We start from the raw sequence: 144,179 nt of genomic DNA on the forward strand, positions 1-144,179 counted from the left end.
TGTGGGATAGTCTGAAATGCTGGACCAATTGGGATTGAAAGCTTTTTTCAAAGCTGTCCTGTTCTGATGAGGAACAGCAACTGAAGCAGTTGGTGCTGGAACATGAAGGATGCACGACGTTAGTGTCCAGCATGCGCAAGGAATGAATTTTGTCAGGTCTGATTCAGCGTCAATGTCTGGTTATTTTGTTCTGAAAACATATAATTTCTCACAAGCATTATACAGTCTTAAAATTATAAGTGCATAAAGTATGCGTGATGCACAGAACAATTAAGGCTAGTTCTCTGGTCTTTATATACACACAAAAAAAGACATCTGTAAATCTTCATTCATACCATATGAAGAATGACATCTAATAATAATTCACAGGGATTCTGTAGCCAACAAGAAGCATTGTCTAGGCATAGGCATTCATGTCTCAGCCAGTCTCAGAGCTATTCCCAGGTAGTGGGATCAGCAATATAAGTTACGTGCTTGTTCTGCAGCTTGAATTCTGCACATCCCGATTGTACCTCCCTCCCTCATCCCCTCCTGATCTCCCCCCTCTCCCATCTTCTCTTCTTCCTCCCTCCCCTAGTCTTCAGAAAGGGGAACCCTCTTCCCCTAACATCTGATTTCTACCTATCAAGTCTCATATATACTACCTGTATCCTTTTCCTCTGTGGCCTGGCAAGGTCACCCTGCCAGGGAGAAGTGATCAAAGTTGGGGTGCTAGAGTCCATGACAGAAGTAGTCCCTAGTCCCCATATGTGGGACGTGCAAGGAGACTGTGCTGCCTTATCTACTACATCTGAGCAGAGGGTCTATGTCTCCATTATATATGATCTTTGGTTGGTGCATCAGTCTTTAGTTGTAGTGTAATTATCCTGTATTATGTGGCTAGTATCCACTTATGAGTGATTATATACCATGCATGCCTTTCTGGGTCTGGGTTACCTCATGCAGCATGGTCTGGCCCTTTAATTTTTATTACACTCGAGAAAGAGTGAGGTTCGATGGCATTTTAGGTATGGTTTCCTTTGGGCATGATTTTCCACCCATTCAGTTAAGCATCTCATTTGCACTGGTCTGAGGTTTTAGTCTCAGAGAACCATCTCTGATACATCTCCCTTCCCCCTACTGCAAATGGCACCTGGTTGTTGGTACAGAGCCTTCCTTTATCTGTCCTTATTAGAAAGAGTGATTGTAACCTCCCAGCAGGTGACAGACTCTCCTCAGCCTGGTTGGGGAGGGTGGTGTTTGTGGAATCACACACCTTATTAAACAGAACCCATGACAGATTGAAGTGCTGCGAACACTTGTTAAATGGTTTGGCAAAAACACAATTCTTTTTGCCAAGTAAAGACTGAAAATGACACATCTCAAGGTTTCAACAGAACAGTTTTATACCAAGGGAGTAGCTTATTTGGGTATTTGAAAAGTATCATATCATTGACAGTTTTTCTTTCCTGTATTTGCATTAAAAAAGTAGGTCTTTTTCAGAATTCTTAAGTTCGTTTTTTTTTTAATGTGGGGAAAACTGAATTTGAGTGAAAAGTGAAGTAAATGAAACCATACCACATTTGCCTTCTTGGAGATCATCGTCTTCTTGTGAATATAGTGGGTATTATCTCTGAGATATAGCATTCTAAGGGACCTGGTGGGGTCAGCTTTGCATGAAAACTAAAAGACAAAACACTGGCTTTCCGTTTGCATCTGTCCCAGTAGGGCTCTTCTGTAAGGGTCTCAGTCTTTCCAAAGAGGTTGGTGTTGGGCCTGGAGCAACAGCTCAGTGGAGGAGCATTTGTTGCTTTTGCAGGAAACTGGTGAGTTTGGATTCTAGCATCTGTGTCAGGTCATTCACAAATGCCTGTAACTCTGGCTTCAGATAATTATACACCCTATTCTGGCTTCTGTGGACATTGTCACACACACACACACACACACACACACACACACAGAGGTTTAGTCCATTGTCATCAGGGTGGGGAGCATGGTTGTACACAGGCAGACATGGTGCTGAAGTAGCTGAGAGTTCCACATCTGGATCTGCAGACAGTGGGAGTAGAGACTGGGCCTGCCATGGACTTTTGAACCCTCAAAGCCCACCCCCAGTGGCGTGCTTCCTCTCCCAAGGCCACAACTATTCCAGTAAGTCCACGCCTCCTAATTTTCAACTACTACCATTCAAATATATGAGCCTACGGGTTTCATTCTTACTCAAATGACCACATATGCACATAAAATGTATGAGACTTTGGTATATATTCAGAGCTAAGTACAGAGTACAGCATGGAGTCCAACCCCAGGTATTATCATCCATGACCCGAGGGAATTACTGAGAACCTATGAATGTATTCATTCAATTATCGAATAGACATTTTGAGGACTTACTAGAGGCCAAACAGTAATGGTCTGAAAAACCTAATTTTTCAACTTTTATTTTTAAGAGCAAATTTAAGCATCTTTATTGTTCTGTAATGGTTTAAAAACCAAGGGATGTTTCTTTTCCTGTGTCTGCTTTTCTACCTGATCGTCTTGACCAGTGGGTCTCTTCATAGTCCAACAACTGTCATGGTATCCTAGATACGTGTGGCAACTCAAGCCATTGCAATCTAAAAGCAGCTCTCAATCTGTGTGTTGCAACCCTTTTGGGGGTCAACTGATCCTTTTATAAGGGTCATGTAACAGATCTCCTACATATCAGATATTTACGTTATGATTCCTAATAGCAAAATTATGGTTATAAAAAAGCAACAAAATAATTGTATGGGGGTCTCCACAACATATGGAACTGAACTAAAGCTAGGAAGGTTGAGAACTACTGTGTTAGAGTGAATCTAGTTGCTGCTCCTGCTAGGTGGAGTCTATTCTAGGATCATGTGCATCAGTAAGTCCACCAAAGAATTCCATAGTGCTTAAGAATGGAGAGATATGACTTTCACACGTACTCTGGTGCCTCATATTTGACCATGTCCCCTGGAGGGGGAGACCTGGTGGCGCTCAGAGGAAGGATAGCAGGTTACCAAGAAGAGACTTGATACCCTATGAGCATATACAGGGGGAGGTAATCCCCCTCAGGCACAGTCATAGGGGAGGGGAATAAGGGGAAAATGGGAGGGAGGGAGGAATGGGAGGATACAAGGGATGGGATAACCATTGAGATGTAACAAGAATAAATTAATAATTTAAAAAATTTTAAAAAATGGAGAGAGTATTTCCCAGTAGATTCCATGCTTCATAGGGGTGCTGTTCTGGCACCTGTATATCCCTTATAATAGCACTTATAAAATTGAACTGCAATTTCTATTAAATGTCCTATTGTGAGGTGGAGAGATGGCTCAAAGGTTGAGCGTTGCCTAATCTTCCAAAGGTCCTTAGTTCAATTCCCAGAAACCACATGGTGCCTCACAACCATCTATAATGAGACCTAGTGCTTTCTTCTGGCCTGCTGGCTCACATGCAGGCAGGTACTGTATAAATAAATAAGTAAGTAAATAAATAAATCTTTTTAAAAATGTCCTATTGTACTTGTAGCCTAGAAGCCCTAGGAAGGAGTTGATAATGTCCCCCTTCTTTGTTATCATATCCAATAGATTAAGTACATTTCTTTGTACCTCATAAGCATCTACCAAGTATAAGAGGAAGGCAGAAGTATCTACTGACATTCAGCACAATTTCCTAGATTCTATAATATTTTATGAACTCAATGAAGGCATAAGGGAGTCAAGATCAAATTCTATCACTGGCACCATGTACTAGCCTACTACCCAGTATACGATATAATTCCAAGATCCTAGCTTTATGTAAAATGACTGTGAAAGAGAAAAAAACCTAAATATAGAAATGCTTTCCTTTTAGAGACAGGAAATAACAATCTAAAGGCCTTTATTCCATTCCAGTGAAATGATATCATGTTCAAGACAATTAGTAATTAATCAAATTCTAGAGTTACAACTAAAATAACCTTTTTGTATTGTTTCTCTTCCATATTCACACTTTTCATTCATGTGGTAGTAGATTTTTCTAAGATGAGAAGAAATATTGAATATACAAAACAACACATTTCTTCTAATAAATTCTTACTTAGGTTTACGTGTTACTCTAAAATAGAACAGCATCGTCATCTTCCTGTGGGAGAAAATGGGAAATGTATGGTCAAAACAACTAACTTCGCCTTCAGCAATTTCTTGTTTCTCATGAAAACATAAACAATTCGGTTTAGACAGCTCTGTCTATAAATACTGACTGGTTAAAGTAAAATATATGGTGCATACATTTTAATGGGCGATTCACTTGATGATTGGCATAGAAAATGATAGCTAAAACTGGGGAGATAATGAAAATCTTGAGGAAGGATTTTTGAACCATAGCAAACTAGTCTGGTGATTGTTGAATCTTCTCTTCCATGTACTAAGCCCTAAGGATGTGAAGGCTAAATAGACAGCTCTGCCTTTAAAAGCATCTTCTCGGTGGGATATATGGAATTACAGTGCCTTGTGCTCAGAAAAAGTCTGAGCTGAATTTTGAGGATGTATTAAGAAGAAGGCTGGACTTGATAGGAGTTGGTGATCTGAGCTAGATCTTCATGTTGAGTTAGAAGTCCCCTAACACGGAATCAAGGACAGGAGTTCTTAATCAAAAAAATAGGCAGACATGAGGGAATCAAGAAACTTAGTATACAAAAGGTGTTAAGGAATTGGTTGTGGTCAGGAAGGAGTAAATCCATACAAATAGTGCAGTTTGTAAGAGGGTGGAAGATGAGTTGAGAAGGGTGGTTTATTCTAGTGTGTGAAGGATCAAGAACAACAAGAAGGCAGGCAGATGACAGGGGCAAACAATGAACTATGCCATGTACAATGGTATTTAAGTATAGTGACCCTGATTACTGTAGTATCACTTTTTATATTGTTAAAGCAATGCATGTGAATTGCCTGAGTGAGTTCAGCTGGCTTGGAGTTCAGGAAAGGCATTCTACGAGGCATTCTGCTGTCCTAAGGATTAAAAAAAAAAAAAAAAGATGGCAACATCTAGAGAGAACAGTCCCAGGAAAGGGGGCTCTCTCATAGGAAACAACAAAAAGGTAACTGGGGAGAAAGGCAAGGGAAGCAGGGAAGGAAAGAAGAGGTGGGCAAAGGAGAGAAAAAGATATGAAGAGGAATGGAGGGGAGACAGAATGAGGAGAACTGAAAAGGAGTGATGGGGCATTTATTTATTTATTTATTTATATGTTTATTTGCCTCCTTGTTTATTTAATATTTATTCTTTGGGGGTAGATCTCACTATGTAGCCCTGGCTGTCCTGGGTAACATTCTGTAGAACTGGCCGGCTTCAAACTCAGAGATCTGTCTGCCTCTGAAGGAATCTTAAACTGGGATACACATTGGCAAAATAGTTGAGCCCATTCATTGCAGAATGGATTGAAGGGGAACCATAGCATTTAAGTGCAAACAAGGAAGAGATTAAAGACAGAACTGATGTTAAAAGGAGTAGAAGACTATTTTATTGAGTATTTTTGTACTCATGCTGATCAGAGAAATTTGTCTGAAACTCTCTGTCTTTGTCAGGTCTTTGTGTGGTTTAGGTAGCAAGGTGACTGTGGCCTCATAGAATGAGTTTGGGTATGTTCCTTCCATTTCTATTTTGTGGAATAGTTTGAAGAGTATTGGTATTAGCTCTTTTTTGAAGGTCTGGTAGAATTCTGCACTGAAATCATCTGGCTGCGGGCCTTTTTTTTGGTAGGGAAACTTCTGATGACTGCTTCTCTTTCCTCAGGAGACATAGGATTATTTAATTTGTTTACCTGATCTTGATTAAACTTTGGTAAGAGGAATTGATCAAGAAAGTTGTCCATTTTATTTAGATTTTCATCTTACACCTATCAGAATGGCTAAGATCAAAAACTCAAGTGACAGCACATGCTGACCAGGATGTGGAGGAAGGAGAACACTCCTCCATTGCTTGTGGGAGTACAAACTCGTACAACCACTTTGAAAATCAATTTGGTGCCTTCTCAGAAAACTGAGAATAGGCTACCTCAAGACTCAGCTATATCACTCATGGGCATAGACCCAAAACATGCTTCAACATATAACAAGGACATTTGCTCAACTATGTTCATGGCAGCTTTATTTGTAATGGCCAGAATCTGGAAACAACCTAGATGTCCCTCAACCAGAGAATGGATAAAGAAACTGTGGTATCTTTGCACAATGGAATACTACTCATCTATTAAAAACAAGGAAATCTTAAAATGTGCACGCAAATGGATGGAACTAGAAAAGATCATCCTAAGTAAGGTAACCCAGACCCAGAAAGACACACATGGCATACACTTACTTATAAGTGGATATTAGCTCAAAATAGATGTCCTCTGAGAGACTCTACACAGTTGAGGATCAGGACAGATGCTGGATCAGCAGCCAGACTCTGCACCCTAGGGGGAGACCTGAGAGTTATGTGTAAGAGTGAGTGGACAGAAGGACCCAGAGGGTTTAGGAGCCCTGCAGGGAAACCATCAAAGCCCATGGATCTGGACCCGGGGCGCGGGGGGGGGGGGGGGCTGCATAAACTGATGCACTAACCAAGGACAATGCGTGCAGAGAAGCAAGCATGTTTTGGAAAACCCATGTTCAGATATAGCCAATGGACAACTCACTCTCCAAGGTTAGGGTGCTGGTGGGAAGCAGGGACTGACTCTCACATGAACTCTGGTGCCCCGGTTTGATCACTTCCCTTTGGCAGGGAGGCCCTGTGGGCACACACAGAGGAAGCAGAAGCAGGCTATCCTGATGAGACCTGATAGGCTGTTGTAAGAAGATGGGGAAGGAGGGCCCCACCCCCGTTAGAGATCTAGGAGAGAGGAATAGGGTGGAAGAGGGACGGGAGGTGGGAACGGGAAGATACAAGGAGGGGATTAAAAATCGGGATGTAATATGAATAAATTACAATAAATAAATGAATGAAAAACTAATAAAGGAGTAGAAGACATAGTCAGTTGTTCCATGGCCTTGATGATTGGCTGTGGAAAGTATGACAGAAGTCACTGCTAGACACTGTGGTACTCAGAGGCAATGTTTAAATTATGTTTCATTTCAGAAGTGTAGTAGTGTTTGTTGGCAATAATTATTTTATGATATGAAGATAAGGAAGATAAGTAGATAGGAAGATATCTAGGTGAGCATGCATATGTGTGCAAGTGTGAATAAGCATGTGTGTGTGTTGTGTGTGTGAGAGTGGAAGGTAATGTTCCTTGGCTTGGGAACCCTCGGTGTAGGTAAGAGAGTTATGTGCCAAGTGTTGTAGGTTTTTTGATGGGAGCAAAGAGATGATGATGGTGATGGTGGTGATGATGGTGATGGTTACAACAATAGAAAATAGTTCATACAAAGAGTAACATGAAGAAACAGAGGAATTTTTATAGGAAGGCAGTGGAAAAATGGTCCTGAGAGTACTGCACAACTGTCAGAGTATGCACAAGGATGATCAAGCCGTTTTTAAATGCAGCAGAAGCAAAGTGATTTCTCAGGAGAAAGCCAAAGCTTAGGTAAGCCAAGAAATAGCCGGGGGTGGGGGGTGGCGGCAAGCTCCCAGTAGAAAGGGAACCCAGCGTCTGTGGGACCTGGAATGGTGCTCTTTAGTACCCAAACTTGGCTGGGTGACTAAAAATTAGTTTTGATAGTTTTAAGGTTTCCAAAACAGCTGGAGGCAGAAGGTTATTCAAGGCTTTAGAGAGGATTAGCTGGGCTGCTCTTATCCAATGTGAAAACAATAAACCACCAGTTCCCCTAAGTGGACTTTGTGTATTTAGAACTGGAGCCACAGCCCTGTGATGCTGCCAGTTGGCCTAATATCTGACTGCAGCTGAGGGATGTAAAGCTACACAGGGCATCACTAGGGATCCGTATCCTGGGCACAAGCTATTAACTGTATTACCGACCCTTTAAATTGGCATATAATGATGAATTATAGAGATCTGATGTTATGGTAGCCAGGAAAACATCAAAAACATTTTTGTTACCATGTCTTTTTCAGAGACTTCATCAGAAAAGACATACTTCAACCTCCCCCCCCCCTTTTTGTGTATTTAAAGAAATAAATTCTAACCTTGAGGGAAGACAGAATCAAAGATCTGGCAACAACATTTGTCATAAATAATGAATGAAAAACATAAAAAAGTTAATTGGGAAAAATTAAGTATCAGTGTAGTACTTGCACAAATTAGCTCATGGGAATTGTGGTGGGTTTATCTGGCTGACAAGCCGTCTGTATGAAATCCTCCTCCTCCGGCATCCTCAAGGCACTGAGTGGCTTCTCCTCCTCCCCAGCTGATGGTGCCTTCTGTTTCCCTCTGCTGCTCTCTGAGTGGGTTTTGCTCAAACTGTAGCTCTGAAGTTCCTGATCCCTACTGCATGTTCTTGTTATCCCACTGCCATGTAACCAGTCTCAATTTTCATTATTTACCATCAAATGCATCTTACCCATAAAGCCAGTTGTCTCAAAGCATTAATCTTTCCTATTCCATTAAAACATCCATGGAAGGTTGGGAGGCACTTAAGCTGGTAAAGTGCTTGCAAGTGTGAAGTCATGAGTTTGGTCCCTAGAACCCAAGTAAGAATGCATGGTGTGGTGACTCACAGGTGTAATCCCAGTGTTGCAATAGAAAGAGACTCCATGGGCAGTCAGCCTAGCCTAAATGGTGGTTTCAGGGCAGTGAGGAACTCTATGTCAAGAAAGATAGGTAGTGTTCCTGAGGAGGATGTCTGAAACTATCCCCTGTCTTCTACATGCATGCATGCCCCCCAACACACACACACACACACACACACACACACACACACACACACACACACACACACGGGCACACAAACACATTTTTAAAACCCTTGAAACTTTGAGGTTTTTTTTTTGGGGGGGGGGGTGGAGGGTAGGCAGTGTCTTCCTAGATTGCTCTCTGTCCTATTGCCTGGAGGCAGTTTGCCACTAAGCTAAAAGCTCACCATCTTAGCAAGTCTGGCAACAACAAAGATTTGGAATCAATCTGTCTCTGTCACCTCTAGTCCCAGCACTTTGCAGCCAGAGGTATGCACAGACATGCCCAGGTGTGGGTGCTGAGGATTTGAGCTCAAGTCCTCAATGCTTGCAGAGCAAGTGTTTCTATACACAGAGCCATCTTTCCTGCCCCCCACAGAGAAATTTATTCAGTCATAAAGAAGAATCAGGTCATGTCATTTGTAGGCAACTGGGTGAAACTGGAGATGATCATATTAGGTGAAATAAGCCAGACTCAATTAAGATACACATACAACACCCACCCCCACACCACCCCCACCCCCCCCACACACACCATGAGAGAGAGAGGGGGAGGGGGGGGGGAAGGGGGAGGGGGAGGGGGAGGGAGAAGAAGAGGGAGAGGGAGAGGGAGAGAGGCTATTTGTGGAACTGAAAGAGACCAGGCAGAATGACAGGCAAGGGCAGTGGGAGTGAATATAAGCAAATAACATGATATTCTTTTTCATCTTTTCATGCAGATGTGGTATTTGTGTGTGTGTGTGGGGGGGGTATATGTGTGTCTGTGCTTGTGTGTGTCCATGCATGTATGTTTGTGCAGCACTATGTGTGCACATGTGTGTATGTGTGTATATGTATACATTTCTGTGAATATGCACGTAGAAAACACTGGGTTAATGTCTAGAATATTCATTAGTGACTGTTTTATGTTATTTGCAGCAGGGTCTTTCAATAAAACAAAGAGTTGGCCATTTGCCTAGTCTCCCTAGCCAGCTTTTCCCAGGGATTCCCTATCTCCAGGTTCCATGACTAGACTTATCAGGAAGGCACTATACCTATTTAAAATATACATGGGTTCTGGGGATCTGAACTCTAGAATCTTTGCTTGAACTGCAAATGCTTTAAACTGCTACGCCATTCCCCAACCCCAAAAATGACATTGTTGGGTGAAAAGATCACTATGAACCTAAATCATTGCACAATAATCATATGTTTAACAAAGAGTTCATCCAGAACAAACAGCTTATAAAGAGACAGATAAATTCCTAGAAAGACTTGATAGATGCGTTAGAAGCGTAGGCTTTGAACTTTTTGAAACCTACTTTATTTGGGGCTCTTTAATGCTTATACCTTCCTTCCAACCCACCTACCACAGACAGGAGAGAAAAGAGGTTAATAGGAACAGGAGAAGTAGACCTTTTTAAGACCCAGTTCCTTGGAGTGAGTCCACTTTTCATCATTAGGATTTCAGAAGACCGGTTAAACGGCAAAGTAGTAATTCAGCAAAGGTGACTGCAACTGCAGCAGCTGGAATCCAGAACCTCGGACTGTTCTCTGGATTGTTTCTTTCTAGGATAGCCAAGCAGTGGAAATCAACGCCAAAGCCAGAAAGCCAAGCTTCTTGTTTTGAGCCTTTCTCCTCTCAGTCTATTCTAGGATGCTTATCAGTTGGCCCCTGCACGAGGTATTTCCTCTTCCGGTGGGCAAACATTGTGTGTCCTCTCACAAGTCTGTTTCCAGCAGACAGACATCACACAACCTATGGAAGTCTGTTTCACATCCCACACTTGGGATCCAAACAAAAATGTGTCTACATGCACTACAGAGAAGGGTCATGCCCAGACACCCTCAGGACTGTTGATATTAACAGGTAACAACCTAAATTATACAGTTCTCCTGTTAGCCTGAGGACTGCAGGGACACTGACAAATGTCTGGTGGTTCTTTCTCCCTTCTTTAATGGTTAGTTTTGACAAAATGTGATAGAGATACATTAGTTCATGGGATTAGCACTACCCAAGTGAAGCCTTAGACCTGCTGTTACATTTCAAATAACCATTGGAGTGTCCCTGATGTGGTTGCAAAAACCATACTATGTAAAACACCAGGGTAAGGAACTTTGGAATGGAATGCAAAATAAATAACTTAACAGTTGTATCCTTATTTGTTGAGTTATTCAAAAATATACTGAACTATGCAGTCTAATTGGAAGAGACTACACTGTTTTTGAAACAGAAACCTATTTAACAAATATCTAATAATCAAAGAAAAAATGAGAATACAATTTAAAACTTCTCACTATTGTCCTACTGCATACAGACTGACTTGGAAGTGCTAAAGAAAGTAAAGGTTTGTAAACTTGGTTCACACGTATGCCAATTTATATGAGTTGATATTGTTCATAATGCAAATTAATGATGATGATATTATGTATGTTCTCAATATGAATCAATGGGGAAGGGATTATAACTGTGACCTGTATGGTTATGGATTATGTAAATTGATTATAAAATGCATGAAAAGGTCTGAAGAATGCTTTATATATTGATAAATTTGTTCCATAATTTACACACTGTTCCTTTGACTTCAATTTTGATAATACCAACTTGACAAAAGAGTTAATGAATTTAGTTAACTTCAATAATCTTGAGACTGTAGTAGATAGAACACTCGCTTCCACATTAAAATAGTTCTTTAAAAAACCCCTACAGTTTTGCTCATACAGATACACTTTTAAACATCAACATTATTTTTGGTAACTGACTTAGTTATCTATAATCTTTAAAGCATGTTTGGAAGAACTTGGGAATGTGAATCTACATCTTCAATAATAATTTTTTTATCAGGTATATCCCGATGAGAATTTAGCACCTGAATTGAGATGCTCTGTAAGTATAAAACAGAAAGGTTTTATATGCAAGAAATGCATGAAAATATCTCACTGATCTTTTTTTATTGTTTCATGTTGAAATAATATTTTGGAAATATTAAATTAAATATCATGCTATTAAAATTAACAGCATTTCCTTTCCTATTAATTTTCTGCTAGGAAATTACACTATTCATGCAATCCTGTGTTACATATCTTACTTGTATTGGACCGTACTGGCTCAGAACTCATCAGCCTAGAAGGCAGGAGAGTTAGCATCTCCCTTGATAAAGAATAGAAGGTCATGAGCTTATGCTCTGTAAATGATGTGGATATACAGCATTCCTACACCTTCTTGCCAAATCAATGGCTGCATGCCATGCACCCAAGGCTGTCAGAACTAACATCCCTGACAAGACAGCTATGACTGGGTTACACCTCCCCAAGCTTGTAATAATCTAGTATCCTCCAAGCTCTACGTAGCTTTTATAAGAAGACTTCTTGATGATCACCACAGTCTCTGACCCTTCACTTCAATGAAGCATGCCAACAATGCTAATATTTATCTCTAAGATGTGATATTGGTTTGATTTTGATCACACCAGTATAGAGGGATGGTTAATTTTTTCAAGAAAGCCGAACACAAATAATACCACTATAGGACTGGACATGGGAGTATTTGCCTGTCATGGCAACACTTTGGAGGCAGAGCCAGTTTCTGTTTCAAGGTGCATCAAACAATAAATCAAACAACAAACAAACAAACAACTAAAAGAAACCAAGAAACCAAACATGTGTTGTATCAGGACAAATTAATTAAGTGGTGGAAGCACAGAACCTTGTTTTAAAGTGCATCAAATTCAATTTTTACTTAATATAGCTATAAATGCCATCTATGATGAGTGAGCAAGCTATATTTTTCCCATCAAGATGGAAATCATCTGTGAGAAATGTAAAGATTTTTAAAAATCTATGCCAAAAACCTGATGTTTATGGATTTCAAAGTGTAATTTGTTCTGAATTTTGAAAATCAAGTTGAGACAAAATATACCCAAGTAGTAAGTGTGCCACATCTCCTAATATTGCATGATACAGCTAAACTTAAAGTATTCAAAGTTTCTAGTTTTATACCAATATATTATTGATACTGTTAGAAATGTTTGGTATTCTAGTGATAATTGTTATGTTGTTAGCTGGAGGCCTTTTAGTGATTTATATATATATTCACATAATTTTATAAAGTAAATGGCACATCTCCACATCTATAAATCATTTTCTATTTTGTATACTAATTCAAGGCATCCTGGTCTTGGCAAACACTCAAATCTTGTTATGATTTACAAAATTATTGATGGATGTTTAATTCCAGTGTCAGGTGACTTTTATTGATTGCTTTCCCACTGTTGAGAGTGGGGAGCAGTTCACCATCTACCGGCTTATCAAATTAATTATGTATTTGCTTAAAATGTCTCAATAGTTCTGAAAGTTCACTTTATTAGTTTAGTTTTTTATACAACTTTTTCTTTTGTCCATTAATGCAAATTTCAAAACCAATTATTATGTATTTTGTGATGTGCTTTCTTCCAGCTTCTTTTTGAATTTACCTATTGAGTTACAGAACTAGCTTTAGCATACACACTTACATTCGCATCTCTAGGATGTCTTCATTTTAATTTGTGAAAATGCACATTTCTATCACTTAGAAAAAATAATAATTTTAGTCAATATTTCAATTTAATGATGTATTGTTTTTTATAATACTTATGTAAGCACAATATGACACAAAAATCTGCAAAAAATCATCTATAGTTGTTGGTACCCACTCAGTAAGATGTGTGTGTGTACAATTTAGGAATTATGCGTATTCTTGAAACATGATCTACAATCTCTTATTCTTTGCATGATATGCAATTTTAGAAAAACAGTGCTTAGTTTAACAGGGACTCATTTGACTCTGCATCATGCTTTAAATTCATTAAAATTAATTGAAATTAAAAACGATTTTTTTCCTCAGTTTTGCTCTTCACTTGACACTTAGCTACACCTAAAACTATACTAGGCTTGTGTGGTTGCTGTAATGGACACCACAGGACTAGATCTTCTTGAAAACTTGCAGAGCATCACATTCACCCAATGGCTTCTTGTTACCTAAGCTAGATGAGGAAGATGTTGCTCAAATATAGTGCGGCTGTGTTAGTCACATGCTCCAGGAGGTGCAAGGGAAGTTCTGATAATATACTGGGGCCTGTGATGATCATGTACATTTTAGCAACTTTGTTGTCAGAGACTTGGTACAACATCTTTGCAAAGGAGAAATTATCATACACTGCTTTCTGTTTTGGAGAGGGGAGCACAGCAATGTTGGTAGGACCCTCTAGCTCAGTGGTTCTCAACCTGTGGGTCATGACCCCTTGGGGGTCACATATCAGACATCCTGCATGTCAGATTTTTACATTATGATTCATAACAGTGGCAAAAGTATGAAAGTAGTAAAGTTATGAAGAAGCAACAAAAATAATTTTATATTCAGGGGTCACCACACAGCATTAGGAAGGTTGGGATATACTGCTCTAGCTCAGTTGACAGCACATTCTATATGGAGTACTATCACAATTGCCCAGTATAAAATAACAGAATGTATTTCCAGAGCAGGAGAAGTTTCTGTAGCGTTGCCACCTTGTTCATATCATCCAATGGATCTCATGTTTTAGGCGGTTAGGCATATCAGTGGATGGAAAAGGTGCCATGTGGGAAACAAGACAAGATCCACTGGCTGAATTTGCATGAAGGTTCCAAAATTAATGCTATCTACAATAAAGCCTTAGACATAGAGCTTGGTACAGACATAATGCATGACAATGGAGCACTGAATAAACATGTGGCCAGAACTTTTCATCATTATCTGAGTCCTGCTAAGCCCACCAGTAGATGGGATCAATAAACCCACACAACCATTGCAAGAGGAAAGTGTGTTAGAGATGAACAGGGCTGGAGGTCACAGGTTCATGTGCAGATAGTCTTAATCTCTGTAGGACTCACTGTTGTTGCCCTTGTGAATCTCCCTCAGCACATGCTCATGCCAGCTGTTGTGTGGAAGATCCTGTATAAGCTATTGAAGAAGAAAAGTCCTCATCTTATTTACACATCTGTCCGTTTATTCACGAAAGCCAAAAATAACACCTCTACACTATAGTCTTAGAATTGCCTTCACAAACATCAATGGGAGAACGCTGTTCATTGTAAGAACGTTGGATACTGCGCTGAGCCATACACTTTGTACGAAAGGAGAAACAATTCCTACGTTTTCTATCTACAGAGTCATGAGCAACAACCAATACAAATTAGAAGGTCAAAAGAAAAGAAAGCTGGGCCGGTGACATATGAATGAACAAATGGGAAGTGCCACAAAGCATGGGGAGTTTTACAATACTTACTAGTGCCCACTGGATACTGCCACAGGAATATTAAATAACCAAGTAGGCAAACATGGCTCACCCAGATGATGATGTTAGCCAGCCTCTGACGTCAGCTCACTCAAGGACGGCACGATAGAATCATGGAAAGAAGAGGCACAGTGGCAGGCTCAGATTTGCATGGTGTTCCTGGCCTCAAAGCTGTGATCTGACATACGAAGGTGGAAGTGTCTAATGTCATCACCAACTGTCCAGTCTGTGGCAATGGAGACCAATGCTGAATACTCAATGGTACCATTCCTTGAAAATATCAAGTAGCTTCTTGGTGGCAAATGAGAACACTGGGCCTCTGAATTTCACTTTCAAGGGAATAGACATACATTACTGGTGTGGGTGTGTTCTTTTTGTTGGCAGAGCTTTAGACTGTACTGCTATTCAGCAATTTATATGGCATTAAGTAAACAGTCTTAAATCCAATCCCATGGGGAGAGGGAGGGAGAAAGAGAAGACGGGAGAGAGGAAGTAAGCAAAGGAGGGAGAAAAAGAGAGGGAAGAAGGAAAGGAGGAAGAAGAGAGAGAGAGAGAGGGCAAGGGAAGGAGGGAGGGAGGGGAGAGAGAGAGAGAGAGAGAGAGAGAGGGAGAGAGAGAGAGGGAGGGAGGGAGGGAGGGAGGGAGGGAGGGAGGGAGAGAGAGAGAGAATCTGAGAACAGATCGCACAGTCTGAAGCCAGTTTGGAGCAGGCTAATATGGGTGACACCGGAAGGTTTTACAAAGGCAAATGACATGATCAGATTTGCCATGAACCCCTTATTACCTTTGACTTTACTTCTTTACCACATTTGTTGACAAGAAGAGGATGTGAAGTTTGGAACTGAATTACATCCTCATGAGAGTCAGGCCTCTGTCCTATTTATCTCAGAAGAAAGCCCTCTCATTTTTATAATAAGACAATTGGCAGGACAGATTTTTTTTCAAGCAACAGAAACCTACAAAAGGGCTGGGGGATCTTTGCCTGCTCATATTTGTGAAAACTAAGAACAGAATATAGAAACGCTCAAAGAGCATGTTTGAATACACTTCTTTGTAAAACATGACAGAAAGGAGTGATTATTTAAATTGGACAGGACTTTGCATTCCTGGCTCCTTGGTGGCAGTGCCTTTTGTGTGAACTCTCTTACTAGAAAAAAAATGTCACAAAGGATAAAAAATGAGTCCAATAAGTTTTATTCAATTTCAGAGTCTATTATATATTCTGTTTTACACAAAGCATATAATTTTAAATTTCATAGATAGGCACGGTGAACATACACTTGGTAGATATACAGCTATTTGTACGGGTGAAATTGAAACCCTCCAGGGAGAGAACATTAATAATTCCTCCCTTGTAAGACAGAATAGCTATCTCATATCCCAAACAAAGCCCGGCTAGCACAAAAATGATTCACGGTCATTTATGAAAACTGATTACCAATCACCAGATCTTAAAGCCATGGCAACCTTTATTTTTCAATCTCATAAACAATAAAGCTCCCTTTTGTTAAACACACGAGGGACCCCTTTCCCACAGAGGAGTTAGTAGATGCAAAAGCTAATTTTCCGCTTCTGACAGCAGGCATGAGAGCAGATGAATACATATATGATAAATACGCATTTCAGTAGAAAGAAAATATCAGTGTGTATATGTATTATATAGAATTTTCTTTCTGTCAGATATTGATACAAGGGAGGTGACTCCTTTTCAGTGCCCCAAAGGCAAACATTTTCCCTGATAAGATGATTTAACAATCTACAGTTCTTTAATCCCTGATAAAGCCATATTCATATTTAGCTTAAAAGGTTCTTTCAACAAGATATTAAAATTGTAGTTTCTGTGTTTAACAATGAGAAACAAGGGATCATGATAATTCCTGGCTTACGTCTTAATCTCACTATTTGTTAAAGATGTTGGACAAATAGTCTGCCAATTTGCTGTCATCAAAATGTCGTAAGGTGTACCATGTGGAATCAACATGATTCTGTGACAAGTGGATCCTACTAGGGCCCCCTTTCTCTACTTCTGTGGTTGAATAACAAGTCAGCTAGATAAGAGAGAGCAACAAGGTCATTTTTCCACTGACCTTCGCTTGATCTGTCCATGTCTCTTATGTACCCTATGGAGATAGCAAGTTCCTAAGGCCAGCTTGAAAGCCTGGAAGAGCATTGCCCATCATGGCACCAAAAGTGTTGTTCACAGCTATAAAATCTGATACTCCCTAAATGGTAGCCAGAGGGTGGAGGGATGGAAGAACAAAGACAAAAGTCTTCTTACTTCCCACCATGGGCACAATTGCTCCTGGAGTTGAAAGACCTCTCTAACACATTTTAGTTCAGAGTCAACTGAAGAAGTTTAATCAGTGCTAAACCAAACTATTGCTTGAGCTACATCCAAACTAATTGACCAGGGCTGAGCAGCAGTTGAAATTCTAGAGGTACACTAGTATTTTTTTTTTTTTTGGTCTACATTGCCATGTGATGTGACATATGGAGGGCTAAGGGCACAAAAAACACAGAGAGGACTCATTAAAATAAGAGAGCAGTGGATGAGTTCCCAGAGAGGGGATTATGCTGGTGAAAGCCACTGCAGAGTTTTCTATAGACTTTAAAGAGGGAGTTACTTGGTCTCGTTGCCATTTGGACTACATTACCATCTCACAGAAGCTTCTGGGTAAAGAACGAAGATACAGTGGTATCCTTTTCCTTAGAGGTTAACCAAATGAGTCAGCCAGTCATCCACACTGGAAACCAGCCCTCAAGAAAGCTGACTATTCCAGAAACTGAAGAAATATTATAGAGCCTATTTAAATATGTAGGCCAGCCCAATGGTCTCTGGCCACGGTGCAGTCTCCTGCCTTGCGAGTGTGTATTTTGCAATAGCCCCTTAGGCCATTGCCCATTTTCATCCTTAGTAGTAGCTCCCATGGTTCTGTCAGGAACTCTGCATGTCTACATTGTGCTGTGTCTCTGCAGCGGTCATTCGTACTGGGGGATCCAAGGGAAGCCAGAGCTGGGATGCTGCAGACAGTTCCGTTGTGAGGGCAAAGGCAGTTCAAAGAACTCCAGTCCAGGCCTGACTTTAAGAACAATTTTACTTCTTGTTCTGCACCACATATACAATCCCTCCTGGGTCTGTTCTAAGCTGTGTAAGCAGATAATTTCCAATTTTTCAATGACATTTTTAATAGTTGCCTTCTGGAATTCAACTTTCAAGGGATTTCCTGATAAGAGCCATGTAATCAGGATGGGATCTCTTATTAAAAGGATTTTCTTTTTCCAAATCTTAAAAAAAAAGTCTGTTTCTCTCTTCTCAAATTATCAGGCTATCTATCAATAATTGAAGGTGAGATTGAAACTATGACCTTGGCAGGTAGTATGGAAGATTTGCTGAAGCTGTTCAATAGTGTGAGCTGGTTTCTAGATTATGGAGTGGGTATTAAAAGTAAACTTCTTTTTTACACTCTTTGGGGCCCTGGAGACAAGTTCATTTATTCAACAAATATTTCATTCATTCAACAATAGTATTGCGGAAGTAAAGGGAAAGAGAAAATTGAGAACATTTCTACTCACCTCTCCCCACGGTGTTGATAGTGGGCTCATTCATGGCCCAGTTACTACATTGTCAAAGTGCCAAGAGCAGTAGAACTTTAGCTGAATAGCCAATGTACTGAATTAAAATGCAGATTCTAGGGTCCTCACACAAGGCATCTGTATGGTCGCAAATTCCCTGAGATGACTCTCATGAACACCACAGATGGACACTTAAAGCTATTACAAATTGTGGCTAAAGACCGGCAGCTCTCACTTAATAGCTTTAACTCCATAGTTGTACATTTCATTAATTTCTTTGTTAGATAAGGCAGCAGATAGCAAAGGAAATCTATCCATGGCATAGTTTGGAGAATTCTATAAATATATGGAGTTAACAAACAGTAAATGCTTAGAGCAGTATTTGGAGGTGCTACGCAATTTTTCTTGATTATTAGTCAATTATTGTCACCCTTGGATTCCATTTTGGTCACTCTTACATGGCAGCATCTTTTGTGAAGATGCATAGTAGGACCTTGATAAGTGCTGTGGCACATTAATGTCTTTATTTACTTACGTAAAGTTGCTGGGTAGATGTAATTAACTACTTAGGGTTTTTGTAACTCTGCTCTCAGTGGCTTTCTTCTAACTTATATTCAAAATTCTGTTCTGGATAATCAGTGGCTGACACAATGCCACTGTATCAAGCTGTGATACAGCAGTGATCATATAGCGTATATAAATCAATAATACTGGTTATACCAGGAAAAAAAGTTTGTTCTATGTATATCTATAATGAGGAAAGAAACAATTCAGTTTGTACAAAACAAGTGAAAATTCCCATGGTTCTGTTTTCCATGGCGGACGTCCTCTATGTTGAACTAAGTTAAACTGACTATCTCATGAGCTTTGCCTCCCCTGCTACAATGTAGGGTCCCTCCAGCCCACCAGCATAAGTTTTCTTACCCCAAGGAGAGACCCTGCTTTGATCCATGCAAATTATATTGGTGACTTACCTTTTGGACAGTTCTGTTATCTCTTTAATGTGCAATAAAGATGGTGTCTTAATCTCTATGGGTTTGGGTCCTTGGGATACCTAGGCCAAGGAAATAGAAAGCATCAGGAAGCTGTTGCTAAAAGCCAGATTGCAAAAGAGAGACCAGAAGACCATCAAAGGCAGGCAAAAGCATTCAAGGAGAGTAGCAACCTGGGGCTATTTATGGCATAGGAAATGATCTGCCAGCTTTCCACTTTTCTCCAGTATTAACTCAGGACTCATTTAGAAGGAAGCCTAACTCGGTGATCAGCAGTCCTGAAGGAAAAGTCGTATCATCTTAGTAAAACTGGATAGGATGCCATGCATGGTGAAATGCATTTCATACAAAACAGAGGCATAGTTGTACTTTCTGGTGGTAAATTTAGCTGCTTCGTTCCACATCAGTTGAGAACTAGGGAACTGAAGATCTGTTTTGTCAGGCTCACAGGCTCTTTAAGGCCAGTCTCCTTTCCCAGAATTTAGAGTTTTCAGTGGGTGCCTCGAATGGCAGTCATTGCATCTCATAGAGTAGTGGGGATTGACCTAGGATTCAAGGTGGGGCCTTAGTAACTCTTACCTTGCTCTGCATCCAAGGATACAGAGCTAGGATTCCTGGCTTACTCTAGATCTTCATGAACCAGGACCCTTATCTTGCTCTGCATTCAAGGATACAGAACTAGGACCCTTGGCTACTTCTAAATCTCCATCAACATGACCCTTATCTCATTCTTTACTCAAAGGATACGCAGTTGAAACTCCTGGCCTATTCTAAATCTCCATAAACCAGAACCCTGATCTTTTGTTTGTTTGTCTTGTTTTGCTTCAAAAGATAGGGTTTCCCTGTGTATCCCTGGCTGTCCTTGAACTCACTCTGTAGACTGGGAGGGCCTCTAATTCAACAGTCAGGGTAAACTTCCCACCTCAACTAACCTAATCAAGATAATCTCTCACACACATGCCAGGAATTTGTTTTCATGATGTTTCTAAATTTTATCAAGTTGATACCTATGATGAGTCACCACACACATCACCTTTAGTAAAGAAGGTTACCTCATAATGCATTAGTTCCCACAGCTAAGCAGAACCTTTGCCTCTTCAGAGACAGCTTGTGACTGGTGTGGATGGGTTCACTTGGTACAGAATGATGTGGTCATCATCTGGGCCTCTAAAGCTATGGACAAAGAGTGAGATGCTTCTCAGTGAGGACTTCAGCTTCTCTTCTGAGAAGCAGAAGCCTGGCTTCCTCAGTGAGGTTCTTCCTATATTAACTTTCCAAGAGGCCATTTCTTGGTTCCATGACATGCTTGGCTTCATGACATGCTTCATTAAGGCTTGGGTTAAGCTCAGTTTGATGGTGAAGATACAAGGTTCTTTAATGGGTACCAGGGTAGACCTTTGTTCAGTGAAGGCCTTGTATACCCAGTGCCTCAGTTAAAGCCAGGATGAAGGGTCATGACCCCATAGTTCATGACTTTGTCTTTCTCATGTTCTGTCCAGTGAACTTTGGTTCTGGCCAGAAAGAGGGATTGTGGAACACCTTCCTCTCATATATCTACCATCTTGAGTACTCATGTGGCTCATATGCTGATTGTCTGCAGTATGGAAAAATTCTTACCCAGCATAGCGTTGGCATTTTGTTTCACCCTTCATGTTGTTTACTCTCTTTTCATCTATTACTATAATGCTAATTAGGCATTGCCTCACAGTTTACAATTTTTAAAAAAAAATTTATTAACTTTTTTAAGAAGAGAGCATTTCATAGCACTCCACCACATACTCTGAGTCATGCATTCTTACTGTCCCCTCTTCTGTGATGTTCCTTGAGCCTGGTAGGAGAGAATAAGGTTGATGTATTTGTCCTATCTACAGATTAATGCCCATACTTGCTTATTTTTGGTACCTTGAACAATTATATGTCTCACTACCCACTGCAATGTGAAGCTTCTCTGATTAACTTTGAGAGAAGCACAGATCTATCACTACAGACACAAATATTTTGAAGTTAGTTTGACAATATGACAATTTAGAAAGACAGCAGTAGTTTCCCAAGTTGGACCTATGACCTCCTGAGCCATGAGTTTTGACCATATTAGAATACCAGGCATGAATTTGCTCCTGTAGAGAAAGCCTCAAATCCATTCAATAGAGCAGCTGTTTATCCTCATAGTCTTGTAACTCTTTCATCAATGGGCACAACTTATCTTTACTGCTGTAATATCCATCAAAATTGCTACCATGCCTGATCTTTGAATATTCTCAGATCTTATCATGTCTATATTTCTGTATTAACCCCCACACATTTCAGAGCCTGGTCATGTTATACAAAATGTTTCAGTATTTTCTACCTACTCCCAAATAGAGGGATTTCTCCACTGTATATCTGGATCCTTCCAATCTATGTCTCTTTTTTTCCCTTTGTCTTGACATATTCCAACACACAACCTTGGTTCATGCTTCAGTAATTTCTTAGTGAACTTACAGAGCACTTTAATGTTGTTGTATTACATATATTACACAGATGCCTTAAACATCTCATTCAGGTATGAGCTCTTTAGGGTAGCATCCAGGAGCCTCCCATGTCTTCCACACAATGACTAGACCTGAGGGACAACACCTGCTTGTGGGTTTTCAGAATCTGTCAGTGAATATCCCATAAGGACACCATTTATCCTCCCATCAGCTTTGCTCTCAGCTAATGTAGTCTGCTTTGCATGTTCTCTGGGCTCACTTTAACGTTTTTGTTTATTTTGGTGAGTAAATTTTCATCTAAATTCCCATTTATTGGCATAGACTCTTCATAAGATGGCCTTATCTCATCGCAGCATCTTTAATTAAATCCTCATTTTATCCATAGTATAGTTTATTCATGCATTCTCTGCCTTTTATCCTGACCAATCTTCCTAGAAGTTTGTTAATTTTATTACTTTCTACAAAGTGCCAAAATTTGGCTCTTGTTTTATCTTTTCTATTGTAGGTTGCTTTTCTGTTTTATTAAGTTTTCTTTTCTTATCTTTATTATTTCTTTCTTCTACCTTCTTTGGGTTTCATTTGATGTTCACTATCTCTTCTTTATATTTTTTACCTTTTAAGACAGATGCTTTGCTCATTGCTCTTCCTCCACACTTTATTTTTCTAATCCATGCACTTGAGGTCATAGGTTTCTTGATCAGTATTGTTCTAACAGTATTACCCAATGGAGAGGCTTCCAGCATCACTGCCTAGCTTTAGACATGATTTAATACATATAAAAATTATTACTTCATGTATGAGTAACTTAAGAGTGTGATTGTATATTTACAGTCATGAGGCTTTTTCTAGTTAATTTTTAACCACTATTTCTTACTTGCTTTATGCTCAGTCTATAGAGTAATATCAAAGACTGAAACTTTTATTGATTAATTTTGTTCTTTAACAGTTTCACACATGCATACAATCCATTTTGATTACTCTCTCCTCCCTACTCTCTCTCATCTTTTTCCTATTTCTATCAACCCCTCATTCACCCATTTCAGACCCATTCCAAGATGCATTACCTTTGGGTTTGTTCTGTGACCCGCTTAGCTTGCCCAGGGCTATCTGTGTGAGCACTGAATTAGGACTGTTCATTGGAGCCTGGTGATGTCACCAGTCAGTACATAACTGAATACACTACAATAAGAAGTTCCTCTGACCAAGGCTAAGAGCTGCAGAGCTGCACCAATCTTTGGATAAAAACAAGTAATGAGGAGGCAATGGTGGCATGGCCTTTAGCAAAATAGCAATGGGTCTCTGTTTTAGTTAGGGTTTCTATTGCTGTGATAAATCATGACCAAAAGCAATTTGGATAAGAAAGGGTTTATTTCATTTTATACTTTCTGCTAACAGCCCATCACTGATGAAAGTCAGGGAAGGAACTTGAGGCATGAAGCTGGAGGCAGGAATTGAAGCAGAGCTGTGTGGGAATGCTGCTTATTAGCTTGCTTCTAATAGCTTTGCTATGCCTACTTTTTTATACACCCAAGGGCCATCTGCAAAGGTATAGCACAACCCGTAGTGGGTGGGGCACTTGCACATCAATCATTAACCAACAGTAATCCCAATAGATTTTTCTACAGGCTAATTTTGTGGAGGTATTTTCTTAACTAGTAGTTTTCTTCTCAGATAACGTTAAATTTATGTCAAGTTGAAAAACCAACCAGTACACGCCATCACCTTTCAAGCCATGGATTTTTGAGTAGGATTATGGCAACAGGCATGAAATTTCCTCCTCTGGAGAAAAGGTCATATTCAGTCAGAGAACAGTTAGTTACTCCAGAGAGTCATGCCCCTACTGTACCAGTGGGCACATCTTGCCTGGACACTCAGTATTGCAGCAAGCAGGGTCCAACACTGGGTCAGACCACTGATGTCTTTTTTTCCTTCAGGAGCTTCCAGAGCACCTTACTTGCCTATGAAAGCTTGTCAACAAACGATAATGTTCCCTATGTAGTTTGATATTGAAGTCTCTGTGTCATGAAACCAAAGTACTTTGTGTCTTTAGCATCATCGTCTTACCATGTAATTATTTGTATAACTGAGGGCAATGGCAATATCCTGTGTTGTTTTTGAAAGCTCTGTGGAGGTATCCCAGGCCTTTGATTTGGGTTTTAATTTAATAACTCATGTCTTCTGGCAGTAACCTTGTCTAGCCATTTGAGCTCTACTGTTTAGGGTTGTATAATGTGAAAATCTGAGTTAAAATTTCAACCTTTGTTGCCAACACCAACCCTTAAGTCATTCCCTTTTTTTCTTTTTTCTTTTTCCCCCTTTTTTTCTTATCTGATAGTTTTTGTTGTCACTAGCAATTTTGGTATATAATTTCACATACTGCAACTCACTGATTAAAAATGTACAATTCAGTGATTTTTAAAAATTATTTTCAGTGTTTTGTAGCTTTCATCACTATCTGAGTTTAATCTCCCTAAGACAAACCTATAGTCATTTGAATTTCTCTCTGTTTTCCCTACTCTCAGATACTGTTCTCCACTAATTTATCCTTTGCTTCCATATATTTGTCTATTCTGGACAGCACACAGGAATGGGTAATATATATCCTTTTATGATTGGTCTTTTAGTTAGTGTAGTTCTCAAGATTCAGCCATATTGCACTGCTATGTATCAATGCTTTAATTCTATTTATGGCTAAGTTGGTCTACCTGAGCTTCACATTTCTTACATTTTTGTAAATGTTTTAAATCCAAATCTGGCCTTAGTGATCACTTTTTATTTCAAAGCTCCTTACTTCTCTTGGCTGAATTTCTTTAATGCCTTTGTTCTTTATGACAAACCACAAAGTCTGGCCTTTTCAGTTGTCTATAGCAGTTAAGTTCAGTCTGGCTGCCATGCTGAGTAACAGAGACACTACCCAGAGGCTCCTTTTCTTGTGGCTCTACCTGATCCATCCATCCTTCCTTATCAAACCAAACTCTTCACCAGGAAGCTTGTTTTTCTTATGGTCTAGCACAGTGAAGTCTTCCTCTTCTCCAGTTCCTTCCAGGGTATTTTGGGGCCTCATTCAGGCACTCTTTAACAGAAATGACCCTCTGTATTCATCTACTAACCATTTTGGAGATAAGTGCTGCACAGACATGGATGGTTTCTGATGCTTTGTTCTCTCTGTAGAAAGGCAACCCAACTTTACCTAGGGTGGCATAGCGGATATAAAGATTTATTGAATTAATAAATGAACAGATTCAAAGAATTCTGTTTTCTTTCCACAATGATTGGCTTCTCTGAGCCAGATTTCATCTCTATGGCTCCTAACACCTGGATGAAGTGAGCTCAGATGAAGGTGCGAATACAGCATGCCCTCATCACGGTTTCTGGGTTTGGCTTCTTGATCTCATGGATATGGAAGGGAGCAGAGTGCAAGCTCTCCTTATTTACTGACTCCGTGGGGTATGCGGGAGGATATTGAACAAATCATCCTTGCCAGCGCGGCTCCACTGATGCCTTAGACTCTGGAGGACTGGGAGGCATTTGTTGCAATTTTGATTTCCCAGGTTCAGAAGGGGCTTAGAGATGTGTCTATCTTAAGCTCCTTATTGTCTTTCTGCATATTAAGTGTTGAAACCCAGGTCTCCATGGAACGTATTCAAAAGGGAGATCAAGAGAGGAATTATAACAGATCTAATGAAACTCTAATCTCCTTATTATTGCCACTTTAAAGGGGAAGCACTGACCAGCTCCAGTGGTGGGCATTTCTCAAGGGACTGCTCATACCACAGGCAGGACACAGAGACCTGGGAGGCCTGGAGCTTGCTTACCTCCCATCCCTGGCTGAATCTGCAGATATTTACACTGTACTGGTGATGGAGAAAACTGGGCAGGGACAAATGAGGCTATGGTGATTCTGTGTTGGGGTAATGAGAAATTGGTGTGTCAAGATAGCAAAAGGCTCAGGAAGGACATTATCCCACCAGTTCAGACAGAATCAAGCAGGCAGTGGCAAGTCATCCTCCATGGATCTTCCTACTGCCATACGAGTGACCTGCTACCCTCCCTCTTCCACTCTTCATCAGTTCTTCATCTTTGCATCTGCTTCATCAGAGATGTCTCATATTAACACAAGAGGATCTCTCTCTCTCTCTCTCTCTCTCTCTCTCTCTCTCTCTCTCTCTCTCTGTGTGTGTGTGTGTGTGTGTGTGTGTGTGTTAAAGAGATTGAATAGGTGAAACCCAAATGAAAACATAGCACTGCGGCCTGGCAATAGCAGGAGAAGGTTTCATATAAACCAAATCTAATTTATAGTTGGCACTTGCAAAGGGTTGCACAGTCTTACATATAATAGAGGCTTAATGGGTATTTGTTGAATTTAATGATTTGAATCATTTGCAGCAAAACAAATTCCACTTTATCTGAATTGCTCAGATAGGTTTCTTTCTCGCTCCATTTAGCGCAGCAGGCAGGTGAGAGTTTCAACGTGCAGCCAAACCTGGATAAGGAGACCCTTCCCATTCACATACTGTACCCTAAGTCACAGAGGCATGTGATGGCTGTGCTGAAATGGAGCTTGGCAAGGGGCCCAGTCTCCCTCATTTAGCTATCAGTAAATATACAGGACTTGTCAATGAGAAATAACATTTCTGATGCAGTAACACTGTGTCTGACACACAGAGGCCTTCAGTAAATGTCTACAAGACAATAACTTGTGATTTCTCTTAATATACTAAGTAGTGTTTGTAAAAGTCGGAGCCCGAGTCTCAGAGATTCCTACTAAAATGGCCATTCCTTTTGAAAAAAGGTCTACAAGTCCAATAGGCTCTTGGTGTCTCAGAGGAGTTTGGTTCCTGACAGCTTGTACCCACAGGGAAATCGTGGCCACTGTGGAGGCTGATTCTTTTGCCATTGGAAAGATATAGTCCCCTGCAGCTCTGAGGCAAGGTTTTTTTTTGGGGGGGGTCATGCAATCAGTAAGACTGCAACATTGGAAACTAGATGAGAAAAACTCCTGACTGGGCCACTGAAATAGATCAGCTGGTAAAAGTGCTTGCTGTCAATGTGGACAACCCGAGTTAGAGAACTGAGACCCACGCAGTAGGAAAAGAGAACCTATTCTAGAAAGTTGTTCTACGATCTCCACATGAGAGCCATGGCATTCACACATGTGGCACAAGCATGTGTGAGTGTGTGTGTGAGTATGTGAGTGTCTGTGTGTCTGTGTGTGTGCATGCAATGTTTTATTCCACACTGTTCCCACCTATTTTTTCTGCTGCTGCTCAAAGTATACAAATTCTGATCTCATATGGTATATGGGCAAGCACAGATGCAAGAGGAACCTTTGTAACTGAGAGCTTTAGTGGAAAGGACTGTGGTAAATGAATACCCACAGGAGTTAGTGTACCAAGTGTGTTTATGTGAGATTATTTAAAAGAAAGCTTGGGTATGAAGAGTTTTATTCCTCTCAACTTACCAGCAGCTTCTAACACGTGGGAGAGCTGTGAGCCATGGATTCTGACTATCCGGTAATACATTTTCCCTAGGCAAGTAGCAGAATCAAATCATTTTTCAGTCTGCTATCTGTGTTAGATAGATGTTAATCAAAGCAATGTTTGTCAAAAATGCTTGTTAAAAATACAGATGATAGATACCCACTCAAGATATATTAAATCAGAAACTCTAGGAGAGAAAGATATCAGTGCTGTGAAATTCTGCATTTTAAACCAGTTTTCCAGTTGATTTTTATCCTAAAAGCTTGACGACTAATGCCAGTAGACTGAGAACCTATCTTCACATGAGAGCCTTCCAGAGAGCTTTGGTGAGGACCTGGTGCCATGTGCTTCTCCTCTAGTGATTTTCGTTTAGTTGGTCAGGCAGAGGCCCTGGGAATCAAGCAGTCTAAAATCTCCCACAGCAAATCCAGTGTATCGCTAGGATTAAGAATCACTGGACTAGAGGCTATGTGTATTAGTAAACCAGAAAGGTAAAAAATGTGAGAGGAGAGTGCCCACAGTAAGGCACAGATGGAATCAACATCTCTGTTTCAATACACATTTATGATTGGAAGATTATTAAGCAAACAAGGCAATCATAGAACAACAGGAAATACTGTGACTCTATAGTGATCTGATATTTATTAGCACAAAGCATTAGTTGGTAATGTAAAGATGTTTTATGTAAATGCAAAGAATCACCATATTCAGATATGAGAAGGACTAATCTATAGCCATGTAGATGTCCTATAAATTAATTTATACTTTTAATATACTTCTACATGATGTCATACTATTTATTTGAAGCATTTATGAAACTACTCCAAAGTTTACCTAGCAAGAGAACACTATTTAGATGTTTAAACATGTTATAAAAGACACATATCTATGACCTCTACTATTTGTAAAAAATAAGCAAAAAAAAGAGACAAAAACAAAAACAAAACAAAACAAAACAAACAAACAAACAAAAAACATCAGAGCAGTACCTTTTAAGTAGAAAAAATTATCAAAGACAGAATATAAAAACATATGAAAAGTTAAAAAAGGAATTTGCAGCATCAGTAGGATACTTTTAAATTCACAGTATTTTAGGTTCTTAGTAAAGTTAATTATTTGAGTATTAGAATCAAAACAATTGATTTACCTTTACAAAATATAATACTGCTAGGTTTTTACATTATGTAACAAAATTAATTCTATTTTAATTAAACTCAGTTAAATACTCCCCTGTCAATCAACATTAAAAGTTGAGTTCTTTAGTATGAAATATGTAAAGTTCATATGTCATTGTTAAAATATAAATAACTAGGATATTAATTAAAATGTTATATTTTTCATTTAAGTAGTGTATAAAGAGAAAAAAAGTACAGAGAAGCTGTAGCAAATTGGCTTATTTTCCATTCCACTATTGAGAATGAAATTGCCATAATAATTTTTGAAGGACACTTTGGAATTGCATGTTAAGGGCTTTAAGAATATGTCTTCCTGGACTGGTGACCTGGCTCAGTGGGTAATCTGGAGGGCCCGAGTTCAATCCCTGGGACTCACATGGTAGGTAGAAGGAGAGAGCCAATTCTTGAAAGTTATCCTCTGGTCTTCATCTGTGCATCTCTCTCTCTCTCTCTCTCTCTCTCTGTCTGTCTCTGTCTCTCTGTCTGTCTCTGTCTCTCTCTGCATCTCTGTCTTTCTGTCTGTCTCTCTCTATCTCTCTCTGCCACACAGACACACACACACACACACACACACACACACACACACACACACACACACATTATATAGAGACTTTAAAAAATGAATGTGTGTTCTTGTGCCAGACATGATAGCACACACTGGTAGTCCCAGCTCTTGGGATTGGAAGCAGGAGGATTAGAGGCCATTTTGGGCTACCCAGTGAGTTAGAGGATCATCTATGCTATATGAAACCCCAACACAAGGAAGCAAACAAGCAAGCAACCAGAAATAATGTAAAGTGTGAAGAGGTTTTGATAAGTAATTTTACTTCCCTAAACTTTTCCTCAAGACATAACTAGGAATTTATATAATGTTTAATAGGCCGGAGTATTCAGCATGACATTATTTTTATAGTAGAAATTTGAAACAGCATTAATGTCCATAACAGGAAGTTGTTTATATAAATGTAGGCATAGTCCCATAATGCAATTTTGTAAAACTTTAACAAACTATTCTCTTCATAGAAAAACAATCTAGGGAAAGCATATGCTATTAGTAACAAATAGAAAAGACCACTAAAGTAATTTGCATATTGGGTTTTGAGAAGATGTTGAAGCTTATCCCACCTTCCCTGATAGATCAAGTCTGGACTTTTATTTAAACTGCGCATGTGTGCATGTGAAGGACAGACTATCATGGGATGTGTTCTCTATTGCTCTCCCATCTTGCTTTTTTGAGAAGTCCTCTTCTCACCAAACCCGGAGATCACCCATTGGTTAAAGCTCCTTTATCGTCTCCAGTGCCAGCGTTACAGGAGCATACTACCATGCCTGGCTTTTATGTGGACGCTGGAGAGCCAGACTCAGGTCTTTATGTTTGTGTGATGGGAACTTACAGGCTGTCACCTTCCCAAGCCCAAGCTGGATGTTTTTTTATTGAGCTATATGTCAGAAAGTAAAACAATGTTGCCTCGTTCTAAGGACGTGTTCAGCTGGGAGTGCTTGCAGACTTACAGTGGCCCTTTATAATGTATACCTTTGTGCATTTTTCTCCTCTTGAAAGTGAGGGTATGTGAGAGAGCAGTCTTGGTGAGTTCAGAAGCTTTAGTGCTTGGGGTATTGTGTTTCCCAATCATGTCACAAGCATGCCCTGAACCCTCCTTTATTATATTGCAATGATAAGAGCAAAGATCCAGATTTGGGTGTGCGAAATAAAAAAAGGCAGACATTTTTTGCTGGCTACAATGTTTCCCTGGCATGAGAAATCTTTCCTCTTGCTTACCAGAGTCATAGATCAGGACTTGAGACCAAATAACAGCTAAAAGCATTATTAGCTGTTATGATCTGTCCTCTCTGGGTACCAACTGTGCCTGGAGACCTTGCACATCGCAGTGCTCTGAGACAGGGTGGCTGAAAGTTAAGTATTGATCCAACACCATCTTAATCTCAGTAGAACTTTTCTGTGTTGCACCCCCCGCCCCAAATCTCTGCAGGGTATTTTATAAATGGACAATGGTTAGGCCACGCACAAAAATAGAGCTCCAATTCATGACTCAGGGAATGAGTCTAGGAAGACAAACCCTGACATCTATAGCAATCAGGTCCTAAGAGTCGGGACATAATCAATAACCATTTCGAGTTTGGAAGCAGCTGGAGAAAGCCACATTTCCCCTCCTACCACATAACCCTCTTCCAGCTTCTCCCAGAATGGCAGTATCCAATGGAGGGGCAGGGAGGCCTTGGTTTTCCTTTTTCCATTTTCTCTTGCATGCTCTGCATGCTTTTGAGAGGCCATGAAAGGAAAGTTATGATGGCTTAGTTCCCTCATTACATGATATTTGCTTACCCTCATTTGAGTGGTTTCCATTTTCTTACATACTCTGTGTATTTTTCTTTAGATATGAGTATATAAAGAAAATTATGTGTCATAAAAGGAGAAACATTCAACCCTCTACCCAACTCTGTGTGTGTATGTGTGTGTGTGTGTGTGTGTGTGTGTGTGTGTGTGTGTGTGTGTGTGTGTGTGTATTCTGTTTCTATGGATAGCCCTATACTAAACCACACGAAAATGTGAAAGTCACATGGTATCCATATATTATATATAATATAGGAAGTGCTATGTAACTTGAAGAATTTAATTTAAGACTTTTATTGGGCTAAACACCAGCCCTGTTGAATGAAGAAAGGGGAGTAAGCTCCTTAAGATAAAGGATGCTATTGACAGATTCAGGGAAGGCGAAGGATAAAAAAAGACAAAGAACGGAATGCTATGGTTCTCTTCAGAATAGGCTGAGTTTGAAAGAACAGCGTGGTCACCAACAGCTCATTTAATACCCTCAGAAGTGTTCCTGGAAAGGGAAAAACATCAGTAGGCTATAAAAATCTAATGAATTATAGAGAGGTTTGTTTTATGAAACAATTCCCTCCAGCTTGGAAACAACAGTTTTCTTAAGGAATGCCAGCAAATTTTAATCAAAAACAATTGTAGTTTATTTTGCCCAATAATTGTGATCTGGAGCAGCCCACACTACTGGGACTGATGTGGTGTTGGAGTAAGCAGGCTTTTCCATATTGCTAATATTTTGCCTCTGAAAGCAAGATGTAATTGTTATGCAGAACTATCCCAATTGCCAGTCTACCCTGAACTCAGCAGGTGACCCCTTCACTCTGCAACTCTCTTGCTTGCGCATCATCAACTTCAATAGTGTACAGAGGGATTGCTCAAAAATGTTGACTGTCAAATGCGTCAACATGAACCAGGGTTAGAAAAACAGGATTAATGCAGCCTGCTTAATGAGTCTTCTCTGCTGAGTGACTCCTTGGCAAGAAGGCAAGCGTCCTAGAGACTCAAGAATGTAACCGGAGCAGCAAGAACAGGTCCACTGGTGGCGTCTCTTTCCTCGCTGTCTGATGCCCTGCCTTGCGCGGCAGTCCCTGCACACTGAATCGTTAACCTTTGGCACTGAATAGGGTTCAGCCCTTCAGAAGTGTCTTGATTATGAAAAATCTGCCAGCACTAATGGGGAACCTCTGACCCAGATGCCAGCCCAGCCTTCCAGCTCCTCAGCTGCTGTGAGTTTGATTGAAAAACGGGTCTCTGGTGTCAGGAACAAAGTAACTGGGAATTGGGCCACCTGTAATAGTTACACTTTTATGCAGACCATGAAGATTTTTCTTTCCTTTTTCTTTCCCTGTCAAAGGACTGATTTCTTATATTGTCTGAACACAAAACATACAAATCACTATTGTCAACTGCCTTTTAGCCATCTATTTCAGTTAGGGGCCCACTTTATACCATTTCCTGCTTGTTATGTGATCCTTTTGAATGTGGGAGTCATGAGTACACACACACACACACACACACACACACACACACACACACACACACATGCATATACATGTGCACACACATATTAGTTTCATATCTTCCAGGTCATATGCATACTGCTTGGTGTCAGATAATAGGCTGACAGTATGGACTTGAGCAACATGGAAGGTTTTGTAGACAAGGGAGAAAGAAGCCTACAGGGTGAATAGAATAAATGGAGAAGATAAAGTGAAGATTTTTAAAGCTGAGGAAAGATGCCTGGCCTATGACTTAAGTCAGCATGGCCACTGGAGACAACCTTGGCTGTCGTTTCTGCAGTCCTAGGATTATGGGTCCCTGCAGGCACGTGTGTGTTTGAGTGTGCAAACTCCGGAGGGTGGCGCTGCTTTGTGAGGTTGTGGAACTTTGGAACATGAAGTCTGGCTGGCAACCCTGGGAGACAACGAGTGGCCTTTACAGGTTACAGCCAAGTTATGTCACAGAGTCCTACTTCCATAGAGAAAGTCACCATAGGTACTGTCCCTTCCCTGCCACGATGAAGTGACAGTCCCTGAAATAGTGAGCCAAAATAAGCCTTTCCCCACGTAGGTCATGCCTTGCTGAAAAAAATGCAACCAATAGACTGAATAATTAGCATGTGGTGTACAGTAAGGCTGGTTAAGCATTAGAGTACTTGGACATTCGCTGGCTAGTAGTCAAGGTGCCCTGAACTATTTAAACCCCCACTACAATGAGTTAGAAGACCCTTAACAAACAAAAATCTTTAAGAACTCGCCTAACAAGTTTTTATAGCCTGGGATTTGTCAACTTCCCGTCATGGTGGGACGTGATCACTGTTGTTTTCTCCGGAGTGAAGCCCAGATTGAAGTCTTGAGAAAAGCTAACTCCTCAGGAATCTTTCTTCGCCCCATTCTGTGCTCCGAGCACTGGCTGTACAGAAGTGACAGTGACACACACAGATTCCCCATTCTTGCCTAGCTTATTTTCTAGCTAAAATGATGAGAAGAGCCAGAGCCAGAATTTAAACAGAATTCATAAATGATTTCTGCAATATGTTAGCATGTGATACGTGAAACAAGAAATGCAATGCTTACCAGTGAGTGGAGTAAATATTGTAAGGTGAAGAAATGCAACTGTTTTCACTGGTCCAGCTTAAATTTCTAACTGTTTGTTTACGGATGATTGATTATTGCTATCCAGAAGATTTTATGGCTTCATCTTCTCCAAAGAACCCAGGAACACCAAGTGGCCAATAACCATGCCCAAGTCTCTAACCTCGCAGGAACCACTAAGTATAGTTTTGCTTACTCTAAATAATGATAGTAATGAAGCAACATTAATGAAGCCTGCTGTAGTAGGCTTTTCCATTTTAACATGGCTTTCAAGGTTCATCCACATGAGAACTTTTGATAGATGTGTAATGGTCCACATTTTGTTTGTTATTTCATCAACTGATTGACATATAGACAGTTATTCCTTTTGGTTACTTTGAATAAGGCTTCCAAAACACACTTCGCATGGCCATACATTTTCTGTTTTCTTGGGTACATGGCCAGGAGTGGAGAAGTGGAATTGACAAAACAAGAGGCAAGAGGTAACCCATATTTTAACTTTACTTGTGTGTGTAGCTGTGGAAACATTTTCTAAAATGCTTTCCAGTTTCCTTTTTCACATTCTCATCATTTGTTATGCTCTGCCTCGGTTGTGGTAGTCTTTCTAATAATATATGCAGGTGCTATTGTAAATGAGATGGTTTCTTTAATTTTATTTTTAGAGCATACATTGCTCTTGTATAGAAGTAAAATTGAACTTAGTTGCTGTTTTAAAGATTTCTGTGGGCTGTATAAGTTTGTTACCTATGGGATCTCCAATACAGTGTGAATAGAAATGGAAAAATGTAAATGTCTATCTGAGTTATTTTATCTGTTGGTGTGATATAATATCATAGCTAAAGCACCATAAGGGAGGGCTTATTTTGGCTCCTAGTTTGAGGACACTCCATTATGACAGGGAAGTCATAGCAGCAGGAATTTGAAGACATTGGTCACATTGAACCTGTAGTCAGGAAGAAGAATGCAATGAATTCCTGTCCTCAGTTCACTGTCTCCATTTCATACAGTCCAGACCCCTGTGCTGAGGAGCACTGCCACCCACAGTGAGCAAGCATTTCAACTTAAATGAACCTAACCAAGATGATCCCCCACAGGCACGACTGGGTGTGATTCTAAATTCTCATCAAGTTGACCATTGAGATTTACTACTCCAGTGGTCTTAGTTCTGATATGTGAGGACAGCAGGAAGAATGCAATTTTAAAGTTGACGCTTGGTATAAAATGCAAGGAACTGACAGTCGTAGACAAATTTGAAGGGAATTAAAGCAGCTCCTTAGAGGTGGGGTAGGAGTAGTGTTGTAGGAGACATACCCACATTGAAAGTATAGGTCTAAGAGCTATTGATGTAAAACTGGTATCAGAAGCTGGAAGACCAATGAAAGCATCAAGGGGGTGTTAAATCTAAAGGGAGGAAATGAGGAGAAAATCAAGTAAGGTGACATGTGGCACATTGGCATTAAGATTCCAAGGAGAAGAAAAGCACTCAAGAAGACACACATATGCCTTTCTGTCTTTCTTATTTACGTACATACATATGTACAAACTATGTATGTATGTGTATATTTGTGTATTTATTTATTTATTTATTTATTTAACGTTTAAATAATTTAATTGGCATGCACACATAGTGGGCTTTATTGAAACTTTTTATCCTAGCTACCAGCTGTATATACAATAATTTGTTCTTATTTATTCCACCCCCTGGCCCTCTGACCCTGGTCTCCTTTCTCCTATTAAAATTAAAACACATTCTTCTAATTATCGATGTGTTTTGAGGAGCTACATTACTTTCTTCAGCTTCCTTGCGAGATGAAAAATCACATGACTTCTTACTTGGGCATTCGGCTTCATCCAACTTTGTAAATATGAGGGATCATGCTTGAGTGGGTTGGAGGGTGACTAGGGCCGACATTTTCTCATTCCACCTCTCTGTGGTTCTCCTTGCCTGAAGCTTTCTCAGGGTCTCCACAGTTCTTTTGAGCCACTAATCAAGTTTGCCAGATTTTCAGCTTCTGGTTTGCAGTCTCCGATCCTGTCAGTGTTATCCCATTGGAATGAAAGTTAATTAAAGCAAGATTAAAATGTTAATAATTTGGGGGGCAATATGGCAAAAGCTGGGAGTCTCTAGAGGCTGAATGAGAAGGCTTTTCATGGAAACTGAAAGCATGGTGCAATGAAAAACTCCATCTAAATTGTCAAGCAAGTCTAATTTCAGAATTGAATATATGCTTTGGAGAACAATTGTGATCTTTCTCATTTGAAAGAAAGTCTATGATTTTCTGTAGCTCATGGAATATTCAGGCTATACATACTCAATATATTCATGAACATAGGACCAAATATGGCCCAGGGATTTGGGGGAGAATATAAATGGCATCTCTTTGAGCTGTTTCCCCGGATTCTGCTGTAGGTAGAATTTTTCGTATCACTAATCAAGTAGGTACCGTTCTTGAATGATTTAGAGCCCCCAAAACATTTATTACTATCTTAAAAAGAACACTGGCTATATTAGTTTGTGTAGCTGTTTATCAGCTCCATGCCAACACCCTCTTGTATCACTAAAATGGTTTCATTTTAGATGCATAAAAAGTGGAGTCAGCTGGTCTACCTAAAGGACCTCTGTTGGGTTCTGGAGGTTAGCCTCACCTGTCAAACTTACCTTGCTAGAGACTTACTAGGGCCTATGCCTGGCCTTAGAGGAGGCTGAGGCTTTATTTTTGCCCTTGTTATATGCCATCGTGGTTTAATTTCTGTAGTATTGCAAGGCAGTTCTAGGATTAATTACCCATCGGTGCAGTGGGCTTGTTTTCTACTCTTTGTTATGTCCCATGGGTGCCTTAATCACACTATAGGTCCCACCAATTTATCATTGACCTTTGAGGACTTTGTGGTTCAGAACATTTTGCTTAGAGTTATGAATTTTAAAAGAATGGTCTATATCAAAATTTTCTTGTGCTTAAGTGAGAAAATTCTTTATCCACAAAGGCAGTGGTTACTTAGAGGCTTGGAGGGCCGTCCTGTACACCAGAACTTGTGTTATGGTCTATGTTTACTGCAGTCTGATATCCTGCAGGCATTTCTCTCTGTAAAATATCCACCTCTGGTTTGCGGCTGCATTTCTTCTACTTGATAAATATGTGTTCCCATGTACTGAAGGCTCTAACCTACTTCAGGGAAGAATCAATCTGCTAGGGAGATGGTGGAAGCTCAGCCATATGAGCATGCAAAATTGAGTTAATATGTGTATAATACATTAGCTTAAGCCTTGGGTGATCCTTGTGTCTTAGTGGCTTTTCTTGTTGCTGTAATATAAAACATTCTGACAAAAATGTCTTAAGAGATGAAAGATTTATTTTGGTTCATAATTTAAGATGCTAAATCTGTGCTAACTAATTTTATGTCAACTTGACACAGACTAGAGTCATCTTCGAGGAGGGAACCCCAATTGAGAAAATGCCTTCTTAAGGTTTAGCTGTAGGCAAGCTAGTAGAATAGTGGTTCTTAACCTGTGGGTCATGACTCCTTTAGGGGTCACATATTAGATAGCATGCATATCAGATATTTATATTACAGTTTACAATAGTGGCAAAATTACAGTTATTAAGTAGCAAGAACATAGTTTTATGGTTGGGGGTTGCCACAATATGGGGACCCACGGAGACCTTAATACCTAGGAAGGTTGAGAGCCACAGGTGTAGAACATTTTCTAAATTAGTGGTTGATGTGGTAAGGCCCAGCCTATTGTGGGTGGTGCTATCCCTGGGCAGGTGGTTTTGGGTTCTAGAAGAAATCAGACAGAATGAACCATGGGGGTGCAAGCCCATAAGCAGTACCATCCCATGGCCTCTGTGTCAGATCCTGTCTCCATGTTCTCGCCCTATTTGAGTTCCTGACCTGGCTTCCTTCAATGTTGGATTACGGATGTGGAAGCATAATCCAAATAAACTCACCACATTTGCTTTGGGTCATGGTGTTTCATCATAGCAATAGTAACCCATCATGATGGGGAAGCCAAGACGTAGATGTTTGAAACAGTTGCCTATAGCATCTGCAGTCAGAAAAAAGAGGAGAATGAATGCCTATGCTCAGCCTACTTTCTTCTTTTTATACAGTCCAGCCCAAGAAATGAGTGATGTTATCCACAGTGGGGGTATTTTCTCACCCAAATTACTCAAACTAAGGTAATGCCCTATAGCCATGCCAAGAGGCATGAATATAGATTTTATCAAGTTGACAATTGAGATTAGCTATCACACCTTATTATTGGGATGATGATGATGATGATGATGATGATGATGATGATGATGATGATGGAGGAGGAGGAAGGACTTTTACAGGTTGTCTTTCTATAATGCATGCATTTAATATTCTCCATGCTCTTATAGGTGCAATCTCTTCTGTACCCCTTTTGAGAATAATTCTGCAAGAGGAACGTGAGTGTCTGTTTTAGATGTCACTTGCCTTCTATCTTCTGGAGTTACTTTGGGTTAGATGATCTTGATTAGAAAGGTCTTGGCCTTACTCATAGCTCTCTCCACACAGTTTTCCTTTTCCCAGGGCTCAGCCTGTGAAGCCCTTTCCATAGTCTCCTTCTTGCTGATTTTGGACTGGGGTGGGAAGTCTCATTTTTAGCCCACGGCACTGTACTGTCCAGTGTCTCTTCCTTGTACCCCTACATCCTGCCTATCCTTTTGCAGACCACTTTCATTTAAAAAAAAGCACACTACTTATTTATGCCTTTATGGGGGTTGCAACAAGGCGTGTAGAGCTCAGAGGATGACCTGCAGGATTTGAGTTTCTCATTCAACAACATGGTTCCCAGGGATCAAATTCAGGTCATCAGGCTTGACAGCCATCACCTCTCCTCACTGAGCCATTTCATCAGCTACTGTTCTTTTATTACTTACTGTTTTTGTTACTCAGCTTGAGCATATCATCTGTTGCTGGGTAAGACCCCAACAAACATATATTCCTACTTTTGTTCTCCACTGATAGGATACAATTTTACCTCCTTTGTTACTTCAGGATATACTATTGACTTGTGTTTCCCTCAAAGAATTATTCTGAAATTATTTGATGGGGCCAGTGATATCTTTGTCCTTATTTTGAGTATATGACTTATCCTTACACTTTACCTTGAAGCATGGTCCAAAAGACAAGCAATATCTCAGCAAGATTAAACCTGCCCTCACCAGACTTTTCTAAGCCAAGCTGTATTCTTAGAATTGCCCCCATGCACCACTGCTTTTGAACATGGCTTAGATACCATTTCCGTGCACTGATGAGATCTGGCTCTGAATTTGATGAAAATATTGAGAAAATCATTTTAAAGTAGATTGTTTAGAGTCTTTGGTAACTTTGGGGAGCCCAGACATTTGAGAAAGAACTTAGCAGACAGACAACCTTGCTACTCACAGGCATGAGACATAAAATCCATTAGGAATTACCTTAATGTATCAGCTTCATCCCACTTTTTCTCTAAAGTTTGTGACATAATTTGAGATACAAAGATGTGAGCAGCCAAGCCTGTCCCTAGCACACAACATTATATTCCCTAAGAGTAGCCTGAGCTCATTCAAAAGTAACATCTCTATTAAGTTATGATGGAGAACTCACAGAAGATGCTGAGAGGTTAAACTGGGTTATTTAATGAGCATTTGTAAGACCTCATGCATTTTGAGTAGGCCTAAGATGATGTCCCAGAGATCCCTGGTTGCTTCAAAATCACCACTCTGTGATGTGAAACAAGCCCTCTTGATTATATTCAATTGGAGTTTGAATATACATTGTTTTCTATATCTGAATGGGCCTTGTTCTCTGTCTGGCATGACAGACAATGTATTTCCTAGGCAGACAATGGCCGGTGATGAAGGGTGTTTGTAAAAGAGAAAGTTAAGACTCAGGAGAATTAAAAATAATCTTCCCAATGCAGATTTTTCTCTGTGAGGCAAGTAAGATCTGCCTTTTGCAATTGCGAAGGGGTCTAGCCTTCTCAGGGGGACAAAAACCAATCCTGCATATTGAGTAGGAAAATCCATACCCAAAACACTTTATAAAAGACTTTAGCTTCTATGGCATGAGTGGATCTTTATTTTACATATATTAATATTGACATTTATAGTGATATCATGAAACTGTTGTACCAGCTGGGGAAGGGAATGGGAGGATAATGTTTTCATATGTGGAGGTTTCTGGACAACTGAAAGTCCTTAGCTCTTTTATCATTTATTAACTAGTTTTAGTTATCAACTTGACACAATGTAGGACCACTTGGGAAGAGAGTCTTGATGATGTCTTGTCTACATGAAGTTGGCCTATGAGCATGTCTGTAGGGGATTATCTTGATTGCCTTAATTGCATTTGGACTGTGGAAGCAGAGAAAGTGGGCTAACTACCAAGCATTTATGCATTCGTTTTCTTTCCATTCTTTTGGACTGTGGATGTGACTAGCTGCTGGACTTCCTGCTTTGACTTCCAGTAATGATGGACTGTAACCTGGAACAAACCCATTCTCCTCTAATGTTGCTCTTATCACAGTGACAGAAGTGAAACTAAGATACTCTGCTATGATATAGCTCTAGAGCTTTTGTGTCTCTAATGTGGTAATAGCAAACACTGAGTGTCTGAGGGTGGCTGAATGCCTTGGCACTTTAAATGAGCAGGGGTCTAATTTCTATTTTTACTCCAAGTCCTTTTATGATACAACCTAATGTTTGGCCAATCATTTTTCATTGAGTTGTCTATCAGGCTAAAAATATCTGAGGCACCCCTAATGGGTGCCTTTATCCTCCTGTTCTGAGACCAGTAGTTTCAAAACACATTAATCTCTAAGAGAAATTTGAATAGTTCTCCAGTTTTATTTCATGATAGTTTTCATGTTGAATTTGCTTGTTAGTGTTGTGTCTACTCCTGCACCTTCCAAGCATTTTCTATTTCTAATCATGTTGGCTTTAGAGCCAAGAGACTTGCTGTCCAATGAAACATGGGGATATCACTGAATTTCTTTTATCATTCACAGGCTGCTAAACAAGATTTACACTGTACATAGCTCCTTTGGTTAAACTCTTTTTCCATTTGCTCATACTCTGTTTCTTTCTTAAATCTAGCCTTTGATTCCTGACAAACAATTTTTTCAAATGTAAGGTTAATCCATTTTCAATGGCCTTTCATATGAACACATCTCAGTGGCTTTAGAAATGTATTTCTACTCATTCCTTTTTATTCACCTCAGGTCAGGGTAATTTGCCTTGGAGTCCTAGTGTCCACTGAGAGTGCTGTAGACTCTGGAAAGACCTGGGGATGTAAGCAAAGACTCTTCAAAGCAAGATACCCTTTTGGCCTTTCCTGTAGATTAAAAATACAATAATAATCTGATCATCCATATGCTGTTTTTTTGAGATTCATTTAGTTTAGGTAGTGATTTGAAAATCCACATTGTTTTTTAAAAACTTGTGCAACTCATCAACTTGTTTAGAATAGAATGTATAATTTAGTATATTAAAACCCGAAGAAAGTTGTCTCATTTATGACGTTTTAAAACTCTCTTGCTCTCCAGAGATGTTTGCATGTAGCATGTTTTGACCATGTCCACCTGCCTATTCCTGTGTTTCAAAGGCAGTATTTCCTTGACTTAAAAGTTATTGCTGATTTCAGCAGTTGGCAATGGAGCCTTAATGTGCAGATAGTCTTTATGTTGAAGACAGAGAACTTACACCCTGCTCTGCAGCCTCTCAGGTCTTTCTATAGTGGACCCAGGTCAGATGTTAATTCTGTAGCACTCTACCATCAAACATGCACTGCTCAGCTCTTCTGTTATTTATTTCCCTTTAAAATCTGAATGAGTGGTAACTGGTAGCACATGTTAGCTATTGGCCAAATCACCAGCCTTTCTTACATAATAACCATTCCATCTGTCGGTAGCTTTACATATATATATATATATCTTTTTTTTTTTTGCTGGCCACTCAGATTGCTCCTGACTAGAAGCAATAGAGTAAGATTAATGCTTTTGAAAGTGTGGCTTGATTACAGAATGTGGCCATTCATTGTACTCACAAGTGTTGACTGTGCTCACTGTGGGGATCCACTAAGGAAATGTAGGTGCCAAGCCCAAGGAGAGGCAAAGTGCTAGGCAAATTCAAGTCTTTTTCATTAATTTGCAGGCATAATACTTGCTCCCTATGTGGAAACATGGAATCTAGCTGGTGGGGTGCTGGGAGTAGACAACATAAACGTGTTAACTTGGGTGGTGCAGTCGAGAAGGAGGAAGGAAATCATTTCAGGGTGGCTTTGTTGGGAATGTTTCCAGGTAGGAAATGGAACAATAGGTGAGGTTTCAAGATGGGGAAAGAAGTCAAGGAAGTGTCATCTATTCTGGGTACTACACCTGAAGATAGATAGATAAATAGATAGATAGATAGATAGATAGATAGATAGATAGATAGATATGTACACATATATGTATCTACAATCTTGTTAGCTCACCAGACAAGAAATAAGGACTCAGGCTAGGTATGGAAGCATTTGAGAAATTTAGGAGGCAAAGCATTAAGAGTCCTTGACTAACCTAGGGCTAGGCTACATGGTTTGACTCTATGTGTGTGTGTATGTGTGTGTGTGTGCATGTGTGTATATGTGTATGTGTATGAGAGAGAGAGAGAGAGAGAGAGAGAGAGAGAGAGAGAGAGAGAGAGAGAGAGAGGGAAAGAGAGAGAGAGAGAGACTAGAGCATCAGAATTTAAATGTCATGGATAGTGGATGCACAACAAAACAATTTCAGAGCTGATAGTTAAATTCTTAACCAACTCCCAAATGCCTAAAAAATAATGTAAAAATATTAACCAGGAAGGAAGGCTGCATGCAGGGTGGAATTGCCTGCACACAGCTGAAACCCTGCAAGCATAAGCTGCCCCCTCACAATGATTTAGTGAAACCTGAGTCTGTTCCTATCGCCTCTGCCTTTTATGAAGGAGGCATCGTCCTGTAGCTGAGACCTTTGTTGTGGATGTAAAACATATATGTGCTCTTGATTCTGTTTTACATCACAGAGACAAGTCAGCACACCAGCAACCATATGTGCATACTACAAAAGGCATTTGCTTTCCATCCTCCATCCAGAGCTCCCTCAGTATCTCTCTTTCGGCTTATTCTATCCGGCCACATGTAATAAAGGGGATCAGGGGAACTATGGCTCAACATACCCAAGTCAATATACCGAGAAAGCATCATGTGGTTTAAAGTGTGTTTCTTAAATATAAGGATTTTTATTCCGCCAATGTCTGCATCTATTGTTATAGAAACAGATATAACAGCACAGAAGTAAGCTAGTTTGGGGAGGATCATTCAGTTTAGAGAGTGTAGACAATTAATCTTAGTAGTTCCAGGGCAGAAAAAGTCAGAGTCATCATCTGTACAAATGAAGACATTGCAGTCTATGGAGAGGCAGTTTTCAATTACCATTCTAATCACAGTGAGAATAAAGCAGGAATTATGTGCCTTGTGCCATTTGATTGCCTGGCAGGCTAAGACCCTGGCTCCTGGGTACATTCCTACTTAACTTTGGCCATAGAAAAGTGATCAGAATGATTTTTTGATGATTTGTGTGCATGCTTTTGGGTTAGAAACATAGATTTAAACCTTTATTTCAAGTCATTTCCTTCCTGAGAAGACTTTGTCCATGACATTTCTCAAATCCTAGAATATAAAGAACTATAACAGCATCCTCGATGGAGACAGAGAACTGAAAGTGGAAAATTGGGTGACCTAGTGCAGCTACCCAGTGGCAGCCTCTATAGATCGAGCTTGCAGGGAGGCCAACTATTGAAACTGTTGAGCACACAGCAAAACGGTGGACATATCACTGAGACTCTTCAGTACTTACACATCCACTTTGAGACATATGCTAAACACATGTATATATCCCTGGGTCTCATGGAACTGTCTTAGCTTTTATTTAAATAATTCATTTCATCTACAGTCATCATGGAACATTTAGTAAGCCGAAATCAGTATCGCTAGGGCTAAAATGATAGTGAACATCATAGACGTTGGCAGAAAAGTATAGTTGGAAGAAATAAAACACATTATAATAAAAGTATAAGTGCCTCTATTAGGACACAAGAAATACACTTTGATGCCATGGGTGGGAGATGCCTTGCAAAGAATAGGGATGAAAGGCTTCCTGAACTAGGTCGTGAATGCTGGGTGCCATCACTGGGGGTGGAGAGCACTTTAGACATTGTTTAATCTGACTTTGTCTGGTTTAAGAGGCCAGGTAAAGATAGAAGATATGAAATTTTAAAGGGGTACTTAACTCTTGATTTTTCAATTTATCCTTTCATTACAATGATTGGGGCTTAAAGTGTTTACAATTAAAGTTAATGAACATTTTATTGCTTATGTCCCATCATAGCAAATTAGACTCTTGCTTTCCTTCTCAAAGTGGGAGAAGGCCCCAGGCAACCTCTCCCCAAAGCCAGTACTACAGTGACAGGCTCTGCAGAATGGTTTGTGGCCATGAAGTTTGGAATAGGTACCATGCAGGAAGGTATCTGCTGAGAAAAAGCAAAGGGAATGTGAAAATGTGAAGGCTGATTGCTGAGAAAGTCTTGCTATGGAGGAGGGGATGCTAATTCCCCAGGAAGTAGCCAGGACATCTTGTAAATGCTGGACTCATCTTTTGTGGCCCTGGAAGAGGGGAAGCAGAAGAAAGGCGGCCAGGGTCCTTTTCAGTGCTTTCAACTTTTTTCTACAAAGATGAGCTCTGTATCTCTGTCTCTCTGTCTCTCTTTCTCTCCTTGTCTCTCTGTCTCTCTGTTTCTGTCTCTCTCTCTGTCTCTCTCTGTCTCTCTTTGTCTGTCTCTGTCTCTGTCTCTGTCTCTCACTCGCTTTCTCTCTCTCTCTCTCTCTCTCTCTCTCTCTGTGGTCTGTGAAGAATATTCAGTGTATTTTATTGGATTTCTAGGAGACTTTCAATGATATTCCATAGTATTATATTACCCTGGATTGACATAATGCCAAATAGAACAAGTAGGACTGAGGCCCCTCCTCTTTCTCTGGAGAAGTCTGGCTGTCCTGGCTGGGAGACGTTAGCCCAGTGCTCCAGTCTCAAAATGGCTGTGTTTCCTAGGCTCCTAGGTATGGGCTTCAGTATTTTACTATGTAAGAAATAAGGCACATGTGTTAACACACATAATGTTTTGTGGATACCTCCAGGGTTCCAAAAGATCCCTTTAGATCTAACTCCTAACAGAAGAACTTATTTATGTGTCCATATATCTTTTCAATTTAAACCTATGTCCTCAGTTAAAAGAAACCACCATATTGAATTTTCTCAAAGGGTTCTCTAGTTCTCAAATTCCATGGTTACATTCATTAGAAATGAAATTTCATGACTTCTAAGGCCACCTCTGCCCAACATACTATGTGCTGGATTTATTTTATAGAATATTAACAGGTCTGGCACTTGGCATCCTCCATGAACAGATGCTGCCATCCCTCTTGTTTGTTTAGAGTGAGCATTGCATAGTAAAGAAGGTCTAAACAAAGGGCATCTGCCTGCACAGTTCATGGGAGATTTGTCTCAGAAATGGTGTCAAGGAAAGTGCATGTGATGCATGCCAAGCTGATTACTGTCTGCTTGTCATCCAGAACTGCACTTTTGACTCACATCTGTTCTATAGCTTCGTCTTCTGGATGTATCCATTCTTTATAAGATGGTGACTCTCCGGTTAGAGTGAAGAATAGATCCAGTCTTATTTCTATGATCTCGCCCATTTTCACCTCACATATCTATCTACTCCATAGATCACGGCATGACTCCATTGCTTATCTTCTTTCTCCACCTCTCTTTTGTCTTTCCCATTCCACTAATTCAGGCTCTCATCAAGAACACATAGTAGGTCTGCAGGTTTGATCTCCCTTTGATCAGTCTTAGCATGTGGTTGGTACCAGCATGAAGAATCATATAGAGTGGCGTAACCTGAGCTGTCCCCTCTGGGCTCTGCATTAATGTCATGGTCATCACATCTAGGTCTTCTGCCTTCCTCTCTGCCTGGCTCCAGGGGAGCCTCATCTGATCCTTATGAACAAAGTTCTCTCACAGTCACCATGCTGATATACGTCCCAAATCATCCCATGATCAAAAAACTCCCCACATCTTAGTTCTATTATGTCAGTTCAGTGGACACGGTCAGGCTCTATTTTATCGTATTATTTTTTAAAATTTGTTTTATGGTTACCTTACTATGGCATCTGAGCAGGCTTATGTAGAGGGCAGGGATCTGAAAAAGGATATTTTTGGATTCATGATTAAAAGCCAAATAACATAGGTATTTGAGATAACTATTTTGACTATATTTGTACCAGTATCAAATAATGATTAGAAAGATACTGGACGTGTCATAACTCATGCATTACTTTTGCTAGACAGACTATTACATTAACCAATGATAAATATCTCTGTGTTTGGTGGGTTTTTTTTTTTTTCATTTTCATAAGTACATTTTCTGAGAAAGTTGAAATCTGCCACAGAGAGGAATCACCCATCCTAGCGTTATCCTAGGACCTATCATTTTGAGTTTCTTTTTAATTAGAGCACAGGAGTTGTGGATGTAACATTTTGTGTGTTTTTACAGAATTCACACTTTGCTCACATAATTTATGTTTTCCTTGGTAACGGGTAGAAACATTTGAAGGGTCAGCCTAGGAGTAGCATAATCACTGGGAACAACTTTTCTAAACCTCTCTTCCTTGTGTCATTAATCAAAAGAAACACACGTAGTAACCTGGCCTGTCAGACTTACTCACAAAAGTTGCAATTTATCTCCAAACCATTCTTGCCCCCTTGAACCTGCTCGCTGATTGGGTAATGAGTAATTACACACCTTCAGTTACTGCTCTGACTTAGAAGTTTCCAGCTTCCACTTTCTGTCAGCAAATGGGTCTAAACGGCATACACATTGGCTTGAGTACACAATGAATCAGAATTAATGAAATGTCATATCCATTAAGAAAATTGCATGCAAATATTGATAAGAGGGCTCTTGGTTCCAACTTTGCAACTATAAGCAAAACTTGCATGTCATTTCTATATGGTCCACCCAGTTACTGTCATTCTGCAGGTGGCAGATCCTGGGAGCAATAAGAATTAAGCAGGTACCAAAGACCTCTATGAAAACTACCCAGAAAGGAAGGCACACTGTGATGGTTGGGTTCAGTTGTCAACTTGACACAATGTAGAATCACATGAGGAAAGGCTCGCAATAAAAGATTATATAAGGTTGGTCTGTAGGCATTTCTGTGAGAGATTGTCTTTTTTATTTTGTTAGTAGGCAAATATTTACTGTAAACCACACACAATGAACAATAAGAAAAAAAACCCCACAAAAGTGATGATTTAGCATTGGAAATGAATTTTTGTGTAGCAAAATTTACCTTTTGATTGGGAATTTCATACATGACATAATGTATCCTGATCAAATATACCCCTGAGTCCTTTTCTTCCAATTCTCTTTCCCCATTACCACTTTCCCCTCTAAACATTGTGTGTTCTCACTTGTTTTAGTTTCAAAACACCAAATCCACTTAGCTCTGGCTTCATGTGCAAAAGGGTAGTGTAGGAACATCTCCTGGAGTGTGGATAGCCTCTTAGGGGCTGCATCCTTGAAGTAAGCCAATTCTCTTTCCCTCAGCATTTATCAATTGCTGATATCTTCTCAACCAGAAATAGTACTACACAAACCACTTCCCATGCATGCTGGAGTTTTATCTGGCTTGATCTTGTACAGATCTTGTGTATGCTGTCAGAGTTGCTCTGAGTTTATGTGTGCGATGACCCTATCATGTCTGAAAAATGCTGTTTCTCTGCAGATGTCTACTATCTCTGTAATGATCTTTTCATTACTTCTTCCATAATGATCGTTGAGCCTTGTAAGAACAGGTGAGATATGCATGTCCCATTTAGAGCTGAGCCCTCCACAGCCTTTTATTCTCTGCACATTCATTGACCTTGGTTAGATTTACGTGGGAAGACCTAGCCCCCTGTAGGTGATACCATTGCCTGGGGTTGTGTCCTGGACTAAATAAGAGTAGAGATAGTGAACTGAGCCATAAACAGGTGTATGTTTATTTTTTTCTCTCCTCATGACTGTCGATGGGATTAGATGTTTTCCGGTTCCTGCTTTGATTTCTCTGCAGTGATTGCCTATAACTTGAAATTGTGAGTCAAATAAACACATTCTCATTTTAAGTTGCTTTTGACAGGGTATTTTATCATAGCAACAGGAAATGAAACCAAGACACCTGCCTATTAAGAGCAGCTGTGGTTCTGAAATTCATCCTCCTTTACATACACTGCAGGGAACAATCCCTCTCTGTGAAGAGTTGTAACTTTGTAGGGAGCCAATGACATTGGCTCTGTCATTGCCTGCTGCTGTACTGCTGAAGCCAAAGATGGGTTGACAAGCTGGCAACAGGATTTACTAGTTTGGGTTTGTAGAGTCCACATGATCTGTTTCTAATGCCAAACACTTTCAAACTTGTAGGGCAAAATATTGACTCTGCTACTTCTTTGGCACTTAGGTCTAAACTTGTGTGCACTTTTCAAACTAAAGTAATATTGGGACAATGTGTCTGCATACATTAGAGGAGAGCGATGTGTCTGCATATGTTAGAGGAGAGCATGTGCTCTTCCCTTTCTAGGTGATAATCAATATGACAATGTCAATAGCCTGCAGACTGCCCTTGTGGCTTGTAGTTGACTTCAAACATAACCATGTGTTATCATAGACTTGAGCAGATTGATAAATGAGTGGCAACTCTTTAGTTCTGCAGATTTTGAAAAATTACCCAATCAAGTAACTGTAGTGAACCATATGTCACTTTTCTATGGACCAGCAGCCTCTGGATTCCTGGTTTGGGATGTAGTCAGGAGACTAGACCATCAATGCTGTGCCTTAGCAGCAACTAAGTGCTTGATTTGGAAGGCTCCCAAGAACATCGTTAACTAGGGTCCCTTCATTTGCTAATATGTGTAATATATCTGTTGCTGTAAAATTATTTATGTCAAAAATAATGCACTTTCTCCTTTTAAAGTGCTCTCCTCTCTCTCTCTCTCTCTCTCTCTCTCTCTCTCTCTCTCTCTCTGTGTGTGTGTGTGTGTGTGCTCTAATAAATTTACAAAGATAGAATTGGAGCTACATGACCAGATGTTTAGGTCACATAGAGAGATGAGTTTACAAGTGAAAAATAAATCTACTCACAGATTCTCAGGGATTTGTAGAATTGTAGAATTGTAGAAAGCCTTGTAGGAGAACAGTTCATCAGTTAAGCAGGTAGGTGCAGATCACCCAACAGGCCAGTCTCCCAGGTGATATTGGTCATTTTATGCTTACAGAAACTAATGACGTAGTTTCCTTCCAAGAATATCCAGGCTCTCAAGCTTGAGAAAGAGACAGGATTGGGAGGAAATGGGCTGCCCAAGTATAAACCAATCCCATCTAGCTAGCCAGCCTCTCCTTTGAGGTTTCTAGGTCATTCAAGTGGCATATCATGATCCTAGCCACAACACAAGGGGAGCCAAGCCATGTGTGACGCTGTTGTAGTTGCTCTTTAATGTGTTCACAAGGCAGCAACAGAGAGCAATGTGAATCATGTGCAATTATCAGGTCTTTCGGAATAGCACTTCTTGAGAAATTTAACCTCCTTCAACAAGAGTTGTTGCTCTCTAATTGTGTCATTGGAGTCTTCCTCAACACTTCTTTCCCTGGAAGTAACTGAAGCTGGAAGAGACATGGTGGACCGTAAATGTTTTTATTTCCTCTGATGAAGGGATGAGACGAAAGCCGTACCCAAGCTTTCCTAATGCATGTCTTGGGCTGAGCCTCGAGCACTTCTATCTAACTATGCCTAGGCCTAGGCCTGGAAGCCTCTAGCCTCTGTGCAATCTAATCTTCTGTAAGCCCAACCTTGAAGGCTTCAACTTCGGGCTTCTGTGTCTGCTAACCTAGGCTTAGAATATTTTCAGTCCCTGAGACTTACTGCTGAACAAGCTCGCCCTTTCCAGTTCTTTCTGAACTCTAGCTGACTGGTTCATTTCAGCTGTTTTGGCTAAAAACTCCTCTCCAAACTGACCGATTCAACACAACTTCTTTCAGCTTCTCACTTAATTGCTCTGCTTGGAAAAACTGCCTCTGAACTCCGTGAACTAAACTGCACCGAACTGCCTGCACCAAACACAATGGAACTGCACGGCACTGCACTGTTCTCTGCTCAACTCTTCTGCCCTCACGGAACTCTACTGAACCATCTCTCCTCTATTCAACTGTGCTGCTTTTAGGTAGCTTCTCTTTCCTGTCTGTTCTCATGAGAGTTGGGTATTTTCTATATCTGACTCATTGTGCCAATTTTTTTTCCTGATTCATCATTTGCCTGCCCCCTCAATTAGACATCATTCTTTAGGATGAAAGATGTGTTCTAAAGGTATGTCTGTATTCCAACCAAAGGGATTAAAGGTGTGTTCTAAGGGCATATCAGTATTTCAGACGGAACACATAGATCTAGTTCTTTGGATGTGATCCCTTGTCAAAGTAGCCATATTGCTGGACTAAAGTTCCTCTCCAGTGAATACATGGAATAGCATTACAGGCTGAGAGACCATGGGGGAGACATGAGTTTGGCATAGGCTAGGTGAGGGCCCCTGGAGCAAGAGCTAAACAGCCTGGTTTGCTGGAGTGTTACTACCTGCACCAATTCTTCCAGCCTCTCTTATGACTTTGTTTCAACAATTGTATGCAGAAGAGGATGGATTGAGCGATCCTTGAGAGTCCTAGCTTGTAGTTTGGTTCCCTACAGCTCTGAAAGTTTTCTCTTGTTCTTCCTGCTAGGAACCACTTCATCTCTCATTTGTGCTTCCCTTGGCTCTCCTTGGCGTTCTCCCTGTTTCCCTCTTGAGACTTCTTGACATCTCACAGCTGCCCTGCTTTGTTCTGGTCACACCAGGATGCAGCAGCTGGCAGGAGCCAGAGACCAATCAGTATTTGATAAAGACAAATCTGTGCCCACAACCAGAACAGATGTTTCACCTATTAGGAAAGGAAGCTGCTGTTGACTCTGAGGAAGTAGTTCAGTTTTCATCTGAGGATTCTGGATTTTGTTGCAAAGTGTCTTCCTTCCTTCCTTCCTTCCTTCCTTCCTTCTTTCCTTCCTCCCTCCCTCCCTTCCTCCTTCCTTCCTCCCTCCCTTCCTTCCTTCCTCTCTCCCTTCCTCCTTCCTTCCTTCTTCCCTTTTGAGAATTTGATGCATGAATATTATATTTATTTACTTCTACCATCTTCCTACCCAACTCCTGCCATATCCCCCAACTCCCTCTCAAGTTCATGACCTCTCCTTTAACTACTTTGTTACATAATATGAATATATTGATGTATATATGGGCATATAAATACAACCCATGGAGACACCTTAGCATTGATCATATGCATTTAGGACTGACCGCTTGGCACTGGATAAACTATAGGAGGAGTTCAATCCCTGGAGAAGAGTAGTCTCCCTCTCTTAGTAATCCTCAGTTGTCTCTAGCCCTCCATCAAGGCGGGGCCTTGGGAGATTTCCTCCACCCACACTGGCATATCAACTGGTATTGTTATCATGTCAGCTTGTTTAATGACCATATTGTTGAGATTTTTATGTGTGCGGCTTTCTTGCCATATAAAGCAGGCAGTATATTGCAGCAGGTGTCCTGGTCCTCAGGCCCTTAAAAATCATCCCATCCTCTCTTCCGTGAGGCTCCCTGAGCCTTAGGTATAGGGCTTTGTGTAATTTACCACAAAAAGTTAAGAGGTCAGGTAATTTGCTCTAGGTAACTCACTTCTCATGTTCTTTGGCATTATTACCATGCACAGATTTATAACATTACAGAGTCTTGATGCTGCAGAATGGCAGAGACTGTGAGGCCCTCTGGGATACTCAGTGCAGGACTCCTGCCTAGTCTGGTCACTCAGAGCACTACAACTAGAAAATCAGCCTTGCCTTTACCTGGAGTATGTTAGGGGCATGCTGCAGCACACTCAGACCTCCACCTGCTCAGTGTGGAACACATATTTTAAGTAGACATAACAAGTACTATTTGCACAGACATAAATTTCCCTCTACAGCATCCTTGACCAATGAATAGCCATTTGGATATGGGATGCCATCTGCTGCATTACAAGGTGCTCGATCTGCAGGTATTTCTAAGCACCACAATGTGCTTTTTTATAATGATGACACTGAGGAATATTTACCCATATCCCTTGGGATTCTTTATTCACCTTTGTGTGTGTGACTTTTAAATGTTCTACGAATATGCATTGCCTTGATTGATCGCCACAGCAGCTGGGTAAAATAGGCATCATTTATTTTAACTAAACAGAATTGCAACAGCAAATCTACAAGGGGGGATATTTTTACCTTTCTCACTTTGTACAGGAGAGAGATGAGGCAAGAGGGATTGAGTTACTTTCTCAAAGTCACATGGCTGGAAGTGGATCATGAACTCAACTTTAAGGCTCAGAGGTAGCTCAGAGTAACTATGTATTATATATATACACACATACATACATACATATATACACATATATGTATATATTATATATTCATATATACACATATATGTATATAAACATGTGTGTAATATATAGATATATGTGTGTATTCTATTTTTCATCAAGAAAACTATTAAATTATTGTGTATGTGCTTACACATGCAAGTTCATATATGTGAGAGTAACATGTCTGTGCAGATTTCCCTTCATGTGTTCACATGTCTGTGGATGACAGAGGCCAACCTTTCATGTCATCTCCAGCACTTTTTAACTCTGTCTCTCATTGGCCTGGGCCTTATCAATTAGGCTAGAATTTCCAGGATGCAAATCCCAGTGACCCTTCTCTTCCTGGTCCCGGGATTACAAGTGCTTTCCACCTTGCCTGGCATTTTTTACCAGGAAACTAGGGATTGAACTTGGGTCTTCATACTTGTTAGGGATATATTCTATTAAGTAAGCTATCTTTCTACTCTAATGATCATGTCTCTCATGACCATTCTCTTTGGCATCTTCTATGTAGGACTTTATTATATTGCCTTACTATGTAATCAAACTGTAGTTAACATCTAAAGCGTGGTCTTAATCATTACAGTCCAAACCTCAAATACATATTTTCAATTTCAGAAAAAAAATAAGATTATCTTCAATCTGCATTGAATAATAAAACCCAAGCACTTAATGAATACTTAAACACAGTTATAGTGCTCAATGTCTATCTCCCCAAAGATTGCTCTTAATACAAGGCTTTCAAAATCTCTATTTGTGGAGATGACTTTTGAACTGAGGAGTAAGTGCCTTGGGCTTCTGCCCACATGGTGCTCATGTGATAGACAGCGCCATCCTCCAGGGTACCGAGAGCTCTTGGCACTGGCATCGTTTTCCAGGCCAGGGCTGAGTAGGGGAAACTTGATATCTATCTCTGCTAAATTTCATCTTGTTAGCTGTATCTCATTATTCATCCTGTCAAATCTCTCAGATTCTTGGTTCTATCACTCAGCATATTTGCTAGCTAGCCCACCCTTGTGTCATCTGAAAATTTGATCAACACACCTTCTCTCTTTATTATGCAATTTACAGCCAAAAGTGCTGAGTGGGCCAAAGTTGGAGGAAGCCCAAGGGATGATACAAGCTCCCAGAGACCTCCCCTGTAAGCTGACTTCAGTTCATTAATCTCTACCTTTGGACAAGGCATTCAATCATTGTTCTATTTCAGAACTCTTTATGGAGCCTATATTTCTCCATTTCCTTAAGGAGCATGACAGGTAACACCCTGCTGTAACTGTCAACGCCCTCCAGTTAGATGACCTTGAATTACAGTGATGGAGGCAGTATTGTTTGGCTGAAGGCACCTGGAAACAGTTTTGGAAATAATCCACATAGGAGCATTATATATGTTCCTTACATCCAGCATGTCCTGTATTTAGAGTGGATCAAAGAAGCAGACATGCTAGCTGAGTGTACACAAGTATATATGTATTCTCTCTCTCTCTCTCTCTCTCTCTCTCTCTCTCTCTCTCTCTCTCTCTCTCTCTCTCCCTCCCTCTCCCTCTCCCTCCCTCCCTCCCTCCCTTCCCCCTCTCTAAACACAGACACACACACAAACACACACACACACACACACACACACACACGAATGTGTATGTATACTTATGCATATACTTTCACTTGTATATATCTAGCTGAGTGTGTACATGTGATTCAATATAAGGAACTGAATGTATGGGTAAATGTCACATGAGTAAATACATCTTGATGTTGTATGGTAGCTGTCAGGAAGAAATAATTATAGAGAGCAAGAAGAGATGAGAATTCATGATGATGCACTGGTGGGCCAAATTAAGGTCAGTCTTTTCACTTCCATAGCTTCAGTTTTAATGAAATAACATGTAGGAGAATCTGGCACCTCCACCACATATATAAGTAAATGTTGATTGGGTGGCTATACATAGGATTGGAACCACTTTCTTGCATTCCTCAAAGCATTATTGTGTTTCATAGAGGAAGAAACCTTTCTTTGGAAAGTTCTTATTGATCCAAAGTTATGAGTAAAGCAAACTTTCTCTTTTGTATTAACTAGGCAGAGTGGCTATAGGCAAAAACACTTCCATCTGCAAGTTTCCTTGGGCAGCTCAGTTTCTTCTATTTTAAGATGGAAACAATACAAATCCAACTCATGTACTTATGGCAAAATAAGAACTCATGTTCTTATGTGTGATGACCTTACAGTGGAGCATCCACATCTCAGAAGTTTGGTTTGTGTGTGGATACCTTATGAACTTGACCGTTTATTCTTCAGGTGATTTTGTTGCTTGTTAGCAGATGGGCACTGAAGTGCTAAGTGGTCTAACATGCCCAGACACCCTGCTGGATGGTGAGGGAGATGGGGTTTGAATTCTAGTTGTTTCGTTTGTAAGCCAGGATGCTCTTTCCATCTGGCATGTCTCCATTTTTCTCTAAAGCACCTGCAGGATAGAACTTGAGGTCTGAGCCCTTATTTCATTCAAGAACAAGTTTACTGAGCCTCTGTTTCTTCATCAGCCTAGATATCATTGATTTAGCCATTTGTGAATTCTGCCTTGAATTCCTGAGATAAATCACATTTTGTTTTTCTTGGAACTTTATTTCCTCAGTTGTAAAGTTTTCCCTCTGAATATTTACACTTTATAAAGTACTTTTATATCTTTTTTTTGTCATTTAACAATCTGTGGAATAGAAGACCTTATTCCCACTGTGGGTCTCAGAGACATAAGCCATGTAACTTAATGATATGTGGAAGTGGATCGCTGATCGCTGAGGCAGCCTTTCCTCTAGCCCCAGGGCTTTTGTCAAGCCCTCCACACTATTATAGAAGCTATAACTTCATGGTAACTGTGAAGCCACCATTTCTACTTCTGTCTTTATAGCAGGCAGGTTTTCACAGAAATATGTGCCTTTGGGTGAATCTCACCATGTTAATAGAGGTTAACTCACCAATGCACCATAGAATACCTAAAATTTCTCAGCCAAACATTATTTTATGATTCCTTTAGAATAAGCACCATGCTCACGGCCAGAACCATCAAAGCCAAACACATTCCAGTTGACTGGACACAATCATAAAGACAGTAATAGAAGAATGGAAAAATTTCTGGTCTAAGTGACTTACTTGGCTTTGCATATTGTTGAGCCAGACTCCTGTCAAACATCCTGTTAAAAAATAACTCCAACTCTTAATCACAGAATGGTAAATGGTATTGAAATCCATCACACTGCCATTAAGAAAGCGAGCACCTATAGTACATCAAAAAACTAAGCAAAAGCACAAAGAAGATGTGCTTTTTTTGTGGGCCATTTTCTGACTCCTTTGGGCACTGATCTTCAGTTCTCTAGGTGGAGCAGGAGTCAAGAAAGTGTCCACTGAAGGGCTGAGTCTAGGATGTGGCTGCTGTCCTTAGAGCTAAGGTCTTAGGAGGCTGCATTTTAGCTGTAGAAATGTTTAACAGTTATGGCTTTGTTTCTGAACATTGAGTTGAACCATAATGAGGCTGTTGATGCTGGAACATTGTTTTCTAATGAAGCTAGCAATGGCATATGATTTGAAACAATAGAAAAATCACTATTTGCTCACAATTCTGTCATCAATGACTTGAATGGTATTTCGTACATTGTAGGTCCTGAAACAATACTCGGAATGAATAAAATCGAGTGATAAGTGTAGAAATGTACATCTAAACAATCATAATAGAAACAATTCACAATTAAAATGAAGAAGAGCCTATATTTATTATCTGCCATAACCAGAAGGGAGAACTAGGAAGCCAGGCATGGTCTATCAGAGCATCCATGAGTGGGACTTGATGAAACAATTGGGTACACACAGTCTACCATCTGTCCCACATTCTTTGTAGCTGTTATTTGTCTATTTAAAATGTCTTAGTTTCATTCTCAATTGAATGATGTAGATATTAAAAATTAAATACTTGGTTTTTCGATGCCTATAACCAAACACAATTTTCTTGAGTGATATGCAACTTCATATTTATAAGAGAAATATAGACCCTCAATTAAAAGTCCTGTGATGGGAGCTTAGCATTTTTCCTTACAAGAGTTACCTCAGATTGCATGGTGGTTTCTCACCAGCCCCTCCCTCTCATATTTAATCAGATTTCAAGATTAGAGATCCAATTTCCTCTTGTGTCTAGAGGTTTATTAGAATGCTGCACACTATTGTTTCTACTCTGCTCTTCCCCAACCCCTGGTTATAGAACTAAACTGTCTATCATACAATTACTTATTAAAAAGAAAATTATTTACTTTCCTGACTTAATGAACAAAGGTAGGGTGAAGTCACATCTCGGGTAGTTGCTAGATTCAGAAATCAGTGAATATGGCAAAAATCATATAAGGCTAAGATTACGCAGGGAAATCTTTTTCTATTATCTATAACTTAAAATAGCCAAGGATTTAAACGTACAGTCCTATGTGCATTTATGTTTTATCTAATGTACCAGGTGGAAGCAACTGAAGGTAAAAATTAAAGAGAAGCATTATCAGTTGATGTTCAGTTTTATAAATCCTCTCCCTCCCTCTCTGACTCCCTCGCCACCCGCCCCCGTGTGTGTGTGTGTGTGTGTGTGTGTGTGTGTGTGTGTGTGTGTGTGTGTTTGTGTGCCAGAGGTCAATGTAGGGTGTCTTCCTGTATCACCTGTCACCTTGCTTTTTGAGGCAAGGTGTGTCTCACTGAACATGCAACTCACAGATTTGTGCTCCAGGAAACACCCAACATCCTCCTGGGATTACAGGCACACACTGCCATACCTGAATTTTTACATTGGTTGTGAGGATCCAAACCCAGTTTCCTCATACTTTTCCTTTGCCTACTGAGCTACCTCCCCAGCTCTAAAATCTCTGCTTTAGGTAAAAGTGAAAATTCGTGGGGATGGACATAGGGTAGGCCAAGGATCCTAAAGCGGCTCTGTATGCATGAAGAGTTCATTGTGTTCTGTTTTCCTGTTTCCCTGTTGTATTACTTATCCACACATTCCTTCATATGAACAACAGCCTCTTGTTTAGAGTGTAGAGGTGATGGCTAGAGTTAGGGTTGAGGCTTGTGTTCATACACATCTTTCATATACCAACTGGAATCACCCATTACCACGAAGAGATTCGCGGTTCAGACTAAATGCCTTACATAGTGGACCTACTGCCAGATGCCCTCCTTCCTAGAGAAAGCATGGTTTTTAGGAGAGGCAGAGACCTGCTGGGTCCTGGAAAGCATGTGAATTTCAGGCTATGGGAGGAATACAAGTGCCCAGAGATGTGCTTTGTTACAAGTGCAGCCCATGCCCCTCACAATAGATGTATGTGGGCAGTGGAAGAGAAACCGGCAGAGTAACTGAGTTGTGGTTCTTTTCTGTGTCTTCAAATGATGCTACAAAATTGTTCATATAAGCAAGGTGCAGCGGTGCATAAGTGTGATCCCAGCACACACTAAGTCTCTAGAAAAGCAAGTGTGGATGAGCCTTGAGCTCACTGGCCCAGGAGACAACTTCCTGAACAGAACACCAATAGCTCAGGCTCTAAGATCAATAATTAATAAATGGGACCTCATGAAACTGAAAAGCTTCTGTAAGGCAAAGGCTATCGTCAACAGAACGAAGTGACAGCCTACAGACTGGGAAAAGCCCTTCACCAACCCTACACCTGACAAAGGGCTAATATTCAAAATATATAAGGAACTGTACGTGTTAAAGGGTCCCAGCATCAGGAACCCTGAGAACCACTGCTGTAAAGAAGACATCTAGTCTATGAGAGACAAGATGAGGTTCTCACTCGTTGATTAAGGTGTTTGTCAGACCTTAGACTCCTGTCCTATAAAATGGTCATTAAAGTCCCTTGCTTGGTTATGCTAAAGGCTATGTTGTATAAGGCATATTACATAGAGCCATGGGGGACATGAAATATACTAAATACATTCAAGCATGTTGATGAGTATCAGATGAGAGTAAGGGTAAAAACACACGGTTACGCCACTTAACTGCCAGAACTCCTTTCCTGGAAAGGCTGTGGGTTACTGCAGGAGGATCCCGACTTGTGAAGGTCAGGGGTACTCTGGAGGTCTGGACTTTTGCATTAATGCTGCTTAACTCACAGAAGGTAATTATTTCTTAACACATTTATCAATACAACTGAAAGGAGTATGGTGGGAACCTAGGACCAAACCAGTAGCAGACCCATGGGATAGTTAGTACCCTGCTTGAGGACCTGGTTGGCTACTTGTTCTAGGGATTAGAGGGACACAGAGCAGGGGAGCTGTCTCTCTAGCTTTCGGGCTGCCTATTAATCAACATTACTTTCCTCATTAATATAGAGGCATTCTCTGAGACACTTCCAACAATTTGTTTTTCCTTTGGTTACAACAGAAACAGCCTTCATAATGAGGGGCAGATCTGTGTCTTCCACAGAGCTACATATTAATTCTTTGTTCTGTTTGTCATTTACATGTCCCTCAAATTAGGTTTATTTATTTTTTTGCAGCTTATACCGTTGAAGTACCACAGCTTGAAAATATACAATTAACACCCTTTTCTCTGTGAAGGTCAGCAGGTCTGCCTTGCCAGCTCAGGCTTTGCTTAGGCTAGTGAGGGATGGAATTTAATTGGCATGATCAGGAGGCATTGGTTTCCAGACTGATAGTAAGGGGTACATGCCTGTTCTCCTCAGTCAGCCATTTCCCCTCCTGTTTTGACCAAGGCTCTTCCCATTGAATGGAATGCCCAGCCTCTCTGCCCTGATGCCTACTATGGCACTACCACATCCAGGGACCATGTAGAATGTTCTCTCCAGTCAGATGTAGTGATGACCAGACAGAACCAATGATGAGCAGTTATCAACCAGATTTGCATTAGGGTGAGATGGCAGTGTACTCAGAATTCTCCTTGCTGTTAAGAAATAGGGACCATGTGTTTTCTCCTGCAAGGAGACTGTGAGCTGTACTACTCCCATAAGAAACTATCTCTCTTTAGCAGGCTACCAAGAAGAGACTTGATACCCTATGAGCATATACAGGGGAAGAGGTCCCCCTCATTCTCAGTCACAGGGGAAGGGAGTAAGGGGAAAATAGGAGGGAGGGAGGAATGGGAGGATATAAGGGATGGGATAAAAAATTAGATGTAATATGAATAAATTAATAAAATATATTTTAAAAAGGAAACTATCCCTCCTCCTTTCCTTTTTCCATTTCTTTCCACCTCCTTCACATCCTCCCTTTCTTTCCACCTTTTTTTCTTTATTCCTCTCTTCTTCTCTATCCACATGCCTTCCTGCCTCCCTTCCTCCCTCCCTCCTTCCCTCCCTCCCTTCCTTCCTGGCTTGCTTCCTTTCTTCTTCCCCTCTTCCTTGCCTCATTTCTTCATTATTTTCTTCTCTTCTTTCCCCTCTCTTTTCTTCCTTTCACTTCTTCCTTTCTCTCTCTCCCTTCTCTCCCTCTCTTTGTGTCTGCCTTCTCTTTCACCTTGAGCACTTCCTGGGCTGTGACACAATAGACACTTTACTGCGGACTAGCAGTACCATGGAGATGAAGATACAACCTAGTGGGGAGAGAGAAGAGAAAGCCAAGCCTTAGAGCAATCTGACAATCACCTCCTTGGCTGAGAAGATAAACTTCTCTGGTACAAAGAGGAGTTAGGCAGGTGGGGGTGGGTGGGTGGGCTGTCCCTGTGAAATCAGTCAGCCCTGACTGTCTGTCTCACAGCCTGGGCTTTCTCATTTCTCTGGTATTGTTATTTATCTGAGAACTGTCTGTGAATCTGCACTTAGACAGGCCAAATGTAATATCCCTAAGTTCATTGTTCTCACCCATAAAATAGAAATGGCAACAAAACCTGAGTTTGGTTCTGTAACGTGCTTAGAATCCAAACACAGTAAATTCTTTCTGAGCTGTGGATGGTATCAACACAGGGGCTAGGAAGCTATTTAACCTTTCTCTGCAATGACAGTTTATGTCATGAAATTATGTCCCGGATTCTTAGGGACTTAAAAGACCTCCTTTTGGAAGTGAAGGCAAAAATCAAGGTTCACGGTGTTGGCGCCTTCTCCAGACTGCTGAGTAGCTGCATTTCTGTCCCCGAAGCTTTCTGGGGTCATTTGAAGTTAATAAGGTGGTGGGGTAGTTTCAGCTCTTCACTTTGAGTGGCTGAGAAGAATCAGAGAAAACTATTGTATCTATGGAGCTGCAGCTTTTTCCCCCCTGTTTCTCTTAATCACCTGGAATGTGCATTTGGAAAATCTCCACTTTTTCTCAATTAAAGAGAGGGTGTCTTAGGGTCAAAGTGTGCTGACTCTAAGGTCAGAGAGAGCCATGTTCAACAGCTCAGATTGCAATTGCTAGCTCAGTCCACTCGTGCACACATCTAGCCTCTTAAACTAAGTTTCTTTTCTTTAAAATAGAGAAATTAAAGTTACAAATCTGCTGTGACTACCAAAAGATTATGGCATATACTAAATGTATGTGTGTTATTATAAGAAACCAACTGTACAATGCTGGGCACATATCAATCAAGATAGATGCAAATGTCTTCACACGGCACAACACAGTTTCTTGGCATCCCTTATTTTGTGAAGGGAATATACAAGGAGCATTAATTGGCTAAATGAATGAGAGTGGTACTTCTATTACGGATGAGAGGTATCGAATAGGAAAGACACATCCTAACATCTCTTGCTTAGAAGAAGATTTCACATTTTTCTTGTCCAGTAAGTATCTCATTTATAATAATCCTGACACACAACTGTCAAACATATCCTTGCATACTTTTCAGTAGGGAACTAACTTCCTGAAGCAAATCAGAGCAATTGTAAAGAAAAGCTTGGTCAGGTACCAGGTTGTGAACATAGGAAAGTGAAATCCCATTTCTATATTTCATTCTTATTGTCTCACTTGTCTGGCCCTTGTCTGTCCACCAAATCTTTCTAATTTCCCTTATTCCGCACCCAGTGCAGGATACTTGCACATACTGAAGAGGATGCTTTGTGCATGTTGTACGTAGCTGTACACTTATATGTGATCAACAGGAGGCAGGTGTTAGTTCCCACGTAGACTATTCTTGTATGTGGTAAAAAAAAAACAAACAAAACAAAACAAGAAAACAATTCATTTCACCCAATTGTTTGAAAAAATTTGTCTTTTAAAAAAACCCTTTTTTCTAGTTATTGTCATATGAGAATTTCCTACATACGTCTACTATGTTTTGATCAAATCTATCCCCTGTTCTCTCCTCTCCAATTTCTTCCCTATTCCCACTACCACTTTCCCCTCCCAACTTCATGGGCTCTCTCTCTCTTTTCATTTATTTATTTAATCATACCACAGCCTAATCCCAGTCCCCTCTCTCCCCTCCTTCCAGTCCCATACTCATGTCCTCCTCCTCCTATTTCCCCTACTACTTCTTTTCAGAGAAGGGTAGGCCCTCAAGAGGTACCAACTCACTCTGGTACATCAAGTCACATCAGGACTAAGTGCATCCTATCCCACTGAGGACAGATAAGGCATCCCACCTACAGGAAAGGGTGCAAAGGCAGGCAACAAAGGCAGCCCCTATTCCCATAATTAGAGGTCCCAGATGAAGACCTAGATGCATTTCTGCTACATATGTGGCCAGTCTAAGCATGCTCTTTGGTTGGTGCTTTAGCCTCTGTGAGCTCTCATGGGCCAAGTTCAATTTACACTGTCGGTCTTCTTATGGTGTCCTTGACCCCTCCTGCTCCCTTTATCCTTCCTCCCACTCTTCCATGGCACCCCCAACCCGAGCTCTGCCTCTTGTTTAGTGGTGGGTTTCTGTATCTGTTTCCACCAGCTTCTGGATAAAGGGTCTCAGAGGACAAGTGTGCTAGGCTCCTGTCTGCAAGCATAGCAGAGTATCATTAATAGTGACTGGGGCTGGCTCTCTCCTGTGGTGTCGGTCTCATGTTGGGCCAGTCAGTGGTTTACCATTCCCCCAATCTCTGTTCCATCTTTATCCCTACACTTCTTGTAGGCAGGACACTTTTTAAAAATTAATTTATTCATATTACATCTCAGTTGTTAGCCCATCCCATGTATCCTCCCATTCCTCCCTTCCTCCCACTTCCCCCCTACTCCCCTCCCCTCCCGTATGTCTATGTCTGAGGGGGACCTCCTCCCCCTGTATATGCGCATAGGGTATCAAGTCTCTCCTTGGTGACCTATTATCTTTCCTCTGAGTGCCACCAGGCATCTCCATCCAAGGGGCATGTTCAAATATGGGGCACCAGAGTTTGTGTGGAAGTTAGATCTCCTTCTCCACTCACCAGTGGAGAATGTGGCAGGACACTTTTTGGGTCAAAAGTTTTATGGGTGGGTTGGTGTCCCTCACCCTCTACTGAAAGTCCTAGCTGGCTACAGAAGGTGGCAGATTTCAGTCTGCTAACACCCTGCTGCTTGGAGTCTCACCTAGGGTCACCCCTATAAACTCCCTGGAGCCTCCCCTGCCCCAGAGATGCCCCCCACTTATTTTCTTTCTCTCTCTAAGTCTCCCCTCTCTCTCCCATTTTCAACTCTCCAAATACCTGATCCCCACTCTTTTTTTATTCTCCCATCCAATTCAATCTCTCTCTCTCTCTCTCTCTCTCTCTCTCTCTCTCTCTCTCTCTCTCTCCTTCAGATGTCTATTGCATTTCCTGTTCTGAGTGAGATTCAAGCATCTTCCCTTGAGCACTCCTTGGCTTCTCTGGGTCTATGAATTGTAGCATGATTTTCATGTACTTTATGGCTAATATCTTCTTATAAGTAAGTCCATATCATGTGCGTCTTTCTGGGTCTAGGTTACCTCACTCAGGATGATCTTTCTTAGTTCCATCCATTTGCCTGCAAATTACATGATGTCATTGTTTTTAATAGCTGAGTAGTATTCCATTATGTAAATGTATCACAGTTTCTTTATCCATTCTTTGGTTGAGGGATGTCTAGGTTGTTTCCAATTTCTGACTATTATGAATAAAGCTGCAGCGAACATAGTTAAGCAAGTGTCCTTGTGGTAAATTGGAGGATCTTTTGGGTACATGGCCAGGAGTGGTATAGCTGGGTCTTGTGGTAGATCTATTCCCAATTTTCAGAGAAACATCCAGATGTTCAGATTGATTCCCAAAGTGGGTGTACAAATATGCACTCCCTCCAGCAATGAAGGAGTGTTCCCCTTTCTTCACATCTTGCCAACATGTGCTGTCACTTGAATTTTTGATCTTAGCTGTTCTGATGGGTGTAAGATGGAATATTACAGGCATTGATTTTTATTTCCCTGATGACAAAGGATGCTGAACAATTCTTTAAGTGCTTCTCTGCTATTAGAGATTCTCTGTTTAGAGACTCCTCTGTTTAGCTCTGCACCTCATTTTTAAATTGGGTTATTTGGTTTGCTGGTATTTAATTTCTTGAATTCATTATATATTTTGGATATTATTCCTATGTCAGATGTATGGTTGGTGAAGATCTTCTCCCAGTCTGTAGGCTGCTGTTTTGTCATATTGATAGTGTCCTTTGCCTTGCAGAAGCTTTTGGGTTTTATGAGGTTCCATTTATTAATTGTTGATATTAAAGCCTAAGGTGTTGGTGTTCTGTTCAGAAAGCTGTCGTCTGTACCAATGAATTCAAGGGTATTCCTTACTTTCTCTTCTATTTGATTATATTTGATTCAACATATCTGGTTTTATGTTGAGATCTTTGTTTTACTTGGATTTGAGTTTTGTTCAGGGATACACACACACACACACACACACACACTCTTCTGTGTACAGACATCCAGTTAGACAAACATCATTTGTTGAAGATGCTTTCTTTTTTTCTCATAGTATGGTTTTGACTTCTTTGTCAAAAATCAAGTGTCCATAGGTGTGTGGGTTCATTTATGGGTCTTTGATTTGATTCCATTGATCAACCTGTCTCCCTGGTTGACATGTGGTTTTTATTATTATTTCTTTGTAGTACAACCTCAAGTCAGGGATGGTGATACATCCAGAAATTCCTTCATCGAACAGGATTGGTTTAGCTATCCTGGTATTTTTGTTTTTCCATATGAAGTTGAGAATTGCTCTTTCCAGATCTTTAAAGAAATGTGTTGGAAGTTTGATGGAAATTGTATTGAATCTGCAGATTACTTTTGGTAAGATAGACTTTTTTTCTTGCCAGATCTTTTTATTAATTTATTCATATTATATCTTAATTATTATCCCATCCCTTGTATCCTCCCTTTCCTCCCTCCATCCTGCTTTCATCCTATCCCCCTCCCTTATGTTTGTGACTGAGGGGGACCTCCTCCCCCTCTAGATGATCATAGGGTATCAAGTCTCTTCTTGATAGCCTGTTATCCTTCCTCTGAGTGCCACTGGGCCTCCCCATTAAGGAGACATGGTCAAATATGGGGCACCAGAGTTCATGTGAAAGTCAGTCTCTACTCTCCACTCAACTGTGGAGAATGTCCTGTCCATTGGCTAGATCTGAGTATAGGTTTGATGTTTACTGCACATATTGTCCTTGGTTGGTGCCATAGTTTGAGCAGAACCCCTGGGCCCAGACCCGCCCATCATAATGTTCTTCTTGAAGGTTTCTAGAACCCTTTGGATCCTTCTGTTTCCCCCATTCTCCCATTTAATATGTTAATCCTACTGATCCATGAGCACAGGAGATCTTTCCATCTTCTGATATCTTCTTCTATTTCTTTCTTCAGAGGCTTTAAGTTTTTGTCATACAGGTCCTTCACTTGCTTGGTTAGAGTTACCTCAAGATATTTTATATTATTTGTGGCTATTGTGGTGCTCCCCAATTTCTTTCTCAGTCCACTTATCATTTGGAGGAGGGCTACTGATTTTTTTAAAGTTAATTTTGTACTCAGACACTAGGCTGGAGGTGTTTATCAGCTGTAGGCGTCCCCAGGTAGAATTTGGGCATCTCTTATCTATACTATCATATCATCTCTGAATAGTGATACTTTGACTTCTTCATCTCCGATTTGTATCCCCTTGGTCTCCTTTAGTTGTCTTATTGCTCTAGCTACAACTTCCCAAATTCTATGTTGAATAGATATGGTAAGAGTGGGCAAGTTTGTCTTGTCCCTGATTTTAATGGAATTGCTTTAAATTTCTCTCCATTTAATTTGATGTTGGCTTTTGGCTTGCTTTATATTGCTTTTATTGTGCCTAGATATGTGCCTTGTATTCCAGATCTCTTCAGTACTTTTAACATGAAGAGATGTTGGATTTTGTGAAAGATTTTTTCAGCATCTACTGAAATGATCATGTGGTTTTTTTTCTTTCAGTTTGCTTATATAGTGGTTTGCATTGATGGATTTTTATATATTGAACATCCCTGTAATCCTGGGATGAAGCCTACTTGAGCATGTTGGATAATAGCTTTGATATGTTCCTAGATTCAGTTTATGAATATTTTATCATATTTTCGCATCAGTGTTCATTAGTCTGAAATTCTCTTTTTTTGAGTCTTTTTGTGCTTTAGGTATCAGGGTGACTGTCACCAAATAGAATGGGTTTGGCATTATTATTTCCAGTTCTATTTTGTAAAATAGTTTGAAGAGTATTGGCTTTAGCTCTTCTTAGAATGTCTGGTAGAATTCTCTACTAAAATCATCTGGTCCTGGGCTTTCTTGGAGTGGAAGACTTTTAATGACCTTTTCTATTTCCTTAAAGGATATAAGACTACTTAAATAGTAAGCCTGAACTCGATTTAATTTTTGTAAATTGTATCTATCTAGGTACTTGTCAGTTTCCTTTAGATTCTCCAATTCTATAGAGTACATGTTTTTGAATAAGACCTAATTGGATTTCCTCAGTGTCTGTTGTTATGTCCCCCTTTTCACTTCCTACTTTGTTGATTTGGATATTGTCTCCCTGCCTTTTAGTTAGTTTGGGTAAAGGTTTCTCAATTTAGTTGATTTTCACAGCGAACCAGTTCTTGGTTTTGATGAGTCTTTGTATTGTTCTTGTTGTTTCTATTTTATTGGTTTCAGCCCTGAGTTTGATTATTTCCTGCTGTCTACTCCTTTTAAGTGTGCTTGCTTCTTTGTGTTCTAGAGCACCACTGTTAAATCACTAGTGTGAGATTTCTCCACTTTCTTTATGAAGCCACTTAATGCTTTCATTGTGTCCCATAGGTTTGGGTATGCTGTATTCTCATTTTGACTGACTTCTATAACGTATTTAATATCTTTCCTGTTTCTTCCCTGACCCAATGATCACCGGGTAGAGAGTTGTTCAGTTTCTATGAGTTTGTAGGCTTTCTGTTGTTTCTGTTGTTGTTGAAGTCTAGCTGTAATCTATGGTGGTCTGATAAGGTACAAGAAGTTATTTCAGTTTTCTTGTATCTGTTGAGGTTTGCTTTGTGGTCAACTATATGGTCGATTTTGGAAAGGTCTTGAGAGGTGGTGAGAAGAAGGCATAATCTTTTGTGTTTGTGTGAAATGTCCAGTAGGTATTTGTTAAGTCCCTTTGATTCATAACATTAGTTAGTTTAATTAGTTCTCTGTTTAGTTTCTGTTTCCAACACTTTTCCAGTGGTGAAAGAGGGGTGTTGAAGTCTCCCAATATTAATGTGTGGGGTTTGAGGTGTGATTTAAATTTTACTAGTATTTCTTTTATGGATGTAGGTGCCCTTGCATTTGAGGCATAGGTGTTCAGAATTGAGACATCATCTTGTTATATTTTTTTCCTTTGAGGAGTATGAAGTGTCCTTCCCTATCTCTATTGATTATCTTTAGGTGAAAGTCTATTTTATTACATGTTACAGTGACTACTACAGCTGCTTCTTGTGTCTGTTTTCTTGGAAACCCTTTTCCAACCCTTTACTCTGAGGTATTGTAAGCAGCAGAACTTCATGTTCTTTTTTCAAAACAAATTATTATTTTGTGATTTTTTTAAAACACATTTTGATCATATTCTTTTGGGGATTCTTCCAAAACCCTTGTATGTTCACCCTCCCTTCCCTACCCACCTAACTTTGTGTCAATTTTTTAAAGACATCAAATCTAATTTGTGACACACACACACACACACACATACACACATACATACATGTATATGTATGAAACTCACAAAGAACCAATTTTAGGTTGTGAAGAAGTGGTGCACACCTTTAATCCAAGCATTACGAAGGCAGAGGCGGATGGATCTCTAAGTTTGCCTGGTCTACAGAGCAAGTTTCAGGATTACCAGGGCTATACACATACACACACACGCACATGCACACACACACACATGCACACACAACCCTGCCTCAAAAAAGAAAAAGCATGAGAGAGAGAGAGAGAGAGAGAGAGAGAGAGAGAGAGAGAGAGAGAGAGAGAGAGAGAACTGACTTTCCCTCTCCCAGCAGCTAATACTTACTACTGGCTTCTTGGATAGGGTGGGATAATATTCCCATTTCTCCTCTGCTGGGGTTTTTGGTCTGGCTTGAGCTTGGACAGGACTTGTGCATGCTGTCACAACTACTGTGAGTTTGTGTATTCAGATTCCTTGCTGTGCCCTAAAGAGAAGTTTGTTTACTTGATTCCTTGTAGTTGTCTAACACCTCTAGTGCTTCCAGTGTTTCTGCTCTCTCTTTTGCAATGACTCCTGAGCTTTGCATATGAAGGAGATATATATTTTGCACTTAGGGCACAACGTTGTACATTCTCTTATTCTCTGCGTCTTGACCACTTGTGATCTCTGTGTTAGTCACTATCTACTTGAAATAGAGCTTCCCTGGTGAAGGTTGAGAAATATTCTTCCTTCCTTCCTTCCTTTCTTCCTTCCTTCTTTCTTTCTTTCTTTCTTTTTTTTTTTTTTTTTTGAGACAGGGTTTCTCTCTGTGGCCTTGGCTATCTGAAACTCACTTTGTAGACCAGGATGGCATCAAACTCATAGAGATCCTCCTGCCTCTGCCTCCCAGAGTGCTGGGATTACAGGTGTGTACTATCATGCCCAGATTGAGAAGTTTCTTAATCTATGAGTATAACCATTAGTTATTAGGAATTGTTTAATCTCATGCCCATTTGTTAGCAGAATAGTAGTAATCGAGTCTCTCTTAAGCCACATGTTTTTGACCCAGTAAAGGTGCAGGGTATGGGTTTCATTTTGTGGAGTGTAACGTAAATTCAACCACAACATGGTTGGTTGCTTCTATGATTTTCATGCCACTATGGCACTAGTTGAGCATATCTTTCCAAGACAGTTATTATTATATCTCATAAGGTTCACAGATGGGTAATACATCTTTACTTTTCTCCTCAGGTAGGTTGCATAGCACCTTTTAGTACCATGAAAACTATGTAGTAGGAACCACTCTTCTAGGTTGGCACTAACGATTGCTATATATCCAATGGCCCATTTATATAGTGTATTCAGCAATGAAGTCTTACCAGCAAGTTCTGAAGGATAAGTAATAGGATTGACAACAGCCTGTAATTTTGTAGGGCGTATGAGGCCTCACTCTCCAACGACTCCAAAAGAGATATGCATATTTTTATGTATAGCCTCAATTCTGCTCCATTGATCAACAAGTCTGTTTTTTATTTCACTACCATGCTGTTCATATGGAAACATAAAAAGATGTAGGAAAGTGAAAAAAAACCCTGAAGATAGTCATCCCTTACTTCAGCTTTACTACAGAGCTATAGTAATAAAAATGACATCTTTAACAAATGGTGATGGTAGAACTGGACAGCTACAAGTAGAAGAATGGAACTGCATTCTTCTTTTTTCTTTGAATTCTTTATTTTTAAAAGAGACTCTAACTTGCATAAATAACAGTTTTGTATTTTTGCTACTCATTCTTTATTTTCTTTTATTATATTAGTTAATATTTATAGCTATTAAACGTCCTTGTCTCTTACCCTGCTCTAAACTCAACTCTAAATGGATCAAAGACCTCCATATAAGATCTATTACTCTGAATATGATAGAAGAGAAAGTAGGAACTATACTTAAACTCAGGGCACAGGACAGCTTTATAAACAGGACTCCAAGAGCACAAATATTAAAAAAGGTGTACCTCACGACACTAAAAAAACCCTGTACAGTAAAGGATGCCATCATTCGATTGAAGAGGCAGCCTACAGAATAGCAAAGATTCTTTACCCTCTATGTATCTGACAGAGGGTTAGAATTTAGAATACACAAAGAGCTAAAAGTGCTAAACATCAAATAATATAGTTAAAAATTAGGACATAGAACTAACTATAGTTATCCAAAAAAAAAAAAAAAGAAGAAAAGAAAAGAAAAAGAAAAAAGAAATAGAAATGACTGATAAATATTTTTATTAATTTATTCAGATTATATCTCAATTGTTGTCCCATCACTGAATCCTCCTGTTCTTCCCTCCCTCCCGCTTTCACCCTATTCCCCTCCTCTAGGTCTATGACTGAGGGGGACCTCCTCCCCCACTATATAGCCATAGGCTATCAAGTCTCATCTTGGTAGCCTACCTATTTTTTCTCTGAGTGCCACCAGTCCTCCCCACCAAGGGAAAGTGGTTAAATATGGGGTACCAGAGTTCATGTCAGAGTCAGTTCTGGCTCTCCATATAACTGTGGAGAATTTCCTGTCCATTGGCTAGATCAGAGCAGGGGTTCAATGTTTACTATTTGTATTGTCCTTGGTTGGTGCAGTAGTTTGAGCAGACTCCCCTGGGCCTAGGTCAACCATCATGATGTTCTTTTTGTAGGTTTCTAGGACCCTCTGGATCCTTCTATTTCTCCATTGTTCTATATTTCTCTTACCTAGAGTCCCAAGAGGATGTCTTCACATCTATCCCAATCTCCTGGTAAGTGAAGACTTTCATGGGTCATGCCTTAAATGCAAATCAAAACTACTCTACGATTCCATATTACACCCATCTGAGTGGCTAAGATCAAAAACTCAAGTGAGACCACAGCCTGGCAAGGATATAGAGAAAGAGGAACACCCCTTCATTACCGGTGGGAATGAAAACTTGTACAACCACTTTGGAAATCTATCTGGCACTTTCTCAGAAAACTGGGAATAGGGTGTCCTCAGGACCCAGCTATTCCACTCCTTGGAATATACTCAGAAGATGCTCCACCACACAAAGACATATGCTCAACCATGTTCATAGCAGCCTTATTCATAATAGCCAGAACCTGGAAACAGCCTAAGTGTCCCTCAGTTGAAGACTGGACAAAGAAACCGTGGTACATTTACACCATGGAATACTACTCAGCTATTAAAAACAAGGAAATCCCAAAATTTGTGAACAAATGGATGGAACTAGACATGATTATACTGAGTGAGTTAATCCATAAACAGAAAGACTCACATGGTGTACACTTACTTATAAATATATTTTAAAAATATTCAAAATCCTTAGCTATCAGGGCTGCAAAAATGGAAATGATTTTGAGCTTTTGTCTTATCATAATCAGAAGAGCTAATAATTTTTTTTAAAATGACAGTACATGTTAGTGTGGATGTGAGGGAAGAGGCACAACATTTACTCACTGTTAGTGGGGATACAAACTGCTGCCCCAACAATGGGAATCAGGATGGAGGTTCCTCATAAAGCGAGGAAGAGATTTACCACAGATTCAGTTGTACCACCTCTGGGTGTATTCCCTAATGGTTTTATACACTACTACAGAGACAGTCGCTCCTGTCTGTTCCTTGCTGCTACATTCACAATGGCCAGAAAATGGGAACAACTTAGCTGTCTATCAACTTTTGAATAGATGATGAAGATGTGGTATAATTGGACTTTGGAATATTATTTGTCTGCAAGGGAAATGAAATAAAGAGGTAAGTGGGTGAAGCTGGAAACATTCTGAGTGAGGTAACATCGAGACCAAGAAAGATAAATACTTATCATCTCTGGCGTAGGTGCTAGATTTCAAACTGTAGTGTCCAGAGAAGTAAGGAAATTAGTAGGGCAGCACAAGATGGGGAGACTGCAAGAGAAGGGCAGTGTTATGGACATAGAATGGGGAATAATGGAGCAGAAATGGTTAAGTGGTGTGGGACATGGGGGGAGCATGGTAGAAGAGAGTATGGGAAGGACATTAAATTGAAAATACCATATGGCTACTGAAAAAGCATCCCAAAATATGTACATGTACATGTGTAAAAGGAGTTTAAGTGGAATTATGGTGCAGACAATGCCTTTCTAAGGCACCACTGACTATTAGTAAAATGCTCAGTACCAGGTATGGATTACACCTTTTCTGTCTGTCAGTTAGAGTACCTTAGACTCCCCCGAACAAGAACAATATCTTAATGTAGTTCACTTTCAAGGAATGTACCTTATATCAATGACCTGTTAAAAACACAAACACATCAGTAGTTTATATTACAGTTTTGAACTCTGTATTTTTTGTTTGTTTGTTTCTTTTTTTGAGAGAGGGGTTCTCTGTGTAGCCTTGGCTGTCCTGGAATGTGCTCTGTAGACCAGGCTGGCCTTGAACTCAGATCCGCCTGCCTCTGCCTCCTGAATGCTGGGATTAAAGGTGTGTGCCACCCACTGCCTGGCTAAAATCTGTATTTTAACACGTATTTCTTAAATTGTTCCTTTCCTTCCATCATTTCTACCTCTGCTTTAAGCCATTCTTCATCTCTTCCTGGATTATTAAATTTGAATTTTACATGGTGAGTATAAGGTTAGCTTGCACGTCTGCATTCTCATCAGTCTGTAAGCTTTTTCAGAGAACACTCTCTGGGCACGTTTTCCTGTATCCTCTTTCTCACATGGCTCTCTCTCTCTCCCTGTGCGTACTCTCCTAATGCACACACACGGTGTCTGAAAATATTACCTCATTCAATCTTCTCAGCCATTCTAGGAGGCAGGTAGATATTATCTTCATTTTTCAAATTAACAAATGCAGTTCAAGGAGGTTAATAAAATTGTGTAAAGGTCACAAAGTGTACCCATGGTGGCGCCAGCATTTCTGCTGAAGCCTGCCTGACTCCAAAGTCTGCAGTCTTCTTGCTGCCCCATCAGCACGCTACTCTCCATAGTCTCCCATTTATTTTAATGTTTTAAAAGGACAGGTGCTGCACCTCTCTCTGTGGTTTGTTATTTGAGGTATGTTTAGCATGTAAGCCACAGCCGCACAATCTGGGCATTAATTATTTTTTTTTTTGTCATTTGTGAAACAAAATGTGTTTGGAGGAATGATAAGCGTAGAGAAGTGTAATCACTGTCTTAGAAGTGATGATGATGCGTGAAGGGGGTACCTGCCTTTGGAAGGATAGCAGGCTACCAAGAAGAGACTTGATACCCTATGAGCATATACAGGGGGAGGAAATCCCCCTCAGTCACAGTCATGGGGGGGGAGTAAGGGGAAAATGGGAGGGAGGAATGGGAGGATACAAGGGATGGGATAACCATTGAGATGTAATATGAGTAAATTAATAAAATAAAGTTAAAAAAAGAGTGTTACATCAAAAATTCACAGGTCTGCAGAGCCCAAAAGTTACCTATTACCCTTTATTCTCTGAGGTTATAGGCGCTAGACTACAATGATCTTACAGTCTAGCGGCGACTTTGATGTTCGTTCAGCTCCCTGTGGTGGCTGGCCTCAGTGAATGATTTGGGGTGATTGACCAAAGGGAAGAAAAGGGAGTCAAAGCCAGCAGCTGTGGGCTGATCCTGGAGGAGACATCTCTTCTGCTTCCCATGTACTTCTTGGGGGTCACTGCGTTTAGACCCAACCACTGTCGGTCTCACGGAAAGCTCCTCCCTCTGAAGACCTTACTTCCTCTCCTCTCTCTCCCCCTTTCTTTCTGTAAGGGGGTGCCTGTGGTTGTCTAGGAGGCAACTACCAAGTTCCATCCCTGGCATGAACAACAGCAACAACAAAGGAATAACTGGAAACCCCGAAGGCCAAGCTGTGGCGAGAGGGAAGCTCTATGCCTGGGGTGGAAGGCCACTGAAGGGCTGCTGGGCTTGGCTGTGGTACAGGAAGGAATCCTAGGTCTTCCCTTTCCCCTACCTGTCCTATTTTTGACCGCGATCTCCTACCCCAGTGGTTCTCAGCCTGTGGTCCGCGAGCCCTTTGGGGTTCAAATGACCCATTCATGGGGATCCTCTACGACCATTAGAAAACACAGATATTTACATCATGATTCACAACAGTAGCAAAATTATAGTTATGAAATAGCAGTGAGAATAGTGTTATGGTTGGGGGTCACAGCATTAGGAAAGTTGAGAGCCATTGTCTTAGGCCTTCTTGCCACTTCGCACAGTGTCTACCGGGAGTATAAAGCAGCCGCTTCAGGAAGCAGCTCTTGCTTTCCCTACCTACCCATCTCCCTCTAACTTTCCTTTATCCTTTCTCTTCCTGTCTCCCCTTCCTCCCCTCTCCCCTTTTTTCTACCCAATTTCTATCCCTCTTCTGTATTTCATATTTTAGCTTAAGTGTCTTCTTTAGACTTGTATTAGTTACTTTTCTTGTCGTTGTGAGCAAATACCTGACATGAATCAACTTAAGGGAGACAAAGATTTTCAGCTTCTGGTTTTGGAAAGCATGGTCCACTGTGATGGAGAAGGTATGGCAGTATAAGCAGTGTAGCTGCTTGCTCACATCTGGGTGTGTTTGGAGTCTTTGCTCAGATCTGGGTGTGTTTGGAGTCTGCTCACATCTGGGTGTGTCAGGAAGCAGAGAGAGAGAGATGGCTACTAATACTCACTTGAGGCTCCAGTTTTTACTCTTGTATTTACTCTGGGTGAGATTATGTCACCCACATAAGAGGTCGTCTCCCACCCTAGTTCCTCACAGTACGCCCAGCACTTTGTCTCTTATGTGGCTCTGAACACAGTCAACTTGGTAACGAACATTGGCTGCCTGTTCAGAACAGGTTAAAGATTTCTGTCAAGCACTTACTGAAATAATCCTTTGCTTAACAAGTAACCATTAATTACATAATTCTTTATATAGACACATGTGGTTTCTTTGGCATGAGGTAGTTTTGAGTTCAGAGACTGTCCATTTCCCTCATCATTCATCTATGTCATGGACTACAATGCTCTGTACATAATGGGTGTTTCAAATTATTGACTGAAAGGTTTATGAATAGATGGGAGATAATAGAGCCATCTTCCTGTCTCTCCCATGTGAAAGAGAGGGATAAAAGAGCCAGCTTTTTGTCTGGTGTGGGAAACAATGGTTTAGTAAAAAACAAGGGAGATAGTTTCGCCCTCTGGACGGCAGTTTTTACTTTTCCATTTCATTTGGCTATACCACTTACATTTCTGAAAGAACAAAGTAGAATAAATGAATTTCTAAGTAAAAATGTTAACCTAGGAGGCCAGGCAGCTTGAGGCTTGACAATTTTTAGGAGTTAGGTAAGGCAGGGAGATCTATCTTTCTTTAAACTGATAGTGTGTTGTTGAATTTTCTGTTACTATTATGAAGGACAAAGTATTATTTTGGCTCACCATTTTAGAGGTTTCCATCCATGACTGGATAGCTTGCTGCTCTGGGTATGTTATTGATAAGTAACACATAGGCTTAGGAGTGTATAGTAGGGACCAGGGGCAAAACAGAAAGAGAGTGGAGATCAATGAACATCTCCAATTAGCATCACCCCCTGGGTCCTGCCTCTTAAAGATTCCAGCACTTTACAATATTTTCAGGCGTTGGATGCTAAGTTTTTAGCACATGGATTTTTGGAGGACACTTCTTTTGAACTGTAATCTGTGTTTTCTCATATTTGTTTTATTTTATTTATATGGGTGGTTTGCCTGCAAGTATATCTGTGTATCATGTGTGTATGAGCCTGTGGAGGCCAGAAAAGGGCATTGTATTCCATGAAACTAGAGTTATTGATGGTTGTAAGGCAGCATGTAGGTGCTAGGAATTGAACACAGGTCCCCTGGAAGAGCAGCCAGTGTCCTTAACAGCTGGGCAAACTCTCTAGTTCCCTCTACCCCTGCGCTTTATTCTTCACTGTGACCTTTAAAAGTCAGATGCAAATTCTGGAATAATACTTATCTTCAGTTAGGGAGTAGGATGCATTTTGGGTCATATAAAAAACAATGATGGCTTATTTATATTCAGTAGGCTTACAGGGTTTAGACTTTGTGCATTTTCCATGTTTTAAACTGAAAAGGGCAATTCATGCTCACAATACAAACATTATTGGCCATCATGTGCAAAGATGTGGGCTGCTGTGAAGTATGACAGGGGCCCAAGGAGCTTTTAGAATGTCATTAGAGTTTGACACGACATAGAATTTAACATTTAAACAGGATGACTGAATTATTTATCTTCCTAAACCAAGACATCAGTGAGAGTAAAATACATTGATAATTGTAAATCTGTATAAATCTACGTAAATAAGATTTATCTGGGCTGAGCCTAGACACAGGTGCATCCCATATTTAATGACACTTTGCAAGAACAACGAACTGATCTATGTACATGTGGGTTATTGCTAAGTTATTTTCACAGCTGATAATTACTCTAGAAATTCTTAAAAGTATTAACTAATTAATGCTAAGCAGTTAGTGATGGCTAAATTGACGAGTTTTGCTCTGAGCTGCCTTGAATGGTAAACTGGATTTGTAGACATACCATGTGAATGACAGCGTACGTGTGTAGTTTAATATTTAGCTGGTTTTGGTTATTTAAACTGGAGGAGATTTTGAGAAAATTATTCTTTGACAAGAAAGAATAAGTATGTGGTAAATAGTTTCTTTCCAGCTTTGCTTTTAGTGGGTTTGTCTGGCGCCGTAGAAAGTCCAAATTCTCTAAAGAGTTGATTAGAGCTGCTGGGGGCAGTATTCCCATCACACCCTTTTACCTTCTATTTTCTGCCTTTCATGTCTTTTCTTTCTCCATTCTCCTTCTCATCCCATTCCTACTGTTCCTGTGGACTTATGCCACCCATGCTACGTGTTCCATTTGCTTTCCCGTACTGTATGAGGACTAGGCCATAGCAACAGGACCCAGGACATGCTACACAGTTGGGATTGTCATTCTAAAACAAGCATGCAGATATTCTGGAGGTTGATGTTGACTGACAGTCTCTTGTCAAGGGAGTCTGGTTTCCTCTATGCTCAGTAGCAGTACTCCCTTCTCTGTGCTCAGTACTTCCTTCACTAGGCTCAGTACTCCTTTCTTCAGAAAACTAAATTCCTAGACCTGAAGATGCAGCTGGATATGACCCTTAAAAAGTCACATTCTTTGTTAAGTCTTCATCTCTGAGCTAGGGCTTCATATCCATTCTAGAAGAGAATCTGATCACCATCTTCTAAGAGGTTTTAAGACAACAAATTGTTGAGCATCATTATTCTGGTCCTGCCCGGGGAGTCCATTCATTTATACCCGTGAGCAGCAGGCTCTGACACAGCAGGGTGAATCAGATACGGGTGTGTTCTCAGAGGTACTTGAACTCAGTGGGTTTCCTCAGAGCCTCCAGGATCCTATGCTGATCGTACAGCAGTAGGGGAGCAAAATTTTAGTGCATCCATTCTAAGTTTAAAGACTTTAACTTAATAAAAATAAATCCTTTAAAGTGCAGGTGAATATCTCACAATTTGCAATTGTCTTACGCTTGTTGTAGCACTGTGCTTGCACCCACCTCTGCTCCCATTCTTACCTTTTCCCTGCCTCCCCAGAGGGGCCATTGGTAACAAGCCCTTCTACTTCCTTTCCTGCCTTTGCCTCTACTGATGCTGGCTTCTCTGATGAAGCTTTGCAGAGGGCCTGCCCATCACTGCACCCTTCCCTGCAGGGAAGCACAAAGAACAAGGAAGTTGGTTGGCAGCTGAATATGCCAGAGTGGGAGAGTTCAAGGCTAGAGGTTTTGTGGGAAAGGCTGTCCATGAGGATATTTGAGACTCTAATGAAGTTCCCAGGTGACTCCAAGGAGACTGAGATGTGCTACATGGCTGATGCATAAGGTTTTGGTATTACAATAAAATAAACTTTTGTTATAAGGGGCTCCTATTGTACAGGGAATATTCAATGAGTGTTTAGACTATCACTGTGATCTAAATCTTAGACAGTTATCCAGTGTTGATAAAATCTAGAAGGCTAAGAACCCCCTTGTAGTTTGACTTTCAGCCATTTGCTCTAGACTTTGTACAAATGAATGGTAGTAGACAGGGCACCAATTAATGGGAGAGGTGCCCCAGCTGTTAGAAAAAAAAATGACAATGGTGGCTAGATATGTATCTCATGAGTTGGAAATAGAGGAAGATCTTGTTTCACTTGGGAGTGTGCACAGGATGGGAACACAAGGCTAGTTAGTAAATTAAACCAGTATCAAACTCAAGGTGATGCCTGGTTACAGAAGATCCTATGAGAATTAGATATTGTGCCACAGAAAATAATGAATCTGCATTTTGTAGGGGAGTCCAAAAGGCTGGAGCATCAGGGTCGTTGGAAATCCAGAGTATTAAGAGCTGTTTTTAAAGAAGATGCATTTGAGTCTTTCCTTCAGTAAGAGACCAGCCAATATTTTTAAATTGCCCGTTCACATATACAGACTTTCCACATATGCTATTTCATCTTTCCCATCAGGCTGAGAGCTTTCTGTATCCTATACACTGGAGTTTCCCCAGCCCCAGCCGGACAAGCAGAAGTCACTATATCCAACTTTCCACTCAGTATCCAGCCACTATGCAATGCTGAAAGAACCCAGCCCCAAACCAAGCGCTCAAAGGTGGGAGGTTCCTATCAGCAGATAAGTGTTCACTGTTCCCCGCCGCAAAAGCAGCCCTCTTGAAGCCCAGAGCACTTTGTTACTGGGATCTCCATCACTCCCTGGAGCAGGCAAAGTTCCCTTAGATAAAACTCACTAGGCTTCAAGGGACAGCAGATGACCATGAAGCCTGTTGCCTGGCCACATCCCTGTTTTCTTTCCCTGGAAAATCCTGGACAGTTGTGTTTTGCAAAATATTTTCAAGTCTGCTGAGACCTTGACATTTGGAAACAACTAACCTGCTTTGTTTGAGAAGCGCATTTAAATAAATTAACAGAACCTCTGCTCCAAATGAATCCTTTCAAGCTGCTTACAGAGAACGTTTGAAAGGGCAATATTATCAGACAGAAAAACGCAGCATCCGAGCGATATGATACTCAGAAAGCCGAGTGGGAGGTAGAACATAGTGACTGGCTTTTATCTAGAAGCAAAACCATTAAAGGTCGTTAACCGGGAAGACAGCTGAAATCAAATTCGCTTTCAAATTACAAGATTAAAGAATGTTCCTTGAAGAAAATGTTATTAGACCGTGTCAGAAGAGGAAGAGATGAAGATGGTTGGAAGATACGGTGGCTGCTGAGCTCTGTTCTTCTTCTCTGGGGTTTGGCCGTCCCATCTCGCCGCCTCAGTGGACTGGAGAGGTTGCAGACATTTGCTAGGGCTAGCCTCTCCACGCAGCCCCATCTCCCACCGCGAGTCCCAATTCCCGTCTCATCTTACAGAGAACACGCTTGCCTGACAGGGACTCCGTGTGGAGGAGTGAAGGGGGCCTTTGCTAATGTTGCCCACTGGAGAGACAACATTAAAAATTTTCAAAACGAAGGGGGTCATTTTGAGGTTCCGCACCATTAGGCAGGTTTATGACTTGTCCATTTGCGAGGGAGCGGATGGGGCTTTCCATACAGCCATTTGCTTAAAAATTGTCTCATCTCTCAAGAGGCATTTCCATAGGCCTTTCTTCTCTCTCCCCTCTCCCCTGCCTGGAACTGCTCTGATGTAGCTGAAAGTACACTCGGAAGACATAGGGAAAGCCTGCCCTGTCCCTGTGCAGCACCATTTTACTGAAAACGTTAGCACACGGACAAGGCTGGGTATGACCCTTTGCCGTGAGCCAGAAGCCCACTCTATTGCCACTGTTGATTTCAAAATATGTGCCGTGTATTATTTCCTAACAAATATTGGCTAAGAGTGAGCATGCGCGTCCTACCTGAGGGATAACCAATAGGGAACAATGTACACGCTTCCTAAATTTGCAAAATATTTGAATACTGTCTTTCAAAACACAACTTTATATTTTTATACACAAGACTTTCTGTAGTGAACACAGTTTGTTCAAACTCGAAATAGAGCAGAGCTGAGAATTTACAAGTTGACTTGATAATGTAATAAGTACTGTATTGGTTTGGCATAGATATAATAATGCAGAGTAATTTTAAATTTTATTTAATTAATTTATTCAAATTACATCTCAATTGTTATCCTATCCTGTGTATCCTCCTATTCCTCCCTCCCTCCTGCTTTCATCATATTCCTCTCCCCTGGGTCTGTGACCGAGGGGGAACTCCTCGCCCACTATATGATCATAGTCTATCAAGTCTCATCTTGGTAGCCAATGCAGATTATTTTAAATATATTGACATGACATTCACCCATATTTAAAATGTCAGATTCATACAGCAATGTTTCCTCGATAGCCACCAGACATCCTTTTTATCTCTGTTTCTTGCTGCTACCCACAACTGGGCATCTCTTTCTGGAACTTGCTCACACCATACTCTTCTTCTGTGCCTGAGAGGTAAGGAAGCATTATAAAATATATATAATAAATATAAATATAAAATATAAAAAATATATAATAAATATAAAATAATATAAATATATATAAAAAATATATATATATAAAATATAAACTAAACAAAGTTAGTTTAACTTGTGGCCAGAGTCTGCCTGACACTGTCCTAACTCAAGAATGGATGGTTGTTTTGCCTTTCTCTTTACTATTGTGGCTGAAAAGGCCATACTACTAATTATGGCTTCCAGAGTCTTGTGGGAAGCCCCTGCTCCTGGAACCAGTGTTCCAAGTGTTATTTCCCACCCCAAGGAGTAGGATAGGAGCTGCTGTAGTATTCTCCCAGGGACTCAGGGTGGTTTCTGAAAATTTTCCTTGGTCTGTTCCAAGCAAGAAGAACTTGATTAGCATCAAACTTTAAAGTGTTATTAAGCCAAGCTCCTTGGCATCCTCTGGGGCCAGGATTCTCATCACTCATGATCAGATCTCTGGTTCCATCCTTGTCTTTCTGCCTCTTTTGTTTTCCCCTTTTCAGTTCTAATCTCACCCAGCATATATTTTTTTAACCATTTCCAGGGAAGACACTCCATGTCACACTTGTCCCTGTGAATAGAAAGAACTATGATTCTATATTTCCTTGCTTGATATTTTAAGGCACTTTCTTTTTTCTGAATCTAAAACTCACTAAGAAAACAGGTAAGATAATTAGAGAAATCATGACAAAACATACACAACATCAGCTTATTGGTCACAAATCTAAACTTGAGAGTACATATTAAACAGTCGTCTATAAATTGCACCTTCTAACCTTCCATATTTATACTTTGAGTCTACTCAGAACATGGGTAGGACGGACATATCAAAATATATGACACTTTTCTATTGATTTTCTTGCTTCTCTAACTATAGGAGCAAGGTCCTGTCTCTATGCCACTTCTTATAGTTCACTACCTATGAACTCACAGAGACAGCTGAAGCATGTGCAACATCTGCCACAGGTTCAAACTAAACGAGGTGTCTGCATGGAGAGGGGAAGTGACCAGAAGTCTCATCCCTAACTAAGAAGCTATTTGTATTTGGCTTCTGGACAAAGGAATGTGAGTATTCTCCAATAGAGTGTCACACCAAATTCCAGGAGGTCCCTTGCAAAGAAACATTTGTCCAACATAAGGTGGACCCCATGATTTCTTATGTATACTTTTTATCATGTTTCACCTTTTTTGTCTTATTGAGTTTTTGTTATCTTTTAGTATGTTTATTTTGCTTTTTTTGATATTTTGAAAGGAGAGAGAGAAAACATGAAGTTAGGTGGGTAGGGAGGTTGTGAGAAGGTCCGGAAGGAGTTGCGGAAGGGAAAGAATATAATCCAAGTATATAGTAGAAAAATTTTAAGTTAAAAAATCTATCAGATAAACAACATGAAATAACCATAACCACTGCCTACAAATAACTTATATCTTAATGGGAAGAGATGACAAGCAGAGAGTTCTAAAACACTATGAGATAAACTAGATGCAAATGTAGCAAACAGAAGAGACACAGTTAGATCAGGTCATCCTGACCAGCTTGGAACTAGAGAGATGCATAAAGTGGCAGAATCTTAGTGCTCTATTTGATATATGGTGGTTGCGTCACAGATATCCATCTTCTCTTCCTTTTCAATCCATGGCTACTTACTTGACTTGGATACACACTGAAATATTAATTACCATGGTTAGGACCACTGTATCTCTGAGACTTAATAAGACCATGATGACAATCACAGTGGGCCAGACCTTGAACCAGAGAGCCTGACTATGTATGAATAAACATAATTGCAGCCCCAAGATACCCAGGGTTACCTTGGATCTCACCCACAAGGAGAAACCTTTCAAAATTCCAATCTGTCACTGTCACTTACAAACATATTGAGCATGATGATTATTTAGGTAACGCTGAGGATAATAACCATGGGTGTGGATACCGACACTCCTTGGAGAAATGTATACATTTGCCATACAAACATTTTAAGGACCTTGCTGACTCTGTATGATAATTTGGATAAATGGATGGATAGATGGATAGGTGAATGGGTGGATGAATAGCCTGTCTCTGTGACATCCCTAAATGACTTATTTTAATCATTACTTTCCTATTAAAGAACATCCGGTTTACCCCAACACAGGGGATACTTTGAATTTAATAGCGTATTTTCCAGTACTGAGACAGGAGACCTCCTAGGATAGTAGTGGAAACTTCACTTTCAGGCCAGCTGTTGGTGGCAAAACAACTTTTCAATATATTTTGAAGTTCTTTATTAATCCATCTAGGGTATCTTACATGTTCTGTAGAAGACATGGGAGATACTCCAGGAGGCAAACTAGTTTTATAAGCCATAAAAAGGGAAAATATACTTTTATATATTGGAATTTTTACTCAAGAACTTAAGATTCTATTTTATTTTGTGTGCTGAGGATGAAGGCAGACACACACACACACACACACACACACACACACACACACACACTTGCTGGAGGTTAGAGGAAGGACAGCTTTTGAGAATAAATTCTCTCCTTCCACCATGTTAGTCCTAGGGGTCAAACCCAGGCCATCAAGTTTGGTAGCACATGAGTTTACACAATTAGCCATCTCTCTAGACTTATCCAGAATTTAGATAAAATTAATGATTTAGAGCTAGGTTTGGTGGCATTAGCCCTTAGGCTGAGCACCTGGAAGGCAGAGGCAAGAGGATCTCCTTGAATTCAAGGCCAACCGAAGCTACCATGGTCAAGCTTTGTCTTGAAACACCAAGTAACAAGTAAATATAAAACAAAAGCAACGTGATTTATTGCTATGTCATAAATCTAACATTAGTCAATATAGAGATTCTCTTTTTCTATGTAGCTCTGTAGAAAGTAAATGAAAGTAATCTCTAGAATTAGGGCAACTTTGAATGATTTGATTCTTTTAAGACTTTCCTCAACCTATCAATAAGAATCACTATGAAGATGTTGATACAGATGATATGTTTTGGAATGTCTTTTTCAAAAGCTGATGGTTCTAATTAATTCTCCTAAAATCTTGTTTACTTACTGATAGCCCATCATGGTATAAGAATCTGCTTTCACTTCCACAAAATGAAGAACTTTGTAATGAAGGACCAGAGTTTTCTAGAGGACAGTCATTTATCATGAATTGTCTTGAGTTGTATGTAGACGTATCATTTGAGATTAGACACCACAAGATCACTTGTTCTCTTCATTTCAATCAGTGGTGCTTTTCAGTGACTCTCTCTCTCTCTCTCTCTCTCTCTCTCTCTCTCTCTCTCTCTCACACACACACACACACACACACACACCCCTACCTAAACATATATACCTAACTACACACACACACACACACACACACACACACACACACACACACCCCACACATACAACAATAATTAAATAATTAAAATATTAGAGGCCATGAGTTTGAGAGAAAACGAGGAATGCATGGGGAGGGTTAAACTAAGGAAATGGTAAGAAGAAATGATATAACTATGCTTTTATTTCAAAAACTAAAATAAAAAAGAGTCTGAGCCCTAAAACCTTTTGGATAGGGTTGGAACATGTTTTAGAAAACAATGCTAAAAGATTTTTATTCCTTGGCCAACATGATTGAAATAAAAGCAGCGTTGTGTATCACGCTTCTAGAAAGACATAAGAAAAACAGAACATTATATAGGTTATCCTACAGTTTTTCAAAAACCCATTTTTAGTATTAAAATTAATAAAGACAAAGACTTCCCCTCCCCTCAGTACATGGGAGGGCACATGTTTGTAGGTCACTGATGAATCTCAGCTCTCCCTAAAGGTGTGACAGATGCTACCAGTTTGATTCTTTTACTGTTTTTCCAGGGAATAATTGTCACAGAGCACTAAGCTTGGCCTGGGGAATGGGCCTGTTCTGTTAAGTAGGTGCAAGTATATACCAGTGAAAATAAGTCAGTTTTGTTATGAACTTTCCAAGTATTGTTTTAGGGTCTCTAGCTTTGTGTACAGACACATGTGTGCATGTATCATTGTATTTGCATTTTACAGAGTTGCTTAAATGCTAACCCAGTGTACCAAAACTTTTGCAAAACTCATAATTAGGTTTTATATAGACAAGGAGATAGATGGAACACTTCATTCCATAAACACATTACATTTGGTTCATGGGCCATTACTCTGCTTCCAGGGTTTTGCTACAACAAGCATCTTTTTGTGTATCTTCTAATTCACATGTGTAAGTGTTCCTTGGGCTAACTAGAAATCCATCTGTGGGTCACAAGACTGGTTCATCTACTAGTGTCAGATGTCTATCTAAAGTTATTTTTTACCAGCTTACAGACTTCCTGGCAGTATAGGAGAACCCCTATATCCACATGTCTATATCCCTACAACTTCACCAGCATGTGTTACCTCTTGAGTCTTGGCTACATAAAATTCCTGAACTGTCTGTCACTTACAAGCGGCTTGCCTCCAACTCTTCCAGCTGATAAAACAGCCCTTCCTCTGACATCTACCATCTCTATCGTTCACCTGCGTCCCAGCATTGGATGCTGAGTTATGACCAACCTCAGAGCCATTGCCGGGAGGAGCATTAGGCAATGGATGTCCTCGTAGGCCAGTGGGTTGGCCAGGGATGCTCAGGGATGGAATTGTGATGGGGACTTGTCCTTATTCGACTTCAATCTGAGTATGAATTCCATGATGCTCCAATCCCACCATGTCAGCTATCTATCTATCTATCTATCTATCTATCTATCTATCTATCTATCATCTATCTATCTATCTATCTATCTAATCTATCTATCTATCTAAAAGAGAAGTCCTAGGGTTAGAGAGATGACTCGGTAGTTAAAGTGCTTGCTGTTCCAGCATCAGGACCTGGATTTTGAATCAGCACTCATCTGAAAGCTGGACAAGGCATCACACACCTGCAGTCTCTGAGGTTGGAGGTAGAGATGGATGGATTCCCACAGGCTCCCTGGCCAGCCAGCACAGCAGAAAAATTGGGTTCCAGTGTCAGTTGAGAATCTTTCTCCAAAAATACAAAGAGGTAAGCTAAAGAAGAACATTCCTGACATTGACCTCTGGCCTCTACATGCACGAACATAAGTAAATTCACTGACACACATATATGTATGTCACATGTGTGTCACATCTGCACACATATACTTTCATACACACACATGCACATGCAAAGAGAGAGAGAGAGAGAAAGAGAGAGAGAGAGAGAAAGAGAGAGAGACAGAGAGAGAGAGAGACAGAGAGACAGAGAGAGGGGGAGGGAGAGGGGGAGGGAGGGAGAGAGAGACAGAGACAGAAAAGAAAGAGAAACAATAAAATTAAACAAAGGAGGAAACAGAGAATTCTTTAATTCCTGGTCCACAGGAGCACTAGCAGCCACGTGACCTTGCCTGAAAGGTAGCTGCTATACATGCCAGGCCATGCCTTTCCCCATCCTTGTCCTTCCCCATCCTTGCATTTCCGGGAAGAGCTGAAGGGCCTCCACAGTTGTAGAATGCAGAAGCAGATGTCTGCAGCTGGGCAGTGGAACCCAGGCTCCCACCTCCCACAGGTTATCCAGAGGCACATTTCTTTCCTTACCTTCTCTGTGAGGCATGCGTGCTTCAGTGGATTCCCTGGGCCAAGCACTGCCTCATCTGACAGGCCATAATTTGGGTCATTACACTCTCCCATGGGCAGTAATGACATTTTTTCTTTTCCAGACACGACCGCTGTGCAGTTGCCTCATGGGAGGGAGAGTTGATTATTCCATCTCCTTGGCGGTCCCCCTGCAGGCCTGCAAGCACACAGGGCAGCATCTGGGGGCTGCTGCCTGGGGCAGGTGGAGCAGCCTGCTCTGTGGTGCTTGTCTTCTATGTATTGAATGTTGGTGGATTCTCTCCAAAGGGTCACATTCTGAAAGATTACGCCTTGAGAATAGCGTGTAAATTGGCCAGGGCCACAGGAAAAGTACATGCTCTCAACTGTAGATGTTTCCTTTTCCCAGAGAAATGCTCGTGTGAACAGGTGCAAAGGGCTCCTGCTGCGACTCTTCTGCAGTAAGAGAGTCATGAAATGACCTGGCCTGGGCCAGTTGTCTTTAAAATCCTTATTTGGATGAACAATGGAGGAAGAGAGAGAGAGAGAGAGAGAGAGAGAGAGAGAGAGAGAGAGAGAGAGAGAGAGAGAGAAGAAAGAGAGAGGGGGAAAAAAGAAGGAAAGGACAAATGAGCTGTCCTCAGGGAAGGTCATAGCATGGGCAACCTGGATGATGCAGGCAGAATCAAAGGCTCAGTATTTCAAGTGAGAGGCAAGTTGGTGACAGATACGTATAATTCTGGCTTCACTTTCAAATCTTGTCAGACTGTCAGCTTACCCCACGAGCAACACTTAGGAGACATGGTGTGGCTAAATGGATTAAATGTGATGACTTGGAGGTCAAATCAAATGTGATCCAGTGGCGTTCTGCCAACTACTTCCTTGAGAATGTTTGAAAGATAGTGTATTGCAAAGCCAGTGCCTTATTGATCAAATGAGGAAATGCTCAGAGTCTTAGAGTCTTTCACACCATCGTGTTTTATGACTCTGAGAAGGAGCCATATTTCTATGTAACTGCCAAAAGGGTGTGGCTACCTGTGGCAAATACTGATTTGTTCTTGGTTCAGGAGCCCTGAGCTGCATGTGACCCTTGATCATACTTGCATTGCTCTAAGCCCTGGTTATGGGCCTGCCCTTGCCAATTCTGGCTCCTATGGAAATGTTTCATAAATCATGTGGTTTAAACTGTTGGGTCTTATTTCACATGGATCTGGAGGCTAAGAATGTTAGGCCAGGAGCAGGCATGGTAGGATGCTGAGATGGTAGGATGCTGAGGAGATGGTAGGATGCTGAGGAGATGGTAGGATGCTGAGGAGATGGTAGGATGCTGAGGAGATGGTAGGATGCTGAGGAGATGGTAGGATGCTGAGGAGATGGTAGGATGCTGAGGAGATGGTAGGATGCTGAGGAGATGGTAGGATGCTGAGGAGATGGTAGGATGCTGAGGAGATGGTAGGATGCTGAGGAGATGGTAGGATGCTGAGGAGATGGTAGGATGCTGAGGAGCCCTCCTTTAGGTTCTAGATGGCTATTTTGCTTCTGTTTCCTTGCATGGTTGAAAGACAGCAAGAGTTCTTCAGGTCCCTTTTGCAGGTCCCTTTTGCAGGGCTGTGAATCCTATCTGTGAGGACTCAACCACACCCTCCAGTAGCTTCCTTAAAGCCTAATCTACCGTCATCAGTGTGCATGCATAGGTGTGTGTGTGTGTGTGTGTGTGTGTGTGTGTGTGTGTGTATGCTGGGAACAGTGTAACTAGATGTATAACTGGAGTTTTTGAAGGACACAGATATTCAAACCATTGCAGCAGTGACACCTTTTACGAGCATAAACTTGTTTTTCAAATTGTTATTAGTTTAGCTAACTTAATAATGAAATAATGAGTTTTTAAAACCACCTTAATGTTTGGAAATCACTGCTAATTGTTTCTCTGTACTGCCATTTCTCTGTGAGTGGGAGGCAGGGATGCAAATTCTTCTAGTGTGGCTAGATCCTGTCCTTCTGTGAATACCTAACAGGAAGACCTTAGACTCTGGGTTGACTCCAAGTGATCTTCCGTCTCTCTTTATAATCATCTAGTCTCTAAAACGAATGTTGTCAGCAGGGTCTGGGCATTGTATTCTCTTAAAACATGAGCTCCAATTTTTTGCTGTTACTGGGTGAAGTCAAGGAATGGGTTAAAGTTGGGATGAGAACATAATAGGCCACTAAATGGGACCTTCCGTTTCTGGGCTTTGTGATATGAGGAAGTCTACTCAGACACTGTGGCTGGTTTGGGCTGTTTCTGTGGAACAGAAAGCCTCAAGGAAAAGAGGAAATGCTGGGAACTTGGGCACATGATGTGCAAGCACATACACACACACTGTAGAAGCATACCCATGCATGCACACATGTGCAGGCATGGCTGTGCACAGACATTGCAGAAGCACACATACATATACATGCACACTGCAGAAGCACACACACCACACACACATACACACACACTTCAGAAGCATATCTACACATGTGCTTATGCACACACACATACACACTACAGGCATATATTGCAGATGCACACATACATGCACACCTTAGTTCAGTGCCAGTGGTAAAGGCTAAACTTGATCTCTGTTTCTCTTCTCTCCTTTCTCTTGAGCCCGTTCATCAGCCTTTCCAGGGACATTAGCCAGCATGAGAAGAGCACATGGGTGCAGCATTATTTCATTCTGCACTTTGGTTGTGACACTGTCTGATTTCAGAAGTGACCTATCTATCTACTCAGCTACTGTGTCCTGGGGAGCAGGGACATTTACCTTCTTCAGTGTTGACTTCATTCTACTCTCTAGCACAATCCAAGTATGGCTTGGGATAAATCCTTGTCCCTGATAAGTAAGGAGATCGGGTAGAATCACCACATTCATTCATCTTTATGAGAAAGATTTTTCCATGGTGGGCTATGAGGCAGCACCCTGAGTACCTGGAGTTGGCATTAGGAACGTCTGGCTGGACTGTCAGACTTGTCTTACAATCAGAGAAAGGCATGCTAATGAGCCACTTGATCTCTCCTTGCCCAGGGCGTCAGAAGTTCACTGGATGGTGATCTAGGCTCACTGGAGTCTCCGTCTCAATATCTGTGTATCACCTCTGAAACTGCACAGGCAAGAGAAGGGCAGGAGCTAGAGAGAGAAGGTCTTGGAACAGGTTCAGGGTTCATTCTAGATTCTAGTCTCGGGGGCAAACCACCTCTGAGATTTGGGGGGTGGGTGGGATGTATCTGGCTTCTAGGCTTCAGTTTCTTCAACTTAACATAAGGATAAATTCTAAGCTCACTTTCTGCTATAATAGTCTGATTGCAGAATTGTCCTATAAAGCTAGTTCTCTCGGGTGTGAGGAGAATGGGCTGACCACCACTGATCTGGAATGCTGTGAGCTCAGCTGGCTGCGGGACCCTAGCTACGATCTCTCTCCAAGACTCACCTTTGGCTGAAAAAGACCTCATGTCTAGGGTTTCCAACTCCTTCCCTGGAGGCAGATTTCATCTAGTGTCTCCATCCAGTGTTCCAATCAATTGGACAGAGAGCTACCAGGCACGCTCTATTAGCCCTCTAGACCTTCCTCCTAGCATATAGAAGATCCATGATACAAAAGAGCTCATTGGAGGAAGGATTTGTTTGTTTGTCTAATGATTTGGGAGAGTGGTATCCATGATGGCGAGGAAGACATGCAGAACCGACGGTGTTGGGAACTTGATGCTGGGGCTCTACACCTCTCAGAGAATCATGGGGTGCAGAAAAGAAAGTGCAAGTTCTCATCTGACATACCCTCCTTCCCCTCATTAGTATAGAACCTCAGTGCATGAAGCAGTGCCACACACATATAGGACAGGGCTGTTCCCACCCTCGGCTTTTCATCTTTAGAATGGCCTCCCAGTCAGACCAAGAGGTCCTCACTAATGCTCCAGTCATCACTGATTCTAATCAATGTAGATAATCAAAAGTACTTATACACATTCCAGAGACTATAGAAGTCATGCCAACATATATGAGGAATATAGAGCCTGAGGGACCAGGAGAGTAACCAACGTATGGAATAGATGCTAAACGGGCTGAACTTAGGGAGTTAGAACACGGGTATGGTCAATGGACTCATTATAATAAATATTTAGCAACCTGGGAAGGAATATAGGAGTTGATTCCTACATGTTAAGTGGCTCTGAGAAGCATGGGGAGAAACTATGGTTTGCATCATTATGGAAGACATATAAATTCTTAAAGCAGGTAAGGAATCAAAAGGCTCCCAGAGAAGAGCATGTTAGAATATGAGGTAGCATGTAATCAGGAAAACTCATCAACTGGTGATGCTTCATGGGTAAACCCAGAAGATGCTATGCTTCTCAAAGCAATAAGAGATGTACCAGAAAAATGCCACACACCAGCATCCAGCATCTCCCCAAACTCATCAGTGGCTGTCTCTGAAGACAAAGACTGGCAGATGAAGTATTTAGAAAACTAATAACAATAAAGTGATCAAATTCCCCAAATGATGAAGCCTGGGCAGCAGCTCTTAGTGATCAGAAGGAAAATGTTCAAAACCATGTTAATGAGGTAAGGCCACAGTAGTTCTTGAGAGCAGCATCCAATTAGGTAGATACATGGGTCTGGGAACAAACATGTGTAAGAAGGAATAGTGTATTTCATCAGGTCCCACAGGCTACTTGGGGGAATTAGTGGTTTCTGTTTCTACAACTAAGCCCTTGATAGTGTTAGACAATTATATCCTGGTTCCTACAAGTGACAGGTTTGTTCCTGTAAGATGAGCAAAGTTAAACGCTGAGCTTCATTGTCACCAGCTTTTGAACATCATGTGTGATTGGACCAGCAGACAAGAGAAAAGTTATAGTCATGTGGGGGACAACACACCTTGATAACTCAGGAATAGATGCTGGGATGTAACAGGAACAGGAAAAAGCAAGTTTTGACTTGGGTCTTTTATGACACTCCTTTGCCTAATTTTAGTAGTAGATAAATAAGCATAGTGGCTGTGGACTGAGAAAAGCATTGAGACTGAAGGCTGAGACCCATTCAGAGGGTCCAGGCCATGGCAGCTCCGTAGTAGAGGTACTGGTGCAGGGTTAGGAATTGAGGATCCAGAGTCAGGATGGAGTTGATTGGCTTCAGTTCAAGTTTGAGAATAGCTGTGATTTGTCCCACTAGTATTCTTTTTTTTTTTTTAGAAGCTCAGTGTCCTGTGAATATTGATAGTACTGATTTCACAAAACTTTTTTCTTACTCTTTTTTAAAGAATGTTTTGTAAACAGAATTAAATATCATTAACAAGAACAGTGTACATTTTTGAACATGTGGAATTTTACATCTAGGCAAAATTATCACACATTCAAAATTCACTGTATATACAAATTATTACAGAATAACAAGGAGAGTAAATAAGTAAAATAAATGACATTGCTTTTAAAAATTAGCTATGCTTGGGTGGAGAAGTTCATATGTACATACAATGAAATATGATCATGTCTGACCCCTGTTTTCCCCTCCATCCCTTCCTTATTCCCCCAACATGCTTCCTCCCAACTTCTTGTTATTTTCAGAAGGATAACGCACCAAGTCCAGTTAGTGCTGCTTCTGCATGTGCGCATTGCAGGACCATGCCTTCCAGCCACTGCCAATAGCTACTCAGAAAAAGATGGGGCCTAGAACTGATCTCCTATTTGGCTCACTTGATCTAATGCTAGACTGATCCAGTAACCACAATCTCTGTGAGATCTGAACTGCAGCAGCCATATCATGTCTAGAAGACAGCACTGTACAGCATTCCTCTACATCCTCAGCTCTTACATTCTTCCTGCCTCCTCTTCCTCATTGTTATACAAGTCACAGTAGTGGTAAGATTAATGTATATGTGTCATCTAGGGATGGGTAATCAGTCTCCTTTGTGTTAAATTTTTATTATTTAACTAATTTATTCAGATTACATTTAAATTGTTTTCCCCTCACTTGTGTCCACCAGTTCCTCCGTCCCTCCTGCTTTCACCCTAATCCCCTTCTCTAGGTCTATGACCAAGGTGGACCTCCTCCCCCACTATATGGTCATAGGCTATCAAGCCTCATCTTGGTAGCCTGTTTTCCCTTTTGCTGTGTGCCATCAGGCCTCTCCACCACGGAGAAGTAGTCAAGTATGGGGCACCAGAGTTCATGTCAGAGTCAGTCCCCACTCTCCACATAACTGTAGAGAATGTTCTCTCCATTGGCTAGATCAGAGTAGGGGTTCAATGCTTACCGCATGTATTGTTCTTGGTTGGTGCAGTAGTTTGAGCAGACCCCCCAGGGTCCAGATCTGCCCATCATGATGTTCTTCTTATAGGTTTCTAAGACTCTCTGGGGCTTTCTGTTTTCCCTTTCTCCCGTCTTCTCTCGCCTAGGGTCCCAATAGGAGGTCCTCACATCTATCCCAATCTCCTACTCTCACCACTTTGGCCAGTTATATGTCCATCCATATCCTGCTGACCACTGCAAAAAAGAAGTTCCTCTAATCAAAACTGAAAGTACTCAAGACCTATGGATATGAAAATAAATATTTAGAAGGCAATTTTACAGCATGCCATTTAGAAAATGAAAGGGAACTGTGACCTCCGCAGCCTTGGGTTTTTAACCAGGGTAACAGTACCAGGGAAGAAAAAAAAAAGCCTAATGTTTCTCAGAAGAAAAAGCAACAGGACACACTGTTTTTAGTAGCATTCCTTTGGCTTTGTTCCATATGTCTCAGTCTAGCCACCATCACTGTTGGCTTATTTTCTATCTTTTTTTTTTCCTGGTCAGCTTGGGACCGAGTTATATGAACTATAGAATTTTAGAAATTCAGTCACTCCAACTTTGACAGGCACAGTCTATACTGGATGTCACTAGACTTTGATTTTTATAATCTGGAAAGTGAACATTTTGTACTTCATTGCCATATATATGGCTTCTGGGACAATGTCTTGACTTTATTATTGGAGGGTAGAAGATGCCAGTAATGACACGATGCCTAAATGAATGGAAATTTCTGCATTGTAACAAGATTTAATTCATAAAAATGGCTGTTGAAATACATTTGGCTAAACATAGTATACAAAAGTTATAAAATATGACAGTTCTTTGTCCTCTGGCCAGAAATTAATGTCCCTCTGTGTTGTGTCCTGTGTCTCTGACACCACAAATTGACCATCGGAAAATCCTGTTCATTCATTAGTTCTCTGACAGATAATATGCTCTGTGCATGGGTCTTAGCACCACATGCATACACTAATAAACCTCGCCTTTTAGGAAATGGTTGTGGTGAGGCATGACATTCTCTAGGCTTATCATGAAGGACCCATGTAGATCTAAAACAATGCAATGCAAATATGGAGCACAAAGTAGGAGGACCCCCCACCATCAACATCCGGGACCCAAGAATCAGCTTGTTGTGTCTAGGACCCAGCACACTTGCAGGGAAATAGGCAAAGGAAGCTGTGATAATACGTTCATTTGGAAGGTGCATTTAGCTTCAGAGCACATGAAGTCAGAACAACAGGAGAGTTTTAATCAGAACTAGGCAGAATAGAAAGCTTGGGACAATCAAGGAATGTGGGATGGAAAAGGACTCACTCATATTGAAGTCTACTGGAAGATTTGCCAGCTAAGCTTCAAGAATTTATAATTAAAAACATCTTCTTAACTTGGGCCAGAAGGATGATGGTTCAGCAAGGAAGGTCGCTAGACTTGATCACCAAGCTTGATGACTAGAGGTCAATTCTTGCGACCCATACTGTCAAAGGAGAGAACTGACTCTCACAGGTTGTCCTCTGGCCTCCACACATAGACTGATGTGCCATAGCACACACACACACACACTCCCTCACTCCCCTCCTTCTCTCACACACACATGTAAAGTCTATCAACAATGTAAGAATATATTCTTAGCTATTCATGTGACCTTTGTGACTCAGGTTTTTATCTGTCAGCTGTCCTGCTACCCACTGTACCTTGGAAATCATCCTACGATCTCATTTAACCCTTGGTGATGTAATTTCAGAGGCTTATGTATGACTTCTTATTTATGGGTTCTGCAGAGATACAAGTAGGATTCTCTTCTAAATAGTCTGCAGCCAGGCTCGAGTGTCCCCCATCTTTTCTTGTGTGTTTCTCTTTCTTTGTACCCAGCTCCTTCACCCATCTCCTGACTTCCTCTGAGTAGAGGCATCTGAACAGAGGTTACCAGGCTGCTTCTGGCAACAGCATAGACACATTCCATGGCCCTAGGCAAAGAACAGAGAGGCAGTGAGGTTTATATTTTATCAAAGAGGGATGGAAGATTGTATGAGATTGTCAGGTAGCTGAAATAAAACCACTGTGTTTCCTGATAGTTCATACAGTCTGCCTTCAAGTTGTTCGTTTATTCATACCCAATTTTCCTATAGCATAAACACCAATGAGACAGAAAACATTTTCCCTTCCTATTTTTCTTTTCCAAAGCGGTGGGATGATACTGAGTAGTGGCAGGTGCTAGGTATGTACTCATTTAATGAATAAAATTACAGAATATAAGTTTCTCTTTCATTGTGAAAAAGAAGATGGTAATGTAAATTCAGTTTCTCTTTCCCCAAAAAGCCTAGAAGCAGCAAATATCTTTAGTAAATTGTTTTGCAAGTGTTTGGGCTATGGGAAGATCCAAAATGACACAGATTGACACGAGGTGAGATTCAAACTGATAAACGTTAACATTCCTACAGAGGTGAACTCCCAGGACTGTTTGCAGAAATGAGCTGGGAACTCTGGCCTGTGGGGTATTCCTTTTGCCATATCTAGTTTACTTTATTCTTTGACAATTTCATACATGCATATAAAGTGTTTTGATCACATTTGCTCTAAATTCCCCTATCTTATCTTCTACTCACTCCTCTGGATCCCTTCCATTTCCCAACACATCCTCCTCTTTCTTTCATGTATTTTTTAAAAATAACCTGCTTAGTTTAATTAGGATTGTTTATGTATGTCTTGGCATGAGGTTATTTACTTGATCATAGGTAACTTACCACTGGCATTATCACAATAAAAATCATTACCCAACCCTCAATGGCCATCAGCTGCCAATAGCCCCTCAGTAAGAGGTGACTCTGCATAGAGGACTCTCCTATTTAGGCCAGAATATTGTTGGCTTTGATCTTGTGCAGTTAATCACAGTGCAATGACTTCATGAGTACAATGCTATATAATTCTCAGAAGACAGTGTTTAATGTCTTCTGGACACCCCCGCTCCATCTTCTGGCTTTGGCATCCTTTCTGGCCCTTCTCCCATGTTGCTCCCTAAGCCTTGGGGTAGAAATGGGAAATAGATGTCCCACTTAGGGATGAACTATTAACAGTCATAGAAGTCTATATTTTTAGTTCCAATCTTGTACCTAATTATGTCAACTTGGCTGTTAAAATTCTCCCCCCCCCTTACCTCAGTATAGCTCAGGGGCTTTATTGAGCTCATAGTAGGTGCTCAGCAAATGAGTTGAGTGGTATCTAGAATGGGAGTTAGGAGCGGATTCCTCATGACCTAAAAAGCTGGAAAAGGAAAGTGTTATAGTGTATCTTTCCCCTCCTGGCATAATATGGCCGTCTCGTGGCAGAGCAGAAGTGACCTTAGCAACTCTAATCAATGCAGCCAGATAAGTAAAACGTATAGTAACAGCTCTGTCTGAGGTGGTGATAACAAGGCTGTCAACTCTCCCTAGTAGAAAAAAAAGAGGAGGATCTACCAGATGATGACCTGGGACTTAACGCATCCTTTTTGCCTGTCCTAGAGCTGCATGTAGTAGGACAGGGAGTTTTGCTAAAGATGTTACTCAAGTAATTAAGCTTTCATGAGGTCATTCCCTATGCCAGGGTGGGACTTGGAGGTGAATCAGCTGTTCTGGGGTCACTTATTTGCCTGTAAGTAATCCAGATAAACTCATTTGTTAACCAACATGGACTTGGGTGGAATTATTTTATTGGTTGGTACCCCTGCTAGATGGATTGGCATTTGTTCATGTCTTCTCTGGGAAAAGAATGCAACTTAATACTCAGAGATCAGAAGGTGAAGCCCACAGGGCAAACCTTCTTCTCTTCACCTTTAACACTACAATATTATGGCCAGAGGTTCTGCATGCCTCCTCTGCTTACCCTGCCCTGGCTTTGCAAGCTTTTATTACACAGTGTCTAGTTGTAAAAAAGATGTTCTGGGCAGCTCAGTGTCATCTCTAAACCCATGCCCACCTGGAGAAGAGTAAACTGGTGAAACTATATGGTCCCCAATGGGGACAAATTTTGCATGAAGTCCTAGTTGGATCACCACTCCCCAATCACTGGGGAGAAATTCATTTTCCTGGGATTCTCTGACTGTGGAGAACATAGAACTGCTTAAAGCAGGTCATTTTCTTCACAGGCACTACCTGTTTCCTGTCCTCAAAGTCTTTCTCTATTTGATTTTCCTCTATCTGCGTTGATCTCAGTACTGGATTAATGATTTGCGTGTACACCTTGTGTCTCCTCCAAACTGATAGCGATCAAAAGTAACACAAACATTTCTGGTTTTGCAAAACCTGTCACAACATTGTGATGGACCCCAGAAAAATTTAGAGAAACCTTGGGCTGGACCTCAAGTATCCAGGGGAGAGAAAGGGACACTTGTGGGTTTTTCTCTTAGTTATGGTGGCTAGTACAGAGACTAAATGAGCCTGTGGGAGGGACGTGTGAGGGTGAGAGCTGTGGGTAGCCCATCAGCATCTATCAGCATCTTTAAGTTGGCCTTAATTCCTGGGTTCTGAGGATCTAAAAACAGATGCTCACAGGGTCTCTGCCCTGCATTCATTTTATACCATGAGAAAAGGAGACATAGCCATAACACCACATAGCAGGTGTGCCATCACAGGCACCTGAATAAAGTGCTGTGAGACAGCAACTCTCTGGGTGTGTCCTCAGCCAGGAGCAAACATGCAGACATCATCTGGCAGCACAGTGATTTGAGTGTTCTAGAAATGTATCTGTGGTCAAAACCAGGAACCCTGTGAGAAGACTCAAGTTGAGGAAAGAATGACGAGGTGCAGGAGCAGTGAAATTTGTGTTACTAAGAACCTTCAGTCATGGTGAAATAATTTTAAATATCCACTGGCATGGGCCACTGAACTGTAAGTGGAGAGAAAGAAGCACAGTTTGGACTAGAGGCCTCAGTTAAACATGTGAATCTCTGGGGTACAGATAGCTTTGCTGGGACACTCTAAGCAATAGAATGCTCCAATGAGCTCTCACTGCCTTATAAAAGCCAGGTGTGAGCATCCTTTTCCAGTGACACAGATGTGATAGTTTGAAATTGGCTATGCTACAGGCAATTCCCCATGGAAATTTCTAACAACTTCTAGTCAAGGGGATTTTTGACCTACAGAAAGCTGGTTATTAAACATTTCCCAGTATTCCACATATGGGATACAACCAAGAAGCTGAAGGAAGTCTTTGTATTCTAGTTTTCTCTCTGTTGCTATAATAAAACACTCAGACCAAAAGAAATTTAGGGAGAGTCAGTTTTTGTTGTTGTTGTTGTTGTTGTTGTTGTTGTTGTTGTTGTTGTAGTACAGGTTCCATCCACCATTAAGGGAAGTCATGGCTGGAACTCAAGCAGGAACTTGAAGCAGAAGCCACAGAAAAACACTGCTTGGTGGTTTGCTTGAAGACCAGTTTTAGCTGGCTTTTCTTGAATAGCTCAGGACCTCCTGCCTAGGGAATGACTCCACCCTCAGTGGGATGGGTCCTCCCATGTCAATTAAAATGTAGAATTGTGAAGACCAGTCCTAATGGATACATCTACAAAGCACTCCAGCACCTAAGGCTCAGGGAATTTGAGGAAGGTGGGGGGGGGTGTAAGAGGCAGAGCATTAGGGAGTTTGCTGTGAGACCATGTCTCCTAGTAATGTCAGAAGCTGTGCCCAGAAGTCTCACCAGCATGACTGCCTAAACATGAGATAAACAAGTACAACAACGATTAACATGCTAAGACAATCCTCCTACCAAGGAGATATATAATATATATATATATATATATATATATATATATATATATATATATATATCAGTGTGATCTGAGCAAGCCCTCAATTGAACTGCCCTCATTGATTCATTCGGAAGTGCCTTGGTTTATGACATTATTTTGCTGGGTTGATATAAAGTTCAAGTAACACTTCGAAGCAAGAACATCTTCGGTCTACCTGAGTTCATGTTTCTGGGACATGGGCACACCCATTTAGCTCAGAATAGACTATCTCTTACTCCCTTTGAAGAAAAACATAAAGGCAATAAAAAGGCTTCCTTTGGTTTCACTCGAAACTATACACTAGACTTGACAAGTGAGATGTGGAGACGTGTATGCTAAGAGGAGAACTTGAGGAGGCAGGTGTGCACAGCAATAGGCTCACTGTCTGTTTGTATTGAGCTATTCTCCCTCTTTCACAAAGATTTCATACCAGATGAGTGATGTCATGGTTTGTACATGTACATGTTGCCTTTTAACAAACTGCTGAAGTAAAAATAAAACTAATATTTATGTAACCTGTACTGATTACTTTAGTCTTCTTTATGACAACATACTTGAGAGAAACAGGCAGGAGGATTTATTTTGTCTGATATTTTCCGACTGCCCAAAACCAAAAGTTAGTGGGAACTGGAGAGTGCTTTTTACTTCATGGCCAACTAGTGTTGGGGATGATAACAAGAAAGATTGTTCCAAATTGTCTACTTAATCAATAATATACCCACAAGGGGCCACCCCAGTGACCTTCCTCTTTCAGCTAGGTTCTACATCTAGAAGCTTCTACAGCCTCCCAACTCAGCTCTATTGGCTTGGGAGCAAATGTTCAAAACATGAGTGAGGCAAGACATTTTAGATTCAAACACAACATTCTCTCTTCTGTGGACTGAATGTTCTTGAATGTATAATTTGGAATTGTACCCCATTGTGATGGTAGTGTGGCCATTGCAAGCTTCTGGGAAAGGAAAGCAAGTTTCAGGAAAAATAAGAGGTAGGTGGGGGTCGTATAGAATAGGTCTGAGCAGCACAATGCTTATCTTCTGAGTGACGTCTCTTCCTCAATCAGCTCTACCATCTCTAGGGTGTTTAAAGCAGACAGAAAAATGCTTTTCAAAATACAGCTTGGCAAGAAGTGTTACATCTGTTCATCCTTTATCCAGAAATTGTTCCAAAATGTCTACTTAATCAAGGGCTAGGAGGATGTTGAGGCGTGAGATTATAAACTCGCTCTTTGCAATGTGTGTACAGGTTGGCTTTCACCAATTACCTGTAGCCTTTGGAATTACAGGCTCATTTTTTGTTTGTAACCTTCTCATTGAGATTTCACTGATAGACATAGTCTCTGCCCACACTGTAATAGTATTGAGGATCACATAGCAAGCCTCAGGCAATGGAAAGATCTGTTTCCATTTCAAAGTCTCCCCCACGAGTTATCACCTGCCTCTGTCCATGTGAAATCAAACCCATGCTTGTATCTTCCAGATCTAGATAACCTTTAAAAGTGCAGGTGCCATATTGGTGTGCCCATTTATCTATGGTCAGCTCTACTTGACATTTTTATCTTGATGTGCTTAATATTGTAGATTTGTGGGCCAAGGGATGAAGCCTGTGGTGAAAGCTCAGAGCAACATGGGCTTCTAATAATTTTCAGCGAAGAAGGTGGAAGCAGATCACACCCGGAGATTAAAGAGCTGAGCAGCCCCAGCGTACTACAAAGATAAGGGCAGGTGGCTCCTTGATCTGAAAGCAGAAATAGCTACTATGGAGTTCCCAGGAGAAATCAGAAATTTTGTGAAGAATGTAATGTATGTGCGACATATGATAATAACATAGGAACAGACAAGTATGACCAGGAATGTAGAGTAAAGCCCAATGAAGCCAGAGAAAAGGCTAGGGAAGGCATTTGTTCAGGACAACGGCAGCACCATATGGTAGGAGGAAGTAATGAGGAAAGTCTATACTGAGCCGTTATGCTTGATGTGAAAAGCAATATGGAGACACTGGTGGTCAGGCCGGGACAAGGCATGTTTAGACTTGTATTTTAGACATATCTCTGGCTTTGACTGGAAATTGATTTATACTTAAAGCAATTATAACAGGCAGTGGGAAACTGGTATAGTTGTCCAAGCAAAGGATAGAGATGCTGAGCTGAATCGAGGCCAGGGGAAAACAGGAGGGAATGGGCACAGTGAGGAGACATTTGGGAGGTTAGAGGAAAAGGCCTTGGTGACTGATCCATCTTGGGAATGGAGGTGTGGTCAGGGCTGGTGACTCAGTTGGCTATCTGACAAAGAGGTCAAAACAACGATGCATGATGGAGAGGGAGAATCTGCTAAAGCATGAATGGTTTTGTTTTGCTTTTTACTTAATTTTATTTTGGGGTAAAAATTAGTGAGGAAAAGTTGTTATTTAGGCAACTGAAAATGTAATATCCTTTCTATTATTTCTTTGAAGTGTTTGAAAAATAATTATAGAGTGCCTAATGTTTTTTAGACCCTGTATGAACTGAAGAATGTGGCAAAACCAGAGGTAGTTGGACATTTTGGTCTGTGACTCAAAGAGTACAAGAACTCTCCAGAAAGAGGTTTCCAGGCAGACTACAAACATTTACAGGACAGACTTAGGTCAACCAGCACTTGAGGGAGTCTTAGAAAGGGATGACAGATGGGAGACGTGGACAATACAGTCAGTAAACCTTGGACGGGTCCAAGGGAATGTGACATCATGGAAGGCCAGGAGAGGCCATCTCAGGATGGACAGGTCTCTGAGCACTGTCAAGTCTATCCCTATCCCATGAGCAGCTCCCCGTTTCAGATCTTCTTGGCTTTGTTGTAACCTCAGTTGTGTGGCCAAGGAAAGTTACTGAAGGCAGATGAGGGAGTAGCCTGCATTTCTTTGGGCAATTGTGAAACCCAGGAGACCCCATAGTTAACATTCTAGAATAAAAGCAGGATACGTAGGCAACTGAAAATGTAACGTCCTTTTTCTTTATTGTTTTACGTATTTTTAAAATAATTATAGAGTGCCAATTGTTCTTTATACTCTGTGCTATTGGCCGAGAGAAGAGGTGGCAAGAGGCTTTAATTAGGGAGTGAGGAGGGAGATAAATACAGAAGAAGAGGAGAGGAAGGTAAAATAGCACTAAGGCTATCTTTAAAAGTCATAAGGAATCATATTATTAACTATCGACTTTAAAATGATACTTTAACACACACAAGTCTGTTTATAAATAGAAAAATATCATTTAAATGAAATTACTCATCTGGGCTGAAAATGTTCCTTCCAAGAGCCAAATATCACCTAATTAAAAACACCAAACACCAGGCAAGAGAAGACTCTTTTGAACTGTTGGTTAGAGTTGTCCAAGTAGTTTCATGCTAATGCCCCTGGTTTCCCCCAGAACTGGAGGATAAGTCCCTATTGCTGAGGATACCATGCACTTCAGACACAGGGTAGAGGCCCCTGAACTGGAACTGACCTGAATGCCTCTTTGCTGAGGACTAGCTGTCATGGCACCAGAAGGCAACATGCAGTCTTCTAAAGAAGGGAAAGCAACCAAGAGTCCTGCCCAACTCTGACACTATGAATCATACCAATGGCCATCAGAGCACAATAATCCTGGTAGTACAATAGGGGGAAGAATACTTAGTTGATAGCCAAGAGCTCCCTGTTATATTTAAGACCTGATCAAAACAGAGAACTCATGCCTACTACTGAAACCCAGCCACCTACTCAGAGATAATCAAAGATTTTGGAGGAGACCCTATAACCATCACCTTATTAAATAAGCACAGTCCCTAACTATACTAAATTTTGTGTTTTTATAACCTCAGATAACTGTAGTCCTCACCTCTCATCAAGAAAGCTTCTCTTTGCAACCGATGGAGATCATTACAGAAATCCACAACTAATCAAAATGTAGAATTGCGGAGCCCAGTCCTAATGGATACATCTACAAACCACTCTGGCATCTAAGGCTCAGGGTACATTGAGGAAGAGGAGGTGGAAAAGGTGTGAGAGGCAGAGAATCAGGGAATTTTCTGTGAGTCCATGTCTCCTAGTAACGTTAGAAGCTGTGCCCATATAGTCTCACCATCATGACTGCCCATTTATGAGCTGAGCAAGGACAATAAGAATTGATACACTAAAGTGGATCAGAGAAAGGCCATGAGGCCTCAACCCTAAGCAAAGAGCTACAGGGAACTAAGGAATGTGGGAGAATAGGGCAAATAGTTTTCTACAGGAGAAAGCATACCAAATGCTTACCCAATAATAAATGTTCAACCATGAAAACATAAATACAAGTAACACTATGCAGACTGAGCAAGTTATCTTGAGGAGTGTGTGAGTGTGTTTGTGTGTGTGTGTGTGTGTGTGTGTGTGTGTGTGTGTGTGTGTGTGCACGTGTAAGAATAATTAATGTAAAAAGAAGCTATGAATTTGAACGATAGTAAGGAGGAGTATATGGAAAGGTTTAAAGGTTTGAAGAAGAAAAGAAAAAAGAATATGATGTAATTATAATTTCAAAATAAAAGACAAAACAACAATAACAACAACAACAACAACAACAACAACAACAAAACCCAAAAAGTATTGGGAGGAGAGGTGCTGGGGAGAGGTTGAGGAGGTAAGGGCCTGGTCTGGTTTCAGAGGCTCTGGCAGTTCACAACGCCCCATCCTGGGACCTCCTGCAGCCGTCTTTCTGTCTCTGTGGCCAGTGTACTCCTGAGATGTACTTATAAATGCAGGTAAAAACACTCATTGACATAACAAAATAAATCTTTGAGAAAAAAAGGGATGTGTTGAGTTTAAGTGAGGGTTCTTGTGGAGGGTTGTAGATCAGAGGTGTGAAGGTGGAATTAAAGATGCAAAGAGGTGGATATTGTTTTCGTGTTTGAGTTCTCATCATTGGGCAGAAAGAATGATGGGGCTTGCAGATGGCTCAGCAGAGGAGAGCAAGAACACCGTTTTCTTGCTGGGCACAAGAAATTAAAGGAAACAGCTCTTGACCACCAATAATGAGTCTCCCTGGCACACCGAGTGCTCGGCCTGTCAGGTGGCTTGTTTGTTTGTTTATTTATTTAATTATTTATGACTGGTCCTCCCAGCAGATTTTTCTCCTCTTCCTTGCAATTTCTCAGCTGAGCACTCAGCCTTTCCAAGCTCCTGCTTTTAGGGCTGACCATGTTTCTTCCCTCCCTAGAAAAGGACCATTTGCATGTTTTTAGGAGTCTTATTACATAGCTTTATGGCTTGTACATGCAATAACAGAGAGCCAGACGTTCATGGTATGTGTCTCTGGAGATGTCATCAGGCGAACATAAAAATGTAAATCCATTTGAAAAAAAAAAAAACAGAGGCCAGTTATTGCAAGTGAAGCCCACAGAACATGTGTCCCCTGTGAAGGATTAGCAGAGGCCCAGCGATAGACACATCCTCAGCTCAGACGGACTCTGCAGACCAGCTAGAAACACATGACACTTAATAATGCAGGCTAATAAAATCAGCCTAGATCCCACTTACAAATGAAATAAACTGGAGAGTGAGGGATTGCAGCAATCAAGAGGGAACGGAAAATTTTTCTGCACATTTGAAGCAGAGCTAGAGACCAGGAAGGGACAAGGAGGAGATGGCCAGAGATCCATGGGCGCATTCTGTTGATCCCAAGCAATGCCAGACTTTTGAAAACGAGATGTCATGGGGTTATTTCTTTCTGTAAGATTGACCTGTTGAAACCCCCTAGGAATGGCTGTAGTTTCGCTGGAAACCAGATAGCAATATCTAAAAAAAGGTTTCCTGCAAAGAAATAGGACAATTTCAACGCAACAACAGCATGTTAAATAGTGAGTGATAGTCTCTGCTCAGTCAGGCCCTGAAGCTACAACCAAAGAGATGAAAAGGATAGAAAGATGAAGCAAAAATCAGGGGTCACCTGCTGCAAACCCAGGGAAACTGGACACTGTGCTCATTTTTATCAGCTTTTCCTCTTAAACTCTTAAAGGTCTTTCATGAGCAATTAAGACCATTATTTGTCTGACTATAAAACAGGGAACCAAGAGCCTTGAAATTTTATGTCACATATAATTGAGAGGCAATTTAGCTGGAAGGACTGTGGCTAGGAAGTAAAGAAAGAAAGAGCTTGGAAATTCCATGTTTCAAACTCCTCTGGGGATGGTGTTGGTGCTGGGTGAGGTTTAGGGCTAGCTGTCCTGTGACTGTTCCACAGGAAGACTCAGCAGAGAATGCAGGTAAGACCGGATGCTTTCTTGCTGTCAGATCCACCCCGGAAATATGTATCTGCTCCCCTCCAGCTCATCTCCAGGGTTCTGGAATTAAATCTACTACCATTTCTTTCTATCTTGGTATGCCAATAAAATGTCTTTGAACCTACTTTGAAATGGACTTGTTTGAATTTGGAATATCTTGTCAGGATCAGAGTGGCATCTTAACAGGTGCCTCCTGGGAACTTGTTCAGGGACATAGAACTGGGGGCAGGAAAAGAAAGACAGATATATAGAAGGAGAGAGGGGAGAAGGCAGGCAGGCAGGAATGAAGGAAGGAAAGAGACAAGGCCAAGGAAGAAATGGTGGAAAAGAGAGACAATTCAGCAATGGAATTACTCTTCCTACTTCCAACCAGAGTCTCTCCATATTGTTGCAAAGTGCACATAACTGTTTTGTGTGCCTCACAAGCAAAGCATCCTCCCAACGCCTGGACAGCATCTGCGAAGGGCAGCAGAATAGCTGAGAAGAGCAAGGATAGATGCACATGACCACAGTTCTCAGTCTGGTTGTATTCATGTGTGACGACATTGGGGCCTGCAGCTACCTTGGCTAATACTAGGGCAAAGTGCTCTGAAACGAGGTTTGCATTAACTCTACTTATAAAATAGGAGCTTGGTGGGCAGTGGGAAGGGGCTTAGAGCCTTTCAGTGCAGTAGCTGCCTGTAAGTACTACAGGTTTCCATATGTAATGCCAATAAGCTCACTAATTTTACCAAGGTGGGCTTGTTGAAATTTATCTTTGGTCTTGAAGCTTGCTTTATCTGAACTGAAGAAAAGTTTCTTTTGTCTACCCATGAAAGTCTCCCTATGAGCTTTACATGGCAGAGGTCCTGCCTGAATGTTGCTGCAATAGATGCAAGATGTCTGCAGGGCTCACTCAGCCCCTGCTGGTAGCTCAAAGGGAGATTCCACTCACACATCTTCTCTTTCTTCTAGAAGCTACTTGCATTTGTTGGCTTGTAGCCTTTTCCGCTATCTTCAAAGCCTTCCGGATCCATCCGAGTTTTTGTCATGCTATTATCTCTTCTATTTCTGTCTTCTGTTTATAAGCACCTTTGAGATTATTTCAGGGCTATTTAGAATCCAAAATGGTGTCTGTATTTTAACGTCCGTAATTTTCATCTTCAGTTATATCTGCAACTTTAATTCTCCCTTGTCATATAATTTAATATAGCCACATGTTCTGAAGGCCAGGATACAGGTAACTATGAGGGAAGTGTTACTCTGCTTACCCAACAAGGTCTAAATTCTTTCAGTCTTCATAAAATAAGGAAATAAACAAAAAAAAAATAGAGATTCAAGTGCCTGAAGCTAATGTCCTACCTTTGGTCATTAGAACTGGCCATTGGCACAGTTTTGTGCTCAATAGTGATGGTCTCCCAAAGTTTTCAGGGTTATGTGGGTGCTGAGGTCGCTTGGGTCCTGATCTTTTAGACTTTTTTCCAGTTTCATTACCTTGACTGAATTGTATTCTAGACACTTGACTAGCCTAATGCATCATCTTCAGTAGCATATTGATCTCTCTCTGTCTCTGTCTCTGTCTCTCTCTCTTCATCCTTCCCTCCCTCTTTCTCTCCTTCTCTCCCCCCTTCTCAAGAACTGTCAAAAGCAAAGATTTCCTTAATGGATCACCTATATAGACTTACCACAATCTTCTAGAGTCATCTTCCTAAAGATCCTGACTCATGTCCTGTCTGGAGTCTCATGTCACTGTGATAGTCATTCTTATTTCCTGGCTGCTGGTATCACCTAACCATGGCTTCCTCCCAGGATGGCCTCCCAAATCTCTATTCCATATATCAAGTATTTGTAGATACTTTCAGAGCATTTAGTAGTAAATGCTACTCTTGTGCTAAAAATAATTGCCTGTTTCCTCATTCTAACTCTTCAAACCATCCTCAGCCTCATTATATCTTTAAACTCTATGTACTCTATACCATTGTATTCAATGCCATCCAGGTAATTACTGCCATACTCTATACCAGGGGTTCTCAACCTGTGGGTTGCAACCCCTTTGGGGGCTCAAACAACCCTTTTACAGGGTTGTTCACCTAATACCACCAGAAAACAAGTGTATTTACATTATGATTAATAACAGTAGCAAAATTAGTTATGAAGTGCAATAAAATAATTTTATGGTTGGGGGTCGCCACGACATGAGCAGTTGTATTAAAGGGTCACAGGAATAGGACAGTTGGGAACCCCTGCTCTATAATCTCTTACATGTGCCTTAGTCCTTTTCCATGCACTGGAAACATCTCTGTGTAGGACTGGGCCTGTAGCTCTGTCAAAATTCTCTTATGTCTAGTAAGAAAACTCCACCGAGGTTTAGGATATAATGGATGAAATATCCACACATTCTTTTCCAGTTTACATTTCATCTATTTTTTTCAAAGCTATTTCTTACTGCAGAAGTAAATTCAAAATAAGCACAAAGACATGACTTTGGTGGCAGCCAGAGCCTCTCAGCATCTTGCCCAGTCGGGCTATTTCAAGGCCCAGGATGGAAGTGGCTCTCTTTGTAACTCTTACCAATGAAAGCCAAACCTGAATCTTCTAGTTTTCTAGAAGATGCTACCAGGTAGGTGCCTCCTACAGTCAAGGGTTGCCTGATCTCTACAGTTTACTCTCTTGAATTTGTCCTTTTCTAATGCTTAACTTTTCAAGTGATCATCAAACACACAGCTTCTTCATTTGTAGATGAGTGACTCATGTACAAAGACTGAGGTCAAGTGCGTGTAGAGTGCAGTGGAGTGAGGGTACCCTGCCTTCATGGAGAGCCTTATTGATTTCTCGTGCCATTTTCATGCCATCTTCAGGTGCAGGGCAAGGTCTTAGATGGAATGAAAGGTTCCTTTTTTGTAAGGTTCTTTAGTTCCCTCGGACTAACTCACGTGACCTTAACTTTGCATGGATTATTAACTCCTTTAAGTAATGTTAATGCCTACTGTGATGATATCATAGTGTAGTGTTTTAAAATCATTAGTAAATTTTTTTCTGCTACAATTACAAAAAATACCGAGATGTATATTGTATAAACACTTTATAAGGTGTCATTAAGCTAATTACAGTTGCAAGGAGTTCCTTAATGTTGTGTTACTAATGACCTATCTTTGATGTATAGTATATTTTTGCCTGACTTTTGTATGGCTGTAAGATGGTCTTATGATATTTGAAGATTATCTCCACTGTGACCCATGAATGTGACAACCACTGACCACAGGCATTTCTAGTAAAGCTCTGCAGGGACAGCTTATTGAGGATGTAGGGGACACGATTCAGCTCATAAAGGTACTTTCTGTGCAGGTGACTCGTGTTTGATCCCTAGAAAAGGAATCACAAACAGATAAATGTGAAGGAGAAAACCAACCACACAGAGCTGTGCTCTGGCCTCTGTATACATACTATGCCATATGTGCCCCCAATACATGAACACCCCCCACATTCATGCATACATGCTAGGAAAGCTGATTGGGTATGAAGGTGAGTGGTTAAGGAAAGATGAGCTCTTCTACTTCCCTGGCAGGGTGGGCATGCACATTAATTGCAGCCTTGTATTCCCAAGGTTGCATGGTTAAACAAGGGCTGTGCCAGAGAAAAGATCCAAAGTGAGGAAGTGGAGATTAGAACATAGGAGGAAAGGCCATCTCCCGGTAGAGCGCTGCCAGCTGGCGCAAAGCATCTGCACCATCCCCTAGCATCGTTCACAAGCTGCTTCCAGTTGACACTCAAAACCAATGTAGAAAAGGTCCAGACAACAAAACAACAGCGCCACGGCCAACAATTCTCCCACAAAGAAAACTGGGACTAAATTGTAGGCTGTAAATCTCACACTTTGAAGATCAAGAGGCAGAGTTTGTAGGTCTCTGCACTGCCCCCACATTTCTCTTCTCCTTGAAGTGCTGACAGGCATTGAGGCTGGCTGCTGGGTTACCATACATTCAAGTTCACACGGGTATGCCTGAGCTCCTTCTTCAAAGTACTGGGACCAGACTCACCTGCTTTCTAGACTAGAACTAAGACCCAACTTTTTATTTTCATATTTATTTAGTATGTGTACTTGTGCTCACATTCACATGCCGCAGCAAATATGTATATTAGTCAGAAGGCAATTTATGGAAGTCATTTCAATCCTTTCACTATGTGGAATGGAACCCAGGTTGCCATACTTGCTTGCTGGTACCCCTATTAGATGAGCCATCTTACCAGCCCAAGGATCATTTTTTTCTTCTTTTAAAAACTATTTATTTATCTATTTGTTTGTTTATCTATTTATTTATTCACTTTACATCCCAATTATATTTCCCTTCCTCCTCTCCTGCCAGTCTAACTCTCCTTTCCTTTCCCTCCTCCCCTTCCCCTACTTTTCAGAAAAGGGAACATCCCCTACCCATCCAACCCAGCTGATCAAGTCTCAATCAGGACTGCACATGTCCTCTTCCCCTGTGGCCTGGCAAGGCAGCCCTGCCATGGATGAGTGATCAAAAAGCAGGCAACAGAGTCCAGACCCTATTGCAAGTATGGCAACGTGGGTTCCATTCCACATGAAGCCCAAGCTGCCCATCTGCTACATCTGTGTAGGGGGCCCTATGTCCAGTCTATTTGTGGTCCTTGGTTGGTGCTTCAGTCTCTATAAGTCCCTCTGGGTCCTGGCTAGTTGGCTCTGTTGGTCTTCTTGTGGAGCTCTTGTCACCTCCAGGTCTTTCTATTCATCCTCCACTTTTCCACAAGACTCCCTAGCTTCACCCAATGTTTGGCTATGAGTCTCTGCATCTGTTTGGGTCTGCTGCTGGGTGTAGCCTCTCAGAGAACAGCTGTGCTAGGCTCCTGTCTGGGAGCACAGCAGAGTATTGTTAATAGTGTCAGGGGTTGGCTCTCTCCCACGGGGTGGGTCTCAAGTTGGACAAGGATCAAATTTTTAACCACAGACGACAACTGCCAAAATTCCTCTAATTTGAAGATATTCCTGTGCTCAAAGTGCCTAGCTCTTTCTCCAGTGATTTAAAGGAACTAGTGAAAGTGGGCCTCTAAGCTTTGCCCTGAAGTAAAAATAGAAGGCAACTAAATCCTTGAGGAAACCTTGGTAACTGTGTGACCTTTCTCCAGGACTGGAAGGGTCAGACCAACCTCTTCAAATACTTCATCCGAGTTATTCTAGCAGCTTGAATTTGCCTTTTTAAAAAACTGTCTTTTGTCGGGTTAATGCTTAGAAAACTATTAAAAAATCTCCCCAGAGAGATGAAATGAAGAAAAATATAAGATGAAGGAATTTTGAAGTATTTCCTGACTGCAGAATCTGATTTTCAGGTTTTCATGGGTGAGGCTCTAATTTGGTTCCATTCCTCCTGAAGTGCAATGCTACTATCATGGAAGCCTTACTAAGCTAGGGAGAATTGTGAGCCAACATATTAGATTCCATCCATTCTCTGGGTTAGGAGCATGAAGCAATGAACATGCCAGGCCGACAGGGAAGTCAAGGCTGGCTGTCTCTTTATGAGGCTGTGTTCAATATGTGTCAAGAGCACATATTAAATTCTTTCTCTATTCAGCTCCTGGTACTTCTTGCTAGGGGCCTGTCTCTAGGGTCCATGGGAAGGCAGTCACGATTTTCTGGCCCTTTGGTGCCCAGTCTACAGTTTAGCTGGAATCCCTTTAGGTGAAAGAGAGCAGCAAATCACCTGGTGATAGATGCTGCCCGTTTGGCTGGCTGGCACCTCCTCACCTTTGGATCTATCTCGAGCCTCAAGGGAAAGCACTTAGTGGGACCTGCACAGGAAACATGAATAATCTGAGTCTATTTACTCACAGGTGTGTAAAGGTCTCACGCAGTTTGGGATGGTTGTGAATAAATATGCTGCTCTCTCAAGATCAGCAGCCCTGTAGATCTGAAGACAGAGGCTCACTGCTCCCCAGTGCTCAGCTCATACATAAATAAAGGATGCTCCTGGTACAGCTGCCAAATGTGACATGGTGATGAATTTCCAAGGGTGTCACTCAGCAAGGTGACAATTGCAGTGCTGACAGAACTGGGGAAACAGACTACAGGCAAAGTATATATGTTTATCAGTTCTGCATCCATGTCCTTTGGGAGGTGAATGACCCGAGATTCTGGTCACTGGCATAGCCCAGCTTACGTATATACCTACCTGGAAGACAGTATCAAAATAATATTTAGAAATTGAAGATATCTCATGAAGTAGAGATCCAGGAGAAGGTGTTCAGTTTCTAGACAGGATGTTTTCAGGTTGTTGTCTTAGTTAAAGAATAGAAAAAGAGGAGCCCAAATTGCAAAGTACCAAGGGAGCATTAGAAGCACACAGATATACTAAAGGCAACCATGGACCACCTGAGGGAAGTGCTCAAGCCTCCCAGGTTGTTGCTTGGGAATTCTTTTATGGGACCCAAGAAGGCGGAGCTTGTTTCTAGGGGACTAGCAAGGGTAAGGGCTTACTATTTTGATTGACAGGTTTAGGTTTTTATAACTTTTCCTTCCTTGTGCAGGCTCCTTTCCATGATGCATCCAATGATTTTTTTTTATTGCACAGATGCATCCAATGTTCATGGCACTCATGTTAAATTGTTCATAGGCATTTGTCTGCCTTGACATAACATGTGTCCTGTTGTTTGTTCAAAGGACTGAGCGCCCTAGCCTGGCACATTGAAAATCATCACTGCAAGATGTCTGCTTTTCCATATGTTTTTTTCTCATTGTTTAATCCACCCCTAAAAGCACAATACCTTCCTGTGCATTGACTAACCACTTCCTTTACAAAGCCCAGTTCAGAAATCTCTTCTGTCATTCTTACCCTGACATGACCTCCCTTCTGTTCCTAAGTGTCTTTTGTTCCTTTGTCATAGCACTTTGTGTATCCTATGAAAGTGACTTACTAGGTTTGTCTCTGAGATAGATGACTATCTAGATAGATGACTCTGAAAGTGAGCATTTTGTCTTAATCACCTACACATCTTCTATTCTGAGTACAGGACCTGAATATAGTAAAGATGAGGTGAATGACTTATTATTATAACTCACTATAAAACTTCCCACCTGGCATATTTATGAGACAAACTATCTTTTGTCTTTGATCAATAGCAATCTATCTTCTCTGAACTTATTAGAAGATACTAGCCACTCAGTCTGGACCAGCCTGAAATAGTTGGCGTTGAAGCTCTCTAATCACTTCTCAGCCTTTTGGCTGAGACGGAGTGTTGTGTTTGTCTACTCATTTCTATCTAGCTCAGTAGAAGAAGAGCTTCTGTGGTGGTGGGGGGGGGCGAGGAGTGTGTTGGAAATATGTTCTCTCATATTCAGCATCACTGGCCTGCTTCCCAGCCCCTCACATTGTTGGAGAGTCACAATTAGAATACAAGCAGCTATACTGTGGCCTCTTATTTTCTTGAATGTAGAAGAATTTCTCCAACAACTCGGACCCAAGCCATTACTGGTGTGGAAAGAGAGAATAAGGAAGACTTGTTCTGTTTGTTTAGTTGCCTAAAAGCTCAACAAGCCCTGTGTCTTAGACAGTGACAGTGTTAGTTACTCTGGGCCACAGCTTTAACATTGACAAGGCCACATGTAGTTTTCCATTTTTCTTTAAGATCAGAAGCTTCTTCTTCCAGAGACAAACTGTGAGCCACATTTGCACAAGCTCTTCTTGTTCCTGTGGACTTGAGGGGCATATCAGGCATCCTTTGTAAGGTAGAAGAGGAGAGAGCAGTGCTCTTCAGAAACAGTAGGAGGCAGTGGCCTGGATGCTTTTTCGAGTCTCTAATTCCCAAATTTGTACCCTGATATTAGAAACAACTATTTTCCTTCTGCTATTCTCATAGTTTTTGCCAGATCATGATAGATCATTTGGTTTCAGAATAGCCATAGTAAAAAGGGCCTTAAATTAGAGCTTACATTTTTTTTTGTGTGTGACCTGACAATCATGGTGGCAGAATTTCTCACTAGTAAAACCAGAAGTTGAACTAGTAATTTTTTAAAGGTCCCTTTTCAACTTAAATGTAAAATACAAATCCTAAATAGCACATAATGTGACATTTTAAAGGTATTGCAGGTCTGCTAAATTCTATTATACCAGAAATAATGTTTTAGCAGGTCAGTGCGGAGGCAAAGCTTAATGGCCAGGCTTTGGCACCAAGAATGAATTCAAGGAGCATTGAATTCTTGGATCCAAAGGAAAGCAGCACACAAGAGCCCCAGCACATAACATTTTCTTGGGGTGCAACAGAAATATTCTTTTTGTACCCAGGATAGTGAGTTGTAGATGATGAAAATGTTTGTAATAGAAATAAGGAAAAGGGGATGCATCCTACTGCATGGTAGCTGTCCCTTGCAGTAGCAAATGAGTCTAGCCTAGCACTAGAGAGGCTAAGCAAATCTGTCTTGTGTAAGCAAGCACTGAGTCTTTACTAACATCTATCTGAGCTCTGATTCTGAGAGGACTGTTTGCCCAAAATTGTCTTTGAAGCCAATTCCAGTCTAACAATGGCAGGAGCTTGTAGAACAAAACCACACGAACCATATACAAGGATAAGAAACCTGAAAATCAGACACATATGCAACACAGAGCCTAAGTTTTAGGCTCTGGGTGGCATATCTGAGGATACAGCTCCTGCTTCACTCAGGCTGACTAGAGCACGGGAGACCTGCTTTGCCCTGTTTGCCTTATCCTTCAAGGAGATAAGGACTTTCCTAGACGAAGATAGTGAACTCTCCCAATAACCACAAACCACTGAAGAAGCATAAGAATTTAATTTAAATGCTGCCAGGACACTCTCTTCCAGGAACTGGGGTGGCATACTCTTAATAAATGGTGATTGTTAGCATTTATTCTCCCCCCCCCCCCCGACTCCCCATGGAAGTGGCTAACAGAAAGGTCTATTGAGCTTGGACAGGTGCAATTACTCAGCACACTTGACACAATACCTAGAAATTCTCTTTGATCATGCAATTTTAAAGAGAATGCATCCATCAGCCACTAGTTTGTGAGTTCCCTGTGGGCAGTAGGTGCTGTGGGTCTCTGTCTGCCCACACTTCAGAGCTCCGTTCTAGACAGTAGGTGTTTAATGAATATGTGTAGATGATGTATTCTAAGTGGGTTGTCCAAATTTTTCCCAGAGGTGGTCCATAGCTTTTCCCTGTTTTACTAGAGAATTATTCCTGCCTGAGGCACCACACATTGTAGAAAGGAGCCCCTTTGTAAAGTGTTGATTTCCTGCATAAAGCACTGGGTTTATTAAGAAGAGGCTGGGTTCCTCCCTTAGGAAATGCTTGCCCTCTGGAGATAGGGAGGTGTGGGAACAGGGGTTTAGACAGCCAACTCCATTGTTAGTGCTTCTTGTTCAGGCCTCAGGTTGAGAGCATCTGCTGCCTCACTGCCTCCCTGGAGAGAAGAGCTGCCGGTGACATAGTGTTGGTTTGAAGAAACCCTTGGATACAATTGTTTGCATGTTTTCTTTCTATATTCCACTCCTTAAACCCCAACATGCTGCTGTCAGGTTGGCAGCAGTGAACACTGGAGTAGAAAACACACTGTGCTTCTTTGCAGACCGGCCCTGCTTCCTCCTGAGATGGGAACATTCTAAAATTAGACTCTCTTTCCATGACATTTCTCGATATTGAACTGAGTTCAGTAAGAATAAAGTTTGAACTTTGCATTGTTTTCGAGACATACACAGTTTTTAAAATATACTTTCAAGTCATATTTTGCTCACTTTGTAACTGCACAAATGCCTGCTTTTAGATAAGATTCGTAATCATTTATTATTGTAGGACATGTATTGAGTTGTAAGTATTTTTTTATTCTGTGTATTGATGGCAACCCAAGGCTGAACACTGTAGTGAGAGATGAAATGTTTCAGCAATGGTGATAAACGCGGGAAGAGACTGTTGTAGTGAATTCAGGATTACTGAAAAGTGACCATGCATTTTGTGTTTGCTTTGCACACGAACTATAGTTCACCCCAAGGAGTTGAGATCAGCAAACATCTCAGTGTGTTACTGTTATAGCCCAGTAAGCTAGATGAGTAACTTTGATGACAGACACACACAAGCCAACAGATATTAGTGAGGCCGCTGTGGTTTCACCGTTGTAAGTACTGGATTTGCTCTGAGTGCCACCAGGTCTCCCCCTCCAGGGGACATGGTCAAAGGTGAGGCACCAGAGTATGTGAGAAAGTAATATCCCACTCTCCACTCTACTGTGGAGAGTGTTCTGTCCATTGTCTAGATCTGGGTAGGGGTTTAAGGTTTACCGCCTGTATTGTCCTTGGCTGGTGGCACTCAGAGGAAGGACAGCAGGTTACCAAGAAGAGACTTGATACCCTATGAATATTTACAGGGGGAGGTAATCCCCCTCAGGAATGGTCATAGGGAAGGGGAATAAGGGGGAAATGGGAGGGAGGGAAGAATGGGAGGATACAAGGGATGGGATAACCATTGAGATGTAACAAGAATAAATTAATAAAGTAAAAAAAAAAGTACTGGATTTGCTCTGGTTCTCAGTGTGCCAGGGGCATCCACAAACACACAGTCACAAGGACCTCTTCTCTGTCTCCTCCTCTTCCTTTGACCAGCTTATTCTTCTGGCATCCCTAATGTTGTCATTTTTATGTTGAGAAATATTATCATACTTAATCTATCTACACAGTCTCAAGTCATTGCCAGTCGTTATTCCTTCCGTTGTAACCAGTAGAACTTCAAGTCCAAGTTTCAGAAATTGGAGATTTTAAAAACTGCTTAAGATTAGAAAACAATCCACCAGACTTTCTCATTTGTCAGGAAATTTATGTTAGTGTTTTCCTTGTGAAAACAGCTTTATGGGATCTCCACTGTTATCGTTGATTAGTATTGACTTTAGAGAATCAATGGAAGTCAGGGCCAAAGAGAGAGTTCATTCATTGCTGTGGTCATAAAGCTCAGAGAGGGCAGAGCTGGCACACAGATCCAGGTCCAGGCGACGATAGAATCACTTCATTGTGCCAGTCCCAGGCTGTCAGAAGTACCCGAGCTTTAGAAGATTCTGAGCAACTTCTTTGGGTTATATTCCATCCCTACTCACAACTTTATACTACTTCTACTGAACATGTCTTAGGTATATGACAACTAACTGATGAATCCAGAACCACTTTTCTTTGTGGATAGATCTGAGGAGGGTCATGGTATTAAGTGGGGGCACTGTAAAGGAACAGAAACAACTGTGGAGTGTGACACACATGCACACACATATAATAAAACGGGACTTATTACTTATTGGCTTATAGGACAGGAGCCCGTAGCCCAATGGTGGCTGTGACTACTGGAGACAGTGGAGGGCCAAGAAATAGAAGCTGCTCAGTTTGAAGCTAGATGCCTTAGTAACCTCACATTAGTGCCAGAGCTGAGAAAGGTCCCGAGAGTGGCTGTTGCTCATTTCAACGATCTGGAGTCTGACGTCAGCAGAGTGAAGCAACGGTTGGGAGACACTTTTACTTAGGACAAAGCCGAAAGTGCTTTCCACTTCAAGCTGGGTCTTCCCCACTAAGTCAGTCCTCTCTGGAAATGCCACCACAAGCATGCCTAGAGCTCCACTCTCTCTAGTTGACCAAATTAGCATCACTGCCACCTTCTTTTCTCAAGGACCCCTTTCCCCAGTCAGAGCAGTCACTGGGCTCTTCTCTCATCTTTTCTCTACCGCTTTCTCATCCAGTTAAACCTTTGTAACATCTGTTCAAATTGGGAGAGGCATTGGATTGCAGAAGCAAGATCTGAGAAGCCCTTGTGTGACTTTTTTGTGCCTATAATCAATCCCACCCAGCATGTCTCCCTAACTCAGGAGAGGGGTGAGGGGGAGCTGTGATAGCTTTTGGGGAGTGAAGGAAGTTTTAGAGATTCTAAGAACAGTAGACCGAGTTTGTGAGACTGTGGGAGGACGCAGGGGTGGGGTGATCCAGGTAGAGCCTGGGGCAGGGGCAGGGCATGGGGATCAAAGTTCAGTATGGGAGAAGTCTGTTTCTGAAAGGAGAGCATGCTCTAGGGAAGGGAAAAAACAATGATTTTCTGTGAGGAGCCCAAGGTCAGAGCTATGGGTGCCCACCATCTGTGGCACCCTCCTCCCCCATCTATCATCTATCTATCTATCTATCGTATATGTATATATATTCAGAATATATTATATATACATATTATATATGTGTGCATATTCTCTCTCTATATATGTATATATAGCTTGTCCTTATCTCTGAGCGTACTCTGTATGTTTTCATTTAGGTCCTTCCTTCTGTAGACTGTGTCTTACTCCATCTGTCCCCTCATACGCAGTGGCAGGAAGTCATGTTTCTGCTTTTAGAAGCCATTCTTCATAGACTAGGCAGGAGTGGGCACATCCACGCCATGACACTGAGGGATAGGGGACAGGCTTGTGTGTATAGATCATGTGTGTTCAGATCATTTATACAGAACAGAAAACCGGGGAGTACTGGGGCCTGTCTTTACACTGCATACACATTAATTGGAGGAAAAACAAAAATCTGTCTCCTACCTTGATAAGGAATCATTTAACTTAATACCAAGAGCTCTAAGGTGTCTTTTAAGAACAGGACACAGTGTCCTAAATCTAGACCAAATGATAACAATTCACTGTACATAGGAATTGCCTAAGGCTGTAAAGAGTTTCCTTTCTCATTCAGCCAGAGCCCAAATCCAGTGTTTTATCCAGCTGATGTTGAGGGCCTCACTCACATTCACTAAGAGGCCTTAGTTGCTAGTCCAGCACAGGTCCCTCACCATGGTGACCAGCCCTATATCTTCATACTCCAACAGACTGTCAAAGCGTCTCCTCATTCTCCTTCCCAGTGGCCATTGCATTGCCTTTGCTTGAAGAGCCTCCACAGATGAACTTTTACTGACTGAGTTATTCTAGTGTAATAATAAGCTCCCGGAAACCTCACAGCCCCTGACTTGTCTACGGAAGCCTCACAGCCCCTGCCTTATCTCCTGCGCCTTCCGCACGGGTCTCTGGGACTTCTCTTTGGCTTTCCTTCTACTCGGAAAGAACAGAAATGTTCAACAAGCTCCTGTCTAGATTGTGTTTCCACTGCCTGAGGCTGGGGTTTTGAATTTTTCAACAGAAAGAAAAGAGAGTGTACTGGGGAATAAGTTTCCCGTTGGTGGCTTCTCTGCAGGTCCGGTGGCAACAACAGCCATGCCACATAAATGCTTCAAGGTAACAGTGGAGACCTTCCTTTTTCATCTCTGCAAAGTGATGGTGACCGGTGACCCTTGGTGGTCCTTCCGGCAAGACTCAGGACTCCCTCCTTGGCCATGATTAATTCTATGTTCTGAACTGAAATGACAATCATTTATTATTCTGTTTTACATATGCACCTCCAGGGACTCCAGCTAAGAGCTCTAATTTTCTAGTTCAATTGCAGCAGTGTTCTCTGAGAGGCACTGACTGCAGGGAGGCTAAAGGATGTCAGTTCAGTGAATTATCGAGTTTTAGGCAAAAATCATATGCTTATATAGAGTCAGGTAGTGCTTCCTGAAATATGATGCAGGCATCCCTTTCACCCTGGGCCTGCATATTCATAAGAGGGCCAACAATGAGCTCAGGTGGGAATGACCTATTAGGAAAATCAATGAGGTCCGGCACCCGGCTCTCTGTCCACAGTGCCTGGCTGTCTTTCGGTACAGCCATAGTTGTCAATCAGCTTGGAGAGGACCTTGGATACCTGCTCTTCATCCTTCCCCAAGCCTGTGCCTGTGGGAATGGAAATCAAAGCTGTTTTTGGCTGATTTAAATTGTGTCATTCAAGATCCTGTCCCAAAGAGTGTTTTACCCACATGAGATCTCTTAATTCCCTGCTTAAAGTGGTAATGGCGATTTCAGAGTAGCGTTTGTGGGTTCTATTGAATTTCCAGACTGTATATAGAAGTGTAGTGCAGCTGAGATGCTGTTGGGGCTTGCAAGCCATTACTTTGGTTAGATTAGAATTTTCCTATCAGAGTCTAGCCCCTTTACATCAGCCATCAGGAAGATGCAATGTCCAAAAATACCTTTTATATGGTATGCTTGCTGGCATATTAAGACTTGTGCCTGCTTTAGTTTAGGTTATTTGCATCACCACCACCACCACCACCAACAACAACAACAACAGTGAACTTTTAACTTATTGGTAGGTGAGTAAATCGGAGACATATCTGAAAAGAAATAAATGGGCAAATGTCAGGAAGAAACAAACAGCTACGCAACTGGACAGGAAGGGAGGGCGAAGCTTGAAGTAAGGGAAGAGAAACACAGACCCCCAAACAGGCTGCAGTCAGGAGAGGGAGCCAGACCTGGTGAACAATTTATACTTGGTGCCTGAGAAAAGAAAGGGAGGCAGGAGTGAAAGGGAAAGGCAGGGGACAGGGTAGAGGGAGGCTGCCAGTACCCTAGATAGGCGATTTAACAGTAATTGACTGACAAAGACTTGTCTGGAGGAAATAAAAGATCTGGATGTAGGTATTCTGTGAGGTCCCTTCAATATTCTGATCTTGCTATGGTTCAAATCCTGACTGTACATCAAAAGTTCTCAGGTTAGAGACATGCTCAGCTCAGTGTGCTGACCGGAAGCAGAAAGGTGGGATTTAGTAGGTAACCTTTGAACTACGGGGCTTCAAAGGGCATAGTGTGACTATTCTTTTCCCTTCTCTTCCTCTTCCTGTTCATGAGGTGAGCATGCTTTGTGTCTCTGCCAAAGTCATGTAGTCAATAACCATAAACTAAAACCCTTAAGATTTTGTTGAATAATAGTAATAATGATGATGATGATAATGATGATGATTATAAAAATAAGCCTACATACCATATCAAATATCTCAGAAGTTTGACATGATGACCAAATACTAACAGGAACCAAAAATTTTGTGTGGTAATGTGGAAAATCCCTTATTCTTAGCACTGGAATTACACAAGCTGGAAACAAGTGTATCCTCTGTTCTTTGGAAGCTCAAGGAATTATGACAAAATGATCAAACTACAATGTACAGAAAATGGTGGAAATGTGGCAGAAGGCAGCACCGAGACTTCCCTATTAGAAAGGGAGATACTCCATGCTTGAGGTGGCATTTGAGCTGCTGCATAAAGTTTGACCATTGCATTTATATGTGTGAGAGTAAAGGGAATCTGAGCTCTGAGGAGTCTTTCAGCGTAGTACACCAGCCTAGGCGGATGCCACAGCAACTTAGATATTCTGGAGAATCCTTAGAATCATTTAGGATGATTTAAAAGAGACTGCAAAAAGGGATGCTAGGAGATAAATGTGGAACCTCAGCTGAGAAGGACCTCGTGTCCATAGTAGACTGCTTTGTCTTCAGCCCACAAACAGTAGTAATGATTTGGAGAGGTGGTGTGCCAAACACTACCTCTGTGTGCCCCTGTATCCTCACAAGAGCAAGTTGTAGGAATGCACTGGAGTTGCTCGGTCACCCTACACACAGTACTAGCAGACTCTCTACTGAACATACCCTCACCTCTTCCCATGCTACCTGGAGCTTGCTCAGGCTTGGGCCTCAGGCTGAGAGCAGTGCGTGGCCTTAAGTGTCTGATCTCTAAGCCACAACAATAGGCCACATAGCAGATGGCCCTCAAATGAGTCCCATGATCAAAATCCAGTTTAAGAACATTTTAAAGGCGGGAATTCACTCAATCCTAGTTAAAAGTCTATTATCAAATATTGCGATCCTCATCTTCTCTGGTCCTAAGTTGGCCCCTAAATCAACTTACTTACTGTCACTCTGCATAATTGGTGGCTTGGCTGTCAAGCCTCTGTGCCTGTGCTGGTATCTCCAGAGGCAACAGAATGAGGCTAAGAGTTTATAGCGTATCCATTAGAACACTCCTTCAGAAGGCTTAGTGATGCTTTATTGCCAAGATATATTAGAAGTAGATAATAAAGATTAAAACAATGCTTGCTGGAATTGGGTCAGAGCTATTTTGTTATGACTTAGGATCAGACTACTTTGTTCTTGCATCTTCATATCCTTCATTTCAAAGTGAGATTGTTCGAACAAGATCAAGATGATGTTTAAGATGCCTTCCTCTCCAGAATCACACAGCACCTGGAATTGTTTCACTTGAGGTTACCACAGAAAACAGAGTATAGTGTATAACACTAAGAGACTCCCCAAAGCCAGGCATAGTGGCGCACACCTTTAATCCCAGCACTCGGGAGGCAGAGGCAGATGGATTGCTGTGAGTTTGAGGCCAGCCTGATCTACAAAGTGAGTCCAGGACAGCCAGAACTACACAGAGAAACCCTATCTCAAAAACAAACAAACAAACAAACAACAACAACAACAAAAAGAGACTCCCCAAACCAACAGAACATCACTGTGAACCTTCGGACCATGGAGGTAACAGTTCAACCTGATTTTATAACAAAACCAACCAACCAAACAAACAAACAAAGCAGGCCAGAGTGAACTGTGAAGGCAGGAAAAGTGCTTTTTCTCTGAGAGAGGATGCTAAGTTAAGTATGAGTCTCTGAGAACAGAGATTTCACCTGATCAGTAACCAGCTGAAGAAGGGAGGAGGAGTCAGTTGGTGGATTTTGTTTTATTTGTTTGTTTGTGTGTGAGGTTTTTTTGGAGTTTTTTTTTTTTAACAGGGTTTCTCTGTGTAATAGCTCTGGCTGCCCTGGAACTTACTCTGTAGACCAGACTGGCCTTGAACTCATAGAGATCCAGCTGCCTCTGCCTCCCAAGTGCTGAGATTAAAGGCATGTGCCACCACTGCTTCGTGGGTTGGTTGATTTTAAATAACACAGGGATACAGATTCCAGCAGCACAACAGTTTAGACTCCAAAGGGCAGAGATATTAGTCAAGAGTAGAATTCCCAAGGAGAGTTGATATGATTTTATTAGTGTTTTGCTTAAGTGGTTTTGTCTGTTTCAGGCATTGCTTGCCAAAGGATAATATCTCCAAGTCTTATTTACTGTTCTATGCACCTTATGTCCAAAATTCTGCCTTAGGAATATACCATGTAATGCAGCAGGGACAATGACGAACAAGAGGGTATGGGGAGGGAAGGGGGTCATCAGATATGGGGAGAACAGGGAGGCAACGGACTTGGAAAGAAAAGGGAAAATGAGGTTGGAGCTGGAGACCTGCAATAGGGTAGGCTCCTGTCAGGATATGGGGATGTCTCTAGCTGAGCCTCCCAGAGTGGGGGACACAGAGGCTGAGGAGGGTACCTTTTAGCCAGGAAGGACCTATGGTGATGGAAAAGGAACACCAATTCACCTACTAAAGCTTCCACCAAAAATTTGCCTTGCCTGCAATATGTGCAGAGATAAAGATGGAGCAGAGACCAAAGGGATATCCAACCAATGCCTGACCCAACCTGAGACCCACCCGATGGCAGAGAGCCAACCCCTGACACAAATCATGATATTCTACTATATTTACAGACACAAGCCTAGCATAGCCATCTTCTGAGAGCCCCCACCCAGTAGCTGATCAAATCAGATACTGAGACCCTCACCAAAGCATTATGTGGAGATAGGGGAGTCCCATGAAAGAGTGTGTGTAGGGGTGGGGGATAGAAGAACCTGGAGGGGACAAGAGCACCACAAGAAGACCAACTGAGTCAACTAACCTAGGCCCATGGGGTTTACAAAGATGGAAGCATCAACCAAAGAGCATGCATGGACTGGACCTAGGCCCCCTATACATATGTAATGAATGGGTGGCTTGTGGGTCCCTTAGTAAGTTGAGCGGGTTCTGTCTATGACATGGGCTCTATTGCCTGCTTTTTAAAAAACTATATTTTATTAATTTATTCATATTATATCTCAATTGTTGTCCCATCACTTGCATCCTCCCATTCCTCCCTCCCTTCCATTTTCCCCTTATTCCTCTTCCCTATGACTGTGACTGAGGGGGACCTCCTCCCCCTGTATATGCTCATAGGGTATCAAGTCTTTTCTTGGTAGCCTGCTATTCTTCCTCTGAGTGTCGCCAGGCCTCCCCATCCAGGGGATGTGGTCAAATATGGGGCACCAAGTTTGTGTTCCCACTCTCCACTCAACTGTGGAGAAAGTTGTGTCCATTGGCTAGATCTGGGGAGGGGTTCGAAGTTTACTGGACATATTGTCCTTGGTTGGTGCCATAGTTTGAGCAGGACCCCTGGGCCCAGATCTGCCCATCATAATGCTCTGCTTGTAGGTTTCTAGGAACTTCTGAGCCCTTCTATTTCCCCATACTCCCTTGCTTCTCTCATCTAGAGTCCCAATAGAATGTCTTCCCCTCTGTCTCACTTTCCTGGTAAGTGAAGACTTTCATGGGACATGCCCCTTGGGCTAATGTCCAGATATAAGTGAGTATATACCATTTGACTCTTTCTGCTTCTGGGTTAACTCACTCATTATGATCATTTCTAGTTCAATCCATTTGTTCACAAATTTTGGGAATTCCTCATTTTTAATAGCTGAGTAATATTTTATAGTGTAAATGTACCACAGTTTCTTTATCCATTCTTCTACTGAGGGACACTTAGGCTGTTTCCATGTTCTGGCTGCTATGAACACGGTTGAGCAAATGTTCTTGTTGTGTGCTAGAACATCTTCAGGGTATATTCCAAGGAGTGGAATAGCTGGGTCTTGAGGAAACCTTATTCCTAGTTTTCTGAGATAGCACCAGATAGATTTCTAAAGTGGTTGTACTAGTTTGCATTCCCACCAGCAATGCAGGAGTGTTCCTCTCTCCCCACATCCTCGCCAGCATGTGGTGTCACTTGAGTTTTTCATCTTAGCCATGCTGATGGGTGTAAGATGGAATCTCAGAGTTGTTTTATTTGCATTTTCCTGATGACTAAGGAGGTTGAGCATTTCTTTAAGTGTTTCTCAGCCATTCGATATTCCTCTGTTGAGAATTCTGTTTAGTTCTGAGGCCCATTTCTCAATTGGGTTATTTGGTTTGGTAATGTTTAATTTCTTGAGTTCTTTATATAATTTGGATATTAGACCTTTGTCAGATATAAGGTTGGTGAATATCTTTTTCCCAGTCTGTAGGCTGTCGCTTTGTTCTGTTGACAGTGTCCCCTGCCTTACAGAACCTTGTCAGCCTCATGAGATCCCATTTATTAATTGTTGACTTTAAGGCCTGGGCTGTTGGTGTTCTGTTCAGGAATTTGTCTCCTGTGCCAATGTATTCCAGGCTCTTCCCCACTTTTTCTTCTAACCAATTTAGTGTCTCTAGTTTTATGTTGAGGTTTTTAATCCACTTGGCCTTGGGTTTTGTGCATGGTGACAAATATGGGTCCAATTGCATTTTTCTACATGTAGACATCCAGTTAGTCCAGCACCAATTGTTGAATATGCTATACTTTTCCCATTGAATAGATTTGGCTTCTTTGTAAAAAATGAAATGACTATATATGTGCAGGTTCATTTCTGGGTCTTCGATTCAATTCCATTGATCAACCAGCCTATTACTATGCCAGTACCATGCTGTTTTAATTACTGTTGCTCTATAGTACAGCTTGAGATTGGGTATGGAAATTCCTCCAGAGGATCTTTTATTGTATAGGACTGTTTTTGCTATTCTGGGCTTTTTGTTTTTCCATCTGAAGTTGAGAATTCATCTTTCAATGTCTTTAAAATATTGTGTAGGTATTTTGATAGGGATTTCATTGGATCTGTAGGTTATTTTTGGTAAGATGGCCATTTTTACTATGTTAATTCTCCTGATCCATGAACAGGGGAGATCCCTCCATCTTCAGATGTCATGTTCAATCTCTTTCTTCAGAGATTTAAAGTTTTTTTTCAAACAAGTCCTTCACTTGCTTAGCTAGAGTTACTCCTAGATATTTTATATTGTTCGTGGCTATTGTGAAGGGTGTAGTTTTCCTAATTTCTTCCTCTGCATGTTTATCATTTGAATATAGGAAGGCTACTGACTTTTTTGAGTTAATTTTGTAGGAGTTCTCAGATGGAATTTTGGGGATCACTTAGGTACACTATCATATCATCTGCAAACAAGGATAATTTGACTTCCTTCTTTCCCATTTGGATCCTCTTTATCTCCTTTTGATGTCTTATTGCTCTGGCTAGAACTTTAAGAACTATATTGAAGAGATATGGAGAAAGTGGGCAGCCTTATCTGGCCCCCAATTTTAGAGGAATTTCCTTGAGTATCTCTCCATTTAACTTGATGTCAGCTACTGGCTTGATTTATCTAGTCTTTAGGTATATATTATGTATGTGCCTTGTATCCCCGATCTCTCCAAAACTTTAAGCATGAATGGGTGTTGGATTTTGTCAAATGCTTTTTCTGCATTTAAGGAGATAATCATGTGGTTTTTTTCTTTCAGTTCGTTTATATGGTGGATTACATTGATGGATTTCCGTATGTTAAACCATCCCTGCATGCCTGTAATGAAGCCTACTTGGTCATGGTGAATGATATCTTTGATATGTTCTTGTATTCATTTTGCAAGTATTTTATTGAGTATTTTTGCATCAATGTTTGTAAGAGAAATTGGTCTGAAATTCTCTTTGTTTGTTAGGTCTTTGTGAAGTTTAGGTATCAATGTGACCATAGCTCATAGAATGAATTTGGTAATGTTCCATCTGTTTCTATCTTTTGGAGTAGCTTGAAGAATATTGGTATTAGCTCTTCTTTGAAGGTCTGGTAGAATTCTGCACTGAAACCATCTGGTCCTGGGCAATAGAACTATTTAATTTGTTTATCTGATCCTGATTCAATTTTGGCAAGTGTAATCGATCAAGAAAATTGTCCATATCCCTTAGATTATCAAATTTTGTTTGCCCGCTTTTTGATCACATCATCCTAATGAGGCTGCCTTGCCTGACCTCAGTGGATGAGGATAAGCTCAGTTCTGGTGTGACGTGATGGGCTGGGGGGCAGGGCTGAGGGCTTCCCTTTTCTGAGAAGAAGGGGAAGGAGGATAGAGGAAGAGGTTGGTAGGGTGGGACCAAGAAGAGAGGAAGGACAGAGCTAAGATTGGGATATAAAGTGAATATATAAATTAAAAATAAATTTAAGAAAAGAAAAAATGAGATGTTTTGTCAATGATGCACACTCACTGAGTGTGACAACTAGAGCTGGTGGGTAAATTAAGACTCAAAGCTACACAGTTTCTCTGTAGTCAAAGCTACTGTAGCACACTACTTATATTTGTTGAATATTGCTGCTGTCACAAATTATTATAAACACAATGAGCTAAAAGAGCACGAGTCTATCCTCCTGTCGTTGTGGAGCTCAAAAGTCTAAAATGGGTTTAGAGAAGGGAAATATAGTTGCAAGAGCTCTGTAAGTCATTCTAGCAAATTGTGAAGTCTTAAGGACAAGGAAGCCAGTTGGTGTGAAGTGAGGGCACTGTTGGGTGTTGATCTCTTTAACCTGTGTGGTCTCTTTTGACTCTGGTTGGTTAGTGCCAGAACTTTATTGCATTGCAGTACAACGAGTAAGATGGCAGAAGGGAGCAGTGGGAGGTTGTGGTGCAATCCCTGTGGGCTGATACAGTCTGGGCTGATGTACCCTAAAGGAAAAAGCAGGAACCCTCCAGCCCAGTTCCTCCAATTATTTGCTTGGCTTCTCTAAGCAAATCTCACTGACCTCCCTAACCCCTCTTTTTAAATTTTCATATAAAAATGTGGATACAAATCTCTTGGCTACACTGGGAAGATGACTTGGTCCACTGCCATACAAGCAAAAGGACCTGACTTCAATCCCCAGAAGCCATGTACAAAACTGGGCATGGTTGTATGGTTGTATAGATTTATCATCCTAGCCTGGATAGATGGAGACAGAGAACCTCCGGGGCTCTCCAGTCAGCCAGCCTAACAAATGGGTGAGCTGTAGAATCCTGAGAGAGACTATCAAAAGCAAAGCAGGAAAAAAAAAAGCCTACATGGATGCTTTACTATGGAATAATACCTGAAGTCCTCTGGGCTATGCATGCATGGGCACATGACCCTCTCTTTCACATGAGCATACACACACATGTACACACACACACACACACACACACACACACACACATGTACACACACACACACACACACACACACACGCACACACGCACGCACGCACACACACCTCTATCGTCACCCAGAAAACATAATATGGAAATTTGACAAGATATACCAAAATTATTAGTGAATTATTAGGCAGCATGTACTTTCTAAATATTCTGCCAATTGGCAAATATAAAAACTGGATGAATCACTTAGCCTCTAAGTGATTTAACATATGCACAAGGCTTTTGCAAGCATCTAGAGATTTAGTTCTCATGACAACTTTATTGCACAGAACAGTTTCCACCAGATGAGAAAGTGCAGCAATGGAGACACAGAGAGGTTAATTGAGCCTGCTAATGCCACAAGTCGCATAGCAGGTGAGATGCTGAACCAAGCCTGACATGCAGGTGGCCTGGCTCAGAGCCCACTTCTTAATTGCTCCATGCTGCTTTCTAGGCAGGAACAGGAGGCCATGGAGTACATATAGAATGTAGATCTGCTCCACCAACTGCTAAGCAAGTACAAGGGAGTCATAGGGAAAGATCGTTAAGCCCAGAGCATCAGGCAGTGCATCAGGGGTCCTAGGCACCTTTGAGGAGACTGACCTTGACAATGGCACCCTCCCACTACTGCACATTATATCACGTTGGACAACAGCAAGTTGGCAAGAACTTTCATATTCTCAGCTAACATGTGGCTAAAGCTGGCGAAGTTCTTCCTGCCATACACAGTCATTTCGTGATTGTTCTGTGATGTCTTATGAATCTTTAGATAGTTCCAACTCAATTCTCCAATTATCCTGTCTTCCTGGTTCTCAAAACTCCAACAGTGGCAAAAAGTAAAATATAAGCATTGATGAGTATTGCTTACTTCTATCTCATCCTGTATATTTACTAATTTTTTCAAACCTAGAATTATTATTAAACAAAATTACTCAAGCAGCGTGAGCTCTAGTTTTCTCATGAACAAACAGGGTCCCAGGCAGCTAGGAGAACTGAGTGAAGTCATATATTTAATATGTCTCTCATAGAACTTGTAGATGATCATCACCTCCTGATTCTCTTGCTTTTTCACTGTAAGTCTAGATCAGTATTCACTATTAAGACTCAGTCATGCTACTTCCATGTGTTTAGAGCCCTTTTCTTCTTACTGCTTTCCAGTATGATGTCTTGCCTAGTTATCGCCATGAAAATAAGAACCACCGGCTCATCAACAGTGATGTCTTACTCTGGTCTGCATATTGAGCGTCTTTCTGCAACACTGGACACCCAGGCCACATTCAGTGCTATTGACTCTAGTCTATAGCTTACCTGATTCTTAGGGTTTACTCCTTGGGGTTTATACACCTTCCTCTTGTGCCTACTATGCTTCTATTCTTGCCCATATGTCTATAGCTCCACTGTGTGGTCCTGTCACTTACTTCTCTTCCTCTGCTTGACCCTTAAATATAGATAGAGCTCCAGTCATCACTATCTTCTCTCATCCTTCATCCTTGCCCATGGTCTCTACTTCAACCATATCCTGCTGCATGACTGTATGCCTATGACCAGGTATCACTCTTCTGGTCCCTAAACACCATGTTCCTAAGGAGCCATTGACAGCTTTACTCATGACAGCATTCTGAACATGGCATCCATGCTTCTCATTATTTCCACAAGGTTCCTCAAATAAGTCTTGATGTGATCTTTGCTTGACTAATGGTGTCCATCCATCTCTTTCTTCAGCAAAGCCTTGTTGATTCTTTCATCTCCCTTCAGTGACTCAGAACTAGTTCCCTCATGCAACCCAGAATAATTGGCAGGCCAAGTTCCGGTCAATCATCCAGGCTTCAGACAGAAAATTAAGGGACATCCTTTCTAGACAATTGACTCCCTGTAGGCAGAGACAGGGTGTTATGATGCTAGGAAAAAGTCAAAGCCCTTACCACATGTTAGAATTCTATTAATCTTTGTTTGTAGATTTGGGTTCACCAAAGAGTCTGTAAATTTATTAAAGCCAAGATGCAGTCTATGTAGTTTTGTATGAGAGATAGCATCTAATAGCAATGGAATGAAAGAAAAAAACTCTGTGTTGAATAAAGTGACCTGTAATTCTTTTACTGGCTGTTATGGGTTCAGATATACTTGTATCTTCACACTCATATGTTAAAGTACCAAAACCCGGAATGTAACTTGTTTGGAATTAGTAGCTTTAAGGATGTAGTTAAACTAAGATGAAGTCTCTGGGTGGGCCTTAATCTTGAACGACTGGTGTGCATGTAAGAAGAGGACATTATAACGCAGCCCTACCCGCCCCCTCCCCCCGCTGCCAGGAGGCAACACCATGAGGACACATGAGAGGGTAGCCATTTTCAAGACAAGGAGTGAGATTTCAGATGAAACCCACTGCTTTTTGTCTTCTAACCCCCAGAACTATGACCAAATATAATTCTGTCCTTTACATCACCCAGTCCATACGATTTTGTTAATGTAACACTACCAAGACTAACAGTCTAGGTAAATATAGCTGACTAATTCTATGAATGAGGACTAGACTAGACATTTTAAAAAATACTGTTATTACTTTTGTTTCTATAGATGGTTCAAGATCAGACAATGGGTTGTATGAATAGAATATTTGCATACCTGACTTATGCTAATGGCGGATTTTTCAGATGTTGTGAGTTCTAAAATCTAATGCCCTCCCCCATGTAAGTCTCTTTTTCTGTTCTCCTTTTCCACCCTATTCTCCTCCTCCTCTTCTCTTCTCTTCTCCTTTTCTGTTTCTTTCTTCTCATCCTCCCACCTCCCTCACTTCCACTTCTTGTTGTCTAAATCTTATAACAATAGAGCAAGGATTTGAAATTTAAGTCCCAAGACAGCTTATGTTGACTATAAAGCAAAGTAGACTATTTGGTCTCTGAAAAACTTGCAGCTTGATAGCAAAGGAGATAGGGATGCCATGTTTAATTTCTGCCTCAGAGTGGATGTGTGTGTATGGCAGAGCCCAGAGACAGACTCATCGCACAGGCTTAAAAAGAGAAATGTCCAGGTGTATACAGTAAGAATTTTTTGAGCTGTTCTTGCAGTTAACAATCTGGTTTCATATACCCAGATGATTATATGTCATAGACTTCAAAAGGAGGTCAATAAAATCCAGTCTTTAAACTTTGACAATAATTTGAGCTGAATAATAGTTGAATTTCAGGACTGAGTTGTCATGGTGAGAGCCATTGAAGAGGAATAATTATCTTATAACTCAGTTACTGTCCTGCTGAACTTGCTGCAATATCCCTAACCCCACGTCTAACTCACCAAGCCCAGACTATGCTTAGTCAAGCTCAACAACATTACTTTTTTTATTATTTTATATATACATTTGCATTCATAGCCAAATATACACATAAATGATTTGAATAAATATGCATTCAGCAAAGCTAATGGAGAAAAGGTGCAGGTGATTTAGGCAGCTATGAATTACATGTTCTGAGAGAAAATACTAAAGCACTATTCAAGTATTCTCAAGAGTCAGGTATAGAGTGAGGTTAGCAATAATTATTTTTGCAGTTTAACATATAGGACAATGAAGCTATTTGTTTCCATTATTTTTGTGAACTAAAATTTTCCTCTCATTTCTCTTGGGTAATAACATACATTTCCCCCTTATTAATCTATAACAACACCATGATGTACTTTGTTAATCAAAATTGTGCACTGTATAATAATTTGTAATCTCATACTTTATCAAATGTGCTAGAAAATACTGAAATAAGCTAAAATACTAAACACAAATTTGACCTAACAGGAAATGTAGGTGGATTAAAAATACTTAGAAAAAATCAAATGGAAGCTTACTCCATTTAAAACACAATGTAAGAGACTGAGGAACATTTTGAGATGGGTAAAGAATGAAAATCTTTCCATCAAGAGGACTTATTTTTTCCATATGATACTAAGAAATGAAAGAAGAGGCAAAAGATGAGATTTTTATAATTATTCTATGAAATTGAAGAGAATAGTGAACACAGAATTGAAGAGAAGATTCCTATGCTTGATGATCTATCTCCCTCCCTATTGAAATATAGAAAACACAAATTACAAAATGTCTTTGAATAGCTGTAGAAAAAAATTAAAGGACGTCCACAACACAACAGTAATTTCTGCTGACTAAAATACACCTATAAGCATACCTAACATGTCTAGAAGATTAACTGTAGCTCCTCCGTGGGGAGAATATGGTGACATAAAATTCAACATCTTTATCTCAAGTGAAAGAGGCAGAAGACAAGGCGGCACATTCACCTCTCACATCTGCTGTCTACCTGGACAGTGGGTGAATGGGAATTGAATGGCTTCACGATCTGTCTAGACCCTACATGAGGACAGAAATGCTGCTGTCCGTGTCTGCCCAGGGCAGGCTCTACACGAGGCAGATGCAGTGCTTAGGATCTGCCAACCCACTCTCTTATCATCCTCTTGCTTAGACCACTCGAGACACAGTAAGTTATCATCTATTAGATGTAGGTTTGAATTCTCCTTTTAAAGGAACACAGGAACTGAGGAAGTGACACAAATCTCTGGCGGGCCACCTCCCTTCTCCCTGGCTAACAGTTGATAACAAAGTTTAAACGTCCCTGATTTAAAATTGAAAAATTTTTGGAGAGAATGTGATATCACAGGTGGAAATTCCATATTTTACCACATGCAACAAACTACAGGCAAATCCATTTGCTGTTTGCAAGAAAATGAGTGGATCCTAAAGATAGGCACTGCATGTTATCTCAAATGCAAAAGTTAAAGAGCAAAGAAGAGCACGAAAATCATTGGGTAAGAGAGTGAAAGGATGAAGTGAGCTAAGAGTGACAGAGAGAGGACTATGAGCATAATCAATGCAATTTGAGTATTTATGTGCATTATTAAAGTATCATGGTAAACGTCCCCCCTGTGCAATTAATATATATGAATGAACATGTAGGTGCAGTGAATTATTGTATAAGGTAACCTGGATTAGTGCATAAATACTATATAAAACATAAATGGATTTTGTGTTAGAACTTGTGTCACATCCAAAATACAACACTACATTGGTTCTAAATATTTTTAAAATTATAAACACAAATAAAAACACTAAGTGGCATGAGGTGGTTATATTTGTAAATATGCACACATACACACACACACACACACACACACACACACACACACACACGCACACACACAGACGAAAAAAGAAAGGAAATGACTTCCAAATGAGATATGATGAGTGTGTGATGGGCTTGTTGTTACGATTAAAGGGGTCATTGCAGCCAAGAAGAGACCAAGGGAAAACTCATGAGGACTGTGCAGGTGCCTACAGAACTCCGAGTCAAACTTATTGAACTAAAACCTCAACCTTAGCAACAAATAGCAGGTTGAAAATTGCATTAAATAAAACAAGTGGGGTAGAAGAGGAGTGCTTGTGTAGGATTCTCCAGGAAATCAAAAGCAAAGAGATGAAAATGACATTTTTGGTGAGAGACAGAGGAAATTAAAGAATGCCATTTACGTGTTATAGGATACCTAGAGATCCTGGATATAGAGAACAGAAATAATAAGGAGGAAATATGATGAAAGACAACAGCAGAGAAAAGATCCAGGCCTTAAAATTATAAGAAGAATACTGTGTTTCTGATGAGCACCATGAAAAGAAAAGCTAACATGGACTCAATCCTATGGGGTTTCCCAAGTGCAGAATACAGAGAAACGGGGCACATGTTGAGAAATGTGGAAGGCCACTGAGTACCCTATGTGTGTATACAGATGCCAAAGGGCATAGGTTTGTGTTCTGAGCTCTACAAAGTAACCATTTGGAGTAGACAGGTAAGCTAATTAACTTGTATAAACCTTATATAGGTAAGCTAATTAACTTGTATAAACCTCAGTTTAACCAAATCTAGAAAAAAAGTCAACAACTGCTATTTCATAAGGATTCTTCTGATGACTAACACATAATTAACCTATGCTTTATGAATGACCAGTACTTACTAAATGAAATCAAACCCCCAGTAAATATAATCATACCAGCAAATACAATCACACCAATAGGGAGCAGACAAAGGCAAGCCAAGATAGAGATAAATGCTTTAAATACATTTGCAATATTTCCCAATTATTTTATCCTTTGTCTTTGGAATAGAGTCTACCTAGAATTAAATACATTTTTAAAAGAAAATGTCATGGTATACAAATCAAATAATGTTATTTCTATTTGCTTAGCTGTCTTCAAAAGTATAAATATGTAATTAAAATTTTTGACATGAAGACTAATGAATTGCAAAGAAATAATACTTCTTAAATAACTAAATAGAAAATATAGCAAAGTAGCCAATACAAAAATACTAAACAAACAAACAAACAAACAAAACAAAACTAACCAAACAAACAAATCCAAGTGAACAAAAAGAATAGAAAAGCTAAGATCAAAAACTCAAGTAACACCACATGCTGGTGAGGATGTGGAGAAAGAGGAAAACTCCTCCATTGCTGGTGGGAATGCAAACTTGTACAACCACTTTGGAAATCTATCTGGCACTTTCTCAGAAAACTGGGAATAGGGCTTCCTCAAGACCCAGCATTTTCATTCCTTGGAATGTACCCAGAAGATGCTTCTCCACACAACAAGGACATATGTTCAACCATGTTCATAGCAGCCTTATTCATAATATCCAGAACCTGGAAACAGCCTAAATGTCCCTCAGTTGAAGACTAGATAAAGAAACTGTGGTGTATTTACACCATGGAATACTGCTCAGCTATTAAAAACAAGGATATCCCAAAATTTGTGGACAAATGGATAGAACTAGGCATGATTATACTGAGTGAGTTGACCTAGAAGCAGGAAGACTCACATGGTATATACTCACTTATAATTGGACACTAGCCCAAAAGGAATGTCCCATGAAAGTCTTCACTTACCAGGAGATTGGGATAGATGTGAGGACATCCTATTGGGACTCTAGCTAAGAGAAATGTAGAAGATGGGGAAATAGAAGGATCCAGAGGGTCCTAGAAACCTATAAGAAGAACATCATGATGGGTGGATCTGAGTCCAGGAGAGTATGCTCAAACTACTGTATCAACCAAGGACAAAATACAAGCAGTAAACATTGAACCCCTACTCTGATCTAGCTAATAGACAGGACATTCTCTACAGTTGTATGGATAGCGAGGACTGACTCTGACATGAACTCTGATGCTCCATATTTGACCACTTCCCCTTGGTGGAGAGACTTTGTGACGCTCAGATAAAGAATAAACAGGCTATCGAGATGAGACTTGATAGGCTATGACAGTATAATGGGGGAGGAGGTCCTCCTTGGTCATAGACCTAGGGGAGGGGAGTAGGGTGAAAGCAGGAGGGAGGGAGGAATGGGAGGATACAAGTGAAGGCATAACAATTGAGATGTAATCTGAATAAATTAATAAAAAATAAATTAAAAAAGAAAGTAAACACTACTTTAAAAAAAAAAGAAAATAAAAGTCAAGGAGAGTGTCACGGAATCTAAACTAGTGGTTCTCAACCTTCCTAGTGCAGGGATCCTTTAACATTATTCCTCATGTTTCAGTGACCTCCCAACCGTTAAATTGTATCATTGACACTTCAGAGCTATAATTTTGCTATGGTTATGAAATGTGTTGTAAATATCTGATATGGGACCTCTGTGAAAGGGTCATCTGACTATGCACAGATTTGGAACTTAGAGCATAGGGGGAATGTGTAAAATTATCAGGAAAAAGATGAGCATTTAAGTCTTGATGAGAGATGGTGACTGTGTGAGGAAATGTGAGTGCTGAATGGTCTGAGTTGCTGTTTTAGGCCTTAGACACCACATTAAGATTAAAATTAATTGCTTGGCATAGTGGCACATGTCTTTATTCCAAGGGCTCAGGAAGCAGAGGCAGGTGGGATCTCTCTGAGTTCAAAGCCAGTCTGCTCTACATAGCAAGCTCCAGGTCAGACAGAGTTACATAATTTGATCCTGTATCTAAAATGATAGACAGACAGACAGACAGACAGACAGACAGGTAGATAGATAGATAGATAGATAGATAGATAGATAGATAGATAGATAGATAGATAGATAGATGATAAATAATTCTCTTGGCTAGTAAGATATCTCACTGAGTAAGGATACTTGTGCCCTGGCCTAACAACCTGAGTTCAATCCCCATAACTCTTACAATTCACACTGTAGGAAAAAGACCTGATTCCTAGAGGTTGTCTCTCTTATCTCTGCATGTGCACCATGCAAAGTGTATACACATGTATTTGGCATGTGCACATTCATGCACATACGCACACACACACAAAGAGAGAGATATTAAATTAGTAAATGTACTACTACTACTACTAATAATAATAATAATAATAATATAACTTTACTTCCTGGCATATGTGCTTACTTTTAAGAATATACTAAAAAGGACAATGAAAAAGGTAAACATGAAATATTCATTATACAAGTCAAAATTAGCAAACATTTAACAAGATCCATTACTGGAATAATTAGGCAGATGGGACAGCCATTAGGATGTGCTTTTATGTAGACCCTAAAAATGCTGACATCAATCTATGTCTTCAGTAGCTCCATGATCTCTGCTTATGATAAGTCATATGCAAATCCTTTCAGTAAGTACCATGCAAGACATGGCACGCCTGAGAAATGTGGCTATGCTAAGTAAAGTACAGGAAGATGTGCTCTTACCCCCAAAGGGTGACTAATAGATACGACTGTCTTTTCTCCATCTTTTTCCTTTGTATTTGTTTTTCAAAGCAATACTACAATACTTCTAAAATAAAAATTAATGGCATAAATTTCTAAGGAAAGAAACATGAATGGAGAAAATTAAAATGAGAATGAATTCTGGTACTGCTTCTTGCACTGTTTTATTTTGAGCAACATAGAAGATGAAAATGGAATGGTTCGTAATATCAAAAACTGCTACTCCTCCTCTCTGCCCTGGCACACTGGGATTTCAGGTACCCATTTCCTATGCAAGTTTTGAGTGGTGGCAGGAGAAGGAGTGTGTGCTTATTTCTCCACAAATACCCCTTCACATTGGCAAGCACCTTTACCTGACCCATTTTATTGCTACATTGTGATGATATTTATCTAAGTTGGTCTCCAAAATTGATTATAATAATTTATATTTATCAAATTAATGAGAAGTTGTGTCTTGCCTAGTTTTGCATGGCTTTGAGTTTAGTAGACTATACTTGTCTCTGTCATTATTGGCTATTTATATTTATATTGGTTGTCTAGGACTCCATGGTTTTATCTACTTTATATTGAATTATTCTTAACTTCTTGTGTGATAAGGACTCTTTTGCTTTGTGATGCTTGTGAATTTATTCAGTCTTTCCTTTTGATTCACTTTTTATGGCAATGGGGGAAACTTTACATTTTAAGTATTAGTATTGATCAATATTTTATATTTTACCTTCTTTTTTCATACTAACTTAAAAAACATATATGACTTCAGGATTTTGATAATTATCTATGTCCATATTATGTATATTTATTGTTTCTTATATGACTTTATTGGCTTGTCAATTAGGTGACATGAAGAATAAAATATAGAACATAAAACATTGATTCTTCTCTTTAAAGAAATACCCAGTTAGATAGGTATGGTGCCACATGACTTTAATCCCAGCACTCGGGAGGCAGAGGCAAGCAGATCATTGTGAGTTTGAGGCCAGCCTGTTCTGCAAAGCAAGTCCAGGACAGCCAAGGCTACATAGAGAAACCCTGTCTTAAAAAACCAAAAAACAAATAAACAAACAAAAAAAAACCCAAAAAAACCAAAAAACCAAAAAAAAAAAAATCCAACCCAGTTATATTAAAGTAATTTCTTATCAATAAACTTCAATATGATATAGTACTAAACTATGTTAACCAGTCATTCACAATTTTATTTTATTTTTGAAACTGTAACATTGTTACAACATTTCTCTCTTCCTTGTCCTCCCTTCAAACACTTCCATATATCCCTCCATGCTCTATGTAAAATTCATGGTCTCTTTTTGCACTAATTTTTGTTGCATGCATACATATTTGTATATACATATATATTCTTAAATATAATTTGTTAAGATTTAAGTCTTTTCATTGCTTGGCTTTATCAGCATTTTCTATGATGACACATATGATTATACACATATGTGTATATGTGTACATATGTGCGTACATATATATTCTTGTAGAAAAATCTTAGCATATACATCAATATTTAAAAAGGCCATTGGCATGTTTATTTGAATTGTGCAAAAGCTAAATATTAATTTGTGAAAAATTTGAACAGTTTTCAGATTGAGGCCTTACTTGACATGTTTGGACAATGGCATAACGTTAAAACTCATTATGACACATTTCTCACCATTTTAAGTCTTACCTTCTTATGGCCTATAAAGCTCGTTGATTTTAAAGTATTTTATTTGATGAAGTGGCATTTGTAGTTTTGACTTTTTCATCTCTGTGTCTTCTGATGTCTCTACTTTTTTAAATAAGAAAACATTATTTTACTGACAGCTTCACAAATTTGTTAAAATATCTTGGTTTTTAATATGCTTCATCTGGTTTTCCTTGAGTTTTGTGAAATAGCAACTGTCACTCAAAAGATAATGGGAATGTTTCTTGATTTCAGTCTCACACAGCAATTGCCTCACTCTCCCACCTACCCCACTAATTGCACAGTTTTACACTTGTTTAAACATAAGTATGGAAATGGTGAACATTCCTGTATTGTCTCTGCTGTTAGAGAAAAGGCTTTCAGGGTTTCCATTAAACATATTTCCATATTTCTGTGTGTGTGTGTGTGTGTGTGTGTGTGTGTGTGTGTGTGTATATATATATATATATATATATATATATATATATATATATATATATAATATTTTGCCAGACTTAAGAAGTTTGTACCTATTTCTACTGAGTTAATCTTTTGCCCCAGGTTAAAATTGAGGTTTAGAACTAAAACTGAGGTCTCTTGCCTGGAGGTCAGTGAGCTTTCCCAGAAATAGCCATCTGAAAATGACCTGCTCACTGTATTCTAAATGCCTCATGCATATGCTTTGGGTCAAAAATCTGGCCCCATCTCAGAACGTTCTTGCTCTGACTTCTACAGTCCCGATGGCTACAAATACAATTATCCAGTAAGAACATAACAGCAGACCCAGCACTTTTGAATCTATAGTTAGGAATAGAAGGTTTGAAGGCCCGAGCTTGAGTATTATGCTGATGCATAGAAGGGGACCCATCATGAAATTTCTGTAGAAAGTAATCTTCCTTACACATCACAGCCCCATCACAGATACAAAGTGCAGCTCTCACGAATAATTTCAGTAGTAAATATATTTTTAAAAGAATATTCCTATTTTTTCAACTTGTGAAAGTTAAACTTTTTAAAATTCAACTGTATGTCCAGATTCAAAATCCATTTCAAGTAAGAAGCTGAGTGTCTTGTTATTATAATGATCAAAAAGGCCAATATATGCACTGGGTCATGGTTAAATTGAAAGCACATGAAATCCCCCCTGGAGGCAATTATTTCTCATGTAGCCCTCTAAATGATGCCTGTGTTTTGTGCTCAAATAAGCTAATCAATAGTTGCTCTGAAAGCATGTCTCACCTGAGCCAGCATCACTGAATCATTCCTATAGATAAATCAAAATGGAAAAGGTATATTAAATACCCCTCCTCCCAGCTCAAGGGGACATACTGAAGGGTGAGCAGCAGCAAGCGGAGATTTCTACACATGGCCATGGCTGTAAAGAGGGAAACAGGCTCCCTGGAGACCAGACATCCATGCATACAGAAAGCTCAGACTAGCTCCCCCTGGCCACACCATTTCAGCTGAGCCATGGAAGAGGGGGTGGTCTCTGGTGGAGTAACCCCATGGTGAGGACCATGCACATCTTCCCTTCTCCTTGTTTCCATGACCCCTCCTCCACAGTCCTCACAGGGAATAGTGCTGGCCTTTCTGCCCCTCAGCTTCCTGGGGCTTATGGGATGGCTCTCTTGCACACTGAATGAAGGAGGGAGGGGGCTGGAGCCTGTGGAAATTCAAGGTGTGCAAAAGCTGTGAGGATTCTCACGAGTAAGAGTGTTGGAGAGATCATGACAATCCACAAGGCACAAGGCTTAATAGAGACTGTTCATCTGACCTTCCTAACAACTGGGAGGAACAAGTCTTTGTGATTGTATCAAGACCACAAGGCTACATGATGGAGTTGCAGTAAGTAAGCAATCCACATACTACCTCTCTTCTATGTCACCCTAGAACATGAACTTAAAAACATGAACTTTATATATATATTTGTTTCACCAATTCTACTGGATAATTCATGAGGCAAAAGAGTCATCCTGGCTCAAATAGGGAAAGATTAGAAGCTCCTTTCTATAGCACCCTTCCTTTGGATTCCCTCCAAGAAAGATGATGGGCACAATGAATTTGTTCAGGTAAATGAATTCTCCAATAAAATCTTGTAAACTGAACAATACTTCAATTGTTTATCAAATTCCTAATGAGTCCACCAGTAGGCAAAGGTGATTCGGAGACTGGAAGTTGTGATGGCTTGCAAGAGAAATGCCCTTCATAGGCTTATATATTTGAATACTTGGTCCTCAGTTGGCAGTGCTGTTCAAGGAGGTGGTACAATTTTAGGAGGTGGAACCTTGCTGAAGGGAGTATGCTGTGGAAGGAAGGCTTTGAGGGTTTATAGCATAGTCCCACGGCCAGCGTGCTTTCACTTTGTTTACATTTGGAGATATGATCTCTCAGCTTTCTGGTCCAGCCTCCTGCTGCCGTTCTTCCCACTGGCACTGTTAGCCAATATAAACTCTACATTGTGTAAGATGTTTCCCCCCCCACCTCTTTCTCTCTCTCTCTCTCTCTCTCTCTCTCTCTCTCTCTCTCTCTCTCTCTCTCTCTCTCTCTCTCTGTCTCCCACCACTCCTCCAACAAAAAGTAACTCATTCAGGTGGTCTGCAAAGTCTCTCACCTAGAAGTGGTAAAGTGAAATTTAAGCCAATCTGTTTGCAAAGCTGTGTTTAATCACATATTATGTTCTTCCACTGTGTGTGGGATAATGGGCCTATACCAAGTTCTGGAAAGAACTGGCCTTTAAGGATAATGTGCAGTCAGAAGCAGGCTCCGCCAAGTGCCCACCCCGGACTCTGTGGGCAATATGTTACTATGTTTCATGTAGATACACTTTCCACCCTTGAGAGTCAATCTCACTTTAATAATATTTAAGCAATAAATTTTAACTCCTGGATTGGTTCTTTGAGACTATGGCCACTTCTGAGGTTTACTGAGGAAGATGAGACGATTCTTTGGATACCTGCAGGAACGGCTGGGTATTGGGTAAGGATAGCTAAGCGATAAGTTGCTCCAGATTTGGGACTGCTCTTTCTCTGCACGGCTTCAAGCACCTCAGTCTTGCAGCCTGTGACCCCAAAGAAGCATGGATATATTAAACTACGAGGGAAGGACTATCTGAGCCCATACTCTTGTCCGTCTCATTACTTGACCTTATTGGGGTCACCTTGTGAAAATGGTCAGCTCCTGACTAAATCCCTATTGCTCTTTGGGTTTTTAGACCCTGACACTATTGTGTCTTTTTGTCATTTTACTCTCAGATTGAGGTTAGGATGATTGAGTACGCAGAGGCTGCTCTGTCAGGGCTGGCTTTGAATTCCATTCCAGAGCTCATATAGTTCCCCATCAAGTGGGGAAGCCAAAGATACTGCATCTTGAGGAGCCAGCTGTACAAACAAAGCAGCTGTCTCCTGAGAGTTTGGAAAACAGGGAAGCAGCAGTGTACTTAAACTCACACAACCACACAGCAACAGTAAATCTGTGCACATACATGAACAAAGGTGTAAGTGCACACACCCCTCAGCATGCGAATCCACACACAAAAACATCTGTAGGTCTGTGCCTCTGCTCCTGTTACCCAGGTTCTCACAACATCACTTTCCACTCAGGATTACCTTTCTAGGACACATGCCAATGACACTATTTGAGGATATTTTGCAGAAGGTAGAGTAGCCCTGTGGGACTGTAGGAAATTTTTAAAAAGCATTTAGTAGTAAAATGTCATTATGTTCATAATTCACCTTTAAGTGCTTAAGCAAAAATTTATCAATGAATATGATAATTTATTAAGACGTATGCTTTTCAGTGCTTAAGAAGACCAAGGTCTGATTCCCAGCACCTACATGGAAGCTCACAACCATCTGTAGCTTCTGTCCCTGGGGGTCTGGTGGTCTCTTCTGACCTCTGTGAGCATAGCACACACATGGTGTACATACATAAATATAAAATACAAAAAAGAAAAAACAAATAAAATCTCAAGAATTAGGCTTTGACTATACATTCTTTGGGTTCCTATATGTTTATTTCTTCCATTTTGAATATTTAAAAAGATACAGAAGAATTCTGAGTTTTCTGGTGTTACCTAGCAGTTCCTGCATCACTTACGAGCTTGTTAGCAATGCAGTCTCAAGATTCACATTGAAGCTAATGTGTGTGAATTCACATATATACTTATGCATATACCCTAGGATTTGCATGTACAATTGTATATATCGCCTCAAAATGTGCGTGTTTGACCAGGTGTGGCGGTGCATGCCTATAATTCCAAGAAGTCAAGATAGAGGCAGGAGGATGGCTGTTTTGAGACCTGCTTGGGTTATATAATGATATGTGTCACAGTAGACTTTAATATGATATGATTTTGGGAAGAGGTCTTTTGGAGGTAAGTAGATTTAAATGATGCTTGTGATCCCACAAGGAGATCAGTGTCCGAATAATAAGAAAGGACTGAAGTTCTGTGTCTCTCTCTAATAGGAGTACTTAGCTAGATATCGGCTGGCTACCTGTGTTCCAGGAAGAGTGCCTTCACCAGGAGCAGAATGGAGAGGGACCTTGTTCATGGACTTCAAATGCATCTTGGTTAACACGCAGTTTGCAGTGTGTTCTACTGCAGCCAGAGTAGACCAAGACACACCCCCAAGTTTCAGGAGCCCAGTCTAAAGAATGGAACCCCCGCTCCATGCAGGAGCAGGTAAGGTAGTTAATGACTATACCTCTCTACACCAAAGTAGGCTCATTGCCCATCTGCACTCTGTGAGATAGTGAGCCCTAGCTATGTTGCAAGCACAGTGTGCGGTCCTCAAAGCGGCTGCATGTAAACAGCTACTGTTTTGTTCATAAAGTTTTCTCTGCCACAAGTCCTTTTTCTTTGCACCCAACTACCTGCCTCTGAATTAAAGAACAAACAAACCTACACTGCTTTATCTATTAATCCTTCCTTGACCCTCTTAGCAGATTTAGGACCTCTGCATTTCCATAACACCCTGTGCTTATTCCTGATTAGAGACTTACCATCATACATTATCGCTGCCTACTTTCATCTCTTCCACCCCAGACCGAGTTTCAGGGAGGGAAGGCTTAAATCTCATTTTTAATGCTTTGCCAAATACCAGGATCCTATAGATGCTTAATAAATGTTTGCCGAACAAATCAATAGATGAATGAACCCATACAATATACACTTGTAAGCAGACATAATCACATAAGCAAGCAGGCATACAAATGGTACGGGTGCGCACACATACAGCCTGGATTTACGACGAGGAGAGGAAAGAGGGTCAGCTCTCCATGTCCATAAACAGATTAGCGAGCTAATCTGCTGATGAGAAGCCGAAGACGTGGCATGGAGCGTGGGATGCTGCTTCCTGCTCATGGGTCTCATTCTTATGCCTCATATCGCAAATGTCCAGAGAAGTTTTTAAAACACCATTATTTGGCTTCTCCTCTGGACAAATACGCCAGAAATCTGTAGAAGTCAACCCAGGGACATGTGTTTACTTATTTATTTTAATTTGAGACTATTTTTAATTTTAAGAGCTGATAACTTTTCTTTGCCTGCAGGAACTCTCAGTATGATGGCCAGCGAGAATAATTTTTTCATACCTAATGAAATGACAAGAATGTTTATTCCTTAAGTTAACTTTGGGTTTGAAGCTTTGACACTTACCACTCTGTATTTTTTTTTTTTACTTATTGTTGAAATTAAAGGCCTTTTAATGCAGTGGTTCTCAACCTGTGGGTCGTGACTCCTTTGACAAACATCTAATTCCCAAAATATTTACATTATGATTCATAACAGTAGCAAAATTACAGTTATGAAGTAGCAACAAGAATAATTTTATGCTGCAGGCTCATCACAACATGAGGAGCTGTATTAGTGGGTCACAGCATCTGGAGGCTGAGAAGCATTGATTTCAGGACTGGCTGTCTTGCCTGATGTGAGGTGCACCTCATGTATTATACCTTCATGCATTGAGGGCACACAGGGGAGGCTTGTTGTCAGTAGATGTGGCTTTCTATCATTCCTCTGTTGCCTGCAGTGCTCAGAGACTTGGAGACCACGTTGATGAACCCTTGAGTCAAGATCTGCATAACTTCATTTGCTAAACCATACAAGCATCTTCAGGAAACCACTGGCTTTCTCTTTCTCCTCTGTTATTTCACACTCTTCAACTTGGACTATAAATCTTAGTGCTTCTCCTATTTGCATCCTCCCCCACTGCTCTGTGTTGTTTCCGAGAATGATTATGCCTCCACCTTGGTTTCAGTGACCATCAATTAGCCAATGACTTCCTGTCATAGTTTCTTAAGAATGCTTTAGTAAATTTCAGCATACAGTGTCACTTAAAACAACAGAAACATTCTCTCTCTCTCTCTCTCTCTCTCTCTCTCTCTCTCTCTCTCTCTCTCACACACACACACACACACACATACACACACACACACACACACACACACACACACACACACACACTCAGGCCATTTGAAATCCTGTTATCTGCTAGGATGTGCTGAAGTCCCTAGGGGGGATCCTTCTTAACTGTGTTAAGCTTTGGTAGCCTCAGGATCTGCCTGGTGTGCAGCCACAGTGTCTCAGACCTGGCTTCCCTCATCAGACTCTGCTCTGTCATCATCTGTCTTTGTCTTCTGTTTTTATAAGGACCCTCATTATATTGGCTAGATTAGAAGCTCCTACAACCTCAGCATGACCTTTCCATAACTCATTATACCTTCTGTGACCCTGCTTGAAAGTAAGGTTATCTTTTGATGTATAGAAGATTAGCACTTTAACCATTGACTCGCTGTTGTAATTTCTTAGGATCACCATAGAAAAGTATAATTTGGAAGGCAGATTTAATCTTTAGCATTTCCAAGTCTTTGTATCTGTCTGTTACTCTGCCCTAAACTCTAGCATACATTTTGGACATCTCCATGCAGAGACCTAACTTCAAAATAGAGGTTAAATTTATCCTTTGCTCTCTTTGGTTTTTCCACCATAGTTACCTGTTTCAGTGAATGTCATATTAAAATTGACCTAGGAGCAAAATCAGGAATATGGATCTCATCCTTGATCCATTCTTTTCTTTATGCCAGTCACTCAGAAAATAAAGTCAGGACCTAGTAGCACTTAAAAAGTTTCTCTCCTAAATTTTCCATCTGCTTCATAGTCAGTGTTCATTCATTTGAATTTTTATTAGCATATATTAGTTACATATAATTACACAGTAATTGATTAATTATGACATGTTCATACCCGTATATGATGCATTTTGGTTTTGCTCACTAATAAATATCCCTAAAGTCTTACAGAGCTTCTTCAGTGGGGTTCAGTAGAGCTATCGAGGGGAGCATTGGTATGGACTATTTACAGGAACATGGCTATCTTACCAGTGGCTACACTACTGAAAAGAGTATCTCTTCCTCTTGAAGACTCTCTTACACAGTAACGGTCCTAGTAATTCTTTAGGCATTCCTTCCGTGTCTGGTATCACTCCAGTAATCATGTAGGATGGAGTTTTTCAAAACACAAACTGTATTGTATAATCATCCTTATAAGATCTTCCAGTATTTTCCATTCTTATTGTATCACTTTCTGTGGACTTACAGGGGCTTTCCAGGGCCTCGTGGATTTAGAAACAGTCCACTATTCTAGATGGACTTCCTCTCCTTTTTTCCCACATTCTCCATACGCTAGACAAATTGCTTTCTTGTGGGTCTTTGAAAAAGTGTGATATGTTTGTGTCTTTCTCAAGCATTTTCTTCCTGAACCCTTATTTGGGTTTGTTCAACTTTAGGGTCTCCGGTAGAGTGTCACTTCCTCTAAGTAGCTTTCTGTAACTTTTTACCTTGAATCACATCATAATGATAAACCATCCTTTCTTATTGATGTGTAATTATTATTATTATCAAATAATTGATTACCACTTTCGTCTATAGACTCTCCCAGTGAAATATAAGATTCAGGAAACATTGAAATCGGAACTGTGTTTTCTCCTTCGGTAGAATAGTCATGATTAAACATTGTCTGAGACAGTC

The sequence above is a fragment of the Acomys minous genome, assembly GCF_964271855.1.
Source record: "Acomys minous genome assembly, chromosome: 8".
In the NCBI taxonomy this organism is placed as follows: domain Eukaryota; kingdom Metazoa; phylum Chordata; class Mammalia; order Rodentia; family Muridae; genus Acomys; species Acomys minous.